General features: G+C 32.3%; 7 protein-coding genes, 1 long non-coding RNA gene and 1 pseudogene across 16 annotated transcripts; 4 read left to right on the top strand and 5 right to left on the bottom strand.

Moving 5' to 3' along the window:
* Positions 1–53, top strand: part of LOC112998351 (uncharacterized) — a 6,370-nt pseudogene extending 6,317 nt beyond the window's left edge.
* Positions 54–42,042: 41,989 nt separating this feature from the next.
* LOC106795182 (uncharacterized) lies at positions 42,043–45,722 on the bottom strand. 7 transcript variants are annotated; one of them, XR_005887016.1, is made up of 6 exons: positions 45,375–45,722; positions 44,902–45,245; positions 43,978–44,130; positions 43,427–43,695; positions 42,295–42,405; positions 42,043–42,180 (listed from the first exon to the last, which is right to left on the bottom strand). It is a non-coding gene; the product is annotated as an uncharacterized lncRNA (long non-coding RNA). The 7 variants fall into 7 exon arrangements; XR_005887017.1 differs by having other exon boundaries at positions 43,631–43,695; XR_003263407.2 differs by having other exon boundaries at positions 43,631–43,926; positions 44,017–44,130.
* Positions 45,723–47,511: 1,789 nt separating this feature from the next.
* LOC100813250 (peroxidase 4) lies at positions 47,512–52,509 on the top strand. Its single transcript, XM_003538280.4, has 4 exons — positions 47,512–47,798; positions 49,225–49,416; positions 50,415–50,583; positions 51,917–52,509. Exons 1-4 carry the CDS (start codon positions 47,562–47,564, stop codon positions 52,306–52,308), a joined length of 990 nt encoding a protein of 329 aa, XP_003538328.1. The 5' UTR covers positions 47,512–47,561; the 3' UTR covers positions 52,309–52,509.
* Positions 52,510–56,393: 3,884 nt separating this feature from the next.
* Positions 56,394–66,215, bottom strand: LOC100813786 (U-box domain-containing protein 4). 2 transcript variants are annotated; one of them, XM_014764084.2, is made up of 5 exons: positions 66,078–66,215; positions 60,195–60,475; positions 59,153–59,269; positions 56,978–59,041; positions 56,394–56,882 (listed from the first exon to the last, which is right to left on the bottom strand). In XM_014764084.2, exons 2-5 carry the CDS (start codon positions 60,468–60,470, stop codon positions 56,823–56,825), a joined length of 2,517 nt encoding a protein of 838 aa, XP_014619570.1. In that variant the 5' UTR covers positions 60,471–60,475; positions 66,078–66,215; the 3' UTR covers positions 56,394–56,822. The 2 variants fall into 2 exon arrangements, with proteins under 2 accessions (XP_014619570.1, XP_003538329.1); XM_003538281.5 differs by lacking the exon at positions 66,078–66,215 and adding an exon at positions 63,531–63,970.
* Positions 65,930–72,495, top strand: LOC100814316 (phosphatidate cytidylyltransferase 4, chloroplastic). Of its 2 annotated transcripts, XM_003538282.5 has the most exons (8): positions 65,930–66,395; positions 67,346–67,614; positions 68,593–68,783; positions 69,871–69,995; positions 71,009–71,142; positions 71,380–71,495; positions 71,775–71,878; positions 72,022–72,495. In XM_003538282.5, the coding sequence occupies exons 1-7, from the start codon at positions 66,123–66,125 to the stop codon at positions 71,864–71,866; spliced, it is 1,200 nt and encodes a 399-aa protein (XP_003538330.1). In that variant the 5' UTR covers positions 65,930–66,122; the 3' UTR covers positions 71,867–71,878; positions 72,022–72,495. The 2 variants fall into 2 exon arrangements, with proteins under 2 accessions (XP_003538330.1, XP_006591253.1); XM_006591190.4 differs by lacking the exons at positions 71,380–71,495; positions 71,775–71,878; positions 72,022–72,495 and adding an exon at positions 71,342–71,360 and having other exon boundaries at positions 66,038–66,395.
* An 8,007-nt stretch (positions 72,496–80,502) lies between these two features.
* Positions 80,503–83,396, top strand: LOC100814847 (CBL-interacting serine/threonine-protein kinase 10). Its single transcript, XM_003538283.4, has 2 exons — positions 80,503–80,621; positions 81,292–83,396. Exon 2 carries the CDS (start codon positions 81,736–81,738, stop codon positions 83,122–83,124), a length of 1,389 nt encoding a protein of 462 aa, XP_003538331.1. The 5' UTR covers positions 80,503–80,621; positions 81,292–81,735; the 3' UTR covers positions 83,125–83,396.
* An 8,161-nt stretch (positions 83,397–91,557) lies between these two features.
* LOC100801307 (uncharacterized) lies at positions 91,558–94,288 on the bottom strand. The gene is made up of 4 exons (XM_003537285.5): positions 93,960–94,288; positions 93,328–93,466; positions 92,615–92,748; positions 91,558–92,516 (listed from the first exon to the last, which is right to left on the bottom strand). Exons 1-4 carry the CDS (start codon positions 94,121–94,123, stop codon positions 91,811–91,813), a joined length of 1,143 nt encoding a protein of 380 aa, XP_003537333.1. The 5' UTR covers positions 94,124–94,288; the 3' UTR covers positions 91,558–91,810.
* A 5,681-nt stretch (positions 94,289–99,969) lies between these two features.
* LOC100306028 (uncharacterized) lies at positions 99,970–100,727 on the bottom strand. Its single transcript, XM_003538284.5, has 2 exons — positions 100,384–100,727; positions 99,970–100,302 (listed from the first exon to the last, which is right to left on the bottom strand). The coding sequence occupies exons 1-2, from the start codon at positions 100,549–100,551 to the stop codon at positions 100,201–100,203; spliced, it is 270 nt and encodes an 89-aa protein (XP_003538332.1). The 5' UTR covers positions 100,552–100,727; the 3' UTR covers positions 99,970–100,200.
* A 1,298-nt stretch (positions 100,728–102,025) lies between these two features.
* On the bottom strand, positions 102,026–108,315 carry LOC100801850 (uncharacterized). Its single transcript, XM_006591191.3, has 11 exons — positions 107,232–108,315; positions 106,239–106,357; positions 106,019–106,138; positions 105,803–105,890; positions 105,051–105,142; positions 104,845–104,949; positions 103,197–103,306; positions 102,910–102,997; positions 102,786–102,821; positions 102,591–102,681; positions 102,026–102,268 (listed from the first exon to the last, which is right to left on the bottom strand). The coding sequence occupies exons 1-10, from the start codon at positions 108,013–108,015 to the stop codon at positions 102,595–102,597; spliced, it is 1,629 nt and encodes a 542-aa protein (XP_006591254.1). The 5' UTR covers positions 108,016–108,315; the 3' UTR covers positions 102,026–102,268; positions 102,591–102,594.
* Positions 108,316–144,179: the final 35,864 nt, after the last annotated feature.

Here is a 144,179-nt window from a genome sequence, read left to right as displayed (position 1 = left end):
CATGGGTTGAGGGACCTATGCCTGACCAGATTGGGGTTGCTGGCTCTCAATGAGTATGAGAATGGAGTTATTAACATTCTCATCGGGAGCGTGTGCAACATTGGGTGGTGTATAGTTGGGAGGCAAGCCATATGGTGGGAAGGAATGCTTATTCTAAACTTGCATAAAATAGGGGTCGCCCGTACTTCTTAACGCTTTGCCTCCTTGTCCTACCATATCCGAGACTGGAGGATTCACTTGATTAAGGCCAGATGGGTGAGTTGGGTCCACCTCAGTGGTGGTACTTGTGGCAACTGCAGCCTCATTGACCTTCATTATCTTCTTCACGCTCAACCTGGCCTCCATTATGGAGGCCATTTGGTCTTTCATGGCCTCCATGTCGGCCTTTATCTGCTCTTGCACCTCCTCTATTTCACTCATTACTTTAGCTATGGCACACGTTCGGTAAGGGTGCCGTAAAACGTGTTCTTTTCTTTTGATTACAATGATTACAAGTCTGATTTCAAGGAAAGAATGTAATGAGCAATGCCACCAATGTGAAAAGAAAAATAAGCATGGGTGTAAGTGAATGATGCATGGTTGAAGTATTGCGAATTTTACATAGGACATAGGGTTGAATCAATTTAGATTTTCATTAAAACAACATGGTTCGTCACATATTGTCAAAGTGAATATGGAAATAAAACATGGACGTCAACAGTCCTTAATTTTGTAAATTATTTAGCTCAATCATGTGTTGGCAATAGACAAAGAAGCGATGTAACTCGATCCATCTTTTGCCCCAACTTTTGCAAGCTGGTTACTTCCATACTTGACCTTGACTTGATGAACCTTTCCTTAAAAACATGTGCTTGATTCAACCCCATAATCCAAAGAATAGAAATTTTGACTGTCAATACTTCGACAACGTATCATAGAGATGAATGACTAGGGCATACTTATGCTACGCATGACAAATGTAATTATGAGATTGACATGAGATGCCCGAAGAACCATCATTTCCCAGTTGACCAGGCATTAGGTACCATGTTCACATGATAATCATTTTAAGAGAAATGAGTTTATAATCCCAACATGGTTGGTTTATAGCCATCATCATGGTACCCAACACATGTAACTAAGAATGTGGTGTAAACTTTCATGCTTTATTGTGGCTTTCTTTTTGTTCTTTTGTTTTTTTTTTGTTTTTTTATTGTTATTTCTCTCTCTTTTTTTTTTTTTTTGCAGAGAAAAATGCAAGGATCATGCATGAGTGAATATAACATGTGAACGATGAAAATAGAATGTATGCAGTTGGCAGAACAAAAACATGCTAAATGAGGATGTATGACAATGCAATGACTTATGCAAATAGAATGCAATGACTTATTTTATTTTGCTTTTTCTTATTAATCTTCAATCCTTTTTTAAAGATAACTTGCGGCACTAATGAACAGTTAAAACTTACTTTACAAGAAGAAAATGGGATTTCTGATGCTAAAAGAAAGAGATGAAGATGCACAAAACAAAAGAGGACCCCTAAGGGTGCATAGATCGCCTTCAAATCCTTAAAATAAAAACTAATCGAAAGACGAATGAAGAACGATGTAGAAGTTGATTACAGTCACAATTCGGTAGCGCCTCAGCCTCATTTTTCTCTTCTTTCTTCTTCTTTTCTCTGATTTCCCCCAATTTCTCTCAATGTTGGACCTTGGAATCCTTTACTCAGCCTCTCTCATGCCTATTTATAGCAAAAGATGGCATTAGGGGTCATGGCAGCTCGCCCAGGCAAGCTGGTTACTTCACCCCTAAAATGACCCTTTTGCCCCTTTCTTTCGGTATCTTTCGCATTCTTGATCAAAACATTGAATGACCATCTGTTTCGTACTGTAACTGGCATTCAACATCGTAAGTCGACTAACAAGGATCAAAAGATCAACAAATAATAGTCCCCGGACGAAATTAGGATATGATAATATGTTAGCATAACTTGAAATGTGCAGTTGAAGCGGCCAATAAGAACATCAAAAAGATCATTCATAAGATGGTGGTGACATAGAAAGATTGGCACGACATGCTCCATTTGCCTTACATGGATATCGTACATTTGCCCATACCTCAACTGGTGCAACCCCATTCTCCTTGGTGTATGGGATGGAGGTAGTCCATCCAATTGAGGTCGAAATCCCTTCCTTAAGATTATTAATGGAGGCCGAGTTACAAGAAGCATAATGGGCACAAATGTAATTCAATTAGTTGAATCTCCTTGAGGAGAAAAGGTTGAATGCGATATGCCACAATCAACTGTATCAGAAAAGACTAAAGAAATCATTTGAAAAAAAAGTACGCCCTAAAGAATTTCAGGAAGGAGAATTGGTACTAAAAAAAGATCTTACTAGCTCAAAAAGACCGTCGAGGAAAGAGGACCCCAAATTATGAAGGACCTTATGTGGTTAAGAAAGCATTCTCTGGAGGAGCTTTGATCCTTACAAACATGGATGAAAAGGACTTACCATACCCTATGAACTCTAACGTAGTGAAGAAATACTATGCTTAAAAAAGAAAGAAAGAAAGCTCGCTAGGTTGAAAACTTGAAAGGGAAAATCTAGGCAAAAATTAGGGTCAAAAGGCACATGATGTCTTGAGGTTATCAACCAAGGCAACAGATGCGTTGAGTCTAAAGTGGGGCATAAGGCATGACAATTTACATGGAGCATGCTTCTTCAAAAGGTGTGTTGAGTCTAAAGTAAGGCAAAAGGCATGACGATTTACATTGTCTATCTGAAAAGCATCGTTTCTGCTATCATTTGGTTTCAAGTTCATTGTATATACCTTTCTCTTTGTTATGCAATGACAATCTCTGTAAATACATTCTCTCTTTCTAGAATAAAATTGCATCTTTTCTTTCTTTGTTTGTTCATCATGCTTTTAATAATGATATACTGAAAGGAAATAGTATTTTAAATTTCAAAGCATTACATTTACTTTAATAAGTTTTTGAAAGCTACAGTGGATTTGATGAATCCTGACAACGTGACTAGCAGAATAACCTCACTACTGGCTCACAAACTTTCATAGTAGCGTGAGAGCAACCTAAGGAAGTACTCCAATGTTGCTTGACCAAAGGTGAGACGAGTCACAATTCAACCATCATCCATGAATCTTAGGGCGCGTGACATTATAAGGATTAAGGATCCCTTACTTTCTATAGAAAATCAAAGCAAAAAGGAAAAGTGTAGTCTAATAGTTGGTGTCTCATGATATCTTTGCATCATATCTCATTTGCATTGCTTTGCATTTCATGCGCTTCATTCCCATTTGAACTTTTTAGTCCGTGAAACCTCTAGTTTTTTCTTAGACATTCCAAGGTGTATCATAGGTTCCTTTAGTTATAGAGTTACCTAGCCCCTTGCCCTTTCTCTTCAAGCCAATACTTACTTGGCACCTTTTAAGCCCAGTACTTACCTGACACAAGTTACAATGTTTTTCTTGAAGCCCAATACCGCCTGGCACAACTTACAATCATTTCACTTTCAATGACCAAGCGGTCTAACATCAACATTCCATCTTCAAAGCTCGAAACCGACCTGACACCAACAATCAAAGCCTAGTGCCAGCAATCAAAGCCCAAAGTCGACCTAGCACCAACAGTCAAGTCCGACACCAGCAAGCGAGGTCAAAGCCGAGTTGACACCATCATTCAATCCCAAAAATGGCCCAGGACCAACATTAGCCCAGAATCGACATGGCACTTTCTACAAGCCCAAAATCTACTTGGCAAATGTATTCAACACTTGAACTCAAGCCTGACATATGGTCGACAACTCCGAAGAGCCTTTACTTGCTCATCAACACATATTGGGTTCCCGGATAAAATTTATTAGAATAACCAATTTTATCCGGAAGAATATTTTAATCTTTTTAATTATTAGATAAGAGAGGTGGTTACAAGAAAAGATTAGGTTATCAGAAAATATCTTCATTTGCAAAAAGAATTTTTTTTAGAAGATAATGGTCAATTAAATAAGAGAAGATTGAGTCAAAAGAGATAAGTTGGTTGTGTGACCCACAAATAGTGGATAGTGGAGAGAAATAAGTGAATCAGTGGGATTAAGTGATTACAACAAAAACATAAAAAAAGTCTATAAAAACCACACTTATATACCAAAAAGAATAAACGAATAAGGAGAAAAAAAAGGAGAATCCGGTAAAGGGCACCGAGAGAAAGACTGTTTCTTCACGATTGTTTCAAAAGGTGATTATCCTGTAGCCTGACACTTGCAACATAAGTCGATAGCGCCTTATTCCCAATCCTGAATTAAGTCCGAGTTTGCAACTTTCTTTTACTGTTACATGCTTTAGATCAAGTCCTTGTTCTTTTTCTTTTTCTTTCCTCTCGTTCATATGTTGTTATGTTTGGCTTCTTCATTTAATTTTTGGTCTCATGAATTCGTGTATGTATGCGGCCCATATGTTTATTTTCTGAATAAAGTACGTATATACATTGTGACCACATGTTCACCTTCGTATTGTAAGTCAAAAGGCAACGTTTCTTTTTTATTTCTGGATTAGAATATTAAAAGATGTTGTTTTGGTGGATAAAAAGAAAGTTCAACTTTTTATAAGATAAAGAAATAATGGTAGCTCTAGGATACAAGAGGCACACAAGGTTTTTTTTATTCATTAAGTTTATTTTTACTTTTGTTATTTTATCTTTTAAGTTATAAATATTAACGTAATGATAAGAAAAGGTAAGGTTTTGTCCTTTGCCATATGTGTTTTCTTTGTATAGGTTAGTTTAGTTTTGATTTTCTTTCAGGATTTAATGATTAGTCTCATTTGCTAACTTAAATTCTTGCGCGAACTCTTACTAAGGTATAAAAAAAATGAGTTTTTTTTAGAATAAGATTCAAGAATATGTTTTTTGAACTAAAATAAATATTTATAAAATAATGATGTTGTACAATTTATTAGAGGTGTCGTTTGATATTATAGAGTGCTAATACATTCTCCACATGTAATAGACCTCGAATTCATTTGTGGATCCAAAGATTTTTTTTAAGGATTTTCTAATGTTTTTCCTCAATTTAGAATGTTAGTGACAACTACATTTTAAATAAAATTTTATGTTGGCCCGTCAGATTTTGGTTGTGAATGAGAATGAGAGAAAAAAAAAAGCTAAAACATAAAAAAAAATATGACAAAAGAGGTAATAAAAAGCAAGGCAACAAGTTTGGGAAATAAAATTAGGTTACACAGAGACGGATAACGAATCAATATTTAAAGAGGATCGGGGCAAAAAAAACAAACAAACTAATAGTAAATAATACTAGGATCCTGCTTTATTTTATTTGACGTTTTAGCAACAAATAAATTGTTATAAATTATTTATCGTTTTACAAAACGTGTTAAATATTTTTTCATTGAATATCCTAAGTGGAGTATATTAGAAATTAAAGTTAAATGATATTTTTTATAAAATTCAAGATATTTTTTAAATTTCTTAATATTTGTGCTAAAATTTTAAATGTCATGTAATATGGAGCAACTGAGCGGGTGAGGTATTAAATGAAGGTTTATAAAATATAAATATTAAATACATCAAGTTTCCTAAGAGAAGAGTTTATAACAATTAATACTTTGAGAAAAAAAAATTTAAGAAAATGTGCATGACTAACTTCTCAAACAAGTACAATTAATGCTAGTTGCAATGGACGAGCATTAAGTCATCACTTCAATTTTTTTTTTTTTTGTGGTACCAAAGTTTGGCGTCTACGATGGTCAACTAGTTTTACCAAGAGCAGCCATAGATTATAAAACAAACAAATATAATATGGTGGAAAATGCATTTTCCAAGGTGGGAGATTTATATTTATAAACGAGATTTAACATTAAATAAATATTTCAGAAAATGAATTAACTCAAATAATAATATATGCACAATATAGAGTTCAAAGCATACTCAAGTAAGTTGAATGGTGCTTGTCCTGAAGAAGAAAGAAATGGACTTGGATTCTAATCTCATCTCTACAATTTTCATAATATTCTAAAATTATAAATCACTTTGCCACATCATTAGTCCACATAAATGTTATATCTTAAAAATTAAGAGATTAAAAGAAGTCAGAGGATGATTAAAGAAATTAATTATTATTACTTACACCAATAAAATGCATCTATTTTTTAGTAGTTTATCACTTAAGAATTCTAGAATTAAACATGCTTGACTTGAAGTAGTTATGGGATGAGTGATTTTCTAGGAAATTTCTTGAAAAGCATACAAGTAAGGACAAAATATGTTAAAAAAATTTGTGTTGGTTTATGGGATTAGTTATTGATCCTGAAAGTAGACATAACTGATTTTTGAGGTATCAGAAAGGGCTATCAATGGAGGGTTCTGACAGTGGAGGGTTTTGACCAACAAGGATGTTGAGTGAAATACTACCGCGTGAAATGTCATAGTGTGATGTAAAAATATGAGAACTAAAATTGCAAATTAGGAATTATAGGACACAAAATTGTAATTTAGCATAATATATCAAAATGAGAATATTTTTAAAATAAACAAAATATTAATATTATTGTAATCTTATTATTAAATAATTTGGTTTAAATATTTTTTTAATTTAATTATAAATATGTTTTAAATATTTATAATTAACAATATTATATGACATTAAAGTGAACATATTTGTGACGGATTTGCAACCAATATATTTTCTCACTAATTTGCGAGGAAATTGCAATGACATGGCAAGGGAAGAAATTAGAATGAGCTTTGTGAGGGCGCACTCAATCATTATATAAAACTTTCATAAATTTTGCATGTGATTTGCGAGAAATTAAAATTCCTAGATAAATAACTTATCACTTTTGTGACTGCTTGGTGACCAGGGACTCCAATTTTTTCGTCCTATGGTAGCTAATTTGCTAGAATAAAGAGACAAAATTGTTCCCTTACAAATCCTTCTCTAAATCACGATCAATTAGTGGGAAACTATTTTTATCTCTAATCCCTCACGAATTAGCGAGAAAATGGTTCCCTCGCTAATCTGCCAAATTTCTTGAAGTGATTATTGTTAAGGTCTTACACTTATCATCCATCTCGTCTGTTTACTTGTGACAATGTCATTCTGTGAATCTGATAAATGTTTATCGGTTTTGCCAAAACGTTTTGATTTTTAATGTATTTATTATTATTAATTATGCATATATCTAATATATAAATTGGTACGTACAATCATTACAAAGGAAAAAAAAAATTAGCGAGCCTCACTGTGATCAACAAGTTGTTAGAAAACACACCAAAAAGTATGAAAATTGTTTGTTTTTATTATAGTGAGAGAGAAAGTGTTGAAATTTGAACGAGTAAGAGAGGGGACAATTGAGCAACTTGGACTAACTAACTAATATATATAGGGGACAATTGAGACTTTGTGCAATTGTGTATAAATAAAGGACAATTCAATCCTTATTTATACAATTAAAATTTCTTAAAATTTTCTCATTCTCACTCTCAAAATATTCTCAAATTTGTGCTAGATGTAAATAGTAATTTTTATTATTTTAATTAGTGTCTTATATGTGATGCTATTTGTGTGAGATTAATTATTTTCATAATTTAAACAAAATATATTTTAATTTTTTGTATTGCGCTAATTTTTTTATAAAACGATAGTCTAAAAAATATCTTGAGTTTTACACTTTCATTAATTTACAAATAAGATAATTATAAATTGACAAATAAGTTGTTAATAAAATTTAATGATGTAAGTTTTTGTTTTTTTTTGGGATTCATTGAAAGCAAGCAAAGAGAGTTATTTCATCAGAGAGATTTGGTGATTAGAAATACTTATATTGGAAAGAGTAAAAATGATTAATGTGTACAAGCAATTTCATTGAAAGAAACAAAAAAAAAAATTGTTCTATTAAAAATGTTCTAACCCACTCTAATTAATGGCAGAACTGACATTACACTAATAAACATGCTCCAAGCCTAATTGTTGGGCTTTTTATCTCTAAAATGAGTCCAATGATCCAAGGTGTTACGAATGATTGACCCAAAAAACAAGTGTATAAGGCTTCATATCTTCCGGGGCAAGGCTTCTAAGTAGTTGACAGTAAAAATTCTTATACCAAGTTAAGAATCAATATTGCCCAGCAAAAAAAGAAAGTTAAGAATCAAAATATTTTCAAAAGCTTAAGCAGTTAAATTAGAATCGAATTGTTTTCATTCCTAACATTGATATTATCTTATTCTTGTATCAAGTTATTATTACAGATACAAGAATTATGGCTTTGCACGTCTCCACTTCTAAAAAAAGGCCTTTTTACCACACACCATCGACATCGGTCAAATTATAAACGTCGTAGTAGCCTGCGCACTGACATTTTTGTAAATATAATACATCTACAATGACATTTGGTTACAGCAGCGTCTTAGTTGGTTGGACAGTGGCATTTTTGCAATTAATTATAACTTATCTAAGATGTGTATCTATAAACACCGTCCTAGAAATGGTAAAATGCAAAGACGCGTTTAGGTGTAGACCATTATAAACATTAGACAATAAATATTCCAAAGTTGCGCGCTCATTCCTGAATTGAAAACCCTTGCTCTTATTGTTCTTCTTCAATTGGCCTGACAACTCGGGCACCACCGTGACCTCTGCAAAGGAACCGTACGTGCACCACCGTGACGTCTGGAAGCGAACCCTAGGTGCACCCGCCTGAGCTTCGTGTGTGCCTGACTTTCTGACCACCGTCACCTCGGGCTCGTGCCGCGCCCCGCAAGTGTTTGCCAAGGTAAGCTCTTCAACTAACTTCTGGTGCTGAGTTAGGTTAAAGCCAAACTCTAAAAGAGAGATGCATACTTACCTTCTATATTTCTCTGATTATTTATATTTACATTGCATTTTAATGCTCGATGTTGGCTTGGATGCGACTTTAGATGCCCTTGTATCTGTTGGCTTTGGTGCTGCAGGAGAGAGGTGCATGACTTCAAGCATAGCTATTTTTGTTGGAGGTTCAATGCAATGGTATTCCCTCCAATTTAGCATTATTATTTACATCATTATTTGTTGAGTTCTGTTTGATTATTCGTTGTATAATTTTCAAGAACTCTACTTTTTTATTGGTGTCTTTTGTAGGTACTAAAGGAGTTGAAGCTATACCTACCGTTCAGTACTAATGTGTTAACCAGTGAAACTATAATGATGAGTTTTTTCAGATCTTAAGTTTAACTTCAACCTAAATTGTTAAATATTTGAATTGAATTGGAGAAGCTTTAAAAGTTAATGGAAAGTTGGATTGTTTGAAGATTTACATAGAAAGTAGTTCTTGTATGCCTCTTTCATTTTTTTCCCTTTCCTCCGTTAAATCTCTCCAAGATTTTTACGTTTGTTACCTCTACCAATCATTGATTATTATTGAGTCCTATCTATCATGTTTCAGTTACAGGATACAAACTAACTTGTTATTGACCAATAGTTAAGTCTTAATGAACTTGGGCATCAAGGAAGAATATTAGGTGCTCTTCATGATCAAGTTTGTTGCATTTATCTCAGTTTTCCCATGGTGTTAAATTCATTTAATGCCACTTCTTGATGATTGTTAGAGACCAAAAAACAAGGATGGAAATGAAAATGCAGAACAAGGATGATATATGAACTGGGATATAATTTGTTAAGGTTTTGTTATTTTATATCATAATCGTCTTTTTGAACTACAGGCAAAGGAGAGGATATGTAGACTAGTTTAGAGCAGTGTTGAAATGGGGCTAGACTTCTACTTGATGGAAGAGATATTGTGGTACTAATTTTTTTGACAAATTTCTTTGATGTTCACTGTTCCAAAATGAAATATTTTCCCTGTTATTCTTAAAGGTGTTAAACTTTACTTTTGGAGCAAGAAACTAAGTTTTCACAGCTTGCTTGAGAGGTACCGGGATATGAAAGTGGAAACTTTGTTGGTCCTACTATCTTATGTGATGTTACAACCAGCATGGAATGTTACAAGGTATATCTTATTTCAAGTTTCAGATTCTCTCTCTCTCTCTCTCTCTCTCTCTCTCTCTCTCATTGATAGGCATTATAGTGATACTGTCTCAGTCAAAGTGACCTTCCTATCTTTTCTTTTGACAGGAAGAAAGTTTTGGACCAGTTCTACTTTTGAAGTGGTTACTGGTTCAGTGCTGAATAACCAGTAACCAAAGTTAAATGTCCATTTACTCTTTACTCTAATGCTAGTTCATAACAATTTCTATATTAAAATGTGCCAAAGTGATATAGCACAGTTACTCTTCTAGTTCTTTGGCTTTAGCCTCTGCTCTGCTAGTTCTTTGGCTTTAGCCTCTTTCTCTGCATGCTTCCGCTGGCACTCTTCAAGTGTGCCTAAGCAAACACTTCTGAAAGAACATTTAAACCATGCAGAACCTTGTCACAATAAACAAAGTTCATTTAAACCATGCAGAACATTGTCATCAGAATGGTGAAGCTTTGCAGCTTTTCATGTTAACTTTGATACATGTGTAGCTTCTTCATGCATAAGGTACTTTGCAGAACATTGAAGCACGAATCAGAATGGTGCCATCAGTCTTAACTTGGGTTCACAACAAACCTTAAGGTATCCCTAATTATATTTATTCATTATTACTAATATAGATAATTTTGATTACTCATTGTTAGGTTTTAATTAATTAATTAATTATTACTTGATTATATGTATTCATTATGCATAATATAAATAATTTGAATCACCGATTCTCAATTTTAATTATACGAACATTATGATATTTCACAGCATCTCTTGTCAAGTATAACTTAGGTTGTTGAGAGCACTTGTGCTTCTCTAAATCAATTTTGAAATTCAACTTAATTAGCATATCTTGTCAAGTATAACTTAGCTTCTCTAAATCAATTTCGAACATTAGCATCTAAAAATATGTTTCCTTCCTTCTTGTTTTAAAACAAGATGGAAGGATAACTCAAGCTTGAAGCACTTCCTTATGTAGAGAACCTTGAATTATTTCTGCTTCAATTTTTCTTTCATCCTGCTTGAAGCACTTTTTTATCTAGAGAACCTTGAATTGGTTTGTGGGTAGCATTTCATGGTTGAATTGTGAGTTGGGTAACTCCTATTCTTATTTCAATTCATGAAAATGAGAGTAGGACCTGCAGTACTAACTTCCCACTCATTGAATATAACAGAATACAAAACTAACTAACATAATGCCACTAGCTAACTGGTCCACTTAAATGGTTTACAGCTATTGGCACATGTATAAAAAATTATTGTTGACTGAAATTTATTTGGATTTAAAAAAAGGTGAAATGAATGAAAGAGGGGATGTAGTTTACCTGATTTCGTTAATAAATTAAAAAGGATGTAGCTTTGACTTTTAAAAAAATAATCTAAAAACCTTGGTAACATTTCCTGCGAGAACGGAGAGAGACATCTCCATTTTAAAGGTGCTCTCCTTTGCTATAAAGCCTCTACACCAGTGATAAATTCTTTCCTCTTTAGAATTTAGATTAATTTAAAATACATTTATCCCTCTTGGAATTTATAGTAATATTGTTTCTGTTATAGGATTTAGTATTCTTATATTTTTATAAAGCATGTATTATTATTGTCTACAAAATAGTCTTGTTTACTGATACAAAATTTGCTGCGACAACAATCTCATTATGCCTAACTTCATATGAATTACTCATTCCTTGAGTTTGTGCATATGAAGGCTTATTCCTTCTAACTCTAATTAAGTTTTTTCTTTATTTGTTTTCTTCAAATTAAACATGAGAATCAAAGCTTCAATATGTAGCAAAACAACAATGCTTTTAAAGATTTGTGATTTTGGCTATTCAAAGGTATAGTTCATTCTTGATATTGCTTTTTATTTAATGAGACCTTCAGGTATATAGTATCTGCATTCCAAGTTGTAGCGCTCAAATTTCAACTGGGAATTGTTTAGAAAGTTTATGAATTTGTAGGTTTCTCCATGTCCAAGATCAAGCAAATTTTTTTATTTGAAATTTGTAGATAACGGATTAGTTTGCAATACCTATGCACCTTGATTGTATTTTTTAGTCTTCAGTGCTACATTCACAACCAAGATCTATAGTTGCTACCCCTGCATATATCACTCTAGAAGTTTTGCTTAAGAAGGAATATGATGGCAAGGTATTGTTGGACAAGCAGCCTCAGAAATATTAAGAAGGGGGGGGGGGGGTTGAATTAAGATTTCGTTGACTATTCTTAATTGAAATTTTCCCTTTCTTAATTATTCCTTAGATTAAATTATTTTTTAATTATAAGTTACTCGAATAAAAAATAAAGAGAAGTAACTTTAAAGAAATATAAACACAACAGAAAGTAAAAGAGATTAAGGGAAGAGAGAATGCAAAACCGGATTTATACTGATTCGATTACAACTCGTGCCTACGTCTAGTCCCCAAGAAACCCACTTGAGATTTCCACTATCCTTGTAAAATCTTTTACAAGCAATGAACCACAAAGGACTTCTCTCCTTTGTGTTTAGTGATTACAACCAAGAAGTTATTCCCACTTCTTGCAATGAACCCCAAGGAACGTTGGTCCCTTGTGTCCAATGATAAAAACCAAGAAGTTATACCCACTTCTTGCAATGAACCCAAAAGACGTTGGTCTTTTGTGTCCAGTGATCAACCAAGAAGCAAATCCTGCTTCTTGCAATGAACCCAAGGAACGTTGGTCCCTTGTGTTCAGTGTTTGCAACCAAGAAGACATTCTCTTGAAAATAGTCACCAAGAGTAGGTCTCTTGAAAATTTTTTTGTAAGAATGGAGGAGAGGAAGAAAATAGAATAGCACAAGTTTTTTGCCCAATGAACTTTTCTTGACAAAGCAAGTATTGAACAAAAAAAAAAATCTTAGAAAGATGTTGAGAATGATTCAGATAATCTCTCTTGAAATTCGTGTCATGGTCACATATTTATAGTCATTTGATGGCTCTTGAAGAAAGCATGTTAAAAGTTGCGACTCTTGGCAATTTCTTCAAAACTGGTCACTTTAAAAGCTGTGACTCTCTTGAAAACTAGTTACTTTAAAAGTTGTGACTCTTGGCAAATTCTTAAAAACCAGTCACTTTAAAAATTGTGACTATTGACAATTTATTTTTCAAAACCAGTCACTCGTAATCGATTACCATTATAGTGTAATCGATTACACATCAACAGTTGTGACTCTTTATGTTTAGATTTGAAAACCAACATTTAGAAACACTGGTAATCGATTACAAATGTTGTGTAATCGATTATACAAGTTTGAAAATGTTTTATCACAAGTTGTGACTCTTGAAATTTGAAATTCAACGTTAAAAAACATTGGTAATCGATTACATGTCCATGGTAATCGATTACTGCTTTGTAAAATAGTTATAAAACTGTTTTGGGCTTCTAGTAATCGATTACTGCCTTATGGTAATCGATTACCAAAGAGTAAAAACTCTGGTAAAAGATTTTTCTTTGAAAAATTCTTTTGGACAAATTGTTCTTTTCAATCTTTTCTTTTGAAAAAAATCTTTTTATACTTATCTTGATGCTTTTTTTTTTAAGTTCTTGCATTTCTTGAGTCTTCTCTTGAATCCTCGCTTGAATCTTGATTCTTGATTGAATGACTCTTTGATTCTTGAAACTTGCTTGAATCTTGATTCTTGATTGAATGACTCTTTGATTCTTGAAACTTGCTTGAATCTTGATTCTTGACTTGAGTCTTTGACATCATCAAAATAAGCTTGGAAGCTTTGCTTCCACGGGTATCACTTGGAATTCATCTAATTGATGAGACTTTGATAATTTCTCATTAAGATGTTCTTTATTTTGCTTATGTGTTTTTATAGATTATGCTTATGTTCAGAAGCTTATAAAGACCTTTGTTTTCATTTTGCTTAAGACTTTCAGTTTATAGGTCGTACGTGAGACCACAATGACTCAGATTGCAGATGTGCGGTCTTGTGGGGTGACCTTATATGTCATGTTGGTGGGTGCATATCCTTTTGAGGATCCAGAGGAACCTAAAAATTTCCGCAAGACAATACAACAAAATAATTGCACCTTTTTTTTTAATTAGTGTGGTACTTTGATTGAATTATTTTCCTAAACTGATGCATGTTTGTTGCAGAGGATTTTGAATGTTCAATACTCAATTCCTGACTATGTTCATATATCTTCCGAGTGTCGTCATCTGCTATCAAGGATTTTTGTAGCTGATCCTGCAAAGGTAAGTTTTTTTTAATATATATATATATATATATATATATATATATATATATATATATATATATATATGCTAAAACTTAGATACCTTTTATTATACTATTTGGAGTTGAAGTGAAAAGGATGCTAAATGAGTTCAAAAGACATACACTATTAATATAAAAAAAATAATCTTTGATATAACTTTTAAAGTAGTTATTATAAAAGCATGAAGAGTTAGTGGATAAGATGGTTGCGAGAGGATTTGTCACTCAACCTTTGTAGAAGTTGCTTCATCCTTCACATCTTTGAGGTCAATAAGAAAACTTCTAAGATTGCTTGTTAATTGCTATGATTGAGACAAAACAAAGGTTTTTTTATTACCCCACCCCCAAATAAAAGTGTGCCTTATTACTATTACATTTTTAAATCTAGCTTCTAATTGCTATTTATGTCCTAGTGTAGTAGGGTGGTTTAGCTGATTAAGATCATGGATGGAGTTCTTTTCCATTTGATTGACTTTGAATCTTGATAGTTGATACCCGTGATTAAGATCATTGCAGATGCCGTCTCATGGCTGCACAAGTAGAAACTATCTTATTTGGTGTCTACATAATCATTTTCTTGAAAATTTATTTGCCTTTCTGTTTATTTCTAGACCCAAAATTTGGATACTTTTTTTGGAGTTGAGTAAGCCTTAATTTTGGTTAATTATCTACACTTTCTGTGCATATAGAAACTATTATTGCATATTTTATAATTATATTTGTTGATTATTACTAATATATATAATATTGTAATTATAAATTCAACTTTTCATAATGTAATTATATTTATTGATTATTAGTAACATATATAATATATAATATTGTAATTATAAATATTGATTTTAATATTATATGATAATATTTATTGATTTAAGCTCCTTTGTAATGGAACAATCGTGGCAGCTTCAAGATTCATTCATTCATACTCATCGTAATTAATGATATCCCAGTTTTCTTTTATTTTTAAGGCATGAATGGCACGATGCAAGTTTTCTAATTGGGAATAAAGATAAAGATGTATTACCAATTCCAACCTCTAAGAAGGAACAATAAAGGGAAAGTCCATTGTTTCAGGTTAGTTTCATGAATGCTTAATTATCTACACTTTATGTGCATATAGAAACTATTATTGCATATTTTATAATTATATTTGTTGATTATTACTAATATAGATAATATTGTAATTATAAATACAACTTTTCATATTATGTAATTATATTTATTGATTATTAGTAACATATATAATATTGTAATTATAAATATTGATTTTAATATTATATAATAATATTTATTGATTATTAGCAACACTGATAATATTGTAATATTGATTTAATTAACCTAAAATTTAATTACAGGTAATTCAACATTTAACATCGGTACTGACGTAAGCACCGATGTAGAAACACGCGTTTGTTACATCGATGGTCAAGGTAGCAACGTTGTAGATAGCATATTTTCTAAGTTGTTGATGATATCAGCAACATTGTCAATAATGACTTTTCAAAGACGGTGGTTTGCTTAGGACCGATGTAGAAAATAATGTGTTTTCTACATCTACCGATTGAGAACCAATGTCGAAACGTTGAACTATCAATGTCGTCATATTCTACATCGTTTGACCACCGATGTAGAATGGTGTTTTCGGCCGATGTAAAAACCGCATTTTGTAGTAGTGCTCTTTATACTTGGACTCTTGAGCCAAAACAGTGCATTATGCAATTAAGATGATTTTATGTAGCACCAACTTATTCACAGGTTTTTGCTTTGGTACCAGCCCAACTACTGGTACACCCAACAAAATAGGTGAAGTAGCAAAAATGTCCTTCAACTATTTTTTAAAAGCTTTTCGTTTTTCTCTCCCTCTACAGTACCAACGCTTCTTCTCCCTCTGTTTTCTCTATCTTCGTTGCTTTTCTGCCACCGTCGTTCGCCGATGCCGCCATTCAAGCCACTAGTGACCGCCTGCTATCGTTGTCCATCGCTATCAACGTAAGTCTTCTTCTCTCTCTCGTTCTCGGATTTTATGTAGGCACGGTGGGGATTGGGAATCCGTATAAGGGATACGAATTATCAATCCGTATGACTTATACAGATTATTAATCTATAAATTTATTTTAAATTTTTTATTTAAATTTGAAAGAAAAAATTATTTTATAATTTTTTTTTAAAAATATTAATGTGTTTGTTAGAAAAATTGTAATAAATAAATCAACATACTCCCAATAAGACGAATCAAGTTTGGTTGATCTTTGTTGTTTGGTCATGGGTTTCTTCTAAGCATCTTTTGTTTTCACTTTTTCTAGAGGAGCATACATAGTATTTAGCCCAGGGTAAGAAATTTCCTGAAGTTTACTATTCAAAATAACTTTACCACAAACATGAAGCTCTTCAAATCATTTGGATATGATTTTCATCTCTTCAATTGTGCTTACTTCGGCCTCAGATAACCCTTGGTCTGAAAAACTTAGCCCCCACCAAAACATGGATTGTCTCAAGTGATATGGTACCAACAACATATTTAGATAGCTCACATGCACATGGAAGACCGTGAATAGTTCTCATGATACATCCACAACGAGAAGGGTTTTTGCCAACATAATGTACATGCTCAAACTCAGCAGCAATCTAATTTAAAGCATACCTTGATACCATGCCAAGTAATCTCTTGTATAAGGTAACTTTAAAAACTTGTCCAACCACATGTGTATTTGTCTTAAAAGATGCCTTAATTTCAGTGTGTAGTAGCGTGATCATGTTGTTCATGGATTCCCAAACACTTCATAGGTCTTCAAGGTTATTTTGTAGTAGTCTTTTTAAGGCCCAATGAGCAGACTCAATCCTACATATGAAATCCACAACCAGGTAAAGAAACACAATTTTTTTAATCCATTCAATCATAAACCATGAAAACAACAAAAATTTAGAATTTTTATACCTGATAGTTGTTGTGCTTCCTAAGTGTATTACTTTATTCGTCCAAGCTTTAACAAATCTTTCTTTGTGAGGAGTCAGCCATGTTTGGTTGACATAGTCAAACAAACATTGGCTATGTTGAGCAAGCAATTTTAAACTTCTTAAGACACTCATCGAATTGTTGCTCAGAAGGACAATTCACCAAACTCCCTCAGGCTTCCATGATAGAATCCCATCTATTTTTTTGACCAACCAGGGTTTTACACTTTGCCTTCACATTCTTATCAATGTGAAATCGACACAACAAATTGGTAGCCTCAGGGAATACAATTTTCACTACATTCATCAATGCTAGATCTCTGTCGGTAACAATAACTCTAGGGAGTATATTAACATTATTCAGATGTTCTCCCTCCAAATAGGCAAAAGCAGTAGAGAATGTCATTCCTGTTGGTGTCACATCAACAATATCAAGTAATGACAACCTGTATCTATTTGTTTTGTAGCTACTGTCTATCAAAAATACCAAACAGACATTGGTTAATTTGACTACATCATGATGACTCCAAAATATGTCATGTATAACATTTTCATCCTTCAATCTATGCCAATGAATATACTAATCCCGTTCAAGAGGCTTCATTAGTTGTTGCATTTCAGTATTATTGCCTCTTATGGACGAATGGTAAACATTTCTTGCATTGTATATTTGCTTGATTGTTGTATAACTATCGGCATTGTGCTCCTTCAACGTTAGAAGAATATTTTTTGATTTCACCATTGACTTTGTCATATCAGCAACAATGATCTTCTCATCCTTAGTCATTCGACCAGCATATGGATGTCAAACTAATGACTTCACCAATTCATGATTGTGACTCCCACAAATTAACTTCACCATCCATCATTCGCCTCCCACAACTGGTTTCACACGCAACTTAAAAGGACATCCACATTTTCTACTGTCAATACATGTTCTTACCAAATCTTTCTCTGACCACCCTTTTCAAAACCAATTAAAACAAATGAGGTCCTTCCTCTAATACCATTATTTGTGTCTGACCTTATAATCACTGCCACAAATCCAATTTCATAAGCAAAAGATCGAGGCCAATACAAAACATCATCACAGGTAGCAAACACCTACAATGCAATCCATACAAGTTTAGTCTTCAATGAATATTCATTTAATTACTTTAATAATAATAAATTATATTAATATCTGAGAAGTATTGAACGCATCAGAACAATCAACATGTTCTTCATTCACACCAACTTCATCTTCATTTTGGTCATTCATATCAACTTCTTCGGTCATTACACTATCATACATCCACTGATCTTCGTCCATCTTAACATAACATTCAAAAATTTCAATGACAAATAAAAAACCCTAAACACATCATAATTATACTATCATATAATTTTTGCATTTTTTACTGCATTTATTAATATAATACATTAAATTAAAAATGAAAAGAAAAACAAATTTATGTATAAATTCTTTTCACATTAATATCACTTTCAAACTATAAAAATTATAACTATCAAATGAACATTCTAACTATATCTATTTAAAAGTTTTTAATTATCAATTCTATTTTTTTCTAATTAAACAATAAAATAAATTTATAAAAATAAAAAATAAATTTAAAACAAAATTACGGATCGACAATCCGTAAGAAGCATACGGATAGTCAATCCATAAGTTATATAAAACTTATGGATTATCAATCCATAAATTTAATATAACTTACGGATTATTAATCCGTAAGTATTATGTGAAAAAAAATCAAATCAACAACTTTTCTCCGCCATTAATGGTCAAACTAACCACCGCCACAATCATCACTTGCCGACGAACCACCATAAACAATGCACTGCGACCAAAGAGGACACAAGAACGAACAACAAACTCTCACGAAACATCTCTCACGGTACGAACGACGGTAAAGAAGAAATAAAAAAAAGTCGCGTGAACAAAAGTGAAGAAGGAAAGCGCTACTTATAATGGAAGGACATAACCTGGGATTTTAAAAAAATTTACTAGGTATACCAACAAATCTGCTAGTATCCGAAGCAAATCCCCTTATTCACGACGTAAGAGAGGCTTTGCTATTGGGGTATTGTATTTTCATTGGGTAGTTGATCTTATTGGGCCCGGATTTATCCCCCTAACTAATTTTTTCCCCCTTAAATTTGCATGAGGGTAACAGAAAATGGAACCCATTCATGCATTATCATCCATCTCTATAGCACTTTGAGTTTTTTATATAGAAAATTTTATTAAGAAATATAATATAAAAGTGATACTTTAAAAATATGTTTCAGTTCGTTTCTAATTTCTTTATTAGTTAAAAAATTTGTTTGATTATTTAATAAACAAAATTCTTTTAGTAATTACTAGTATTTTTTAAAACGTCCCTTGACTACTTGAGCATTGCTCTTTTTAACTCATAAGCCATTTGAATTGAACCAAAATATGCTCAACAATTTTGCCTTTGATTAATTTTTGCATTTTTACAACGAAAAAGAAAACAATAATATAAACTGAATATAGTGAGCAAAAATATCATTAGGCATCCATAACAATCAAATCATGCATATGCATAAATTGCATGTGTTCCTAGACGTTGATTCAACATGACTGATTTTGAGATACTGGATGAAGATTAAACGGCTAATAGTAAATAAACCAAAATTAATCTAAATCCACCATCTATTCAATTAGCCTTGTAGCGTAGATGGAATTAGACCTTTCCACCCTAAACTCAATATATATATATAATTTGCTTAATTATCATCCAAAAAATCACTTTTGAAAAAATAAATATTTATATTATTCTTTTAGTAGTTTTGGATTCAGAAAAATAAAATAGTTTCGGGGACAGTATCAATTTATATTGTGTAAAAGTTGGAATCTTACTAACCAAAAGAATTCCCTTTTTCAGGTGAAATAATTAAACAAATCGGTCATTGAAAATAGAACGAGCTGGCCAACCAAGATTTTGTCCCTTGTGTTTATTGTAACGATTCAAGTCAAATATTTCACGCCGCATGCCAGAGTTCCAAAATTTAGAATAAATAAATAAAACGGAAGAAACATTCAAACTGGGAATCGTCCAAAAAAGTCTTATTTATTATTATTAAATTGTAGAACTCAACCCACACCATCTATTAATTACATTGGTCCAGCTGAAGTACTATGCAATTTCATTCAAATCTCATACATAAATGAAGATTCAAACCTTTTAACTAACTCATAATTATATCGATACGAGATTTAATAAAGCTTCACCAGAAAAGGTATCGAAATTGTTTTTCTATCATCTTTCATCTAATTATATAAAAGACATTTCTTCAATATTGTTTGCAATTATTTAATGTAATGATAACTTAATACAGTACTACGTATTTTCACGACAAAATAAGTATATATATTATTAATAAATCTCACTATTAATCAAGGATAAAAAACAGCAATAAATATACTTAAAAGTAATCTTATATTTCTTATAATTAATCAATAAAATGTTATTTTTTGTTTTTTTATATATAACAAGAGATAATATATATATATATATATATATATATATATATATATATATATATATATATATATATATATATATATATATTGTTGAATAAAACCAGAGGGATTAATGACCTCTGGAAAGCAAAGATTGAGCCATACCAGCTCTTAATTCTCCAGATATGCACTCAGGAATAACATCAAAAACAATACAACCAGAATAAAGACTCAATGCTTATTTAGCCATAGTATCTGCCACTATATTTGCATCTCTAACACAATTTGACCAGGTTGGGGATAGCACCATTTGGGCTCAGACTCGGCAGTTCTCTGTTTATGCGAGTGAAACAAAGAATTTATTTATCATTCCATAGAACTATAGAATTCTTGCGAAAAAAATTGCTTTATTTCGTTTCCTCCACACCAAATCCAGAGCAACACCAAATAGAAGATTCCATTGATTGCCATGAATCACCCGAGAATTAGATAAATTAATCACCAACCAGTACTTCCAGTTATTACAGCTGGAAAACTCTCTGCATTGCTCCCTAACAACAAGTAAATGCCACACTTGTTTGGATTCCCTACAGTCTGGGAAAAGATGGAATAAAGATTCCACTTCATTATGGCAGGAATAACATTCATCACTCCCACTAATGCCAATCCTCATTCTCTTGCCATTTATTAACACATTTTCATGAGCTAGTTTCCAGAGAAAGCTTCTAATTCTTTCTGGACCAGCCCACCTATGAATCAGCTTAAACAATTTCGATTCTGGAGCATGTTGACTTGAGCTAATAACTCCATAGGCTGACTTCACAGAAAAAACACCATCTGATGATCCTCTCCACACTAGTCTGTCCCTACCAGCATCTAATCTTGGGAGAGACATAACTACAATAATACTCACTATTAGAATGAAAGCTTTCACTGTCAGTTCCAAAACACATTCGACGACATTTCTAGAATCGTCAGTCATTGTCATGAAAAGTGTTCACTTTTCACGATGGTTATCCAACGTCTTAGTTTCAAAGATTTTTAAGACATTTTCCATCTTAGAATGATTTTTTTAAAAAAAATTAAAAATAGAGAATTCTAAGACGATTTTCCCAAAAATCATTTTAGAATGTAGACGTTCTAAGACGATTTTTCAAAGAACTGTCTTAAAATGTATGTTTTTTTTTAAAAAAAAATTTAAAAAATTAAGGATTCTAAAATAATTTTCACAAAAATCGTCATCTACTATTATAATTGCATCTCCGTTTTTAGAATATCTACTATTCATGGTGCATAATCCCATTCACATGCATATTAATAAAATGCTTTACCAAATTCAAAATTAATAAACAAGATTCTTCCTACAATAAAGCCTCCATGGCTCCAGAAAGTTCGAACTAGACAAGATATTTCAAAACAATGAATCATATTACTAAGTGGTAATTACCAAGATCTACGTTTTTAAACAGGCTTCCACTTGCAAACACTATTTTTTCTCCAGCATGACTAAAAGCTTCAATAGCAGTGCACTCAGTTGTGACAATGATAACAAAACAATAGTCAAAATGAAAAACATGGACATTATTAAACAATTGTTACTGCTGAATGAGTTGTGTACAAACAAACCATTCATGGTGGGATTAGACATTGCAAAGATAACAGGTTTTGTTGAAACAAATTATCTCATTGCCTTAAGCACCTCAGTTGAATCTCAACCATTAAAATGAAGAAACCCAATTACAATAAAATGAAGGGTACAAAACCCAACGATGTCAAAACAAGACGTTTTCAAACATGTCTATTTCATTTAATGGAATATACTTCATTGAGGAATAAAACATAATAAGAGTATGTATTGTAATACTGCATTGAAAACACCACCAACTCCTGACAATCCAAGGAGCACATGTGACTTAACCTTTTTACCTCATACGATAAGTCAGGTCTCTAGAACCATTAGCAACAAACAAGCATGAATTAAAATATAACATAAGTCTAGGGCCTCTACATTAACCAGTCCAATAGTCGTGGTCATGGTCATGTGGTTCACACATGAATTAAAATATAACATAAGTCTAACTTTTATTTTCTACGAAAATAATAGTATCAATATTAATAAATTTTCCAAATTAAGGTAAATGACATTTTTCCTAAGTTGTCAGCTTTTCTTGATGCCTCGTGGTATAAAAACAATCAATGCTACTTATGGCTTAGCCTCCAAGTTTGGGAGGATGGACATACTCTTAATTGGTAATTTGATAGAGTAAGAAAAAGTTTATATCATTTTAGTCATAACATAAAAATTTATAATTAAAGTAAGATATATTTGTGGCCCACAACACTGGAATAATAGTAAAACACGTTGAATAATAGTAAAAAAAAAAACTTCGTACCCCATTGCCCAGAGGCTCTTCGCTATGCGAAGGTATGGGAGAGGGATGTTGTACGCAGCCTTACCCTTGCATATGCAAAGAGGCTGTTTCCGGATTCGAACCCATGACCAACAGGTCACCAAGGCACAACTTTACCGCTGCACCAGGGCTCGCCCTCACGTTGAATAATAGTATTAATACAAAAAATGAACTTAGCAAGCTTTGTTCGTATAAGTATCTCAATATGTTCAAATACACCTACCTAGAGGCAATCAAGAACTATAGTCCAATTTTTTATGTGAGCTAAAACACTAAGTGTAGAAACAAGCTTCATGATGATGAATCAAGTTGATTCAAGTAATTTTGATGATGACAAAGATGATGACAAAAAGCCCAAGAGAATGATTTCAAGATTGAGTCAACAAGTTCAAGATCAAGTTTAATTTCAAGTTTCATGAGAAGAAATCAAGAAGATTCAAGAATCAAGAGAAGTTTGATTTCATGATTCAAGAGAAGATGAATTCAAGATTCAAGAGAAGAAATCAAGAAGACTTCACAAGGGAAGTATTGAAAAGATTTTTAAAAAAAAAAAACAAACATAGCACAGTTTTGTTTTTTTCAAAATTTTTTAAGTTACCAGAGTTTTTACTCTCTGGTAATCGATTACCAGTTTCCTCTAGTCGATTACCAGTGGCAAAGTTTGATTTCAAAAGCTTTTAACTGAATTTGCAACGTTCCAATTGATTTTTAAATGGTGTAATCGATTACAATATATTGGTAATCGATTACCAGTGTATCTGAACATTGAAATTCAAATTCAATTGTGAACAGTCACGTCTTTTCATAAAATGCTTTGTGTAATCGATTACATGGTTTTGGCAATCGATTACCAGTGACAAGTTTTGAAAAAAAAAATCAAGAGATGTAACTCTTCCAATGGTTTTCAGGTTTTTCTCAAGGTTATAACTCTTCCAGTGGTTTTTCTTGACCAGACATGAAGAGTCTATAAAAGCAAGACCTTGACTTGCATTTCAATAACTTTCGATATATTCTTTTACAACCTTTGAATCTCTTTGAACATCTTTTTGAACTTCTTCTTCCTTTGCCAAAAGCTTTCTGAGTTTTCTGGTTTCCAAACTTTGTTCTTTCACAGAAAACAAAAGTGTGCTATATCTTTTTATTCTCTTCTCCCTTTGCCAAAAAGAATTCGCCAAGGACTAACCGCCTGAATTCTTTTTGTGTCTCTCTTCTCCCTTTTCCAAAAGAACGAGGGACTGGCCGTCTGAATTCTTTTGTGTCTCCCTTCTCCTTTTTCAAAGAATTCACAACGACACAGTTTGAGAATTCTTTTGATTCTTCCCATTCCCTTAAACAAAAGTTTTCAAAGGACTAACCGCCTGAGATATCTTTTGTTTCCCCTTCACAAAGTTTCAAAGGACTAACCGCATGAGAACTTTGTCTTAACACATTGGAGGGTACATCCTTTGTGGTACAAGTAGAGGGTACATCTACTTGGGTTGTTGTAACTGAGAACAAGAGAGGGTAAATCTCTTGTGGATCAATTCAAGTGGAGGGTACATCCACTTGGTTGTTCAAAGAGAACAAGGGAGGGTACATCCCTTGTGGATCTTTGCTTGTAAAGGTTTTTACAAGGTTGAAAAGAAATCTCAAGGACCGCAGGTCGCTTGGGGACTGGATGTAGGCACGGGTTGTTGCCGAACCAGTATAAAATTCTTGTGTTTGTCTTCTTCTTTCCTACACTCTTTAATTTTCACTGTGCACTTTAATTATCGCTTTTACTTTTGGTTAAGTTTCAATTGTTGTTCTTTACTTTCTTAAATCTGTAGTAAAAGCCTAATTAAATCTAGTAACATTAAGAAGGTCAGTTTTTTAATTAGTCAAGATACATTAATAATGAATTCAACCCCCCCCCTTCTTAATTATTCTGAGGCCACTTGATCCAACAAGTGGTATCAGAGCAGGTATCTTGTAGAAAGTTTAACAACTTCAAGATTTATGTTCCTTTAAATTCTTTGTTTTTCAAAAGTATTTTTAGGAATAGGTTATTTCAAGATCATGATGAAGACCAAGTCAACTTGTGTCTCATGACAACAACAAAGAAGAATCTGTAAGGAAGAAGTGGTACATCGACAGCGGATGTTCCAAGCATATGACGGGAGATGTATCCAAATTCACAACCATTTCCCCCAAGAAAAGTGGACACGTTACATATGGCGACAACAACAAAGGCAAAATCATTGGAGTCGGTAAAATAGGTACGAGTTCCTCTACTCCTATTGAAAATGTGTTACTTGTAGAAGGTTTAAAGCATAGCCTATTAAGTGTTAGTCAATTATGTGATAGAGGATATAAAGTATCTTTTGATTCTGAAAAATGTGTTATCAAGCATGAGCATGACAAAGATATTGAGCATATAGGTTTCAGAGAAAATAATGTTTATATGATTGATTTAAAACAAAAATCTGAAAATGATAGATGCTTTCTAAGTAAAGATAATGATCCTTGGTTATGGCATAAGTGAATTGCTCACATTAACATGGATCATCTAAATAGATTAATTTCAAAAGATCTAGTTATTGGTTTACCAAAATTAAAATTTGAAAAAGATAAGTTATGTGATGCATGCCAAAAAGGTAAACAAACAAAAGTATCTTTTAAATCTAAAAATATTGTTTCTACCACTCAACCATTACAATTATTGCACATGGATTTGTTTGGACCATCTAGGGTCATGAGTTTTGGTGGAAGTTACTATGCATTAGTAATTGTTGATGACTATTCTAGGTATACTTGGACTTTATTTCTTACTCATAAAAATGATGCATTTCATGCATTTAGAAGACTTGCCAAAGTCATCCAAAACAAGAAGAATCTCAAAATTATCTCCATCAGAAGTGATCAACGAGGTGAATTTGAAAACAATGATTTTGAAATGTTTTGTGATAAACATGGCATAGAACACAACTTTTTTGCACCTAGGACACCCCAACAAAATGGAGTAGTAGAAAGGAAAAATAGAGCCTTAGAAGAAATTGCTAGAACTCTTTTAAATGACACACCACTGATAAAATATTTTTGGACAGAAGCAGTCAACGCTGCATGTTATATTATGAATAGAGCCTTAATAAGACCCATTCTTAAGAAAACCCCATATGAACTTTTTAACAATAGAAAACCAAACATTGTTCACTTACATGTTTTTGGATGTAAATGCTTTGTCCTAAACAATGGAAAAGAAAGCCTAGGAAAATTTGATGCTAAGGCAGATGAGGGTATCTTCCTTGGCTATTCCCTACATAGCAAAACCTTTGGGATATACAACAAAAGAACCATGACAATTGAGGAATCAATACATGTTACTTTTGATGAAACTAATATTACCTCTCCGAGAAAGGAATTTCTTGATGATATTGCAGATTCTTTGGAAGATATGCACAATCAAGAAAGGAATCTAAAAAAAGAAGAGAGATGAAGAAAACAAGGATGTTCAAGATGATATAGTCCAAGAAAATGATGATCTTCCCAAAGAATGGAAAATCTCAAGAAATCATCCTCTTGACAACATCACCGGAGATATCTCAAAAGGGGTAACAACTAGACACTCTCTCAAAGATTTATGCAATAATATGGCTTTTGTTTCGTTAATAGAACCTAAAAACCTTAAGGAAGTCATTATAGATGATCATTGGATAGTAGCTATGCAAGAGGAATTAAATCAATTTGAAAGAAATGATGTATGGGAATTAGTAGAGAAACCTTCAAATTATCCAATCATAGGAACTAAGTGGGTATTCAGAAACAAATTGGATGAAAATGGTATAATAATTAGAAATAAAGCTAGACTGGTAGCAAAAGGATATAACCAAGAAGCTATAGACTACGAAGAAACCTTTGCACCCGTAGCCAGATTAGAAGCCATTAGAATGCTTTTAGCCTATGCATCTATTATGAATTTTAAACTATATCAAATGGATGTCAATAGTGCTTTCTTAAATGGTCTAATTCAAGAGGAGGTATATGTAGAACAACCTCCAGGGTTTGAAGACTCACAAAAGTTAGACCATGTTTATATATTAAAGAAAACACTCTATGGTTTAAAACAAGCACCTAGGGCTTGGTATGAAAGATTAAGTAAATTTCTTTTAGAAAAGAATTTCACTCGAGGGAAGGTAGATACCACCTTACTCATAAAAAAGAAGGATAATGATATCTTATTAGTACAAATTTATGTTGATGATATAATTTTTGGATCTACTAATGAATCTTTGTGCAAGGAGTTTTCTATTGATATGCAAAGTGAGTTTGAGATGTTCATGATGGGTGAGTTAAATTACTTTCTTGGACTACAAATCAAACAAAAAAATGATGGGATCTTTGTCAACCAAGCAAAATATTGCAAGGAACTCATTAAGAGATTTGGAATGGAAAACTCAAAACACTTGGCTACTCCCATGAGCACCAGTTGTTATCTTGACAAAGATGAATCTGGTCAACCCGTTGATGCAAAGCAATACAGAGGTATGATTGGATCTCTACTTTACTTATCTGCAAGTAGGCCAGATATTATGTTTAGTGTATGCATGTGTGCAAGATTTCAATCAAATCCAAAGTTTTCACATCTAATGCCAGTAAAAAGAATCATAAGATATCTATTAGGAACAGTTAACTTAGGATTATGGTACCCTAATAATTCTTTATGCAATTTAGTAGGATATTTAGATTTGGATTTTGCTAGATCAAAAATAGATAGGAAAAGCACTAGTGGCACATGTCAATTCATAGGGTCTGCTCTTGTTTCTTGGAATAGCAAGAAGCAAAATAGTGTAGCATTATCCACAACAGAAGCAGAATATATTTCTGCTGGTAGTTGTTGTGCACAAATTCTGTGGATGAAACAACAACTATCTGATTATGGAATTGTATTAGATCACATTCCCATAAAATGTGATAACACAAGTGCCATAAACATATCTAAAAATCCATTCCTTCACTCTAGAACCAAGCATATAGAAATTAGGCATCATTTTATTAGAGATCATGTTCTAAAAGGTGACGTTGTTTTAGAATTTGTAGATACTAAAAATCAACTTGCAGACATCTTCACAAAACCACTAAACAAAGATTTTTTCTAAACTATTAGAAGAGAATTAGGACTGCTAGATGCTAGTGACTTATCTGAATGATTTATATTTTTATTATTAGTACCTTGATTTCCAGCTGTGTATTTGGCTATATTATTATGACATTTAAACATTTAGTATTTCTTTTAATATTTGCTTAGTATGACTGAACATTTATGAATTATGTTATATGACTATGTGGTTTACATTTTAATTTGGTTTGTTCATGTCTTGCTTCATGATAAGTTTAGAATCTTTTATGATTGATTTACAATGGATGCTATGTGTATGTTTCTAAATCATGTATGCTTTACACACTTTGGCTTTTTGTTGATGCCAAAGGGTGAGAAAAAATAGGGACTAAATCAAGAACTCATATAATTAAGTAATTTAATTTCAAGTGAAGCTTAAACTCAAAAACAAATGGGGAGAATATGGAGAATTAAGTGAGTGATCGACTAGGAAAAAGAATGTGTATGTGTTTCTTGATTTCAGGATTGTCATCATCAAAAAGGGGGAGATTATAGAAACAAGCTTCATGATGATGAATCAAGTTGATTCAAGTAGTTTTGATGATGACAAAGATGATGACAAAAAGCCCAAGAGAATGATTTCAAGATTGAGTCAACAAGTTCAAGATCAAGTTTAATTTCAAGTTTCATGAGAAGAAATCAAGAAGATTCAAGAATCAAGAGAAGTTTGATTTCAAGATTCAAGAGAAGATGAATTCAAGATTCAAGAGAAGAAATCAAGAAGACTTCACAAGGGAAGTATTGAAAAGATTTTTCAAAAAAAACAAACATAGCACAGTTTTGTTTTTCAAAAGAGTTTTTCTCAAAATTTTCTAAGTAACCAAAGTTTTTACTCTCTAGTAATCGATTACTAGTTTCCTCTAATCGATTACCAGTGGCAAAGTTTGATTTCAAAAGCTTTTAACTGAATTTGCAACGTTCCAATTGATTTTTAAATGGTGTAATTGATTACAATATATTGGTAATCGATTACTAGTGTATCTGAACATTGAAATTCAAATTCAATTGTGAAGAGTCACGTCTTTTCATAAAATGCTTTGTGTAATCGATTACATGGTTTTGGTAATCGATTACCAGTGACAAGTTTTGAAAAAAAATCAAGAGATGTAACTCTTCCAATGGTTTTTAGGTTTTTCTCAAGGTTATAACTCTTCCAATGGTTTTTCTTGACCAGACATGAAGAGTCTATAAAAGCAAGACCTTGACTTGCATTTCAATAACTTTTGATATATTCTTTTACAACCTTTGAATCTCTTTGAACATCTTTTTGAACTTCTTCTTCTTCCTTTGCCAAAAGCTTTCTGAGTTTTATGGTTTCCAAACTTTGTTCTTTCACAAAAAGCAAAAGTGTACTATATCTTTTTATTCTCTTCTCCCTTTGCCAAAAAGAATTCGCCAAGGACTAACCGCCTGAATTCTTTTTGTGTCTCTCTTCTCCCTTTTCCAAAAGAACGAAGGACTAACCGCCTGAATTCTTTTGTGTCTCCCTTCTCCCTTTTCAAAGAATTCAAAACGCTACAGTCTGAGAATTCTTTTGATTCTTCCTTTTCCCTTAAACAAAAGTTTTCAAAGGTACATTAATAATTAATTCAACCCCCCCTTTCTTAATTATTCTGAGGCCACTTTTTTTTGGGAAAAATGTAAATTATATTAAACCCAAAATGATACAACAATAAACGGGGCATACCCCGCAGCTAGGAAAAATCAAAAGCCTTTCTAATACAAGAAGGCCTATACATAAGAAACTTAATCTTGCTAATAACCTCTATTACAGAAAATTGATAATCTTCAAAAATCAGCTTGTTCCTAGACAGTCAGATGCAGTAGACTGTAATTGCTATAGCCAGACAATGTAATTTTCCTTGAACACCTGATGTGGATATGCCCCTAATGAAAGAGACAGTAATGCACTGTAAAGAAGTGAAACGCCTGCGGAAAGGAGCCAACACTAATTATTCTAAGGCCACTTGATCCAACACTAAGGTGAGCAAGGCAGTCATATTAGCTACACACACAAAAACACTAAGAGTTTGTTTGATTCTCATCTCACATTTTAGTTACAAAAAGTTGTTTTTTCTAAAACAAATATATACTATTCAATAATAAAATTCTTATCCAAAATCTATTAAGTTTTGAAAATTATTTCCAAACAAGTCTTATAAAAAAACATAAACAACTTGAAGATTTTCTTATGGTTTTCATCTTATTTGACATCATACTCTGCTTTGTAATTACACGTACCTCAACATCAGTCCCATAAAGGATTACTCGATAGACAATGGAGACAAACTTGGCATCGGCGGAATAAGTGATATTCTGAAACTCACCAAACCACTCTAGAATAATAGCATTAGTTATAAATTAATTAGCATAATAAAAGAAAATAAAAGGGTTAGGTTATAGTATTACCAGGAGTATGTAAGTTCAAAATGCGATTGATAGCATGCATATAAAAAATGCAATAGATATGTGATTAAATAATGGTATGTTATGCATGGGGAGAATAGAAGAGAACGAACTAGTGAATGTATCTGACGGGGGAGGCATCTTGATCTTTCTAGAGGCGGGTTTTGACGAGGGAGTTCGGTACTTTCTTGTTCAGCTCTTTGAGTATTTTAGAGGGCGACCTACAAATTCTTGAACTCGGAGCTGCCTCTTCTTCTCCCTCTCTCTCTCTCTTTGCATCTGCCTCTGCATGCATCAACTTCGAATAATGCCCACACCGAAATGCTCCTCCTCTGCTTGAATTTCTCAATTTCAGACACGTTGATGCCATTCTCAAATCAAAATACCTCCCACTCACCACTGTCTTTAAATGTTACCATAAAGATTCCACTATTCTAACCTAAAATCCACCAAATCACACACGTGTGAGATTCCCTCCCTCGTGTGCGAACAATATACACAAAATCAGTCAAATTGTAAACAGATCTACATCGTAAAAAAATCAAAAAGCAAACATGGTACATGTGGTAGTCTTGAACTCAACGAGCGTGTTGTTGGTAGCCTCCTTGCAGTCGGCGTCAGACCTTGGAGTTGCCAGAGGCGACAAAGGGGATGAGGTGTGTGTCGAGGAGTTTGAGGATTCCATCACAGATGTTGGAGAGCTCAGCCTCGATCTTAGAGTGGTAGTCGCGGATGGCGATGACATGGTCCTCGTTGCCACAACTTTCTTCCTTTTGCTTGATCGAGGAGATGATGCACCAAGAGGCGTGGCGTGCCAATGACGTTCTTGTAGGCGAAACATCTTAGAAAGAATATGTGTAAGATAGAGATAGATAGAGGGATTCACTCACAATAACAAGTTAAATAATTTCAAAAGCATTCCACGACTGTTATATAATTAATCATCCTTGAATGCGACTTTCTAAGACAGTCTTTATAAAACCGTTGTCGTCAAAGTTGTTTATATTACAAAATTGCCACCGCGAAGACATTCTAAGATGGTTTTTGGGAACCTTCATGGTTTCACCGTTGTAGAATGCAGTTTTTTTTGTAGTGATTAATGATATTGTCAGGTAAAAAATCTTTAAATTTATCAACCAACCAACCTTCTTCAGGGTCTGTGTAAAGTGTCATTGTATCATTCAACAAGGAATCTGGAATTTCTTCAACAACAACACTGAGCAAAGAAACACATCCTTCCAGCTAATGATCATGCCAAAACCTGACTTTGGTTACATCACCTAGAAGTCAAAGAGTATTCCTAAGAAATAACTCCCATTGAGAGCACAATCCTCTCCCAAAATTACTACTCGGCTTCTTTAAATTAAAATCTGGAATCAAGGTAGCACCACCACTATATTTGTCTCAAATAAATGAAGACCACATAGGCGTTTCATTACAACATAGCCTCCAATTAGCACACATCATGAAAGCTGCATTAACCTCTCTTATCTTTCTCAGCCCTAGACCTCCTTTGAACTTAGGACTACAGATAATGTCCCAAGAAACTAGATGAATCTTCTTTCCATTGACTATATCTCCCCAAAGGAAGTTTCTACACACCTTATCAATATCATCAAGCACCTTTCTTGGCAATAGAGTAGTTTGCATCACATAAGTTGGTAATGCTTGCAAGACAGCCTAGGCAACGGCACCAGCAAAAGATAAAGTCCTAGTCTTCCAAGCACTCAATGTTTGATGTACCTTGTCCATAATAAATTGGAAAGTCCCACGAGATACCTTATTATGGAAAATAGGTACCCCCAAGTATTTTCCTAGATCATTCGTCCATTGGATTCCCATTTCCTCACTTAATTGATTCCTATGATTAATCCCAACATTCTTCAAGAAGATCATTTGATATTTATCCAAACTGATCTTCTAGTCCGAGCACTTACAAAATAAACTAAGAATATTACAAATCTGATGGACTTGCTCCAAAGAAGCTTCTGCAAACAAGATAAGATCATATGCAAAAGCTAAGTGAGAAATAGGAGATCCATTCTTACTCAAAAAATAGGCTTCCAATTATTTTGTTGCAAGGCTAAAATAATCAACTGGAACAACCTTTCTATACATAACACAAATAGATAAGGCAAGAGAGGATCTCTTTGTCTAATACCCCTCTGTGGGTTAAATTCTTCTAAAGCCTCACCGTTCCACAATACCTGCATAGATGTTGAAGAAATACAATTCTAGATTAAATCAACAATCTCCTTCGGAAATCCTATGTCATTCAAAGTATCATGAATAAACTCCTAACTCGGCCTATCATATGTTTTCTCCAAATCAATTTTAATTATCATCCACTCTTTCCTCCCCTTTCTGTTGCTCATAGAATGGAAGATCTCCTGAGCAGCAACAATATTATCTCCACTCTGACAAAGAGGCACAAAACAAGACTGATAAGGACTAATCAATCTTCTCATGTACGGTATAATTCTCAGAGAAAGTAATCTAATGATTGTCTTATACACCATATTGCAGAGACTAATAGGTCTAAAATCCTTCATCATACATACCTCATCTTTATTCAAGATGAGCGTGATAAAATTCTTGTTCACCTCAAAAACTGCATGATGGTTCTGTAAGACTCCCTATATAAATTGACATAAATCTTTACCAACCTCATTCCATTGTTTTTGAAAAAGTACGGCTTGGAAACCATCTAGCCCAAGAGCCTTCAAGCTCCCCATATACTTAATAGTCTGAAAAATTTTAGATATAGTTGGCATACTCCCCAACTCCTTTCTAGCATCATCCCCTAGCTCAGGAAAGACATGAAAGATGACGAAGGGGTGATAGTGAGAATCATAAGAATAAAGATCCTTATAAAATTTGGTGACCATAGTCTCCAACTTTACAAGCATAGAAACCCAATTGCCATCACTATCCTTAAGCATATCATACATGTTTCTCCTCCACCTAATAGTTGTAACACCATGAAAGTACTTAATGTTATGGTCTCCCATTAGAAGCTACTTCGCCTAAGATTTTGGAACCAGTGAATCTCTTCCTCAGCAAGAATTTGATCATATTCCTGCCAAGTGTGCTTACATTCTGATCAAGAGAATAGTTGAAACTATAACCTCTTCTAGCATCTATTTTTCAAGCTTTCTTCTAAAAAAATATTTCCTCTTCCAGATACAGCCAAACACCTCCTTATTCCACCTTCTTAATTGGTTAGGAAAATTTTCAATATTTTTAGACCAATTAGAAGTAGCCTCAGTGTGTTCCCATTTCCTCCTCACGAACCCCAAAAATTCCTTATGTTAAAGGCCTCCAATACTGATTTGCATGGACTTGAGATACCAATTTAAAGAGAAGCGGCCTGTGGTTTGATTTAAGCTAACCAAGGTGGACCACAACAGCCTCTTGAAATCTTTATCTCCATTCTAGATTAATTAGACACATATTAAGACAAACACCCATTTTTCCATTCCTCCAGGTCACTCTATCTACCTGGAATCTCATATCAATCAATTTACCATCATGCAAAAAACTTACGAAAGGTCTCAGCATCATGATGACCATGTGAGTTAGAGCCCCCTATACTTTCCTCTAGAGATAAGGTACTATTAAAATCTCCAATAATGGCCCAATCCCCTGACAAATTATTACTAATGTCTCCCAACTCATCCCACGACAATTGTCTCCTTGCAAATTGAGGAGCCCCGTACATTGCAGTTGGAAATTAGTGTCTTTCACATCTCTACTTCACCTTTATATGAACCAATTAAGAGAAACTTCTGAGAACCTTTACTCTCGAATCCTCTGGCTTCCAATGAAATGAAATTCCCGCTGAATGATCCACAACATCCTACACAAAAGACCATTGTAGATCAATTATTCTCTCCCCACTTGTACGAGTCTCCATCAAAATAACGAAAGAAGCATTATTTTGTTTCATCATATCTCTAATAAGCATTTTGAACCCCTTCAAAGTTGTCCCACAACAATTCCAACTGAGAACATTCATAAGGAAACAAAATGAGAATCTGGCAACTTAGTTCCATCAACACCGTGGATAACACATTTATCCTCATTCTCCACAATCATCCATAATGATATCTAACATATCTTGAGAAGGGTTGGAACTCTCCGCCACATTCTATCTCCTTCCAACATAAGCAATGGATTCTTCATCCACATGAACCTTTATCTGAATATGGAAGATTCATCTTAAGGAAGTAGAGGCTCTCATCATTTTCACACTTCTCGTTGGCTTTATCTATGCTTTCTCCTTCTCTATCACTTTGTTGTATCTTCCTCACCAGCATGCTTCTTATACTTGATTTTACAAGCATTATTTTTCTTAAACGTGGTCTTTCCTTCCTTGTTGAGCTCATTACCCCGTCCTCCTTGAGGGTTTTCTCCGCCATGAGTGTTCCTCAATTTGACTTTCTTACCAGAATCTCCATTAATATTTTCATGAACCATTTGAGATACCAATGTTGAACTATGGCCCACCTTGTTAGAGAAAGAAGAGACCAAGGTCTCCTTTACATGGGAAGTTTTAATCCCAGTCTTTCCCTTCTTAGCTACACCAATAGCACCACTGTTGGGAAATACCAAGAATAAGTATCCCTCTCTATATGATTAAGATGGACAATAAGAAAAATAAATTAAGAGAGTAAGAGAAAAAGAAGAACACCAAGAAATTTTTAATGTGGAAAACCCCCCTAGTCTAAAAGGGAAAAACCACAAGACCATGTCCAGAAAAAATATCTCCATTATGAATAGGATTACAATGATCTCATTCTCACAAAATATGATTGTTTACAATATTTCTCAAACATATGGTGGAAATGTAACTCCTTTTCTTGAAGAGGATTACAAAAAACTCTCTCACTCTATACCCTTGAAGGATCTCACTTACTTACTTGCGACAACTCCTCACAAACCCCCATTTATATAGTGGAGGGATATGGCTTCTCCCAAGAGTAATAAATGGACATAAATTGATTTTCATATTTCCAATAACCCTTGAAAATGTCATCTCCATTTTTCTAAGATGAATGTGATAGATATCATCAGGAGTCAAAGATGATATTCCAAAACCTTGAAATCTTCACCTTTTATTTTCCATGCATTTGATGTTATCAATATTTGTTGAATGTGATGCTCCATAATTATGGAGGGATTTCCAACACATTTTTCTAGACCCCACATTGAGATTTAAATGCGTCTTCAATCCCCTCAATATTCGTTGTAACATTTGTTGATCCTTTATTAACAAAACTTGCCTCATAACAAGACCTTCACATGCCCGCTTTAGCATTACTAGAATCTTCCTCTTTTTTAACTGCTAACATCCCCTTTCTATAATTTTTTTGGGTAATCATCCACACTCCAAAACGGTTATCAATCTTTGTACAGTCTTGATTGGCAGTTACAATATTTGGTTGATTTGCTATTATGGCATTGATGTTAGCTCTTTCTTTCAGAGAAGTCTCCAATAGTGGTTCAACCACAACAACTTCATCTTCAACTTGCTTCTCAAGTGGAAATCTCGACATAACCTCCACTACCTCCCTACACTGGTCCTTCTTATGTCTAACAAGTCCACACCAAAAGCAAATTGAGTGAAGACCTTCGTATTCCAAATACAACTTGTGCCCTCTAACATATATATGCATTTCTAGTGGTTTTTCCAAATCTAGTTCTACACAAATTCTCGCAAACTTCCCACGATAATGTATAGACGTCAAGCGATCCACTTTAAGAAACTTCCCCAAAGACGATCCAATTTTGTTCAAGAAAACATCATTATAGAGCTCAATAGGTAATCGTTGTATTTGAATCCATATTGCAACATTTTTTTCTTTTTCTACATTCATTAGAAAAAGTGGTCTCCACCTCTGCAATATTAGATAGTGATTCGCCACCATCCACATGCCTTCTAACAAGGCAAAGTTGTAGTCACCAGCCAACATAAAGGCTAATAATTTGAATCGTCCCATTTTATGCCCAACTTCGTTGAACCTTGGTCTCAATAATGCAAAAAATAACTCTATTTCCTAACCATTAACAACAAATGTATTAAGCCGCAAAGAAGCCCACCGTAAAAGTTCTGCATCCGATAGAGGGATCATCGGTCCATCCATTTGTTTGGTCGTACTACCAACATCTTCCTTAGACACTTCTTCCAACACATCAACCTTCTGCACACTTATGTTTGTGTCCATAGAAACATCACCACCCTACACTAACAGAAAGAATGGATATAACATCGCAATGTTAACATCAATTTTTAAAAACCGATGTTAACAAAAACACGGTGGCATATTCATAAATAACACGAGTTCGTTAACGTCAATTTTTAGAAAAAATGATGTTAACATGAGTTTGTTAACATTGGTTTGTCAAAAATCAATGTTAACATAAGTTTGTCAGCCTCGGTTTTTCAAAAATCAATGTTAACAAACTCATGTTAACATTGGGTTTTTCCAAAAACCAACATTAAACAAATTATGTTAACATCAATTTTTTGGAAAACCGACATTGTGTTTGCTAAATTAAATCTATTTTTTTTCTCTTCTCGCACCCATTCTAAACCATCTATCACTCTCACACTCTCGTTCTCACTCTTATGCACTCTCTACGGTGATGCAACCACACCATTCTCGCTCTCGCTATCATCTCTGACTCCCATTCTTACTATCACTCTCACGCTCTTCTTCTTGCTCTCACACACAACTCTACTCACTCTCATTCTCATTCTCGGTCACGAAAGGCTAGTCTTCTATAAATGCTTGTTTCTGTGTTTGGTTTTGATGGTGATGGTAAGCAAGAAGCTAGGGCTCATTCTTAGTTTTGATGATTTCCAGTTCTCATTTTAATGTGCGTATTGCTTATTGTTAATGTGCGTATTACTAACATGAAAATGCTTGTTTCTGTGTATATTGCTAAAAACATGTGTTATTTTCTGGATATACAAATACTGATAATGGGACTTTGTGCATATTACTAACATGAAAATGCTTTTTAATGGGGACTTTGTGCTGGTGTGAGAATTTTGTCACAGCCTTAGGCCCCCAATTTTTTTCAAATAGGAATATCATTCTTGGTTTTCAAAAATGGTATATGCACTGTGTCTTTCAACTCTGTGGCATGTACTCGACCAAACTCATATGTCTTGGTTTACTACTAGTAGGTAGGCATGCATATTTATTTTTAACAATAACTTTAATATTGTAAATGGAGTTTAGAAACAATGAATGAAGATCAACAGAACTGGAAGGAAATGACTAAGACAATGATGAAGATTAACAAAAAACTAGAGGAAATGCTCAGCACAGTTCATATTATGGATCATGTTAGAAATTTCAAGACTATTCTCAAATAAACATGACATGATATAAGACATTTGATTATATTAGTTTGCTTGTTAAATGTAGTCTTATAGTGAAGTGAGTAGGTTCTTTGCTGTAAGATGGAAGGATAAACTAGAGCATACTTGGCATCTGCTAGATGATAATGGCAACATGCACTCTGTTACATACAATCAAGATCTGGTGAACCCAACTCTACTGGCTGGATGGATAGAACTCAGACATTTCTATGGACTTTTGTTTGTAATTAAAGTACATTATACTATACTATTATCAATATTTAAATTTTTTTTATAAGTGTTGGTGGTATATTTTGTCGAAATTGGAACATCCTGAACACATTTGTGATATATTTTGTTTATAAATGTTTATAAGTACTCTTGGTGCATGGTATATTTTGTTTATAACTCTTGGTGCATGACTTATTTTATGAGTTTTTTACAACTTTGAATGATAAGTTGTGATATGAATGATTACATGTTGGTAATTAAAAACACAGATAGGATATTAAAAAAAATCCAAAAAACAACATCGATTTTTAGAAAAATCGATGTTGTTGTTTACTGACAACATCAGTTTTTAGGTTTTTATAAAAACTGATGTTGTTTTTTGGTAAAACAACATCAGCTTTTAAAAAATTGATGCTAACGTTGATATTTTTAATGCTGATAGTTTCAATATTGGTTAATAACCGATGTTGAAAGTCCTTATTAATCGATGTAAAAAACTTATTTTCTAGTAGTGTCAGTTGGCTGGAGAATTTTATCAACAAAGGACATGAATATCCCTTTCTCAAAAACCTCCTAGCCTTCCTTAACCTTCTTAGTATTCCTATGGAGGAGGTCTTCCTCACTAGTAGGGTTAGCACTTAGCACCACTATTATCTAAAACCCTAGCAGAGCTCACCATTATTTTGGATGAGTGAAAATGTGAGATATGAATTTGATTCTACTATTGTTTACATCAATGATTAAAGTCAGATAGTATTCGAACAATTCAATCTTAATTTTAATATATTAATTAGTTTTATTGTTTACGCCAAAGATTATACTCCATATAATTGATATATATTGTGGATATAGGTTTAAAGAAGGGATTCATTATTGATGCAAGTTAATGATTAAAGACAAAATTCAATACAAATTAATGATTACCTATTTCACTCCATGATAGAATGTATTGAAGAGACTAGAGATTATGAAATGCTTGAGTGCAAAACCCACTCAGCTGACCTATATTTATATAGACTTAGGGAGTAAATACAATGTTAAATTTATAAGAATATTAATGAAGTTCTAGTACCTATGTACATGCATGTGAATTCCTAGATACATGAATATGTGACTAACTAGGTACATTAATAACTATTCTTTGTTGGAACAACTATCCATACAATGTGTGTAATTCCAACATAATGCTTGGTTTTAAACCACCAAATATACCATCCGTTCACGCCTAATGAAGTATGCTTCTTTCATATAAACTAGTTGTTAATCTATGACATTGATCCTTGAGAGACATGTAGCAATTAGAGTAGAAAAAACATAATATATATATATATATATATATATATATATATATATATATATATATATATATATAATTAAAATAATTTTTCCTAAAAAATATTTTCATTCACGAAAAGATCTCACTTAGCTTCTATACAAAATTGGAAATATCATTAACATCAACATACAGAATTATATAGTATTGTGGTGTCTAACTTTAAAAAAATTAAGTGTTCAAAGATATTTGATTATTGGTGCATTTCAATTTCTCAAAATCATATCTTAAATTGAAGTTTAAACAGAAATTGAAGCTCGGTGTTAAATTAGTTGAATATAGTTGACTCTGGAATTGAAATCAAAGACCAAAGAATAGATGGATGAAAGTTCCAAAAGTAGTTAAGTATCATATATTTGGAGACAATGGTTCGAATTGAAAGGGAGTTAACAACAATTATCTTTAGAATGCAAATTGAGATGGATGCAAAAAAAAATTTATGAAATTTGCATGTGTTCATATATTAATAGGATTCATCTGTTAAAAGTTGAAAGTTTATAAATAGGAACTTTATATTTATTTTTTTGTTGAAATACTTACACCGAACACTATGTAACACTTATCACGCCTCATATATATATATATATATATATATATATATATATATATATATATATATATATATATATATAAGTTATTGGTTCAATGAGTCGATTATATGTTTTCAACCATTTCTAAAATATATTGACTCATAGATATATGTTATCAACTAATAAAAGTTAAACAATATTTATTAACTTACTAAAACCCTAAGAGGATTTCAATCATAATTAGTCATCAATATTATAATTTATAATCAAACAATAAAATATACATCAAGACTTCAAGTCAAATTATAATCAAAATACAGTAACAAGTATTCTCGAAATAAAATCCATTGTCAATAATTAATTATTAATACATTGCCCTAAAATTGAAAACAATTCTTAGATTTTGCATCATACACACGTATGATTATATGAACTAATTAAGACACATCATACAAATTAGTTAATATTAAAGCTTCTACATTTATTTATTGTCTAACAACTAATACAGTATATAACATTTTGCTAAATTAAGAAAAAGAATTACCACAACATTGCTATAATTAATGCCCCTTTCTTTTGAATTGTATTGCAAGCACACATGCATTAACTTCATGTAAATATGATATGGATACCCAACTAATGTGTCGACATTAGAACAACGAAGAATACGTATCATTGATTGGTTTGGTGTTAATTGCAAGGAATTGCATTCTTACAACTAATTTGGATAATTTTGTGCAACAAAGAAATATTTTTTTAAGAAAAAAAAATGAAAAATATGTAATGCAATAAATAAAAGAGAAATAAAGAAAAATAATAATAATATGGAGTTCTTGTCATTCTAGATGGCTAGAGGCTTGCATGGGAGCAAGTGAGGTCATAAAGAAGTGGTATGTATCAAATTTCTTACATGTTAATTATATCCCTCATTAATTCATAATAGGATATGATGGAGCCTTGTCATAATTAAGATCAAACTATATATATTACCTTTTTATCATATCAACTTGATAGAATTATGTTACGTCGTAGAAATGGATTTGAAAAGATTTAAAAGAGTTATTGTCTTTTATATGAACTCGTAATATAATTACTTAGAAAAGATATAAGATTAGTTTAATAATCAAAGAAAAAGAAGAAGAAGAAGAGAAATCATGAATTTAAATTTTCACCTAACAAAAATTAACAATTAACAATATATGTCGATGAAGAAAACATAATCCTTCAAAATTGGTGGGAGTTTTTTTACTTATTTCAAGTTCTCACCCCGATCATGTTTTAAGCTCTTTAATTAGTTTTTATCACTTAGAATGTGTTTAAAAACATGTCCAAATGATATTCAACTGAAAATTTAACTTTTCAAAACAAAAACCAAAAACTACGTAACGAAAGTTTCTTTTAACGTCAGTTTCGTTGAGTGCAACTCTTACGCAAACACATGCTTACTTACTAGTAGTCTATTACGTGTTTTTAGTAAAATTTGACTTGCTCTAAAAAAACATAAGAAAAATATGGAATAGATCATTCTACGAATGCCTTTGGTTTACATGTTTCATTCGCATCAAACATTTTTTCAGTCACACACTACTATAAAAAGGTGATTCTACATCGGTTCTAAGACACTTTTAACAACGGTTTTGAACCGTCTTTGTGATTAACGTCGTAGAAAGTTTTGACTTTCTATGACGATTCTTAAAAAACCGTCTTAGAAAAACTATACATTCTAAGACGGTTATTTTTTTTGACAACCATCTTAGAATGCGTAGTTTTTCTAAGACAGTTCTCTAATGTATTTCTATTTTTAAAAAAAGAATAAATGCTTAGAAAATTTTAACCGCCTGGTTTCAAATTAATCTAACAACTCTATTAATCATATTCACCAGCTCCTATTATAAAGGTAATTTTTCAAGCATAGGTGGTTAATCATATTTTGACAAACGTGTAGTCATTAATTAGAATGCTTCAATATTCAACCACATCAAATGGTTAATTAATCCTTGAATACACATGCCACAAAATACACATCTCTCACACACAATATGATACTGTACTTTCATCGGTATGTCCTGAAACATAAACCATTTTTTAAAATATAATTGCTTAGAAGTCTATACAATGATGCAACCAAAACACTACAGGAGGCTACTTGTCTTCATTCCAATAGAAAATTAACAGTATACCTGAGTGGCAATCACATGATTTTGAACAATTAGCAAGAGACTAGCTCTGGTTCCCTTGGAAAGAACATCTACACCTCCACTTGTTTAAGCTAGATGTATCAGCAGTTTCATCTGCAAAGAATAATGGCAAGCATAAAAACAGACAGGGATTTTTGGCTTAATGAGGTGTACGCCCGTTGCCAAAATGCTTTTTTGAAAAATTATAATTCATGAATATAGCTATGTATGGAGAGTTGAAGGCTTGAAGCAATTGACTGATTTCACTATATGAAGATATATATTCGTACTTGACTTTTGCATATATTAACTGGAACAGGGAGATTGCCAAATATTATTGTCATTGTAAATCATTAGATTACTATTGCTAGCTCCTCGTGTAAGTAAGATAGTATCCTACCTAACCATCACCATCATCCAAATACAAAATGCACAGTTTGATTGTACTTTTACAATATAAAATCACACCCACATAGAGAAAGGGAACGATAAACAGCAAAGACGGGTAAAACTAAGGTCTTAATTAACTAATTAACCTATATTGTAATATTATAATATAATTAAAAATCGAAAATATAATTTGATCACACTGATTTTAGCTTATATATGTAACATTTTATTAAGCAGGAAACTGAAGACAGCGACCGTTAATCACTAGTAAAAGCATACAACTTTACCAAAGTAACTCCTTTGCACAACTATCAAATAGCTTGTTCCAACTTTTCTTCCATGTATGTGTGCCATTTTGAAATTTAACAGTATTAATTATTTCAAAGAGAAAATCCCTTTGGACTAATGACATTCACGTACCACACCCCATATTAGTTTCTTTCTTACCTACGACTAGAAATAAAGTCCCAATAAGATTTTATAAAATATAATTATATGATAACAACTTTTGATTCAATGATAATTTTTAAGATAAAATTATCTCATATAAATTTATAATATAGTGTAAGAATTGATATTATTTATAGTAGTGTAAGTTGATTTTATCAATTGTCCCTATATATGTATGTTTTAATTAATGGTGTCATTGCAGGCTGGACCTCGAATCTGCTTAGGGAAGGACTTTTTAATAACAATCAAGTAATCAACCAACCAAGTAATAACAATAGTATTTAAGCAATCATACCTAACCAACTTACAAAGGCCAAATATTACAGCCTCTGAGCATGAACTGGTATCTCATTGGCAATATCATGGTGAATGATTGGGAAAAATGGAGGCCAATTCTTATCATCAATAGGAACACCAGCTGATAAGCATATTTATTTTTTAAACAAGAAAATGTTATTGACTCGGGAAAAATATAGAGATTCAATGAAAAACACTTAACTGAAGTAGCATGGTGTGATCTCATCATTCACCTCTAGAAACAACCTCTTCTCTTCTTTATATTTCCTACATATGATTTTTAAAAGAGTCATAAAATCAACAAAAAGTGAAGGATACAATCAACGGTGGTAGAAGCAAGAACTTATACATTTAGGCAGTTAAGACAATATAGGTATATCACTATTGACGATGACAATAAAATCAACAAAAAGAATGCTTAAATTGTAAAATCAATCTTCTCTCTCTGTTTTAAATCCGCTTCCCAAGCTGCTAGCTCTTGACCTTTTTCTTGGAGTCCTATATAAATATCATGGAGAATAAAATTAGCCACTCTAAAACGAATCTTACAGTCTTAAGAGGAAGTCCCTGAATTGGCAATGACATTACATTTGTAGTATCCAAAGGAATATCAACTGTATCATCATGCCTTTGACCAAAGCCCAGTGACTCAGATGCTAATGATGGAATACATGACTTTGATGCAGGAGCAGTAGCACCATTCTGGAAGAACAAATAGAATGAAAAAAAAAACCGCACCACGACTTAAATTAAACAATAAAGCATCAAATGCCAAGGCTTTCAAAACTAGCAATTTTCACTAGAGATGACAATTATAATGGCTACTTTATTTCAATAAGTGTGTTCTATAATTAGACATTAAAGTTAGTTCCTCAAAGTTTACAAGGTTTTAATAAGTCAAATATCTCTTGTTAATACAAATGAAGCTAAATGAACTCTGAACTAGAGCTCAAATCAATCAATCGGTTACATTCTGTTGTAAATGATAAACATTACAGGCGATGTAGCAATTGAGAAAATCACACAAAGAGCACTCTGCAAACTCAATGAAACGAAGAACTACCAAATCTGTCAAACAACCACACTTTTAAAGGACACGTTTAGCGAAAGTTTACTCCCCACTTGGTTACCGAAAAATAGAAAAATTGGATGTATACAAAAAAAAAATTGAAAGTTCAAATTTTGAAATCTTTTCCCCAAAAACCCAACGGAAAATAAAAGGAAAATGTTTTGGGGGCTGCAAATTCACTTTGTCGAGAACAAAACCACAGATCGGACATATCCAAGTGCTATAGATGTGCTCTAAACCTCTAGTATTCCCCTTATTACATGATAACCCGATTTAATTAAATAAAATTTCACAAAAAATACCAAGGTTGTTTCCATCAGGAGCTTTTTTATTTAAATTAAAAAAAGGGGTTTTCTTGTTAAGTGAAAATGAGAAATGGAAGTGAGAGAGAGAGAGTGAGATACCTCGCGAATGGTTGCAAGATGCTTAGTTTCTTCTTCGGCACGACCAAACCGAATGGCTGCTAAAGCTCAGGCTCCCCGAATTTTGCACTACCAACTAGTTGTTCTGGTTCTCACTTTGCATCCTTTCTTTCACACAAACAAACCCTTTCTTCTTCCTTCACTTTATTATCTCTCTGACCCTCTCTTTTTTTTTGCTTTCTCTGCTTTGTGTTGGCCTTGAAATGATAAGGCTAGAGTGCTCTGCTTGCTTCCCTTATTGTGAGTGCGCTTCTTATGTTTCGATTTCGGTAGATCACGCTCATCTTGGTCTATCGAAATGCCTTACAAAACAGGAAAAAACAAATCTGAAAATTAAAAAACAAAAGCAGTTACCACATGAACTAATAAACTAAACGACAATAAGAAGAAATGAATTTGAAAAATAACAGTGATTGAATAACACATGAAAAAAAGGTGAGCAGTGGAAACCAAACCGAATTGATTGGATGAGTTAGATCTGAGAGCGTGAACGGACCGAGAAATGGGGGGTTGGGAAGATTGTAGTTTGTATTCTCGTATCGTACGACACCCCCGTAAAAGGTCTCTGAAAAAAAAAAGGAAAAAAAATTAAGAAGAAGCTAGAAGACAGCAGAACCATCACCTCAGTGGAAATGGTTTTGCCGCCTGGTACTGTCCATCGCCGCCATCATCGGGTGAAAATGGTAGTGGCTGGCGCAAAGGAGAGGAGTCGAAACCCTAAAGAGGAGTCGAAGAGGGAAGAGGGAGAGGAGGAGACTGAGACTGAGACTCAGAGAGAGAAAAGGATGAGTGGAAGAGTCGCATATTAAATATTAATTAAAAACAGCAAAAAGTCTTCTAAGGCGATTTTTACAAAACCGTCTTAAAATGAAAACCTTTTAAGGCGGTTTTCACAAAACCGTCTTTGTTAAAATTCACTTATTTATAAAATTGACACCGCTTTATATACTAAGGTGGTTCTTCATCAACCGATGTCGTTTCGTTGTTGTAGAAAATACATTTTATAGTAGTGACATGATAATCAAGGGATGGACCAGAAGTTTGTTTCAGGAAACATTTCTGCCGCAAATATTTTGTGTTTAGTATGAACTATTCATTCACCAAAATAAAAAAGTGTGAACTATCTTGTTCTATACATATATATAGAGAGAGAGGATTTTTTCTGATCTGAGTACGTAGTGTGGTTGAGCATCTTTGTCTCTATAAAAAATCCTGAATATAGTAAGTTTGATTAAGAAATAATCTGACTGATTACGACAAACTTGACCAAACGTCCTTTTCAGCATACGTATATTAGAATCTAATAATATATTACAACTAATATCAAAGGCATGTGCATAATCAATCAACACACGTCCTGCTCATGCATTACTTTTAATTTAATTTAACTCACTTTCAAGCAAAAGTTTACGATCGTTGAGCTTCGTAAAATACTATTAAATATTAATCAAGAAGGACAGTACTTTATATTATTTTTTCATTTATTTGTAACCAATTTTAGAGTGAGACATATCAACGAAGAGAAGAAGTGAGAGTGAGACACTTGGAAAGGTTATCAAGGACAGTAGTTATTTTCTAATTAACTCTTGGGGAGTGTGTGTGGCCATTATAATATTAATCTGTCACATTCGTATTGGTGAACCTAGCCTCTACTTTATCACATGCTATGGAAATTTAAAAGAACAATAAAACAAGCAAGCTCGGACATTTAAGTAGTTGTCTATCTTTTCAAATACTCTATACGTTTTATTAATATTTTTAAAGTTTATATATTTAATATATTAATAATTAGATAAATAATTACAATATTTTATGACTAGCTACTTTGTAAAATATTAATATCTTTATGTTATAAAGATAATATAAAGTATATCTCTAGGTAATTAATAATATTATAAAATATATAGCACGGGCTTTTTGCAAATCTTTAATTTTGATAGTAGTCAACGTTGGCATGCATGTTCTTTCCTAGTAGCTAGGCAACACGATAAATGGACCCTACAATGTTGAAAAATCAAAAGCATAACCCCCCGATCGAACAAACTAAAGTTCATTTCATCGTAATTTAATGTGTATGTTTCCCAGTTTAAAAGGAAAGTTAAATGAATCACATCTTTATCAATCGTGAATTCAATCCGGTGTTTGTTCAAGTAATACTGAACTTATTTATCTTAAATAAGATCTGATGAGAAAATTTTATTAAGTATTTAGTCAGGTTTTTCAATTAAAATTAATCATTAACGAAACTAATAAATATTTTATATTAATAACATGATAAAAAAAATTCAATCTACTAATATGTGATTGATCATTTTAACAAAATTAGATTCAAATTTCTTAAATAAATTAAAATATCATATTCGAATATTATAAATAAAAAAATATAATTAAAAGAGAAGACTCTATATATTAAAAATGGCCATCACATTCTTCAATAGCTAAATTAGTGGATATTTTCACATTAATATATACCAATATCTTAATGACAAAAATAAAAATTTGTTATTGAATCCATATGTTCACGTAAAGCTGATAAAATAATTAGTGAGGGTACCAGCTTCATCATATATGGTCTCTATATATTGAAGTTCTCGAATGCACATTTTCTCACACTACAGCCACTTCTATAGCTTCATTTAAGAATGGCACTTTCTCCTATTCGTTCTTCTACTTTCTCTTCATCATCAGCTATTGTTACATTAGCTGTGTTACTTCTTCTTACAAGGACCTCTTCAGCTACCCTCTCAAAGAACTTCTATTCTAAGACATGTCCAAACGTTTTCAACACGGTAAAATCTGTAGTAAAATCTGCTGTGGCCAAAGAACCTCGCATTGGAGCTTCTATTGTTCGCCTCTTCTTCCATGACTGCTTTGTTCAAGTAATTTACTCCTAACCTTTATACTGGTGTTTTATTCCTGCTTAGACTAAGACTTTTTTTTAATAACTAATTAGATTAGTGCAGAGTATCAACTTTATTAATTATTAATTTTGGCTAAAAAAAATTTAAGTGAGCACTTTTAATAGGATTTCTCTTCCTGACTATATTTTTTCAAGATTAAAATATATTTTATGTTCCTATAATTTATCGCTTTTTAATTCATTTGTATCCCTATAATTTTTTTTGTCTTCATCTTTGTAAAATGTATTTATTTTATGTTTTTTTAAGAACTTTAAATAACGTTTTGAATAATAATAAAAATACCTTGAACAATAAAAAAATATCATTTAAATAATTTTAAGAATTAAAAATAAAATAAACATATTTTATAATGACTAAAGCAAAAAATAATTACTGAGACAAGAATAAAAAAATATTAAATTAAGAATAAAAAATATATTTAAATTTTTTCGACTAAATTAGGAGTTTTGCATGCCATAGATTTTTTTTTCATGAAGTAACTATCTATATTATTGAGCTACATATATAGCTCATCATTTTTTCAAAACTTTTTGGTTTCCATAATTTTGTCAGTTAAGATATCACTCGTGACAAGTACATATAACTTTCACTGATGTTTCGACTTTTAAAAATGCAAACGTTGTAAACCAATAACTAGACCTTTTTTCACATATTAATTATAATTTTTTTTATCTCTCTATCTTAGTAAATCAATAGTTATATTTATCACTTTTTGTTACGTACCGATCGACTAATATAACACACAGACACTTGTACTGTAGATATAACGTTGCAAGGTGCGTTGATTTGACTCTACCAAATTGATTTTGTCTTCTTTCAGCAGGAATGTTATACAAATATCAATAACGATAGCAGATAGTTCTCTGGTCAATATGTAGTATTTTTCATTCTTTTAAAAACCAAAACATATTAACTTTAAGTATATTTTTTTACTTCATGTTTTTTATAAATAATTATATAAATATCACATTATTTTAAAATATTTCTTTCTTTCAAATTTTTGTAAAAAAAAGTGAAAAAAAGCACATTTTTCAATTCAAAATTTTATGAACAGAAAATCAATAAAATAAAATAACAATTTTATAATTATTTATTAAAATATAAAATAACAATAAAAATATTTTCTCAAGTCGAAATAAATTATCCTAAGCTCATTCAAAATTATGCCCTATTTGTATAAGCTTCTATTACAAGCACGTATATGAAACTCTCGAGTAAACTAAAATTAGCTTATGTATATGAATTTAATAAGTTTTTTTTGGATAAATTAAAATTTTACTAATTCTTTTTCCTTCAAAACACATATGTTTAGATGTTTTGAATCGAATTTATGGTAATTCTTTGGTCATGTTTGATGGTTGATGCTGCTTTGATATGTAAACAGGGTTGTGATGGATCAATACTACTTGATGACACTCCAACCTTCCAGGGGGAGAAGACTGCAGCTGCTAACAACAATTCAGTGAGAGGTTATGAATTAATCGATGATATCAAGTCTAAGGTCGAGAAAATATGCCCCGGTGTGGTCTCATGTGCTGATATCTTGGACATTGCTTCTCGTGACTCTGTTGTTCTTGTGAGTTCAAACATAATTAATTAATCTGCTAAACAATATTGAGTTTAATAATCCTAGATCAGAAATAATTATTAGTATCAGTTTTAAGTTTTAAGATGATTATTATAAAAATCAACAACATTATCATGCATAATTACTTGTGATTAGATCCTAAGTGAAAAAGACCTTTACACTATTAGTATATATTATTTGTGTCTTTCAAAAACAAAGTATATATATCATTTGTTTTATTAATGTAATGTGTTAGTGAAGAGTTGCAATGTTTATATTAACAGTGTAGATCTATCTAAACAATATGATGCATCAATGATGTATATTATTAATTTCTTATATCAATAAAATTGTATATTAGTATGATCACCAATATAATAATACATACAACAATAAAGTTGAATCTAACAAAATGGATTAATTCCTCAAGTGATAAATTAAAGTTTGAATTATATCGAAAGAGGCACTTATATTTAATGTCTATTCGCAAGAATGAATTCAGAAATATATCAAAGGGCATTAAATTTCTTTTTATATAATTAGTTAAATATTTAAGTTCAAATAAATAATTATTTAATAAATAATAAATTTTATAAATATTTATTATTAATTTTAAAAAATTAAGTAAATATCAACTCAAAAGCATATTTTCATAATATTTTCTTTTATTAATATTTTTAATTTTAATTTTAATTTTTTTCCTCGTATATACATAATTGTGCTCCTTAGATCCTTTCTTGTATGTCTATATCTCAAACAAGATTATCTTAAAAAAATATACTTGTGAAAAACCAAAAATATTAAGACTTATAATATTTATACTGATTATTCGATTTCCATTAAATAAAATTTATGCCAAAGAAGTTAAGTCTAATGATTATATATCATTAGCATATAAATTATATTTGTTTGTAGTGTGATTTTGCAAACATAGTTGTTTCTGAACATCTATAGAAGTGCTTAAAATATTTATTTGTTATGTTGGTTTGTTTTGTTGCATTGTGCAGCTTGGAGGACCATTTTGGAATGTTAGACTTGGAAGAAGGGATTCTAGAAGTGCCAATTTCACTGCTGCAAACACTGGTGTTATTCCACCTCCCACATCTAACCTCACCAACCTTATCACAAGGTTTCAAGATCAAGGACTCTCTGCTAGGGACATGGTTGCCTTATCTGGTATTTTTCTCTTTTTTTTCTTCTTTATCTTATTATTATATATTCCCCATCTTTGATCTCTTCCTTCCATTATATGAACAATTACTACTTTTGTCTGTGTTTAATTGAGACTTGAGACACGTTTTAATAACGGTTTTGTTTATAACAGTGAATTTTCCTAAACAAATTCATGCCCGAATGTGACATTTAAACAACCATGTGCATTGGATCAAGTCCTTTTTTTTTCCAAGTTTGAAGTCATGTCTTTCAATAGTAACGCATTTAAGCAACCAGAAAGGCACATTTAACCAACTAAGAATCATCCATAATATTTCAATGTACGGGGAAATAAATGAATCTAAGAACTCACTACCAGATTTCATAAGAGATATAAGGTGGGAGGTGAGTTGGGTAGTTAAGAGAAAAAGAAAGCAAAGAAACATCATGCATGGGTTTTATTTTCATATGTTAACAAACAAAATTAATAATTAACAACTAATATTTATTGATAAAAAAATCATATTTCATGTATGAACCTATGGTCAACTTAGTGGTGAAAGTTGGAGTAATTTGTACAGGATTTTAAATTCAAACTTTGTTGTTGTCATTGTAAGAGAAAATTAAATTTCATATATAACTAGAAAATATGATTAACAAGCAGTTTCATATATCAACTAAAATTACAGCTACATTGTAATTTTAGGATTTAGTAACCTTGATCTATTGAGAGAGTCCTCCTTATATTTTATTATTTAATTTATACATTTATAAAAGTACGTAAACAATATGAATTTAATTAGAATGTAGTACAATACAAAGGTTTTTCTACATTGAAATCTAAATATAAATTGTCATAAAAGACTTAAATATTTTTTGGTCCTTGTAATTTAGAGTTTTTTTTTTCATTTTTGTTCTTGTAATTTTTTTTTTATTTTAATCATTGCAAAATGTGTCTATTTTATTTTTCGTCCTTAAAATATTTTAAATAATGTTTCTTTTTATTATTAAAAATATTTTTTTATTGTTCAAAGAATTATCTAAAGCTCATTAAAAGTGATAAATAAAACAAATATATTTTGTAAGTACTGAAATGAAAAAAAAATTACAACAACAAAAATAAAATAAAACTAAATTACAAGGATGAAAAAATATTTACATTGTCATTACATTGCATAGTAATTAAACTCATAATGTTAAAGGGTTTTAGATTTTTAGTGCATGAATTAAACTTAATAATTATTAGTGTGACTAGAACTCCATTATGAGACAGACTTACCAACACGTACCAAATCAATTATTGAAAACTAATATTGAACAATTCTATTTATGATATTTTGTGTGGTTTAACATGCAGGAGCTCACACATTTGGCAAAGCAAGGTGTACTAGTTTCAGAGATCGCATATACAATCAAACCAACATTGACAGAACATTTGCATTGGCCAGGCAGAGGAGGTGCCCTAGGACCAATGGCACAGGTGACAACAATCTAGCAAATCTAGACTTCAGAACTCCAAATCATTTTGACAACAACTACTTCAAAAACCTTCTCATTAAAAGGGGACTCCTCAATTCTGATCAAGTGCTTTTCAATGGTGGATCCACTGATTCACTGGTCAGAACATACAGCCAGAATAACAAGGCCTTTGATTCTGACTTTGTTAAAGCAATGATTAGGATGGGAGATATCAAACCCTTAACTGGGTCACAAGGGGAGATTAGGAAGAACTGCAGGAGAGTGAATTAATTAGAAGTGACACATAAATTTGTTTGGTGTACACTTTGTACCCTTCAAAAGGGGGAAGTTGTTTGGTGTGTTGGGTTGTTTAAGTGATTTCTCATGACTTGGAAATTGTGAATTGTTTGTTTAGTTCAGTTTAAATTGTACTTGTGTAACCTTATAATTGTATTATGGAATAAATTATAAGGCATTTTGCCTTTTGTACCAGGTGGAATAATGCACCTTGTTTTACATCTAACTTCAATCTATACACTGCATGAAACATACTATCATATATATATATATATATATATATATATATATATATATATATATATTCAAATTTCAACTATAAACAAAAAAGAAAAGTTTCCTTATTGTAAATAATGGACCGGATTTGACCCAAGAACATTTTTAAATCTTAAGACAGAATTAAATTGTTTTTATTTATTTATTTGAATAGTATAAATGTTAATTTGATTCAGTTTTTAATCAAGTCGTTATAGTTTAAAAAGATTTAACAAAGTCTTTGTAATCTTAACATTTTAATTATAACTAAATTGTTTGAAACTAATAATGGTAAATTTCTTATATTAATCACTAAGATTTTGCTTTTCGTTGATAATGTGCTTCAGTGCAAGTCCTAAAAGAAAAGAACTTTTGTGGAGGGATAGGAATTATTTCAATTCCATGACAATTAACAGAGACTTGTTTATAAAGTAGTTATAGACTAGTAGTTGTAGTTCCTCAAGATGGTCCTTCAAACAACACATTTGATATATAACTTGCTTAAGTGATATGAAATTTACTTATCAAACTGATGGAGTAAAAAATAAAAGAGATTTTGTCTAATGGTGGCTATCACTCTCAGTAACTTTTTTAAATGATATAATATTATAAGACGAGTGAAAATAATTTCTTTTCAAACATTTCCCCTGATGAATAAATTTTGTTTAAGAATTTTTTTTTCTGTATGATGGCTTTCTTCCTATTTATTAATTTTAGGTGCAAAGCCATTGAATATTTTTGGAAGTAGAACTTGATTAAGCCAGTGATTTATGTGATAAGTATCTGTTATTGTTCTATATACTCCATCATGTTTTGTTTATTGGCTATTAATTTCTTTTGTATGACTATGGTTGTATGTATGAATCGGGAGTTTAATATTGGAGAATTAATAGCTATCACCAATACTAAGTTTGTCACACAATCACAATCGATCGTATCCCTCACAATCACGTGTACAAATTACATTTGCCTGATTATTGTTTATTTTACTTTTACAAGTTTCTCTTTGACTTCTTTTGTATCGTCATGTCGTCATAATCATTGTTAATAACTATCACAAGTTATGAGTGTTCTAAATTTGACAAAACCAACGAAACCAATTATTTGATTCGATTTTCTAACTAATCTGATTTGATTCTGAAAAACTTGTTTGTATGGTTCCATTGACAATTTGAGTTCCGATTAAATCTTCTTAATTAAATCAAATCACATAAACTTCACAAGGATACAGTGAATATGACATGTGCTAATTAGTGAGATCAAATTCTACTAGTAACATTTGATGCGTGGATTGTGTTGGGCCTTTTTTTTTTCAAGCTCTTTCCTTATCATTCCTTTTTATGGTTAAAATGAAAAAGGGATAAAAATAACCCTTTGCATAATATATAAATCTCAAAGTCAAAGAAAGTTTATGGTTATGGGTGCCATTGCCTATGACTTAAAAGGTGCAACAAGGCTTTTCTTTTCTTAAGCTTGTGTTTGGTTCTGCCTTTTTAACAGCATTTCTTTTTTTAAAGAGGTATTCAATTAAGATTTTAAAAGGGTTTTAGTTTTGAGGTATTCAATTAAGATTTTAAAAGGGTTTTAGTTTTGAGGTATTCAATCAATATTTTTAAATAATAGAAATAAATTTTGTGGTATTCAATCAAGACTATTAGGAATTTTTAAGAAAGTCAATAAAATTTATTGGTATTCAATTAAAAATTTTACTTCTTAAAAAAAGCTTTCTAGTATTTAAAAGTATACAGACTTCGATGGATTCTTTTTTAAGATGAATTTTAATGTATTTCATGAGACAGTTTAGTAAAAAATACACATCAAATAATCTCGTTCAAATCCTTGAGATTTCATGAGACTTTCTTTCTTTTTTTATTTTCTTGTCAATCGACATGTTTTTCTTTCTTATCATACATAATCTCTTGTTTATTTGTTGAAAGCGGTAGACATTCATAATTTTTTTTACTCTTTTGACCCATGGACAACATGTCCTAAAATGACATGAGAGATATTCACAATTTGTTGAATTTGGGACATCTTGGTTACATGTTTATTTTTAATAAATGTGAGAAGTTGACTCATGTATAGATGGATAAATATATAAATGATTTTTTTTTTTTTGTATATGAGTATTTTCGGTACATCTATAAATGGAGTTTGAAACAATTGTTGAACATGTTTTTTGTTTGGTAGGATCATTATTGTGAGAATCACTACAAGTATCTATGCTACTAGTGGACATTGCGGCATATAGTTTTTATACAATTAAGATGATTAATGATTGAAGGAATATGAGTTTATTGTATTTGTAAATATGTTATGGGAAATTGATTTGTTGTGTAATATGTTTATGATTCTTTGTATAGAATGAATTTTATTTAAAGTTTTAGGTGAGAAAAATTTATAGATCTTTATCAATAATTTTAAATTTTTAAAAAAATTCACGAAATCCTTTAATATTTTAAAAATTCATAATGTCTTTTTAAATCTTATAAATTCATATTTTACAAATCCATTAAAATCCAAACTACAAAATCCTAATTGTAAAAGTCTTTCAAAAAAATCTTAAAAGTCTTTTAAAAAATCTTAAAAGTCATTACATTTTTACAAAGTCTTTTAAAATCTACATAATTTTTTATGTCAAAATAATCTTTTAAAATCTTAATCTAATTCACCCCCTTAATTGAGTTGTGCCTTTTCTGTGTGCTGCGATAGGATTATTTTTAGAGGTGAGAAACTTTGCATATATATTTCATAAAAAAAAATATAAAAAAAAACTTTGCATATTATGAGATCATTTTGGAACTTTGTTATTACGTTTTGGTGAAATTTTAGATTTTTTATCCTAACAATGTGAGTTTTTTATATGGAAAAATATGTTTTATTTAAGATAAGATGAAATAAGTTTTTGTTATCTAAACTTTTTTAACTTTTCACTTTAATCTCTAATCAAATAATTGATCGGTCATAATTTTTGAACTGTTCTTCCATTATCATTTTTAGTCCTGCTGATTAAGTCTCATGGTTATTGATGATGCGCCGAGACTTAATGAAAGGGATTAAAAATGCAGACAAAAGTTGAAGTACTATGACTGGTCAATTTTTTTATTAAGGACTAAAAGTGAAAAATTGAAAAAATTCAGAGATCAAAAACATAATTAAATTTTTAAGATAAATTTAGAATAAAAGTTTTAATATTTCATTAAAAACTGAAAATATCAGTCAATATGAAAAAATATAATGCTAAAAATTTAGTCATTTCAAAATGAAGAGAGCGTTTTTGTTTTTTTTTGGTTTACAGAAGAGAGTATTATTTTGAAATGAGTAATTTGTTGGAATTTCTTGAATATTTTTCTGTAGCAACTTATTATGCATTTTACAATTCTCTCTCAAATAGAAAAGGTTAATTTGTTCATTTAGTATTTTTCATTACTTCTATTGTGTGTGCTCACCTTTCCCTGACATATAGTTCATTTATTATGCAATTGTAGAAATTAAACGCAGCATACCAGAAATTGATGAAACTGAAACAAATAATAAAGACTAATGATCTAGTTCGTCAGTTTAATGGTTCACAATTCTCATTGTACAATTCAATTTCTAAAATCTATTAATTTCCATAACCACTAATACCTTGCATTGATAGGCAAAAAGAGAATAACTTTACAATATGGGTGAAGGAGGAAAAATTCTTAGACAAAGTTGACAAACTCTTTTCTTTATTATATTGTAACATGAACAACAATAGTATAAAATAATTGGATTAACAAGGGGGAAAATGAAAAATAGGAAGGCAAGAACCTTCTACATGTAGGATCAAGCATCAATTGGACAAATAATCATGCTTTCTTCAAGATGCATGCCTTGCCTGTTATAAAATCATCCACGCATGAACATAACAGTTTACACCTACATCCCTATCTCAATGAAAGGGGCAGTTACAGTGTCACTAAATAAACCAAATGTTTTATATGTGGACAACCATCATGCCCTACCACAACAACAAAAACCAGACCTTTTTCTGTTAATACAAAAAAGCTAGACTTACATGTGTAATTTTTTACAACACAGAAAGGTTTTTCACAAAGAGGACACAATCAATCCTCCACAAATATTCTTTTCCCTTCCCAAGCAAGTGAAAACAATACGAAACACCTTTACACACTTTATTTGCACCGTGTAACGTATAAATTGGAGACATTCTATAGGAGTCAATTCAAAACCTTTGGATACCACTCAAGGTTGGGAATTCAAGATCAGCCCCTGCCAGCACTCCCATGCCTTTGACTTCTAAATTGATTGAGGAGAGCCTGGGCCTAAACATAGAAGAAAACCCATCACTTTTTTTGAAAGAATAGAAAGAAGAATTAAAAGGCAACTAAAGTATGAAACTACAAAGAAAGAACCACACCTTTTCTTTGGCCCTTGGAGTGCCTGACTGTGATAAAGCTACTAATGGCGGGACAGCTCCTTGTTGAAGCACCTTGCCTAAATATTTGGTACTATGCAAGCAAAGATGTAGAAGAGCAGCAGCTGCATTCTCCTTTCCTCTCGCAGAACCCAACTCAACAACCTCAACCAGAACAGGAATACCACCTTCATCACCAATTGCATTTCTTCCTTCTGGAATTGTGGCAAGATTTGCCAAGACAGCCACTGCCTTGTCAACCATTCCAGCTGCTGGGTCCATTAAATCCACAAGGTGCCTCACAGCACCAGCTTGCACAATCCAATTCTTGTTTTCATGAAATATTGACAAATTAAACAAAGCAGTGGCAGCATCTTTCTTTCCCCTAGGGGTTCCACTTCCCAATAACTCTACAAGTGGTCCAATAGCCCCTGACCTCCCTATGAAAATCTTGTTTTCCTCAATCACTGATAAGCTGAAAAGAGTGGCAGCTGAATTCTCCTTGGCTTCTGGGCTCCCAGTCTTAAGCACATGAATCAGAGGTTCAATTGCACCAGCATTTGCAATTGCAGTTTTGTTGTTATCATTGATTGATAAGTTTAGAAGTGCAGTAACAGCATTTTCTTGGATTGTTGTATCAGTTGATTGAAGTAAATCAACTAATACATTAATGGCTCCACAGTTTGCAATCGCAATTCGATTATCCATATTGTGCTTAGCAAGAAGGCGGAGTTCTGCTGTTGCCTCTCTCTGAGTATCAACATCAGAGCTCTTCAAGCCCTCAACCAAATTCCGAACCTGGGTTTCAATAGCAGAAAGATCAGCTCTTGTTTCAACAACAGGAGAAGATACTATCCTAGGAACATGCCTCTCTGATGGCCGCCTCCAAATGGCTTGACTTCGAGACCTTGTCTCCAATCGGAGTGGGAACTCAGGTTCTCTATGCACTGATGCCACAGAAGTAGTACCAGCAGTTTCTGGCCCTGGATTTAATTCACCAGAAGCTTCTCTACTGTGCCCTGCACTTGTTGACAGCTGAGGAGCATTGTTGTTATCATCTTCTGTTTCTTGAGGAAAATTAGCATTTGAAAGTGCACTGGAATCAGAAACAGCTCTAATATGGGTTTGAGATTGTTCAGAGCTAAAGGCACTGGAAGATTCCCTTCTAGATGGTGACATTGATGGATGACTAGCTGAATCCACACTGCTTTCATCTGAGCTAGCAGACCTGTCATCCAAACCTTCAGGAGATATTCTAGCAAGATCCATATATTGCCCATTAACCATACCACTTAAGGAGCCTTCTGAAGTTGAACGGGGATGCAAAGGTGATGTTCCCTCTCGCTGAGTTCCACCAGAAGTTAAGTTATTAGCTGGTGAACTAAAAGAACGAGAACCTGCTGACTCAGGTGAGGATGGCTGGTTGCTCCTGGAATGAACAAAAACAGGTGATTCCCTGGTTGTACCAGATTCCATATACCCATGAAGGACACATGCTTGATTTAAATTTGTGGATTTTGTGGGATCAACCAGTTGCACATTGTTCGATTCACACCAGTTTGCAATTAGTGCTTTTACAGTATAATTAGGTATTAGGTTGGTATGAACCAGAGTCTGACGTGTCTTTGCACAAACAGTAAGCCCAAGATCAATCCAGTTCTTGATGAAAGCTCGTTCATATGTTTGCCCTGATGCCACAATCACAGGATCAGTCATCAACTCCAAAGAAAGAGGACAACAAAAATCAGCAGGTATTGGAACTGGGCTGATACTCTGGGCTTGTTTAAGCATAACAAGACGCTCGTGCATATGTGTTACAACAGCAATCATTTGATCAATCAATTCAGCTTCTGCAGTCTTTTCAGTTTGTTCCGCATTCTCCTTCAACCTTTCAAGGGCCACTGCCTCAATAAGAACCTCCTGATTAGACCTTAGGCCCAAGCTATCAGCAATTTTTGACAGGAGCTCTGAACTGGGTCCTACATTTTCCAGATGTTCTGTAATAGCTTCCTGAATGACTGGTGAGGTTTCTTCATGTCCCAAAAGCTTAAGTTTTTGTGAACAGTGCTGCAATTTTTACATTAATTATGCATCCAATGTTTTTTTCCCTTTAATAAACATATAAATCCAACTAAATGGAGATCTTAAATTAACTACTTGATCAGTATAATATTTTACCTGCAAATGTTCAGAACTTAATTCATCAGGGAGACAATGCTGAGAATCCTTCAGCTGCAGAAAAATATTGAGCCCTGAAGTGCGAATTCTTGATATCAGGGGTTCAACTTGCATAACCTAGCAATCAAAACAGAGGAAGTAGTGAGAACTTGACATGCAATCAACATACAAAAATCAAACCATGAACATCCAAGAGATGCAGGCACGACAAAAGAATTACTATACATTCTTCTAGACCAGGTGGCAACCCAACTTAAGCAAAGATACTTGCATGTTTCTCACTTCTAACCTGATCACATCACACTAAGGTGGAGAGAAAAGAAACAGAAACCTTTTTGGAAGGACTAGCTAACTAAGTTCACTGAGTTGCAGTAAAAAATAAACTTGATCTTCTGAAGGTACACATGAGGACAGAATTATTTATTTCTCCAAACAAAATGTTAGAAATGATGATGCAGGATCATATGACCAAAACAAAAGAAACATGAAGGAAATTGAAATAATAGAACACAAATTCATATTTGATAAAAGTCGCTGCATTTTGGATGCAAAAAGCAAGCTACATGTTATCACATCCACTACCACCACCACATCTTCTCCATTTACACTAAATAGTATTAGGATCCTGAACCTTTGGTTTTTCCAAAAGTAAAACCACTTCACTTTATTAAAATCAAATGAACTTGAAAAGGTAATTATAATATAGGTGCATAGCAGACACAAACCAAATCATTGATTACGCAGAGAGTGAAACGCTGTGAAGTACTGCTGAAAGAAAAGGCACAAAATGATATAAAGGTAGTAAGGGCAGGACTGAGCAAGAAGATGGCAAAATACACCAATGCTATCATAACCATGATCCTCTATATGAAACCGAAGTAAATAGCATGATTTCCTAACCAACCACAAAACAAAGTATTGCAGACATATTTATACTACAATTGAATCTGCATATAAAGAAATGACAAGGACAACCACCCCATAACTAAGAAAAATATTTCATCTGTATCTACAAACTAAGTTAAGATATTATGATACTTACAAAGTATACTTTGCTAGACAATAGGTGCCAGTTCTCAACATGCTCCTTTAATTCATTAACAGCAAGATCAATTTCTTCCAATATCTTATTAAGAACTTCATCAGAAGCTAACTCAGAATAAACAATTGCATCAATGATTGGCTTCAATAACTTAAGTATCTCCTCTGCCTTCTGGTAATACTTTGGGACAGGTGCAGAGTTCATGTTTCCAGAAAAAGATAAATGCAAAAATGAGGATATGCCATTTACAATCATTTTTAACAATGATATCTCCATAACACCTGCATACAATAATAACAACAGCAACAGCAATTATAAGCTGCAGGTAGATACAATACAAAAGGAGGGTAAAATAGTTCACAATCTGTAATTTAAACGCTCATTTAATATCAATAAAGCCAATTGAGTACAACAGTGTAAGCTAGAAAATTCTAACTCTAATAAAAAAAAAGGTGAAGGTATACCTTCAGGTAGAACACAACCAAAATATAATACATGTAAGTACAAAGTAGAATATTAAACCCTCCTCACACTCTCCACCACATGCATGTAAAAAGAAAGACATATACATACATATATCATCTTATAATTAAGCCAATTAATAAAGGAATCCTAACAAGTTATGTTACATTTCAAAGGCACAAACCAATGAAAAATAAAGCATATGTACATACATACACACGTGTGTGTACATACTTGTGTAAGTTGTGTCCGTAGGAAACATATCAAATGACGACACTTCTTGTGGTGAAAAATGAAAACTATAAATATAGACAATTAGATATTAGTTGGATTGTAAAGATTAAAGAAAATGCAAATGTTTTAAAAGTGGCTATGTGATCACCAATGAACTTTTAATCTTGACCATTCATGTAGGGTTATATGACTCAGATTTATAGTTCTCATTTCTTAAAATAAGTTCTCACTTGATAACCAACCCCCCCCCCCCCCCCCCAAGCAGACACACATAATGTTCAGCAAGGGATAGGGCAAACAATGGCGTGAAGCTGAACCAGGTCAGCCAAGTTGAGAGCTACATACCTGGTGGTAACTTACACCAGTATGTCACATACAAATGATAACAAAAAAAACGATAAAAGGAAAGGCTCATTAATGAGTTTTGTCTAATGGAAAGCCTAGTGCACAACACAAGGGTACCAGCTTCCACTATAGTATGAGGTGGGGAAGGTGAGACATATGCCTCTTTGCTTCTTTGAGAGAAGAGACTTGTGATCAGAACTTCGAGCATCCCAATCATATTGGAATAACATTAGCATCAGTTGGGTCTAATCCATGTACACAAAATCGCAAACCAACTTGTAGGATTGTATGATCCAACATTTTTCTTCCTCCACAAGTCGCCCTTGACCTTCTCCCTAACACTTGACCTTCTCTCTCATAGGTTTGTTGTAGTTTGTCAGCCTGTTGTTTCTCTTATTTTCTCCAGTTCTCTGATTTTGCTGGGTGCTCTGTTGTGATTTAATTTCATGCTTTAATTTTCTGTGTTGTCAAAAACTTATGTGACTAATGAGTCATATAAGATCCTATGAATCATCAATCTAAGTTTAATTAAATGTTTGTTGTGATTTAGAGGTTTTTTTCTTATTATTTTACACACAACATATAATTATTGCAATTTAGCTAGAACTTATTCATGTTAAAATCATACCAATTACCATCCTACAGGCCCCCTCTGTTCCAACACTTAAATTTGATTTTGACGACCCTGGTCTAATCAATAAAAATATCTTAAACGACTAAATATGTGAACAGCAAAAAAGGCCTTCCCAAATTATAAGACTGTTTGTGGTAGGAGTGAGCCAATTTGGGTGCAGGCCCAACACCCTTCTCAACCAAAAGAAACCCTATCCTCTTTCTAGTTTCATCTGGCGTCACCCATTATCACCAAGGAAAAAAAAAAAGTAGCCTCTTCTCCCATCAGCAGTCAGCCCCTATCACCAACCATTTTGCCTCGCCGGATGTTGCAGAAAAGACACAGAACAACGGCTGTCCAATGACAGCACAGATCGCAAAGCCTGTCCAGCAAGGGCACAAATGGAGGAGCCACCATGAAGCCTGCAAATTGCAGAAATGTTCCATGATTTTGGCCTCAATGATAAGGCATGACGTGACAGCCCTTAGAGGAGCAGCAGGGTGCCGCGGCAAGACACTCCAGTGGAATAGCCCTGCTATTGTGCACGATTTACTACTATGCTTAGGATATATTATAGCCAGTTAGTTTTAGGACTAAATATGACCTACTTACACAATTAAATGTCAATTTATGACATTTGATGGTTTAAAAAGGAAAAGACACGAAAAAGAGCATTGCAATAAATGGAGGAATCAAATATGGCTAATTAAGAAAGATGACAAACTTTTAGTCGGTATCAATATATCATTACAATCAGGAAATTTCAAAGAAAAAAGAGAGCCTAATACCAAATGCCAAGCTAATAACAGGCCTAATATGAGAGTCACACTACTGAGTCAACCCCAACAAGCCATGAAGAATGGTACATCCACACAAGGTAAACAAGCCAGACTGTGGTTCCAAATTTCCGATTGACATGGAGGAATGGACACCCCTAAATACCAATTTGAGAAGAGGAGACCCCTCTACTTCAAGTAGGGGTTCCATCTCCATGTCACACCCAACAAAAAGGTGACTCACGCTCATGCAAACTCACCAAGCATCATTATTCACTTGACAACTTTATCTTATAATATCCATTCCTTGTGCGATACAGCAAAAGAGGCATTCAAGATAACATCACTCTACCTAGAACTTGAAACACCAGCTGAGTCAAGCTAAAGCAGTTCTAGGCTAGTTTGCTTAACTCAACACACCAAAAATTTAACAGTGTGTTTTGGTAGCACATCAATGTAAGATTAGTGCGCATCCAACCGAATCAAATATAACTAGCATCTATCAGTTTTACGCAAAAAACTACATATTCAGACACGCAATAATTTAATTAAAAAAAATCGGTTTCCTCAAATCAAGTTGAGTATATCAAATCAAAGAGAACTGCAGTTAAGTTTGTTTCACATGACTTGGAATCAGTTTTTTCGAAACAACCGAAACTCCTAAATATAGAAAGAAACACTTGGAGCTAATCCAGCTCAACAAGCTGAACTCAACCCATACCAGAAAACAAAACAAATCATAACCTCTTTAATGCCTAACCAGCAACTATATTTCAAACTCTCCTAGTGTTAATCTTCTTCGTTACGTTAACAAACGATGCAAAAACGACAAACTCTCACAAGCAAATTTTCACGATTGGTCAAAGCTAAAATTTCGATTGAACTTCAATCAAACGAGGAATTTACCGATGGAGCGAAAGCCGTTGCCACTGTTTCCAGGACTCCGTTAGATTCGATTGGGCAAGTGATTGAAACTGCGAGCTGAAGAAAGTGAAGCTAAGAGTCTTCGCTGGTTCTCGCTCTACTTTTTCTTAGTCTTGGTTAATCGCCGGCGAGGGAGTGGCACGGCTGGTTTATTGCCGGCGACGGTGGCGATCCGCCGGAGGAATCGGATGCGTGATTAGGGTAAGGTGCTCAATGAAATGGGAAATTTTGGAGACTCCGTCTTCTGTTGGCGTTTTTATTTTTTATTTTATTTTTGTTGAATCCCAATTTCTCATACTGGATTTTTTTAATTGGGATTTGATGAATATAATCACATGATTGGCAGATTGGGCATTGGATAACTAATTAAACAAGCAAAGTAATCCAAAGGGTGTCCCTAATTGTGTATGATCGATTGTGCGTTCACATTAGTATGTTATTTAATGGATTGTATGACACATATGCTATTTGGTAAAAAAAAAAAAAAAAAACACTAACATTACTTCCTGACTTTTTTATCGCAATTAATTATTGTTAGTGAAAAAAGATTTAAATTTGTGATTTCTCTTTATTCCTTTTTTCATTCATCACTAAATCAATTTTATAATTATTCTATTACATGCCAATTTGTGTTTCCTTAGAATCAAAATCGACTTAGACAAGGTTAGAAGAAAAAATGTCTTTTTAAAGGTAACAACATGTTTGGTTTATCATTGCAAACAATAATAAAAGAACTTTTACAAAAAGCACCTATGCATTTCTATTTGCCTTCAATTTTTATTGGATCATTATCACAAAATTCAACCACAACAAATTGGATGATAAATCAAGCATGCTCAAAGTCTTATACAAAAATAAAATATCTGTAAAATCTTGTGAATATTTTACACTAACATATGACAAAAAAACATTAAATAAAATTTATTAAATTTTGTTAAATAAAGTCTCAACTTTAAATATAGTCTAGATAGCAAAAATAAAGATTAGTTATTTATAAAACTAATAAATATTTCACATGTTTTATTACGTATTAATTTTATTAAAAATATCAATGAAAAAGATTAAAATCCATAATTTTTCTTTGTTTTTTCTCCCTCCACCCGCTGTCTTTCTAACTATCATATTATTCTTATATTCCCATAAATACTTCCCATGTATGTCATGCTAAAAGCCTAAAATAAACAAGCAAAGTTGTGTGCATAGATACAGAGTTGAAACACAAAATCGCTAGAGGAATATGTTTGTTTAACATCATTAAAAAAGAAAACAACGATTTTTTTTTTATTTCACAACTTTGACTTTCATGTGTAGTTTGTAAAGAATATGTGTGCTGTTTTTCTTTTTTTTTAGATCAAATAAATATCTGGATCCACAGAGGCAGTAGGCACATAAATAAAGTTTTCTCTTCTTCTTTTTCTGGGGAATGAGGCGTTCATACATAAGTGATATATTTTAGTATATTTGTAATAACTATTCATTTTATTTATTTATTTATTTGGTGTAAAGTGATCTCTATTCATCTAATTATTGATTCTATTCACTCAGCTTTAAAAGAGAACAAGACAAAAAGTTTCTTCGACCTGTAATTGGAACGGAATAAAAAAGCTTTATCCCTTTCAATGTTTAATAAGATTTATCTCTTCTATTCAAAATAAATAAATAAATGTATAAAATAAAAAATAAATATAACTATTAATAATTTAAAATGGGTTAAATTTATTATCAAAAAATACTTTATTCAAAATAATAATAAATATATTTTTATTTTTATACTTTACTCATTTCTTCATTATATAAAACCAAATTCTGATTAATCGCGCGATCCCTTAACCACGTACGTGGATGCTTCCTATAACCCTATGCCCTATCCCATGGTAAGTGGTATTCATTATTCAAATCAAAGCCCTATGACTGTCTCAAACGAAAAAGATAAATATATAGTTTTTGTCTTTTATACTTTCACCTTTTCAAATGTATGAGGACCTTGAATGTAACAACATTCATCAGTCATCACCAAATTCTTTATCTTGGAGAGAGAGAGAGAGAGAGAGAAAATTCCTTAAAATAATAAATAAGGAGCAACAATGAGGTTTTCTTGTCTGTTGTCATATTTCTTGTAGTGTTGTTATTTTTTATTGTGTAACTAATTTGGTAATTCTTAAGTAAGTAAATCAGGTTTGTAGAAAAAAAGTAAATCATATATTAATGTAGTCTCTAAAAAAAATATTTAGTAACATAACATAACTTATTTTAGAAAATGTTAATTCAAATCAATGGGCATACTATACTTATTCCGAAAATATATTTCTAAATTATTTATCATAATTTTGGAAATATAATTCCAGAATAAGTACATATTATTTGGGATGAGAAAAAGGAGGTTTCAAGGGATGAAACCCTTCAAGGAAAAAAATAAAAAGGGGATTGGATGTACTTAGCAAACACTGTATGTATGTAAATAGCAAGTGGCAGTGATGAAAACGAGAGAGGTAAACATTGAATCCGGTAAATAATGTTCTAAAAACGAACCTCAAAAAGAAATTTCCTTTCTTCTTCTTCTGTCAACTCGGTCTCATGGCTCACCCTCGACTCACTAACTCGCTCTCTTCTTCATCCCTTCGCAATCTCAATCCCAAACCCAAACTCATTCCTCTCTGCACTTGCTCATGCCGTCCCTTCTCTTCGCAATCCCTAATTCTCCATTCTCACCCTCTTTTCCTCGCCAGACCCAAACCACTCCTCCGGTTCGCCCGCCGAACCGGACCGCCTCTCGTCCTCGCCGCTGTCGGCCAGGCCGAACCGGAACTTCCTCAAACCAGCACCCCCACGGTCATTCCCGAAGATGAAGTATTCAATTCAATAACCAAATTCGAATTTTTCATTCAAATTTGATCCCTTTCATTTGATTAACTTATGTCTGATTACGTTTGAGTTAAGTTAATTTGGTCAATAGCGTATTCAATTTAAAGGTCTAATATGCACAATTTCGTATCTTGCATAAAAAATTGTTGCCTGAGTTCCGTGCTAGTTTGTGAAAACAGAGACGTTTGATATTTTTTTTAAAGGACGGAGTTAAAATTTAGTCGATTTTGCTTTGTTGAATTAATGTTAGTTTTTTAATTGGTGAAATAAAATAAAATGCCGTGTGCTACATCCACGTGGTGTCCTGGCTGGAGAGGAGGTGTTCAGTTCAAATATTCAATAACGAACTTGAAATTTTCATTGAAATGGAATTCGTTTCATTTGGTTGTGCATGATTGCGAGTTTAGGGTTTAGGTCAGTAACGTGTTGAATTTAGAGCTCTACTGTGTGCTACATGGAAAAATGTTACCAGAGTTCTGAGCCAGTTTGTGGAAACAGAAATGTTTAACATTTTTTTGAAGGATGGAATTAAAATTGATGCCATTTTGTTATGTGGAATTGATGTTGAATTTTTTAATTGAAGAAATAGAGTGAAAATGCTGTATGCTGCAATCGTGTGGTGTGTTTCAATTTTGTGTTTGAGAAGAGTGTGTAATAGGATGGACGGGTTTTGGTTTTGTTCCTTGTAAAGTGATGAAATTTGAAGTTGGTTGAGTTTTAATATAATGGTGGACTAGAGGCTTGCTGAAATGCTGAGTATTTTGTTATTTTGAAATTAGAGCTTAGAAGGCTTGAATAACTGTTGACAATTTGTGTTGGGTACGCATGCATTTTTTACTTTTTGAGTATGCATGTGGACAGAATGTTGTCACTGAAGTGGGTGATTGTGATTTGTAAGGAGTTGATGGAAGTTGTCATGCCATTTGCCTTTGTAGGAGGATTTGCCCTCAAAATCTCAACTGCAAGGTAGTCAGCTTAGGAACCGGGTTGTTTTTGGACTTGGCATTGGGATTAGTGTAGGAGGCATTGTTTTGACCGGTGGATGGGTCTTTGTGGTTGCCCTGGCTGCTGCTGTCTTTACTGGTGCACGAGAATATTTTGAATTGGTTCGGAGTCGTGGAATTACTGCAGGAATGACACCACCTCCACGCTATGTGTCACGAGTCTGCTCTGTCATTTGTGCCTTGATGCCATTGTTTGTCATGTAAGATTGGTTAGTCTGCCTTATTTTTCCATTAGCACTTGCATTTTGCTAGCAATCATGTGCATTAACAGTGAAAAGTTATTGATATTTGTTTTATATGTTGAGTGCAATTCTGCAATTTATTCTCTTGGATTTTATGTTAGCATACCTGTTGGAACAGGATACCTATCATTTAACTTCTGATTTCTTTCATAGCATAGTGGCTTATGTTTTGAACTATAATGGGAAATGAACTAAAAATGGTAGAGGGAAGGATAATGAAATTTGCCTTCTGCATATTTAAAAGTAAATGGGAAGCTTTTGGGATCCATAATCTTCCTCCCTCCCCCCACCCAAACCAAAATAATGAAAATGAAATGGAAAACCTGAATTTTATTAACCGCTGTTCCCTTGAAACTTATTATCATAAACCACCTGAACTCAAATAATCTAACTTTGTCCATTTAAGCTTGTTATGCTTTCTTTGAGTGAAAATCTAATGTGGATGAAGTAGCAAGGAATCGTCCTAGGTCACCTTTGTGGGAACCATAAATCATTTGCTTAAGATTAGCTGTGCCTTTAAGGTACTATTTTTTTCTTCCAAATTATCTTGATTGTTCCTCCTACAATACCCACAGCCTTTTTGGTTACCATTGTTGGGAAAGAAAATGAAGATGGTTTGGGACCTTTCAGATGGGACATGTGAGGCACATTTGTTGCAAAATTCTGTCATCTCTAACAGCCCGTGTGATGATTTCCTTTTTTCTTTACATTAAGGGGTTATGTGTAATAAAATGAAGTTTATGTACCAATCATAAAAATGCCCCAAATTTGGGGGGTAATCTGTATTTTAGCCTTATAAGTTTGCTTTGCTTCTATCTGTATCATGAGAACACTTATGTGGAGAGCTTCTAAAACGTATTTATATGTTATAACTTCTGGTATGGAAGGTTGATGGATGTTGCTTACTGATTGATTGGTATTTCTGATGCATGCCAGGTATCGTGGTCATATTGATGTTTCTGTGACTTCTGCTGCTTTTGTTTTGGCCACAGCATTACTCTTACAAAGAGGAAGTCCCCGTTTTGCACAGCTAAGTAGTGCCATATTTGGGTTATTTTATTGTGGATATCTTCCCTCTTTCTGGGTTAAACTTCGATGTAGTTTAGCAGCTCCAGCCTTGAATACAAGTAATTGACTTTATTAATTCCTCTTTCAATTTTGGTTCTGCCGGTTGTGGGGCTGGGAAGGGTCACATCTATTTCTTCATAATTAATAAAATAGCTAAAGTCACCTGTTCTACCCTTCATTGCTGTTTAGATCTCTTTGTATGTTGTGGTCATTATCCTCAGCTTTACTATATTTTTGATAAAATGGTTATTAATCTAGAATTCTAGATGCTATCTGTAGCATCTTCAGTTACATTTTTTCTATACAATATTCTGATTGTAATATCTCAATTGCTTCCTTTTATTATAGGATTTTGATTTATATTCTGGTAATGTTGTGCCACTGTGTTCACTAACTTTATTATTGCATGGAAATAGGCATAATTCTAATCTGGATATTGAGCATAGCTTGTTTTTCCATTTTGCTGGTAACCATTTGTTGAAGGTCCATTTTTAGCAGGAATAATGTAGTATATCACTGTACTCTTCACTTTTCACCTTTGAAATATGTAACTAGTGTGTGCTTGTAATTTATATGTATGATTCCAACCAATAATTTGTGAATCTGATTGCACTCTTGCTTCATTGTAGTTGTTTAGTTCAAAATTTGAATACTTTGTTTGAATGTGTTCTTGCCCATGGCTGAAAGTAAATTAAACTTCAAATAGTGTAATAGTTTGAACTAAAGGGACCATTGCAGCTAATCTGGTAGTTTTTCCTCCTTGTATATGATTTAGTGCCTGGGTTTCTCTAGTTTAGAAACCCGTTTGGTACTTTGGTTATATATTATAGTTATTTTGCTTTCGTGTGCAATGCTATGATGTGAGGTGCTTTCAAATTTGACTAGCTATAGTAGCAGATCTACTTTCAGCAATGAATCAAATGCCTGGTTGACATTATTAAGGAAGCTTATACATGTTTACCCGTTTTATGTATGTTACTTTACAGCGCTTGCCATTGATGTCTGTTCCTTTAGTTAGAATTTATTAATGAAAAATAACTTCTGCATATATTAGTATTTATATTCATTAGCATAATTTTAAACTCCCTATTTTCTATGTAGCTTGAATTAGGACCTGTATGTTCTTAATAGATTATTATTTTGTAGAAATAGGAGCAACATGGCCTATACTCCTTGGTGGCCAAGCTCATTGGACAGTTGGTCTTGTGGTAACTTTGATTACCATAAGCAGCGTAATTGCAGCTGATACATTTGCATTTCTTGGTGGCAAGGTATATAGACTTATTGGTTTGCAACTTAGCTATGTTCTCTAATTTATCACTTATTTAAAGAGTATTTATATTTGGTAACTGCCCATTTGTACTGTCAATTCTTTGAGCCTGTCCTGATTCTTAAAATCTTTACTTATTAATGAAATTTTGCATGATATTACTAGTGTTCAAAGTTTATTTTAATGTTAGTATAAAATAAATTGTTTTTAGTGAGATATCCTGGTCACACAGTCTCACAAGTCACATCTTGCAACAATCAACTGGAGCATGTCAATGGAGTGGAACTATGGATTGATTTTATTCGGTTGGAAGACAAAATAATTAATTCTATGGATATAAATAATTACATATGCTTAAGTCTGTTTGCTAATAGTAATTATTTGCCTATTATTGGTGAGAAATGAATTTGTGACGTGCCTCCACATATTCTATGTCAAATTCATTATAATATCTTGAAGTTGGTTAGATTTCACCTTTTAGTGCTCTTGTGTTCAATTGTTTGAAGAGTGGCATGCACCATTAAGCAGATTTTTGAAGGATAATCTTTTGATTAAAAAAATATCCTACACCAAACATAAGTGAGATAAGTGAGTTCATAGACACATCAGTCTGAAGCTGAGTTGTGAAAGATTAGCACACCTCATTTCTCAGTTGCATTAGTAGGTTGGTACCAAAACAAAATCCAGAATTTCAAGGGAGCCAATACTTGCTTGTACGAGGGCAAAGTTGAGAAGTTCTAATTCGGATTATAAGGAATACTTTTTAAATAAAAAAGAAAACAGACTGAGGGAAAAGAACTATTTATTTTTTCCTTTATAGAAGTTTTTTATGTAGCTATTGCATTTTCTAAGTCAAAAATTGGCATCTATCTAACTGATTATTATGAATTTTCATGATGTAAGTTATTAGTTTTTCTTGACTTCACATTCAAGCAGTTACTTTGTTATCTGTTCCAAAAATACACCCTTAATTTGGCCTTCAGTTATGAAATTTCTTTTTGTACTTTCATGCAGGCATTTGGTAGAACACCACTTACCAGCGTAAGTCCAAAGAAGACATGGGAGGGTACTATTATAGGCTTTTGTGGGTGTATAATTACTTCTGTTGTACTGTCAAAAATTTTCAGCTGGCCAATACCTTTATCAAGGTACACTAACTGTTCTTGAAGTTAATGTCAGTGGGTTATTCGGTTTGTCCCACTTGTTTAAGAATTTAGATGTTTTAGTATCATTGTTGTTTTGTTCATTACAATGTTACTTGTCTTCTGTTAATCAATGAATAGACTTCATTCTAGTCTAAGACAAGTGCTCGTTCATTTACCATGCAACTTTGTATCCTGTGAACAGTTAGTTGGTGATTTGTGATTTTTGCATGGATTTGTCAGTGCAATAGGTCTTGGTGTTCTAAATTTCCTTGGGTCTGTTTTTGGTGATCTCACTGAATCAATGATTAAACGAGATGCGGGAGTGAAAGACTCTGGCACACTAATACCAGGCCATGGTAATTTCTCTCTACATAATAATATTTCTATGATAGATTCTGTATTTATTTATTTTATCATTTGATATGAGAAATTTTATTGTGGACTGAAGAAATAGCAATAAATAATCCTGTTATTTTGGTTATCTCTGAATCATTAATAAGTAATTTTGCTTAGAGATGTCATCTTGCCGTCAAACACAAACACCTCATATTAGAATCCTGCCTTTTTTTTTCTTCATTAGAAACTAGTAAGTACTTGAATGGTAAAACATGTTTTATTAACTCCATTCAATGCAGGCGGAGTACTAGACAGAGCAGACAGTTATTTGTTCACGGGTGCTCTAGCATACAACTTTGTCAAAACCTTTTTACCAGTGTATGGAGTATGACATGAAACAGTGGTAAGTGTTTCTTCAAGTTAGAGTTTAAATTTCATCTGCTTATAGTTTAAAACAATATATTATCAGTAAATATCAAGTAACAAGTAACAATCTTTACCAGAGTAATTAAGATATCTTATCAGCTGTAATTTTTTATAAGTTAGGTGGTATCTGCATGGCATGTTCACTGACAACATTGGCGCATATCCGACAACTAATTGAATTTAAATATTCATGGAAACTCCTGGACATTTTTCCTGGGATCTAGTGAGAATTTACATAAATTTGGATAAGCTTCTTGGTGGAAAAGAAATTTTTTCTGATGATCATCAGAAAAGGAGCAGCAGGAATTTTCTTATCATCCCAGGCCAACTTGACCACAGTTCACAGCTGCTGCTTTTTCGAATATGCATGAGATCAGTAGGTCACAGATACGAGGACTAAGTAGGGGTAGTATTTGTTGTATTTTAACTTGTAAATAGCACAATTGGCTTTGAAAGAAAAAGAACGGTTGCAGAGTCGCTCCAATTACTTCGATGTCTTGCTAACTTATAGTCTTATGTTCTAAGGAAACTACTGCAGAACGATCATTGAGAAATGTGGTGCTAGTGAAAATAAATTGTGTTATAAACTTATAATTGATACTAGTCTTTTATTAGTTATTTATATAATTGAAGGCATTAGAAACATTTTCGGGTTTGTCAAATGAAAGGTAAAGTGGCCAAAAAATGTCAAAATAGTTTAACTAAAAATCGAGATTATCTTCTAGTGAGATAACAGAAAATTTTCAGTATACATATTACATAGTAATTGTGCAGCAACGGTACTTGAAAATGGCAGCAATTGAATGAAGAAAACACATTTTGGATCCAGGAAATGAGTGAAACCTCAAAAGATGTCAAACCAACTGCTTATTGTGCACGTTGCAGGTGGTCTAGTGCACTCTCCTAAAGTGTGTTTGAATAAAGAAATTTTAAATTTTGAAAAATTTTAAATTCTAAGAATTTCAAATACTTTAATTGAAATTTTTTTATTTTCAAAATTTTGTGTTTGGATAAAAAAATTAAAATTATAAGATGAAAAAAAAAAGAAAAAATATGATTAAGACGGTAAGAAGAGAATTCTAATTTCTCACCTTTTAAAAGGAAATTAAAATTTCAAATTTTTAATTGTTTAAAATTTTGTTTTAAAATTTCAAAATTTTAAATTCTTCATAAAGTATTCAAACAATGAATTCTAAATTATAAAAATTCAAATTCTCTGATAAATTACTTTTTTTAATTAAAATTCTCTATCCAAACGCACTCTAAGATTATTCATTCATTCATAAGCAGTCTAGGTATTAAACAAGAAAAAAAATAAAAACCTAACTCTAAAACAGCTGAAAAACAAACATTAATTTTCCATCAGTATTCGCGTACAACATCCCTTCCCCATAGCTTCGCATAGCGAGAAGGTAAAAATCAAGCTTTATCTATTAGATATACAGTTAATTGGATTGGAGCATATATAAAGGCTAGAGGAGTCACTTTGTACTCAACTCTTCTCGGGATCAATATAATCCATTTTCAGTTTATCACTTTTTCCTACTTCACTCTTCTATCTTGGTCTGAAATCATGAATTCTAGCATTATCCCCGCAAAAATTAATATTGGTGCATGAATTAAGAAAACTAAATGGTCAATGGGACAATGATGATGATAAAAGTAACAATAGATGAATCACAATGCATTTATTCTTTATATGGATACTAAACATATGACCATTAATAGATAAACAAATGAGGTTAATTGAAAAGAAAACAGACCACTAATAGATATATTGATTCTCTAAGGTTCTTCCATTGTTAGGGGAGAGGCGAAGCCAAATCCTGTAAGATGAACCCATTTCCATCCCTGGTTTCTCAATAATTATCATGCACAATATATGGCCATTTTATCCTAATCTCGCAATGAAATAAAATGATTTGCTGGAAGCAAGACTATAGATTATAAGGAAACTTAAAATTAAAACTTGATTATACCTGACAATATTCATACTATATAATTCAGTGTTGAGATTTAAGGTCTTTTGACAAAATGAGTGAGTACGAGGTTCGCACCATGCATCATTTTGAGTAGGAGGAGGCAGAAAAAAAAAGAAGAATAAAAGTCTAAATGTAAGTATTTGACAAAATAATATATGTGTAGCTTGGTAACAAATCTAGTAACCTTGCCCTATCCAATATATTTCTTGCTTACGTTGATAGCACAAGGGAAATAGTGTAAAAATCATACTTATTTTTTTTATCATGTTATAAATATAAAATATTGATTAATTTTGTTGATAATTAATTTTCATTTCAACCTAATGATTTTTAAGAGTGCGTAGTATTATTCATATTATATACGGTGTTGATGACAGAGAATACACAAGTTCAATGTCCAGTAATTTTGTGCATGGTGAAATTATACTTTATAGTGATGACTTCATTATTCGCAGAGCTAGCTAGTTTGTTTAAACACGTGAAAACTATTCATTCCACATTTCTTAGAGTAACATATAATTTTTTATTATCATTATTTTTGTTCAAAATTATCAATTACTACATTATATCTTGAAGTATTATAAAATGAATTAAATAGGTAGTATTATACTATTCTGAGATACAAGAAGGCATTTCTTATTTACAGGGGACAAAGGCATTGAGTGAGTGAAATGCAAGGCGGTGGCTGAGACCGAGGGATGCGCATAACCGCTCAATGCGCTTGTTTGTTTGGAGCTTATGCTACACAATTATTGCCTATCTTTAAATGGATTTAATTTAGATGTATTGAGAGTATAAATACTTTTTACGCTATAATAATAAATTATTGTGCATGATAAATTTATTATTTTTTACAATAATTATTTTAATGAAATAACAAGTTCAATCTCTAATCAATCAATCGATTTCTTCTATGAATCAAGAGATGGATTACTTTTCAAGGACAATCTCTTAACCATCAATCACCATTAATAACATAGTTATTAATGGTCAATCAAGTAGTTCCTATGAGTATAATCTCAAATAGATGTTTACCTCACTTCTTACTTAACAAATATTTTAGAGAAATGTGACATGTTCATGATGAAAGAATCACCACACCTCTCATTACATTATCTATAAATGTCGTTACAATAATCTTATTTAGTTATGTATTATTAACACATTTTAATCATTATTTTACTGAGTTTTAACTTGAGTGTAAGAGTCTTTACAAGTATATTCCTATTGAATTTAAAACATATTAATTTTAGTATTTCATAAGTATTGATGATTTTAATTATCTTGACTTTCAAATCTCAGATATAATCTTTATTTTGTCTTCTAATACTTCAAAGTTCATAATATATATTCAAAATTAATTGTTGATTATGTCAAGAATTATCTTGAAAAAATGTTTAAAAAAATCTAAATTTGTTAAAATAAAATCAAATGCAAGTAGATTTATCTGTTAAGAGAGATAGAGAAATATATATTTTATTTTAAAATAAAAGAAGAAGAAAAAGTAATTTAAACATCTCAAAAGAAAAGAAATATAATTTACTATTATTTTTAGATTTAATTACAAAAAGAGTTCCCTTATTTTTCTCATTTCCACCAAAGTCATCAACAACGGAACAACGAACAGGAACATGTGCATTTGAATTTGGACCTAGAGAAGCAAGAGATAATGGAGTCTCGATGGAGGCATTCGTCCGTTGGGGTGGGGGAAGGAGAAACAACGGAGGAGCAGCTGTTGGATCGAGTGGCCTCAGAATAATTAAGAAGGGGGTTGAATTAATTATTCCTAAACCTTTACTAATTAAAAATTTACTCTTCTAAGGTTTTTACTTATGTTGTTAAGAGAATATAGAGTAGAAGAGAAACTTAACAGAAAGTAAAAGCGGAAATTAAATGCACAGCGGAAAGTAAAAGAGTAGGGAAGAAGGAAACAAACACACAAGAGTTTTTATACTGGTTCGGCAACAACCCGTGCCTACATCCAGTCCCCAAGCGACCTGCGGTCCTTGAGATTTCTTTCAACCTTGTAAAAATCCTTTTACAAGCAAAGATCCACAAGGGATGCACCCTCCCTTGTTCTCTTTGAACCTAGTGGATATACCCTCCACTAAAACTGATCCACAAGAGATGTACCCTCTCTTGTTCTCAGTCAAACCCAAGTAGATGTACCCTCTACTTGTACCACAAAGGATGTACCCTCCAATGTGTTAAGACAAAGATCTTAGGCTGTTAAACCTTTGATACTTTGTGAATGGGGATACAAAAGAATTCTCAGGCGGTTAGTCCTTTGAACACTTTTGTATAAGGGAATGGGAAGAATCAAAAGAATTCTCAGACTGTGTCGTTTTGAATTCTTTGACAAGGGAGAAGGGAGACACAAAAGAATTCAGGCGGTTAGTTCTTCGTTCTTTTGGAAAAGGGAGAAGAGAGACACAAAAAGAATTTAGGCGGTTAGTCCTTGGCGAATTCTTTTTGGCAAAGGGAGAAAAGAATGAATAGCACAAGTTTTCAAGGTTTAGAAAACCAGAAAACTTTGGAAAGCTTTTTGGCACAAAGAAGAAGAAGAAGAAGTTCAAAGAGATTCAAGGCTTGTAAAGGATTGTATAAGATTGATTGGAAAAGTATGTTGAAAAGTAAATCAAAGCCTTGCTTTTATAAACTCTTCATGTCTGGCCAAGAGGACCATTTAGAAGAGTTATAACTTTTAGAAAAACTTAAAACCAATTTGAAAAAGTCAAAAACCTTTTGAAGAGTTACATCTTTTGATTTATTCAGAAACAATCACTGGTAATCGATTACCAAATCAGTTTAATCAATTACACAAAACTTTTAGTGAAAGGATGTGACTCTTCACAATTGAATTTGAATTTCAACGTTTAAAGGCACTGGTAATCGATTACCAAAACATTATAATCGATTAAAGTTTTTTGAAATTAATTGGAACGTTGTAAATTCAATTTGAAAACTTTTTCAAAAACATTTTGCTACTGGTAATCGATTACAACAATCTGGTAATCGATTACCAGAGAGTAAAAACTCTTTGGTAAACATGTTTTGTGAAAAATCCATGTGCTACTCAGTTTTTGAAAAATCATTTTCATACTTATCTTGATTAAGTTTTCTCTTGATTCTTGAATCTTGAATCTTGAATCTTGATCTTGATTCTTGAATCTTGATCTTGATTCTTGAAACTTGATCCTTGAATCTTTAAGTGTTCTTCAACTTTTCCTCTTGAGTCTTGAATTGTTCTTGATTCATTCTTAAACATTTTGAACTCATTCTTTGATTGACCTTTGAGTTTTTTGTCATCACCTTTGTCATCATCTTTTGTTATCATCATTGTTACCATCAAAACATCTTTGAATCATTCTTGATTCACCATGAAGCTTTGCTTCTACAGCAGCAACAGAGTCGGAGGTGGATGACGTCGTTTAAAAGGTCATTGAATAGCATTCGTGTCACATCTAGAAAGAATAACATTTACGATAATCAAACATTTGAGATAATTGTTAGTTATCTAATTACTGATGAAAATAAATTAAAAATATCTCTTAATGACCAATTATATCCCAACACGTGACCGTTAATATTTTAAGCTAACAATTAATGTTCAAATTTTTCTTTGAGGGCCCAGATAGTGAATTTGAAAAAATAGAAAGATTTCAATGATAAATTAAAAAATAGAAAAATTGATTTAGTGAAATGAAAAAAATAAAAAAAAACTATTTTTACAATTAAATCTTATTTTTAACAAGCTCGTAATAGAATTGTGGCGGTCATGAGTCATGACCTTCATGGGCTCATATTGTGAACCGCAAGAGATAGACTTAGATATTTTAAAGATATATTTAGAATTTTCTTTTTAAAAAAGAAAGAAAAAGATATACCTTGAATTTGAACGTGTCTTCCAGAGTACAGGTCATTTTCATTGACATTGTGCTACCCTACCCATTTATTTATTATAAGATCTTATCAATGACTAGCTTAAGAATATTAATTAAAAATGTGTAATATATTCTCAAATTTTTAATTTTTAAAATTGTATATTAACCATTTTTATATCTTAATATAACTTATTTTTTATTATTTTAAAGACATTATTTAGTTTTTATCTATCATTCTCCTAATTCGGTCCCAAACATCAACACATTTATCCAAAAAACATATAAAAAGAAAGAATAAATATTAAAATAACTATATTTGCCGCTAATGGATATAAATATAATTGCTTCAGCATTCAAACAGGGGAGTTATCTTTTTCAAATTGTGCTGAAAGCATCGCCAATATATAAACATTATTTGTAAAATTAAGCAAACAGACTTATTTCTGGTTGTTTGTCTTTATTTTCAACATATACCGAAAACAAAAGTTCAAGCTAAAATATTAATAGACATGTTAGTATATCATGCATGTACAGTTGATTGAAATTTAATGTGCCGATATATTAAGAGAAAATAGGATATGTATTTACATTATAAAATGTTTTTATAATGTAAGTTTGTTAACTTTGTTAGTAATTATTTTAAAAGTTATATTAAATATGATTTTTTTATTAGTGAAAATATAATTTTACATTGAGAGTTCAACAAACAAATATTTTTACAGAGATATTTTAAGGTCCTATTTGAATGGTGATTTTTTTTTTTCAAATTTATTTATAATTTATTGGACCTAATTAATTTAATACAGTTCCGTATCATCCACATGGATGCTATAGACCACTAGAAAAATTAGGTGACAAGAAAGAGGTAGCATTAGATATCAAAACTGTTTTGTTTTATTTGTGAAATGATAAAAGAAGAATTACTTAACGGTGAATATAAAAATGAAAAAAAAAAAAACAACAATAAGTTACACACTATATCCATACTATTTTTTAAGAAGAACATGAAGAAAAAACATCATTAATTAATAAAAAAAATTTAAAATAATGAAATAATGGTCATCACCAAAATATCTTTACTTTGATAAAAAAAAAAAAGAACTTAGGCTTGATTGTAAATTTTAGCACTCAATTTTTATTACTTTGTAAATTTTACCGCTTAAATTTTATTTTTACAAATTTTATCATTCAAATTTTTAATTTTTTTATATTTTACCACATTTGACAAAAGATGAATTATTTTAACGTTTGACATCAATTCTAATGATCACTGGTGTAGGAAATCACTTGTTTATATGGATTATAACTATAATTTTGATTTACAAAAATCTAAAAAAAAAATTATATTATTTTATTACTAAGGTAATGGTAAAATGCACAGCAATATATAATTTATAAAATGTTAAAAACTAGATGATAAAATTCGTTAAAATGAAAATTGAGTACTAAAATTTTTAAAATTATAAAAGTTGTGTGGTAAAATTTATAAAAATAAAACTTAATTGATAAAATTCACAAAATAATAAAAATTTGATGATAAAATATACCATTAAACCAATAAACTTATTCACTACTATAAATTACTATTCACTTAAACTAAACAATTTGGACGTATAAAAGAGAGTCAAAGTAAAGAAATGGACACGATTACACGAACGAAGTTTCTGTAGTTTCAAGCAAAGGGGGAAAAAAGTGAAAAATTGTGAACAAGGATCAGTACCTACAATAAGTTAAGATCCTAGGAAAGAGCCATATAAGTATTATTTTGAAATGAAAGTGTGGAAGGTATGTTCCGTGAGTCGCGGTGCGTGTGCTTCTTGCTGCATCAAAACAAATTACAAAACCTATTATAAATTATCAAAAAGTAGTTGTTCTGAGTAATATTAAATTTGGTAAATTCGAGTATGAAAAAAATCATGATTAAGAATAAAGATTTCATTAAAAGTGATTAATAAATTTTTTCACAAAAATTAATTATTAACAAAGTAGATGGTTCTCCGTACTTATGCCCCGTGTAAAAAAACAATTATAAATCAAATTTAATTATAAATTTTCAATTAAAATAATTTTGTAGGTTAATATAGTATTTTAAAATGTTTAATTAGGTAAGTAAATATTAAAAAATAATCAAATCTTTACAAGTTTATAATGTAGTTTTTGTGTAGGTTCTCAATGCATTCTAACATCTTTCATTTTCTTTTCAACGTGAGATTGTTTAAAAAATAGTCTTTTTTCGCAATTAACTATTTGATATTTCTTGAATAAATATTTTCAGTCGTTCACTATGTTTCTGATGTAGGACATCACCCGTTGTTTAAAAAAGTCACTCAACAACTCTACACTTTTTCTTTTTTCTTTGAAAATCAGATGCAATAAACGAGAAAAATTGAAAAAAATAAAATAAAACGTCACTTTTAAAACTAATAAATCAAGCCAAAACGAATAAATTGTAATTTACAAATTATCAATACAATTGCAAGATGATTTAACTTTTCCTTTTTTTCAACTCTCACGCCAAGCACTCATTGGGTCACACGTCTTGAGCCGGGCCCACTCACACTTATTCATCATTTTCGCGAGATACAGTACATGCTGCCACAATCAAATAATAATAATAATAATAATATATTTAAAAATAATCTTAATATTTATAATAATTCAGTAAAATTAATAATTATAGTAAATAATTAAATTATCAATCAATTCACTATTGTTTCCTAATCCTGATTTGAAATCTTTACTTTATAATATGTAATATATAAATACACACACATACAAACACACACGCACTTCTGTTTCTGGGTTTGTGCAGCATCTTCAATGTGTACCTGCATGTGTCTCTTCAATCCTGAAGGTTAGTAAAATATTTTTTTTGTTTTTTTATATCTGTTAGATTTTCTGGTTCAATTTATTGATATGTACAACTTGAGCATGTTCCTGAATCATCCATATGATATCATCACCTATCACTGTACCTGTGAACTTGGGTTGGTTATTTTATTTCCTCTTTGAGACTGATTTTAAAAAGCTTTTGCATACTAGGAAGCAAAATTTAGTCATGGATTTTCAGCAAACTATCATAGACTAAAATTGTAGTTAATCAATTAATCATGTCATGGCCATTCTTAGAATCCTAGTTTTCCACCTTGTGTGTTTTTAGATCAGCATCTGATCTGTTTTCATCATCTTAATATATGTTCTCCCTATTTTATTCAGATCTTAACAGTCATTGAAGTGGGTGTTGTACTTGTTCTTTTTGTTTTGCATGATTAATTGATTTAGTTCCTGAAATTTTCTATTTACTTTCATATTTAACTACAAAATATAGATTCTTGTTTATTTACCAGACATTAGTAATCAATTAATCATGCCATGGCCATTCTTAGAATCCTAGTTTTTCACCTTGTGTGTTTTTAGATCAGCATCTGATCTGTGCTCATCATCTTAATAAATGTTCTCCCTATTTTATTCAGATCTTAACAGTCATTGAAGTGGGTGTTGTACTTGTTCTTTTTGTTTTGCAGATTCTCTCTAACAAACTATTATTTTCTGAAAATCAAGTATGCGGCTGAAGTTCATCGATTTATGGTTTCCATCACATACTCTCAATTGTGGTTGACAGAGACACCACTGGGAATGCCAAAAAAATGTGCCTTCTTGGTTGCAGCTTTGTGGTTGAGATTCATAAGGTGATACCTTTGCTATTGATTCCCCACTTAATGCTTGACAAGAGTGGACCACAAGTTTGTAGTTCATTCATTAGCTATTCCTTGATGCAAAATAGGCACACAAGTTTTTGTAGAGTGCCTGTTCTGCTTATACACGATCCATGTGAAGACGATTGAAATGCCTTTTTTATGCTATTATGTATATAGGTATAGTTATATACATTTCATAATAGTAAATGATATAGAAATTAAGTGAGCTGAGGAAGTTGTGGAAAATTTCATACTACTTTAAGGTCTCATATGGAGAGTAAGCCACATGTCTTAATGCATAGATATGAGTTAGGAAGATTACTTGGCCAGGGAACCTTTGGAAAGGTTTACTATGCTAGGAGTACAATAACTAACCACAGTGTGGCTATTAAAGTGATTGACAAAGATAAGGTTATGAAAACTGGGCAAGCTGAACAAATCAAGCGTGAAATATCTGTTATGAGACTGGCCAGGCACCCCAATATTATACAGCTTTTCGAGGTTTTGGCTAACAAGAATAAGATTTACTTTGTTATAGAATGTGCTAAAGGTGGAGAGCTCTTCAACAAGGTGGCTAAAGGAAAACTCAAGGAAGATGTTGCACACAAGTATTTTAAGCAGCTAATCAATGCTGTAGACTATTGTCACAGTAGAGGTGTGTACCACCGAGACATTAAGCCCGAGAACATTCTATTGGATGAAAATGGGAATCTAAAGGTTTCTGACTTCGGTTTAAGCGCTCTCGTTGATTCCAAGAGGCAGGATGGCTTACTCCATACACCATGTGGCACACCTGCTTATGTTGCTCCTGAAGTCATCAAAAGGAAGGGATATGATGGTACCAAAGCTGATATATGGTCTTGTGGAATAGTTCTGTTTGTCTTGTTGGCAGGTTATCTCCCTTTTCACGACCCAAATTTGATAGAGATGTATAGGAAGATAAGCAAAGCAGAATTGAAATGTCCTAATTGGTTCCCACAAGAAGTATGTGAGCTGTTGGGCATGATGTTAAATCCAAATCCTGACACTAGGATTCCCATATCTACTATTAGGGAAAATTGTTGGTTTAAGAAAGGACCAAATATAAAAAACAAAAGACCTGTAGTGGAAAATAGCACTGTCTCTTCTTCAAGTACAGTTCTTTCTGATCAAAATGACTGTGATGACATAGCAGCAGAAGCAAATGGGGAGTCAGTTGTGCCCTTAAGTATAAATGCCTTTGACATTATCTCCCGTTCTGTTGGTTTTGATCTTTCTCGATTCTTTGATGAAAGTTTTAAGAAAAAGGAAGCAAGATTTAGTTCAAGGTTACCAGCGAATGTCATCATCTCCAAGCTGGAAGACATTGCTAAGCAACTGAGGATGAAAATAAAGAAAAAAGCTGCTGGTTTGTTGAAATTAGAGAGCCTCAATGAAGGTAGGAAGGGAGTTTTATCCATTGATGCTGAGATCTTCGAGGTTATACCTTGTTTCCATATGGTGGAGGTGAAAAAATCAAATGGAGATACATTGGAATATCAAAAGATATTGAAAGAGGATATTAGGCCTTCTCTTCATGATATTGTTTGGGTCTGGCAAAGTGACCAACAACTGCAATCACAACAGTCAGAGCAACATCAACATACAGATGACCAGCAGCAACAACAACCACAGTCATAACCTGTTCTCAATTTTGAGATGTCATGCTTACTGCATTTCATGGCAATCCCAGTTCTTTCTTTCTTTTTTTTCTTCTAATATCTTCTCATCACACTATGACCTCATTGTAACATTTTTTCTCTCCTCATTTTTAGCTGTTTCACCTTGTTGTAGCATATCTTGTCTCAGAATTTTGTTTGCCAAGTTGAAGTACATCATTTCTCAAATTTTCTGTATAGCACCAGTCTTAGGAACTTTATTACAGTTTTGATTCAATCAAAGTAGAATTTAAATATATGTCTTGGCCTCTTGGGAGTTTATTTACTTTACTATTACTCACTTTAAGGTTTAGACGAACTAAATCCTATATATATATATATATATATATATATATATATATATATATATATATCAACTCTCAACTCTGTTGAGCCAATCCACTCAAGCCAGTATTATTACTCCAAAATGATATATGAATGCTCAAATGTGTAGGAGGGTTGCCTAAGGAACAAGCACACTTGTGTCAGAAGATACTAGGTGAAATTGGATCCCCTACAGTTGATAATTGAATTGCATAAGGTGCAGTTCCAAATCTGATGGTGATTAATTTTCAGAAGAAACATTAACACTTCAATTAAATACAAAACCAAATGTTTTGAAAGGTTAGGAGTTGTGCAGTTAGAAGTGTTACTGCAGAAGATCTCAATCCATATTTGGTTGTGATAGACAACAATAGTTTCTATTGGCTCCATTGCCTCAAAAGTTTTGGTTGTTTATAAACTCTCTCCGGTGGACACTTCCTCTTTCATGCTACTTCCAAAGACCTTTGTTCCCTTCATTATTGGTTGCACATCATGGAATGGAATTTTGTGTAATGGCATTTGATCACAGAATTTATTGATGGTAAGAAAGCATAATGGTGAGGGGCAGAAGCAGGCACTTAATTCTGTTTGCTTGGCATGATTTTCAGTGTACCATTTCTTTAACACGGTGAGCAGGCACAGTAAGCAACTAGAGCTCATTTAGCAGCATGTGAATTGTGTAGGATCTCAGCTCTTCAATGAAAAAGCTACAAGTAAGCATGCTAGTGCAACTCTTGGTTTGGTCTTCTAAACATTGAGCTGTCCTGTGTAGCCATTTTAGTCTTTTAAAGATTTTTGTTAAATAAAAAGTAACAACTAACATGATCGATATAAAAAAATCCCCGAAGATTAGGAAGTAATAACATTAGTTTTTATTAGAATCCAATTGCAAGGTATGATGAGACTCGAGTGTCACATTGGAAATATGGGATCCTAGTGTGCAGATTATAAGGTCTTGGGCTCTTCAACTACAACGGATTTTGATGGAGCTCAAATTATAAGTATGTATGTAAGACAGAAATATAGAACTGTAATTGTATTAATTTGGAAATGGAGCAATTACAATTGATGAAATAATATGAAAACTAACAGTAAGAAAATGACAAGATTGATAGCAAGCTAAACAATCCTCCAAAGCACTCAGGCTCCCACCATTCACGTATGGAATGATTCTGCTAACAGAAAACTCCGTACCCAGCTCTCTCTCCTCTAACTAACTTATATGGACCTCATAACACACCTCATGCATCCCACGCATCCTTCTCTTATTCCTGCCACATCATCACTTAGTAACTCTTTTCCCACGTTTCCTTTCATACACTCTCCACACTTTGGGCTTGGGGCTGTCAAGGCCCAATTCCTCATTCACGTTCCTATCATTACCACCCTCTTCAGAAAGAGCCTTGTCCTCAAGGCTAAAATTTGGGAACTGTCCTCTGATCACAGCATTGTCTTCCCAAGTTACATCATCAATTGATTTCTTGTTCCACTGAATCAAACTTTGAGGAATGGAAACCCCTCCCTGCACAGTAACTCTTGAGCCAAGCACCTTGACTGGGTAAATCTCGTCATCCCCAATGACCTCTAACTCCTTGGGTAACTCGCCCTGTACTTGATAATCTCCAATAGCCTTCTTTAACAGTGACACATGAAAAACGGGGTGGATTCTAGACTGTTCAGGCAACTGCACCTTATAGGCTACTTCCCCCACCTTAGCAATAATTTGAAATGGCCCATAGAAACGAGCTGCAAGTTTCTGGTTTATCCTTCTGACAACAGATTGTTGTCTATGAGGCCTTAGTTTCAAGAATACCCAATCTCCCACCTCAAACTGCACATTTTTCCTCTTCAAATCAGCATAGTATTTCATTTGTTGTTGAGCTTTCAACAACTGCAGTTTCAGTTGGTTCAGTGCCTCATCTCTATCCTGCAACTCCAAGGCTACAGCAGCCACCTTAGTCTCATTACTCAAAAATCTCATCAGATTAGGTGGTTGCCTACCATATACAACTTCAAATGGAGATTTGCCTAGAGATATATGATACGTTGTATTGTACCAATACTCAGCCCATGGTACCCAATATGATCAAGTCTTAGGTTGATCAGCAGCAAAACACCTCAGATAGCTCTCAAGGCACCTATTGATCACTTCAGATTGTCCATCTGTCTCAGGATGATAAGCTGAGCTCATCTTGAGTGTAGTACCCTGCAACTTGAATAACTCTCTCCAGAAATGACTCACAAATAATGGATCTCTATCACTGACAATTGAGTTGGGAACCCCATGCAATCGAACCACCTCTTTAACAAACAATTCAGCCACAGTCTTTGCATTGTACGGATGTTTCATCAAAATGAAGTGGCTATACTTGGAAAGTCTGTCTACTATAACCAAAACTGCCTCAAAACCCTTAGACTTTGGTAACCCAGTTATAAAATCCATAGAAATGTCCTCCCAAATAGCATTTGGTAAAGGTAAAGGTTGAAGCAGGCCACCAGGGGACGTAGCAGCATATTTTTGCCTCTGGCACACATCACAAGCCCTCACATAATCTCTTATTGTTTTTTGCATCCCCACCCAATACAAATTTTCTGCTATGCGCCTATATGTTTCTTAAGTAACCTGAGTGCCCCCCCATAGGAGTCTCATGAAATTCCTTCAACAGAGCAGGAATTGAGGGAGAATTCTTTCCTAACACCAAACGCCCTTGATACAATAATACCCCTTGCTGCACTGAGAACCCAGGTTTAGCACTAGGATTCAGCTCCACTTCTGCAATAATTTTCTGCACAGATGCATCTTGCTTCACCTCTTGCAGTAACTGTTTGCTATCCACCCAAGTAGGACCAGATTTTAGTGCAGTTAGGTCCCCTTCATCATAACAACGTGATAGTGCATCAGCTGCCTTGTTTTCTGGCCCTGGTTTATACTTCACTTCAAATTGGTAACCCAATAACTTGGCCAGCCAACATTGTTGATCCGGAGAGGAGATCCTCTGCTGCAGGAAGTGTTTTAAGCTTTTGTGATCTGTATATACCACAAATTCCTTTCCTAACAAGTAGTGCCTCCAATGTTGAATGGAAAGGACCAATGCCATAAGTTCCTTCTCATAGACAGATTTTGCTAAATTATTGTCAGATAAGGCTTTGCTAAAATAAGCAATGGGTTGCTTATTCTGCATTAAGACTGCTCCTATTCCCCTCCCAGCCGCATCACATTCTACTTCAAAAGGGATGGAAAAGTTTGGTAAAACCAACACTGGGGATGTGGTCATGATCTTTTTCAGCTGATTAAAAGCTTCTCTGGCAGTTTCTCCCCACAGAAAATTATCCTTCTTTGTGAGATCAGTCAAAGGTCTCGCAATTTTCCCATAATCTTTGACAAATTTCCTATAGTACCCAGTGAGACCTAGGAAACCCCTGACCTCTTTGACATTCTTAGGTTCAGGCCACTCTAAGATGCATTTTATCTTCTCAGGGTCCACAGAAACTCCCTCTCCAGAGATGATGTGCCCAAGGTAATCCACTTGCAAACGACCAAATTTACATTTGCTTCTGTTGGCTACAAAGCAATGCTTCATCAACACAGTTAGCACTTGTTTGAGGTAAGTAAGGTGCTCCTGCTCACTGTTGCTATACACCAGAATGTCATCAAAGAAGACCAATACGAATTTTCTGAGAAAAGGTCGGAATATATGATTCATGGTAGACTGAAAAGTTGCAGGCGCGTTCATTAGTCCAAAAGGCATCACAAGGTACTCATAGTGGCCATTGTGAGTCCTAAAAGCAGTTTTATGCACATCATCCTCATGCATCCGTATTTGATGGTAACCTGACTTGAGGTCTATTTTTGAGAAAACAGTTGCTCCATATAGCTCATCCAACAGTTCATCCACAATGGGAATAGGGTACTTGTCAGGAACAATTGCCTTATTCAATGCTCTATAATCTACACACATCCTCCAAGAGTGGTCCTTCTTTTTGACCAAGATGACTGGACTTGAGAAAGCACTCATGCTTGGTCTAATAACTCCAGCTTGCAACAATTCTGTCACCTGCTTCTCAATCTCTTCCTTCTGGTGGTGTGGATATTTATACGGTCTGACATTGACTGGACCATGGTTGGGTAGTAGATTAATCTGGTGTACCTGCTCTCTTTCAGGTGGTAATGTTATTTGTTCCTGGAAGATTTGTGGAAATGAGCCCAGGACCTCTGCAATTCCTTTGTTAATTTGCGCTTTTCCCCCTTCAATCTTCACATTAGGGGACCACCACCACTCATTACTAAACTCCTTTTTTCTGTCTTCCAAAAAAGAGTTCAAAAAACCCTGTTGCAGCTGTCTCCCACTTTGGCCCTGCAAGGTTACCATTTCACCATTATGCCAGAATTGCATAGATAAATCCTTCCAATCCATCACCACTTTCCCCAACGTGCTCAACCATGACACCCCCAAAACCACATCCAATCCTCCTAACTCCAAGACCAACGCATCAATCACAAAATTCTGGGTTCCAAGTGCGATTCTGACTCCCCTACAAACACCTTCAGACATCACTCTATGACCGTCTCCCAGTTTGATACTTCTCACAGTTGTGGGCGTGACTGTTAGTCCTAAGGCCGTAGTCAGCTTCGGAGAAATGAAACTGTGGCTAGCTCCACTGTCAATCAGCACCTCTACAGTTACATTAGCAAGCTTCCCTTCAATCTTCATTGTTTGATACTCCCCCATCTTCCCCAATATTCCTATCAAATTGCACTCTGCCTCCTAGTCTTCTTCTTCCTCTGACCCCTCAGCCTCCATAGCCACGATTTCTCCATCATCGTTCATTGTCTCACCTTCACCCAGAATTAACAAACGCAAGGCTCGTTCAGGGCACTTGTGCAGAGTTGGATGGTACTTACCTCCACACTTTAAACATAGACCTTTAGCCCTTCTTTCCTCCATTTCTTCGTTCCTAACTCCTTTCCACTTCTCGGATCCTCCAGATCGGCGGTCGTATTCACCCTTCTTGCCTGTCGAACTCAAAGACGAGGTCGATTTGGAATTAGAACCAACAGAACCCGTTTTTCTACTCGGGTTGGCCCAACCTGAATTCGTAGATCTGGACATTTCCTTCTGGGCCGGGTTAAACCCGCTTCGGAACTTAGATCCAAGCCCACTGGGTTCACTGCGCCCTAGTAATTTCTTGCCATAGGCCCGATCCCCATCATCATCTTCTTCCTTCAGCTCTTCCTCCACATCTTTCGCCATCCTCATCATCTGCATCCGATTCTGTGGATTAAGAGTTCTCACCCTGCGTCGGATTGGTTGCTTCAATCCACTCATAAAGTATCCCAAATACTGCTCCTCAGGCAATCGTCCCACCTGAGATGAGAGAAGCTCAAAAGCTTCCACGAACTCCTCCACGCTTCCGGTTTGTTTCAATGTTGATAACTCTTCAAACGGATTCTCCAAACGTCGGCCACCGTAACGAGCAATCAACGACTTCTTCAATTTTTCCCACGTCAACTGATCCTCCGTCTCCATCAACAAATTGAACCAGTGAATGGTTGCCCCCTCCATGCTCAGGCAAGCTAACTTCACTCGCATCTCCTCCGAAGTGTTCTGAACATCAAAGTAGATCTCAGCTCGCGTAATCCACGCAACTGGATCATCTCCCTCAAAAACCGGAAGTTTCACCTTCTTCCCCGAGAATCGAGACTCATAGTAATCATCCATCGATTTCTCGCTTTCATTAGAGTTCTCGTTCACCTTCTGACCAATCTGCTTGCTGAGTTCACTCAGTACCAAGCTCTGTTGTTGCATTTGTTGAGCTATCGACGTACTCTGTTCTTGCATCTGTAACGCCAATGCTTGCAAGGTGGATTTCACTTCACCCATCTGTTCCTCCAACAAATCAAGACGATCACCCATCTTCGGTTTTCGTGACGGCGCCAGCGGTGTAACGATCCGGCAGGTCGGACCAATTGATGGAGCTCAAATTATAAGTATGTATGTAAGACAGAAATATAGAACTGTAATTGTATTAATTTGGAAATGGAGCAATTACAATTGATGAAATAATATGAAAACTAACAGTAAGAAAATGACAAGATTGATAGCAAGCTAAACAATCCTCCAAAGCACTCAGGCTCCCACCATTCACGTATGGAATGATTCTGCTAACAGAAAACTCCGTACCCAGCTCTCTCTCCTCTAACTAACTTATATGGACCTCATAACACACCTCATGCATCCCATGCATCCTTCTCTTATTCCTGCCACATCATCACTTAGTAACTCTTTTCCCACGTTTCCTTTCATACACTCTCCACACTTTGGGCTTGGGGCTGTCAAGGCCCAATTCCTCATTCACGTTCCTATCAGATTTTGTGGTGTAGTTTTATCAAGTTTCCATCAATTTGTATTAGAGCCTTTCACCATGTATTAGTTGCAAAGAGTGGCATGACACACGAGGTAGTGATGCCGATGTTGCAATGTTCATTTGGGTAAAACACAACTAGCCTGCATGGGGTCTAGGGTTATGGAGCATTGTGAGATGTTAGTATCTAATTTTAAGGTAAGAGACTTGAGTTCAATGTTAGAAGTACTATGGAGCATAGTGAGATGTTAGGATCAAATTGTAAGGTATGAAACTTGACTCCTACATTAGAAGTACTATGTAACGTGGTAGAATGTCAATATCTAATTATAAGGTATGAGACTTGAGTTTCGCGTTAAAAGTACAAGATTCTATCCAACTACAATATTGACCATTTCTAGTATGGTTCTGCCAAAGTTCTCATCAATCTTAAGAAGATTTTGAACACTAAGTTTTAAGATTTTAAAATATTTTCCAACTATAATATATTCATTTTTATGGAGGACTGAAGTAGTGCCACAAAGTGATAACTCTGATGTCATATCACATAAATATTTGAAAGACCAAAGTGATAATTTACTCGACATGGAGGGTCTCTTGTTTATTTTCGAGAGAAAATGATGAATATAAAGCAGTTATCATAAGATGCAGGCTACCCGACCAAGTTTTGAGGAACCTTATCTCAAATTGTCATCTGCTTGATCCTTTTCAAAAGCATTTCAATCAAAGTCAAATGTCCCATGTGCCAAAAGCATAACAAAGGAAAGAAGAGTCAGGGCCTGGTTTTCACAATCTCGAGGCTATCATTGAACCTCTACAATTATATGATGCAGAATGATCATTGCAAACTTTAGCAATTGTGTTAGCTACACTAGTGCAAGTCATTGATCAACGGTCATCACATATTAAGCGTAAAAAAATTCAGGGCAACAATTATTATTGGCTAGTTAGTAGCGTTATGTATCTCCCAAATGAGATACACATGAATTGAACATTGTGATTAGTAAATTATTGATATGGACTTACGTTTTCATCTTTTTTTCTCAAACAAAGGAAAAGAGATAAAAAGAAAAAAAAAACAAAAAACAGAAACAACAATAGTTTATGGTTGTTACATCAAGGGGATCTAACTCAGTTTATTGAACAGTGTGACAAGTGTTATAAACTGTTTTCCATTCCTACTAATAAAAAACAATTATGGTTGTTACACTTGAAAGTTTCAAACAGTGTAATTTCGTGTTTAACGACTCTTCTGAATTCCATCCAATTAATGGAATCTAAATTATCTTGGCTAATACAAAAGAAATGTGGTTGCACTTGAAAGTTTCAAACATGTGTAATCATGTGTTTACTGACTCTTCTGAATTCCATCCAATTTGGTAAAACAGACAACCGAAATGGGGTGTTAAAAGTTGGTTGTGCTTGTATTGATGGCAGAAAACACTTGAAAGGTTTCATAATATTTTTCATGTGAATATTTACTAATTCTTCTCAATTATGCGCAATTACATGAAACAAACTCCTTTGTGGTTGCACTTGAAAGTTTCAAACATGTGTAATCATGTGTTTACTGACTCTTCTGAATTCCATCCAATTTGGTAAAACAGACAACCGAAATGGGGTGTTAAAAGTTGGTTGTGCTTGTATTGATGGCAGAAAACACTTGAAAGGTTTCATAATATTTTTCATGTGAATATTTACTAATTCTTCTCAATTATGCGCAATTACATGAAACAAACTCCTTTGATAAGAATATATAAATATGGTAGAAAGAAAATATGGCAGTAATCAATCATTGAGCAAACAAACAAGATAATATTTATTTGTTCAGATTTCTCCATTCTTACACATTCATTGGTGGCCTGTGGTCAATAATTGCTTTGCGTGATCCATATCAGAGAAAGATAATGGAGTATGACAGAGCAGATTATTTAATAGCCAATGTTTTATCATCACATTGGTGTGAAAGGCCAAACAAAGCCTTACAATTCAATGAAGTTGGGGGAGTTGGTTAAGTCAATAAAATCAGTACCAACAGAAGAGGAAACTCTTCTCTTCTTCCTATCCAAAACGCTTCTGCAACTAGGAGAGGGGGTTGACAAATCGATAATTTCAGTTTCATGGGGCACAACAAATGTGCGGCCGACATCTCGATTTTTATTGGCTACCAATGTAGTAGCACCTGATTGCTCTGGTTCTGGTTGACTCAAATCAGCATCACTCTTATTCATCACACTCATAAAATCGTCTTCTTCAATAATCTCAGCTCTTTGTAATGAAGTTGTTGATGATGATTTCATTGTCAGTGGCGTTGTAGAACTAAACAGTTGGCTCTGCTCTTGTGAAGCAAATGAATTACCTAGTGGAGGTTCTCTTGCTTCAGATTCTTTGTTCCACTCAAATGCTTCACTAATCTTGTCCCCGTCATTTGGATTTTGGGGTGAATCAGGAGTGACTAAATCATCGCTCACATCTGGAACAGAACCACTAGTACTAATATTATTATCATCAAATTGTACTTCATCAATAGTATCATCTTCATTCTCTGACAAACCATCAATGCCTTTATTATAACATGGAAGTTCATCCAGTGAGCCAAACTTGGTCTTCATGTGCACTGGCAAGCTCGGGCAACCAGCACAGTGTTTCATGTACTTAGTGGAGAAGAAGTTCACAGTGATATTCATGCTGTGATCATTTATATCAAGTCAGAATCGAGAACTAGATCACACCATTACAGCAAAAAAGAAAGTCCATTCCTAACTCAATAGAGATAGAGACCATACCTCTGCCAGGATGGAAGGGTGAGCATTGTGTATGCAAGTTTAATCTTGTTGGCAATTCCAGAGAGGGATTTAAATTCCACAGCTGCCTTCCTTACAGCCAATGATTCAACAGGGTGCTGCCAAGCCCATTCAAACTGCAAAGTCCAAATCAAATTAACTTATTAACAACATAAAAACATCACTTTTTTTTTTTTGGTCAGCATAAAAACATCACTTAAAAGTTTGGCATCTAAATAGCATAATATGCTTGCTTTCAACCTAATCAAATCATGCCAAATTCCCCAGACAAATAACAACTAGACTAATTTATGTGATGTAAATCCAACAAATTACAAAGAATAAAAAGGTGGAATGCCAGAAACCAAAAGTGGTTGCATATGATAACCACCAACTGCAAGAATTTAACAAGTGCATTTTTTAGTACGACTAAACCCTTTTGGAAAACATGTCAGTTTCCAAGTACTACACATGTTGAAGAAAATTAGTCCAGTTGGCAATTGATACTGAATCAAAGATAGCCATGATCCATGCATGCTTTTTATTAATGGCCAAGTCCATAAACTCGCAAGTTTTCAGCATTAATACAATGTCCTCATGCCTAGCACTTCATGAATTTAACTTGCTCAAACAACCACCAACTCCAATCATAAATCTTCAGACATTTTTAGCCAACAAAAACACTTGACATATAGAAAGCAATATCAGATTCAAACCTGAAGAGCTGAGACATTTGTTGGGAAGCCATAGATACACAAAACCATCTCCCAAGGCCTCCTCTTCTTCGTTCTCCAAGCTCCACACCCAATTTCCCCATTGTGTTGCCTGATCCGGCGCCTCGGATTCACTGTGAATCTGAAATTGTATAGATTGAAACATAAACACAGACAAAAAACATAAGATCCATCACACAATAAACAAGTTGAATCAGAAACCTTAAAAAAAAAAAGCTAAATTCCCAACATTTCTACCAAAGAAAAATTCAAACATTTTCAGCAAATTAGCAGATTAGCAGCACAAACATTTCTAACCAAACAAGTCTAAGATCCATCACAAAATAAAGAACTAAAGAAGTTGAAGCAGAAACCTTAAAAACAAAATAGTTAAATACCCAACATTTCTACCAAAGAAAATTTGATTAAAAAAAAAAAAAACTAGCAGCACAAGAGGATCATCGGATCATAAAGGCACCAACTTGAAATGAAACAGGAACCAAAGAAATTGGTACAGACCCATGATTTGTATGAAGGAAAAACCAAAGGGGTGTGAATGATTTTTGGATCGAGTAAAAGGTAGTGATCAAAATTGGATCTTTGTGAAAATAAGAGAGATGAGATGAGAGAGGAACCCGATGTAAGTGTGGCCTTTGAAGCGGGGGCTGAGAGAGGTCAATAGGTAGCAAGCAAAGAACCCATTTCCTTCACAATCCTCGTTTTCGTTTTGGTTATTATGGCCATGGTTTTGCACACTTTCTTCTTCTTCAATCACAGATGCAACCTTTCTCTTCCGCATCTTTTCTCTCTAATGAAATATGACCGTTGGAGCTGTTTATCTATGAGATCGCATACATAAGGTCACGCCCATGTGACATGATGTTATATAATTATATAATTGAATTATTAAAATAAAATTATAGCATATTCCCGGCAAGTAAGTTAAGTTGGTTTTTTGAAAATTAAATAGGAATAGTTAAATGACTTTGATGTATAATAAATATTTGATTTTTGTGTTTTTAATAAATTTTTATCTTAAGTTGACTCTTTAATAAAAAAACAATTTATTCTTTGGTCATATATATTTTATATTATTCTATAATAAATTAATAAATTTTGTATTTATAAATATTTTTTATTTGTAATGAGTGGAAACTAAAACAAAATTAGTTATTTGGTTCAAAGGAGGTATGTTATAGATTCGTGGTGCTATGTTAGTAAAATGATTAATTGTAAAAATGAAAAATGAGGTATTTGGTTCAAATTTAATTGTCGGTACAAACAAGAAGAAGATTTATATATAAATATAAAAACAAAAATATTATTATTTATTACGCATTTCTTTATTTAAGGTATTTATATCATATTATATATATATATATATATATATATATATATATATATATTCTTTCACTTATTAAACAATAGAAAATAGAACAAAACTATCTTTCTTTATTTTTATTTTTTATTTTATCAAAAAACCTAAAAAATTATCTCCCTTATTTGTTGATTTATTTACTTTTACCTTTCCTTCCTAATTCAAACATATCCTAAACGTGAACATCTTTCTTAACAAGAATTTGAACTTTGATACTTCATTTAATGAAAGATTAATTCCTCCTCTAGATTGAACTCTCAATTATTATCATAAAAAAACTTAATTCAATAATTATTTATATTGTTTAATGTAATTTTTCTTGTCATTATTATAAAGGAAAATCGAACACATTTTTGTCACAATTGTTCTATGCATACATCAAACTTATGTCTAGTCTTGAAGGGAGCATGTACTTAAAATTTCCAATTCAAGCTCAAGCTTAAGGTTAATTCAAAATAACCAAGAGAGTCTCATTAATGATTGTAGTGATAGCTAACCAAAAGAAGAGAGAAGACATCAAAAGTGAAAGATGTTACTTAATCAATATAGTGTGTATATGAATAACCTCCAAAATCATGATAGATCATGGTGAGGTAGATCAACCTTGATTTTGACCAAATTTTGCATGTTTGGATTGTTTTCAAAATCATGATAGAATCGATTATGATAAAAAAAAATCATGATAAAGTTGAAGTTAAGTAAGAGTAACTTCAATTTCTACCAAAATCATTTCTACTTGGATTTTGACTAATTTATCCTCACATCAATACCCTCATGCATGTTTATTATTTATTTATTGATTTAAAAATATAATTAAATCTATCAAAATAAAAGATATAATTAAAAGTCTTGTTTTATTTATTTAATTTTGAATGTATTTTCTTATTTGTATTTTTTTTTTAATTTAGATACATTTATGTTTGATGATTATGTTAATTTAATACTTTTAGTATCTATTTTATGCAATTTTAACGTTTTATAAGGGATGTGGTTGTATTTCAAATATTAGCATATTATACACATAAAATCTTAATTATAATTATGTCTATTTAATTATAATTATATATATGTGTGTAAAACTAAAAATAAATAAATAAATAAATGTATATAGATATTAAAACTCATTTTGATCATTATATCTTCAAAATCAATTTTGGTTCAAAGTATCTAAACAACATTCTCTAAAAAAAATACTTTTTTAATATCTGTTATCTAAATAAAAATCACGTTAATTCACAATTACTTTTAACAATAATTAATTCTATAAAATAAATTTGATTCCAAATCAATCAATTCTAACAAATATGTTTTTTGGTCTTAACCCTAGGATAACTAGACAATTATTTTTTTCTTGAGATATTATAAGTAGACTTCCAGTTGAAGAATGAAGATGGGACCAAAAGTAAATGGAAAGTTTTAATGGAGAAAGATTAATGTAATCTAGTCAATCCACTTTAGCAGGGATAAAAAGTTTTAATAGGAAATGATCATTAGCAAGGATAAAAAGTTAAAATCTAAGACAGGAACTTTTCCTCAATCCATACTCGTTACAAGTTCTATGAATGGAAAGGGAATAATCATCTTACTTCATCCTTGATTTTCTGTAAATAAAAAGAAAAAAAAACAATATGATAACAAGGGTAAAAAGTGTTTTAGATACCAATCAATAATATTTTCTTTCCGGTATGTTTGGTATATGCAAAAAAACCTTTCCTCTCTTCCTTTCATTTCAAATTCCGATCACCTTTTAACCAATGTTTCAAAAGTTAGACCAAACAAATCGGTTCAACCAAAAACTAGCCTACTGATTAATCCAAACACTCTTAAAAATTGAGACATTTCAAAACCAATCAAACCGGTCCAAAACCAATAAAAATTGAAGTTGAGCCAACACAGAAAACTGGTATGAAACCTGTCTTCTTAATTTTCTTTTAATTTTTATTTTATTTTTAAGTTTTTATTTAATCTAATTTTTTAAAGATAAATAAAAAATAATAATTTAAATATTTCACACATGTATCAATTATTTTGTCTACTATTATTAATTTTTATCAATAAAACATAATTTATTTTTTATACTAATTTATAATTCTTTAGAACCTAATTTTTTTATAAGTTTAAATCTTTTTATTATTTAAAATATCATATAATATTAAAAATATTAAAAAGATTCAACCATTAAACCTTGAACCTCGGTGTTTTTCCTAATCCGATTTTAAAAATCATCCTACACCTCTTGCACTACCTAGCGTGCCTTGGGGGAAAAACCAAAGTCAATGGGACATAAACATTTAAAAAAAACCCAAATTGCAATTAAATATCTCATATAAAGAACCAATAACACTCTGGCATAACAAAAGGTGTTACAAAAAAAGTCAAACTTAAGAATTAGCAATGATACTAATAGGGGGAAATATCTTGTTCCGAATGTTGCATAACTTTGGATTTCTTTACCCTGTCATAATCAAGATAAACTCCAATCCTTATTTATTACAATCAATGTAAGATGATACAACTTTCACAAGTCACTGCTTTCCAGAGATGCATAAACTAGATAAATCAACACAATAGAAATTTTCCCAGTTTGAAAGATCATTAGACACTCCTATCAATATTTCATATATATAGGACATTTGTCGCCATTACCATGCAAAATCAAATATGATAAAAATTAGCTTTAGATCTTTTGCATTAGTGTCTACTCGTGCTTTTAATACATTTCATTTTACTGACATGACATCTATACACTACTGGGTGCTAAAGAGAGTCAAGGAAACACAACCTCTCAGAAAATACAGAAATATTGACATTTTGGAAAGAAAAAAAAATGGACTCCATTAACATGCTAGAGGTTTAAAAAGTTGCTTACACAGTTTATTTTCAATTTCTTCAGTTTAAGCAAGCATTTTAGAGGACCCTAATCAAAGATGTGGATTTGACCACATGAATTCTTGCAGATCAACTCTGAGAAGAGTAATTCTTCCCATAAAACAACAACAACAACAACAACAACAACGCCTTATCCCACTAGGTGGGGTCGGCTACATGGATCAACTTCCGCCATAATGTTCTATCAAGTACCATACTTCTATCCAAATCATTAAGTTCGAGATCCTTCTTGATAACCTCTCTTATAGTCTTTTTGGGTCTTCCTCAGCCTCGAATTGTTTGCCTTCTCTCCATCTGGTCTACTATCCTCACTACAGAGTCTACCGGTCTTCTCTCTACATGCCCAAACCACCTAAGTCTATTTTCCACCATCTTCTCTACAATAGGCGCTACTCCAACCCTCTCTCTAATATCTCCGTTTCTAATTTTATCCTGTCGAGTCTTACCACACATCCACCACAACATCCTCATCTCCGCTACACCTACTTTAGTCTCATGTTGGCTCTTGACCGCCCAACATTCTGTTCCGTACAAAATCGCCGATCTTACCGCAGTCCGATAAAACTTTCCCTTTAGCTTGATCGGTACCTTTGCATCACATAACACCCCCAATGTTTTTCTCCATTTCATCCATCCTGCTTGAATGCGATGATTCACATCCCCTTCAATTTCTCCATCATCTTGTATTACAGACCCAAGATATTTAAACCGTGTGACTTGAGGGATAATATGGTCTCCTATTTTCACCTCTGAGTTAGATACCCTCCTACTTTTGTTGAACTTACATTCCATATACTCCGATTTGCTTCTGCTTAGGCGAAAGCCATGTGTTTCTAGAGCTCGTCTCCAAGTTTCCAACCTCTCATTCAACTCCTCCCTCGACTCTCCAAGGAGGACTATGTCATCTGCAAAAAGCATGCATCTCGACACTATCTCTTGGATTTGTTCCGTGAGGACATCCAGAATTAAGGTAAAAAGGTAGGGGCTAAGGGTTGACCCTTGATGCAAACCAATTGTGATGGGAAAATCGTCTGACTCTCCACCCTGTGTCCTAACACTAGTCGATACCCTATCATACATATCTTGGATAGCTCGAATATATGCAACCCTAACCCCTTTCTTCTCTAGAGCTTTCCACAAAATCTCTCTAGGCACTCTATCATACGCTTTCTCCAAGTCAATAAAAATCAAGTGCAAGTCTTGTTGGTCCATGCGATATTGCTCCATCACCCACCGTAATAAATAAATCGCTTCCATGGTCGACCTTCCCGGCATGAAACCAAATTGATTCTCAGTAACTTGAGTCTCCTTTCTTAATCTCCGTTCGATCACTCTTTCCCATAATTTCATGGTATGACTCATGAGCTTGATTCCCCTATAATTTGCACAATTTTGTATATCTTTCCATAAAAAAATTACTGAATTTTCAAGCACGAAGTTAATTCTGGTACCAGTAGAAAGTTTAAATTCGCCTATGACTGAGAAAGTGAGAACCTATTCCAAATTCTCGTAGAACAGGTTCAGAAAGTTTACTTTTACAAATATAATAGCATTTTTCAAGCACATGTCAGTTACATGAAGAATTTAAGAAGCAATGATTTCGTGTTTATGTTCTTTTTTCGCTTTTCTATAGTCTATACACAGGCATCTTCACTCTCCAGTTTCACACAGGGAAGTTTACTTTACCAAACATCATCAGAAACTCCTTTTTGAGAAACCAATTTGTTCTTGCTTATCTACCTAAGAACCCATCAGCATCCCGATATATTTTTTCAGACATGATACCAACTCAGTTCCCTATCATTATCCTACTATTACTAGTGAATAGTGAAACAGACATACTATCAAGTTTAACCATGCATCAAAACACTCAATAACCCTTTAATCCATCCAGTTTACCATGTTATTCTATCCAGAAATCTCAATTCAATCCTGCTGAAATTTCATTGTCTGCCATGCCTGCCCCACTCCCATATAACTTTTGACTGTAGGAAAAATACAACAACCCGCCTATCCTATTCCTTTATCTACACCAAATACCTTGTATTGCTAAACAATAACAATATGCCTATAACTAAATCTCATTGAATCCAACAAGAGCATTACACCTCTGTTGACACCATGCTATGAAGCTAAGTAGCTAAAACAATTTAAAAGAAAATGTTCCCCCTAATGGACATTGCAATTGATTAATCCAACATAATACCATATTCCTCTGCTTCACCTGCAATAGTTTTCTTTTGCGTGAACCGTGAAAAAAAAACAAGCATCTCACAGAAAATCCATCTTCAAATTAACAATTTTACATGAAAACAAGAAACAACCCAGCAATCCAGAACAGAAACAGTAAAAAGGAAGGCACACTTCACATGATGATATATCAAGAAAATAAGCTTCATTTTCATCATTATCATTATCATTATTTTTGCAGATATAACACTTTTCATCATTTAAAACCAACAACAACAACACTATGAACAACATCTATATGATACACAGCATCCAAACTGACCCTAAAAATTACAATCCCAGAGGCAACGTTCAATTACCTAATTTGGGCCCACAGAGATCATGGAACCGAACAATTACAACAACATACAATCGCATCATCACGATCTCTTGGAAGAATTACAGACCAAATGCCTCCAAAGATAACGGCCACTAGCCATATCCACGAAGGTCCAGAACCCAGACTCTACCACAGCGCGAAGCTGCAACCACAAAAAAATTAGGGTTATTAGAAAAAGCGAACTTTTTTGTGAAATTGAGGCAAAAGGGTGAAATGGGTCAACCTTGGAAGTTACATTTGAGGAAGCGTCGGAGGAGTCTGAGATTTTAGGGTTGGGAGGAACAACAGCGTCGCCTTCTTCAATTTGAGGCTGAGATCTGAGGTTTCTGAGAACGAAAAAACCGGCGAGGGTTGCGGACAAGAATATCAGAATGAATCGCAGAGGACACATTTTTTTCTCAATCCTTTTTTCTCTGAAGAAATGTGTGTGTGTGGCACACTCTTGGACCCCAAAGGGATTAAGATTGATAATTCCCTTTAATGGCTGCTGTTAAAAACTCATTATTATTAGTTTGTTTTATTTATTGTGTAAGTGCAGTGGACACTACTGAACATCCAATAAGAAGGGTCTCATGTGGTTGGTGAGTTCTGATCATATTAAGAAGTCAAATTCTTCAAGAAACGATTATGATAATGACACTTGCCAAAGTTTAATTTGAGACATTTGAGCACTCCTGTGCATGTCAGTTAAAAATGCTTCTTTTTTGTTGTTTTTTAAATGATTATTTTGATTATTTTTTTAATTTCAATGTAGTCTTCTATCTTTTAAATGCTCATTTTGATTTTTTATCTTATTTATTTTATTTAAAATACTCTATTAACTTTTAAAATTTTACTTTGATTTTTTATCTTATTTAAAAAAATTAAAAAAAGAACATTCATAATATTATTTGAATGATAATGTTGAATATATTTAAATAATTTAAAGGTTATTTTTAACGTTTTTAATAAGATAAAATACTAAAGTAAATTTTTTAAAGAATAAAAAGTCATTTTGAACCAATTAAATAAGAAAAAGGATAAAAATAATGATTTAAACTTATTTTTTATGATAATGACGATGGAAATTTTTATTTTATGACTTGACACTGATTAACTTAAATGACCTTTGAAAGGGTTGTTCTAGGAGAATGTAAACTGATCTAATAATATTTTGTTTTATTTAATTGGAATTTTTTTTCATTTTAAAGTATTTTTTCACATAAATAAAGAACCAAAATGTGTATTTATTTTGAAAGAAAGTATATTTTGAAAAAGAAAATTAATGTCCTAATAGTCTATAAAAATTTAATGTTATCATAAACTTATAGTAAATTTATTAACTTTTATAATAGCTAACATGGTTACTCTAAAGAATGAATTTAACATTCAACTATCTAAAACTAAATGTATGAGTTAATTTTTGATTAGTTAATGATAGTACATATAGGTTTTTCTCTCAAGAGGATGAGATTAAAAAACACTTCTGCACTCCTTGGATATCCTAACTCTTATCACATTAAACTACTAACAAACAATCACTTTTTTTACTGCGAATTTTTTTTAAAATTTCTTACAAATAGACACTAAGCAATGAATATTGAGCCAATTAAATCCGTCTCTAATATGGCAAAGCTGGACCCAGTCTTTATGTCCCGATGTTTGAATATTGGAATTTTTTTATAGGTAAAATGGAACTTTCAAAATTGCCACTTAAGTTGAGTTATTTCCAATCAGCATTAAATTCCAATGCATTAATTTAACTGCTCCACAAGTTAATGGCATTCATTGCTGATCCCTCGAAATCCATTTCTCAGGGAAAATATAATAAATTCAAATATTAAGTGTGGGGCGGCTGAGGGAGTTAGTAAGGTTAGGTCCACGCAGAAAACTAAAGTGGTAAGCATGTCATGCATGCACCCACTCTTTTTGACCAAAAAACTATATGAGTTATTATAAAAAGAAACACCCAAAAAATCATAAAATAATTTCTTGCAATGCCACTAAAATTTAGATGGGAGGCAAAAAAAAAAAAAAAGGTTTGGCCAGCCACGTGGCAAATGAAGTCTGCACTTCAAACAAAGGAATTCACCTCACCAAGCCTATGTGATGTCTTGAATATAAAACATCTGCACCAGAAAGATAACATGATCAGAAAGATAAAAAAAAAAAAAAAAAAAAAGTACATGCACCTAGTCTTCCATGAATAATAAGAAGAAAGGAATAGAATAGCTATACAACTCAATTACCCTTTTAGAATCCATTATTTAACTTTTAACATTCGCCTTATAATATCTTACTTAAGCATAGTTGGTTTTACAGTGGAAACATAGTGCCCTTTAGTATTTGGTTTACCTATAGTATAAACATGTATAATTTAATATGCATACATGGTTCTATGAGCAAAATACTTAAAAAGTAAAAAAAGAAAGAAAGAAAGAATCAGACCACCTTACTACAATCTTCTGGCAAATCGAGTTATGTTGGCTAGGGCCGTTCTCAGGCTTCGAATTCCTGCTCCAGATTTTGAGCTTACCATCATCTGGAATAGACACAAAGCAAAACCCAAAGCTTAATCCAAACAATAATGTCAAAAAAGTGGGAAATAAAATAGTATGAACAAATCTGCCAAAAGAATCAGCATACCACAGGCTTAACTACAGACTTGTTCTGGAAGAGGCTCTGTGATCAAGCATGAAGAAATTTGTTAATCTCCAAAATAGAATGTTAATTTTCATACATAAGGTTAATTTGGATGGTCAGTGTTTACCTCTTCAATTTGCATGGCACGTCTTGCCACATCAATTGGAAAGACCACATCTGTCTTAGTTAATACAATCTGATATTTAGTTTTTGATCTGCAAATTGATATCACTGGTCAAATAAATTTAGGTACGTGACATACCCTATTTTGAGTTTATATGATCAGAATATAAGCCACACTTATATTTGTAACTTTCCCAAGGAAAGAAGAAATAAAGAACAAAGGTGTATGACACCAATGGCCAAAATAAAAGGACAACGACACATGATGCCAATTGCCCGTGTATAATTTACCTTTCCATTAATTCAATTAGTTCAAGATCTCTTGGTTTCATACCCCACTTTGTATCAATCAGAAGGCATACTCGTCTGAGACCAACTCTTGTGGACACATACTCCTTCACCTACAATTAGAGGGTTTCCAGAAACCGGTGCTTAATATAACAAGGCAACTCAAATTCCACTCCATGAACATTTCTACAACAAAATACCAAGAAACATGGAAAATTCCAACAAATATGACCAAATGACGCTTGTATAATGTCCCAGAGTGAAGGCAGAAAAGACAGGTTAAAAACACAGATCCATGTGGCTAAGAGAAAACTTGAAAATATAAAGGATGTGTGGCAACAAACAATGCAAAGTTATTATAGCTCAACCAACAATCAAGTCATATCTAGCATCCACTAAATGGATCAATTGCCAATAGGTAATATAAAGATCTTAATACTAATAAACGACAATTAAGATCTTAATATATTCACTATTGGGCAAGATGAAGTGATAGGTTTCCTATTTACAAGTGACTAACAATGGTAGACTGGTAGAAAAATAAGAAAAGGGTTCCTGACTTCCAGTTTATTCATATGAACAGAAAAGAAACTCAAGGAAGAATGCCCTTACAAGGGGTGTCTCCTTTTTCACTGAGAATGATCAGTTTGTATTATTTTCTAAAAGATAACTTCCTTTAAAATTTTCCTTTATTCAACTCCAGAAGAAACCTTAGCAAACGACTGTTAACCAACTATAACTCCAAATAAAATCAATAGTAACCGACTCATTAAACTTCTAATAGAAACTCTTGTAACTTACTCATGATACATTAACTGCACATTATTACTGTTGATATGGGCACATGAATAGCAAACCCAGAATAAACCCTCCCATCCTTATTCTCCTCATTAATTATTGGTATGGGCACATGAATAGCAAACCCCTTCCTCACTCACTTTTGTATAGACAATTGAACAGTTATTTTTTTATCAAGTGAATAAACCAAAGAAATCTAGCTTAGTATCTAACATGATTTCTATATAAAATTTGGTGAATCTCTAATGTCTAACATCAACATCAAACCAAGTTTTGAAGACTTGGTCAGTGCTAAAGTTTATATCACCATGTTTTTTAATCTTGTGTTAAAGAGGATTACTTTTCCTCCAAACATTTTGCAATTTCTTCTATCTAGTGAAACTCGTTATTTATAACAAAAAAAAAAAATTTATTAACATGAATTCAATCATTCTCACAAGTCAGGACACCTTTAACAGTAAAACTGGAAGCAGTATACCACGGCAAAAAAATCGAATTCCGGGAAACAACTCAATTAGTTTAGTGCACAAAAAATTAGTTAACACAATTATTTTCATCTTGGCGGGTTAATAAAACAGTCCCAGAATTGAATCAATGTCCCTCCATCCCCTGGGGCCTCTTTCTTGCACCACAAGTACAGTAGCTATGAATAGGTAGGTAGTCAGAACTCAAAACCAATTTAGCATGACAAGTGATGTTTTAATCCAACAAACTAGTTATTCGACTTTAACAAATAACCTCGAAGTATGGGAAGACTAGCACCTATGGAATGATATCATAATACTTTAGAGGCTAAACCAAACTTTTAAGAACAACCTGACCTTGAGAGATTAAATATAATTTGCATACTTACAAGCTCCTCCCAAGATTCTTTCACTTCTTCTTTTGCATAAGCAAATCCATATCCTGGCAAATCAACTAAGCAATGCTTTGTTCCCAGATTGAAGAAGTTGATTGTCTGCAGAGTATTCATCATTTGTTACAGAAGAACATTTCATCTATCAACACACTTTATCTTTCAAATTGCTAAATGTGCCAAATTTCAAGACCTTACGATACCTGGGTAAGGCCGGGCTTGTCTGATGTCCGCACAACCCCCCATTGTCTAGTGAGTGCATTGAGAAGAGATGACTTCCCGACATTTGACCTTCCTGATAACCAGAACACGGTCAGAAATATCATTTCACTTTTTTCTCTTAGCAAGTACATTAATATCTACCTACTTTCTAAACAGATCTGTTGACTTGATTATCTGAACCCGTAAAATAATGATGAAAACAACCCCAAACCCTTCTGCAAAAAATTTACTGAATTTACCGTATGTAGGTTCAGTTTATAGCCCTAAAATGTACCCTCATAAGGAAGTGAAATACAAAATAATCAACATCACAATGACTTGGCTACAGTTTGACAAACCTCTTATTACAACAAAAAAAAGGGCAGCTTAGTAGATGAGGCTACCACCATTGTTGTTTTCAGGAGGTTCAGATGTATTTTTCCCTGTGAATGGATAAGCTGTTTCCCCAAAACACATGACCACTAGACCACAGCTGGAAGCAAGCTTACCATTGCATCAAGAATGACAATGAAACTTATATTATTAGTATTGTTGTTGTCGTTATTACAAGTACATCATACACTAACTTTTACATAACAGGAATAAAACAGCTAAAGATAATGAAACCAAAAACAAGGCAATAATGATCAAATATAACACCTCAACCAAATAAATGTATCAATGCCATAATACAATTAATGTAAACAAAGGGGCAAAGAAGTAGGGGTTAAATGGTGGTGCCTTAAAACCATACCAGCAAATGCAATCTCTGGAAGATTAGGAGGTGGAAATGATGATGAGACCTTTGCAGCAGCAAAAAAATCCAATTTATTCCTAAAAATCTGTCACAGTCAATCAGAACAGAATGACAAGATTAACAAAGGCAAAGCAACAACAATTAAACTGAATAGCAATGCTTATTCTAGAAGTTTATAATAGTGTTTTTTTATTGAACTAAACAAGCACATACATTTTCTTCAATTTTCTCTCTTTCTGAACTGCTAGAGAAGGGAATATTATCTAAGGGTGCAGAAAGATCTATATTGTAACCTGCCCTTTTTAAGTCAATCATGCGTCTCCTGCCCAAAAGCTGTGAATAATAACCATAGTAGAAGTCAAAATACCTTCACATTAACAATGGAACAACATAATCAAGATAACAATCAAAAGTCCCTGCTCATATAGATTACATTTTTTTCCACAAAGGAAAGTATCAAAGGGCTAGGCTGTATTGCACGGAACTGGGCATTCTTGGACATTTTAGGCTCTTTCTCAGACTCCTTTTCTTTCTCCTTCTCCTCTTTACTTCCTGAAATTAACTTAGGGAATCAAAGGGAAGAAGTTCTGAAGATACTCATGTAAACAGTAAAAAGCATCACATTCAAGATAAACCACAAGCATTTGATGTATCACAGACAGTACAGAAAGACAGTCAGTCAGCATTCATTCAAACTTTAAACGAAGCTTAAATGTTCAGCTGAGGACAATCATCCATTGAGTCTATCCTAAATGAATAGCTCCTCTCGTGTATCCTTTTTTATTAAATTCCAAATTGAAAATACAGACAAAACACAAAGCAGATGTTAAGCATGTGGCCTCAACCTTCAACCTCATCCAATAATTTGTCTCCACAGAAACCTGCAAGTCCCTTAAGAAGTAGTATTGTAGTTTTTTTTTTTTTTTGTAAGTATGCAAATATAATTCAGTTGAATATATAAAATACTTAATACTGATATTTTTGCAACAGAGAAATGCTAGATTATATATGTGCACAGGAGGGTAAAATCCACACTACAGAAAAAGGTGAAGGGCTCCAGAGGAATTCTAATCTTACTATTTGTAAGCATGAGAAGATCATGCTTACAAAATCAAAGTAATATAATTGCTTTTATTAATTATTTCATTAAATAAACGCAAGCCATTATCTCAGGACAGCTCTAAAACTCAGCTCACAGCAACCATCCTTTGCACATCTTAAACATCATAGATATGGGTGCACGATTACTAAGAGTATTTTATTATTCAGAACTAAAACATATATTAATTACCATTTATTAAAACATAATAATTATAATCATTAGCAAAGTTCTTCCAATCACAAGTATGATTGCATAAAAACAAATAAAGAAGAATTATCAAACAGAACCTATGCTTGTGCAAAGAGAGGAAGATAAACCACCTACCATTAACACCAATGCCATCATCTAGTCTCTTGTTTGAGATATCATGTGGGTCAATCTTTATCACCCTTTTCTTCTTCTTCGGACGATCATGTAGCATCTCAGCATCATCATCATCCAACCCTGTTCTATCTCTGGCTTTTTTCTTGGCAAAACTTGAACCAGATACAACTTCTTGGTTTTTCCCTTTGCTCAATTCAGTTTTCTTGTCTCTACTTCTCTTCACCGAACCACTTCCTTGATCTTCTGTCCCAACTAATCCAATTTTCCCCGCATCCTCCGCCTTGCCTTTCTGCTTTGCAATAGCCAACACAACATCTTCCTTCCTTTCCTTCCTCATTTGAGTCGATCGCTTCACTTTAAAGCCGCCATTCCTTGTCTTATCATGATCCCACATTGTATGGTGGCCATCATTTCCTTCAACGGGTACATCTTTCACTCGCTTCTCACCGTTCCTAATCAAAGTTCTCTTCTTAGATACTTCCATACCATTCTCTAACTTCACATTTTTATCCCCTCCTTTCTTAGCATATATCCTCTTCTTCTTCCCACCAGAATCCAAAGTCCTCAACTTTCCCCTCTCCAAAACTTCTTCACCCGATCGCATTCCTTTAAAATTCCCCCTTTTCTTCAACTTTCCCTCAGACTCATTTCCTCTGCCAAAAGCCCCATTTTTCTCAAAAGAATTTTCATCCTTCTTAGCTCTAATAAAGTTCCTAGAAGTGCTTACTACAGGTTTAGTGGCATTCTTTCTTAGCTTCTTCCTTAAACTATCCTCAGAAGGCATTTTGAACAATGCTAGTGCTACACTCACTTATACTCTCTCTCTTTTTTCCTCAACAAACACTAAAATCAACACCCCACATGTATTTTATGTGCAACAAAGCAAATAACAGGTTCAGACACAGTTTGAGTTCCCTGAAAATAAGGTTTAGAAACTTAACCTCGTCATGGAATCTTCGAAAGTTGAGAACTTTCGGTGAATATTTGAGAGAGGAGCTTCCAGTGTTGTGGTGGAATGTGGAGGCAGTGAACGTAGGAAATTGGAGGAGGCGCTCTAATGTGGATCCTAGATTTGGGCTTGCTTATGGGAACTATTATTATCACCTCAGAATTTTTTATGCGCACCTCCACATGTGTTAAAAAGTTTTCATTCCAGAAATACCTTGTATTTCTATTATATATAACAAAAATGTATTTTTATTGTATAAGAGAAGATGGAAAAAATAAACAACAAAAATAGCTTTTCGATGTATACTTTATACAACAAAAATACACAACGGAAATCTCGTTAATGAGTTTTCCCTGAGTGGCTAACAACAATGACTCTTTTCCATATTATTAAGTGTCCTCAACTATTGAATCTCCCAAGTGACATGGATCACCTCACTACTCTCACTGAACAAAAGTAAGGCTTAAAACAAAAATTGAGAGAAACTTTTTTATTTAAAAAAATAGAGTGATATGTGAGGTTTTTTAGTTAAAATATGTAACTTTTTTTACTTTTAAAAACTAATAGCACATGTTAGTAAACCTAATATTTAAACTTTTGTTGTTTTATCCTTAAACCGACCTTGCCGGTGAAGATTTGAGCATAGATGATTGTCCTGACTTGTGTAAAAAATGTGAGCCACAATGTGGTGAGTACTGGTCCTTCATCACTCACATCCAACGTCTTTCAATTGGAGAAACAAGAGAAGGGCAACTCTTTTTTCTAATGATATTGCATCTGAGGTTGAGATTGCGCGACTAGTAAAACTAAAATGTTGCACACCATGGAGACCACAATTTAAATTATGATAATTTACTTTTTTTTTTTTGTTGCTGCTAAATTGTTCAATTCATTCAGAAAATGTTTGATATGGAGCTAGAGAAATTAACACTGTAACGTTTATAAAGACATGTTCTTGAGACATTGAAATTTATGATGTACAACAGTCTATTTTGTGATGTATGGTTTTATTTTATGTTTTATGCATAGTTTTTTGTGTATTTTCAGCCTGAGGTACGATAATCCATACCTTTTGGAGTGTGTTTAAGCTTTGTAATCATTTTTGGCAGGTGATGGTAGAAGCTTGTTGTTCTGTTCTGCATTTGCAACTTTAATATTTGTATCAGAAACAAAAAACATTTTTGTTGTTGAATGAAAGTATTCTCACGTTTCTGATTTCAAACACTTGTTCTTGTGTGTCAACACATTCTTAACAGATATTTGCAATTAGCGTTGGTGTCTTGAATAACTCAATTATTAATTTGAGATAGATAAAAAAAAATTAATTAATTTCTTTCTCATTACAGATGGGGGATATGGCACAGAACCCTCCACCTTCAGCTTCTGGACTTTACTGTAAACTATATCCACTACTTTGAGCTAGATCTATTTCCTTTTCATGGTTCCCTTTCATTGATTTTTCTACTGTGCTTGTTCTGTTAAAATCATGGGAGAAATATATATATATATATATATATATATATATATATATATATATATATTAGTTACTTTAATAAGATTTTCTATAATAATAAATGAGGCTTAAATTGTATTTTGATTTCTCATGTACTGTAATTGTACGATTTTATTTTCTGAGTTTCAATTTAACCAATTGACTACCTCAAGTATTACAATTGTTTGATATTTTAATGTAAATTATCAATTAATTGAATGGGGACTTGACATGATCCTCCTCAACATTTTGAAATATATCTATCATCTTTTTATTATTTTACAGAAAAAGACTCATATCACTTCATTTATAATAAGATCAAAGATACAATTAGGAATAAATTAAACTCAAAATTATGCGGATTAACATAAAATCGAGACACCATTGCAAGAGAATGAGTGACTTGATTTAGTTGTCTACGAAAAACTCAATTGATGAGTTTCGCATACAATGAAAACTAGGTTTATATTTCTGAATGATAGACCCAAACTCAGAATTGATCATGATTTCATGTGAGCCAATTGGTCAATTGCTTGTTTGCAATCTAGCTCAAAAATAACATCACGCATATTTTTCTGATGAGAGCCCATTTGATCGAACATACTAGAGCAATTAGACCTTGAAAACACGTGTTACTATAACATCATGTGGATACCTAATTTTGTTCGGACAGACTAAAAAAATGTTTAAATTTTTTTAAAAAAAAGGTCAAACAAAAAATGAAGAAAATGCGTGAAAATTAAAAAATGTAATATTTGTTTAATGTACAATTCAAATTCCAAAAAGAAAAAAAAAAGAGAAAATGTTAAAATTAGAGAAAAATATATATATACAAAAAGAAAACAAATATTGTAAAAAAATTATATAAAATAAAATATCTTGATGATCATTTGGAGCTCTATTTCCTGAGTGTGCTAGCAATTTTTCATTTTCATTTTAGACAATTAATATTGATATTTTTCGTATGATATTTTTATTTGTCACTTTCTTATGTTTTACTATGCTTTTATGTTAAATATCAAGTTGTAATTGTTTTTCTTATGCAAAAAACTAGTTCGGTAAAAAAATTGAATCGAACCGATTTTGAATTGTAGTTTGATTTTATACACAAATAGTAAAACTGGATTGGAAATTGATAAAATCAAACTGATATTTACTCATTTTTAAATTGATTCTAAGAGTTGAATCAATTTTAAATTGGTTTTCAAATTATTTTTAAAAAAAAAATATTTAAGTGACAACCTCGATAATTTTATAGAAATAATTCGGGTTAACTGAATTAGTCTTATAAACCAATACACTTCTTGTTTCTTGAACTATCTTGGGTATAAACTACTTCGGTTACAATTTGGTTTAGGCCAAACCAATTTTTTTCACACCCTTAATATCTACGTGTGGCAAAGAATATTAAAAAGAAGGAAAGAAAATCTACATTAGTTGACTAAAAGTTTCTTTTTTTAAAGATGTTTCCTTTTCTACAACAACAATAATAAGTTTTTTTCAATAACAACTTGGATGCACTTTTAATTTGATTATTATGAAAACTACTTAAAAATTAACGATTCTCACTTTGGATGCATTTCTAACTTGATTATCATTAAAGCTTTTAAGTAAAAACTAAAAATATAATAAAAAGTTTTTGCCATAACCACTTTGGATGCAGTTCTAATTTGATTATTGCAAAAGCTATTTAAAAGTTAATGGTAATTACTTTAGATGCACTTCTATCATCAAAACTTTTAAAATAAAAAAAAATTAAAAAGACAAAAACAATAAAAATATCAGTACACAAATATTTTCTTCAAAAGAACTAGTAGTTTTGATTCTCCATTTACATAGAAACAAACAATCACTCCTGTCAAACTAAAAAGAAAAAATTGAAAAAATAAAAAAAATACAATAATCATCATCTTTTTAATAATAATAAATTTCTGTTTAATAATAAGTTTCTCTAGTTAAAATAACAATAAATAAAACATTCAAAAATATACTTTTTCATTTTGAGGAATAAAATAAATAATTTTAAAAGTTATTAAAATTTGCACATTTAATTCGAGGTAACTATCTTAGGATCGTCATAGGTTATTAATACATTCCCATTCCTTACGCGTAATTAACTTCAGAATCCAAAATTATGTTTTGAGACAATTTTTTTAAGATTTTTTTATGTAATTTTCCTTAATAAACTATATATGATGACGACTCTTCTGATTTAACATATTTTTCGAAGTCTTGTCGTGACTCTGATTGGACACATCTTGATAAAAAAATTAATTTCCAACTTTACTTTCTTGGCATGGCCAAATTAAAACTATAAACATGAGGCAGGTCTAAACCTCTAAACTCCTTCCTCATGATCGGTTCAGCTGAACCAATTTATTCCTCTTCCTGAATTATGATTTGAGCCCAACAATTACATCCTCATAAAAATTTTACTTGAGACATTAATAATTAATAATTTATAACTATATATAAAATATATGATTAAGTATAAGTAATTAATACGTTATATTATAATTAAGATTAAAGATATTATATGAGTTTGATGTTTAGCTAAAATAATTATTATTTAGATTTTATTTATTTCTTAATTGAATATCAGATTAGTCATGGTTCCTTTTTTGGGGTGAATCAAAAGATTAAGACAAAAATAAATCATATATAAATAAAATAGAGTATTTTGGTGTATACATTTTTATATTGATTTTGTTTCTATAATTACATTTATAAGTTATTATTTTATTCTTATTAGTTATAATTATCTTCATAAATCATCCACTAGCTTTTATTATTTTTCTTTTTATTTAAAAAATAGATGAAAAGGCAGTGAGGCACAGAGCGCCTGTGTTTTCCCCTTATAATAACTAACAAAAACATAAATATTAGTGTGTCTGTGTATGTTTGTATTTCTATTCGTCTAAATTTAATATTGTCATCATTTTAATTTTGTTAAAATTTATATGTTGTATATTCTAATTGATGTACATCTAATTTATAATCTTACACATGTGTATATTAATGAGTTTAATATACTTTTTTTCTTCTCAATACCCATCAATTTAAATGCATTTTTTTACTTGTTGATACATTGTAAGAATTTTATCTTATTATGCATTAGCATGTAATTAATTTTAGTTTAATACTTCACCTAAAATTAAACTAAAACAAATAAAGTTATGTATTTTATTTTTAAAAAAAATATTATAATGCTTTTAATCGATAAATATTGAACATAATTTGCGGCAAACTGCAATATTAATTTTATAATTTCAATATTTTTTATTTTTTTTAGAAAAATACTATTTTCTTTCACACTCTTTTCTCAAAAAAAAAAAAAAATACTGTATCCTTTCTTTCCATTCACTTACATTATGTCCTTGTGCCTCAAATCAGGTGATACTCATCTTCCTTGTTCCTCTCAAACCCGTTAAAGAAATTATCTTATTAAATCATTTAATAAGCTAAGATTATAATGTCTTTTTCATTTATTTTTACACTGTAAACGGTTATAAAAAGGTTAGTACTTAGTACTCCTTGGGCTGAGTATCTTAGTTATATATTTAAAAATAATTATTAAAATAATTTAAAATTTTTATGCTCTAACTGAATAAATATGTATAATATGTGAAAAAGTACTTATGTTTTTAAGAAAACATATTAAATTTTTTAACAAATTAAAAGGTTCTGTATACATGTCCTTTCCAGGAAAAAAAAATTAAAAAATAGTGTTTCGATGTGCCCCATTCCTTGGAATGAATCTCTGTTATATATTTAAAAATAACTATTAAAATAAAATAAAATAAAAATAATTTAAAATTTTTATGCTCTAACTGAATAAATTTGTATACTATGTGTAAAAGGTACATATGTTTTTAAGAAAGCATATTAAATTATTTAATAAATTAAAAGGTTCTATATACATGCCCCTCCAGGGAAAAAAAAATAAAAAAATAGTGCTTCTATGCACCCTATTACATGGCACTAACAACAAAAGAATATGTACACCATAAAAAAAAACAAATAAACAAAAGAATAGAAAGTAACTGGTGGTACAAGAAATATAATAGGAGTCTCACATTTAAAAAAAAATAAAAATAAAAGCTTAGCTCAAGAACTAATTAAGCTTTTTGGATTTACATGAAACAGCCTATCCGAGTTTGCAGCAACTTTTGGAGATTAACAACAACTTTAATTAGTATAGATTATGCCTTGCAGAATGTAATTTTGTGATAGTTCATGTATAAATTAGGACCTGTACAATAACAAAAGATTTATCACGTGTAAAAAGCAAAATAAAATAAAAACTTAATTCAAGAACTATCACATTAGCAATACAAAATTTCATTCATCTATCAGGATTAAACATTGTTATAACATCCAAAAAAGAATATAATACCTTACAAATTATAACCTGGTTGAGTTGCTACTAACAAATGCTATTAACTTCTATATAAAAAATATATGACAATATAAACGGGAACAAAATGTGGTAACTTTCAACCCTATTTCTTCTTAATTTTGTTCAATGATTAAATTCCACAGCCTACATGGAATTTTTTTTAACATATTCATACTCAAAGATAAAAAAAAAAAACATAGAGCAAGATTAATTAAAACTAAGAACAAAATATAACACAAATATATAAAAATTGAAATTTCTATTTCTAACTCGGTTAAAAATTGAAATTTCTATTTCTAAAAGTTTAAAGAATTTTATCAGCCAAACAAAAAAAAAGTTTAAACACTAAAAATCTTAAAATTTTTAATGAATTAATGAACATTGATCGGATCAACTTAGCTAAAAATTAATTAACCCGTTTTTTTATTATATTATATCCGGTGCAAGGACCAATCTATTAGCCTACAAGTTAATTAAATGAGTTGGGTGCGGATATAAAAAAGGTTAAATTAATTTTTTTTATTATTTATTATTTAAGTTTAATTTGATACTTATTTTTTTTTAATTTGATTCTCTAATTAATTTTTAAAATTAATTTAATTTAATTTTTTAATTTTAAAACCGATTTATTTTATTAAGAAATGTGTATTTTGTAGTGGTGAAGTGATTTTGAATTACTACAAAGTGGGATTTGATATAATTTAAATTGAAGAATCAAATTGAATTGATTTGAAAATTAATGAATTGAATTTAAAAAAAAAACTAAAAAATTAAATTAATTCTAAAAAATAAATTAAAGAAGTATAACATAAATTTAACCTTAAAATTAAAATAAAATTGATTTAAAAATCAATAAGTGAATCCATTTCAATCCATCTAAATCTAAAACAGAGAATAATTAATACTCCATCATAACCATTAACAAGATTCAACGTTGACTTCAACAACAAAAAATGATAGTGCAAGCATTTGTTGTCATGGTTGAAAAGCTGCGACATAATTCACGTCCTCGAAGAAGCTCGCATGTTCAAGCGTGGATGGTGCTCCATGTTTTTCATGGATCTCTTCACATTTCTCTTGCACCCTTTGCATTGGCAATCGATATTCATCATCATTATCTCCACTGTCTAAATCATCATCACTCTATTAGCGTATAACAGAATGAGAAACAAAAGTGTTTTTCATTTGACTGACATGTGAGCACTGAGCAACAATATGTACATGTAAACAAATCTCAACAGAATCTTTAAAACAAGAAACAAAATCCCAAAATCAGGAAACTATACAAAACATTCCTGGTCTATTACAATATATTAAATGAGTTGCATGTAAAAATTCTTAAGGGATTTCCTAGACTATCAATGATAGGAAACAACAGGATTTTAAAACCTATGGTTCTCACAAACAATCAATAAAAAACAATAGATAATGATGTGTACCTTTCTCCATAGGAAGACTTGTACCTTTTTCCATAGGAACTTCTCTCCGGTGCACTTTGATTTCCTTGAAAGAGGAGAGAAATAAGATTTCACTTCCTTTGGCCTTTTTTTTCTGCCTCTCTCCGTTAGTGATGGTTATCAGTGAGAGAGAACACTTTTCTGGTCAGGAAGGGGACCTTATTTCACGTTAGTGGGTATTAAGCCCCTTTTATAATCACTACTCCCATCAAGTAGCAGTTAACCTAGAAACTTCTCCTATTAAGCCCAATTACAATTTAGCCCTTAATCGTTAATTATTTATTTATTAGTCCTTACATAAGTCACATATCTCTCACATGAGACATTAATTCTAACATTCTCCCACTTGGCTCATGTGACATTAATAAACATTATGGACTAAATAAATAAATAGATTAACTAACATAATGCGCATTAAAAATTGACTAAATTGTTCTATACATTGGGTACATCATAATTTCATGATTAAGAATAGGAACCAATTTGAGTCATGGCGGTTGTACATCATCTAATCGACATAGTCTCTTCCATGTACTACAAATTAGTCTTCTCCTTAATATGACCATTAGTTAGGAGTACATAATTGGTCCAACATAATGTCTTCATTCAAGACAAAACCTGTTAACATTACTCTAACACAAACATGCATGCAAACATAGAGAACAGGTAATCAGAAACATATTATAATTGAGCTCAGAGTGTCAGCAAAATTACATAAGGTAAATTACACTTAATGATCATCAATAACAATAATGCCCATACTTTCAACATGTTCTATAAGTGTCTTGGGTGGTAATCCCTTTGTCAAAGGGTCAGCTATCATAAGTTTTGTGCTAATATGTTCTATTGACACTCTTTGTTTCTGAACTTCTTCCTTCACGACAAAGTACCTCAATTTCATATGCTTAGCACCCTTAGAGTACTTGTCGTTCTTACAAAAAATATTGCTGCGAAGTTATCACAATACATTTTCAGCGGCCTAGCAATACTGTCGACAATTCCAAGCCCTGAAATAAAGTTCCGCAGCCAATTAGCCTGAATTGTAGCCTCAAAACATACTACAAATTCAGCTCTCAGATGCAACAACAACTGATGCATAGAAAATTACTTTCATTTGTTTTCGTTCCATATCATTTCTAGGACATTGTGTGAGACTAAATCTGTCTCATTTCTAAATTAGAATAGGCGATGTTAAACACCTTTCCATCTTGAATTTCTCTAGCACTTTATCGATATATGTACTTTCTGAGATAAGCCTAACAATCCTTATGATCTATTATGGAATATTTCTATCCCTATCACATAGCTTACCTCACCCATATCTTTCACTTCAAAGTTTCTAGAGAGAAATTTCTTAGTCTCATGAAGAAGACCAAGATTGTTAGCTGCAAGCAAGATATCATCAATATACAAAATTAGAAAATAACCTTACTCCCACTGACCTTCAGATACATACACCGATAAACAATATTTTCCTTAAATCTAAAGGAAATAATGGTATCATTAAACCTCAAATACCATTGGCGGGAAGCTTGCTTTAAGACTGTATATTGATTTCTTTAGTATACACACCATGTGTTCATTTCCTTCAACTGAGAACCCCATTGGTTGGTCCATACAAACATTCTTCTCTAAATCTCCATTAAGAAAGGCTGTTTTCACATCCATCTGATGTAGCTCCAAGTCATAATGGGCTACTAATGCCATAATAATCCTGAAAGAATCCTTTTGTGAGATGGGTGGAAACGTCTCTTTATAATCAATGTCATCTTTCTTAGTAAATCCCTTAGCAACAAGTCTAGCCTTGTAACGTTCAAGGTTGCCATGAGAGTCACATTTAGTCTTGAAGACCCACTTACAACCAACTCTCTTACAACCCTTTGGTAATTCTACAAGGTCCCAAATTATGTTCCATGGAATCTATCTCTTCTTTCATGACATTTAACCACTTCTCAGAACTATCACAACTTACAACTTGTGAAAACAAAACTGGATCATTATCATTAATGCTTAAGTTTGTTTTTGTTTCATGTAGGTATACCACATAATCATTCGAAATAGCTGGTCTCCTTTTCTCTTTGAGACCTTCTTAATGCTACTTCTTGTGGTTCCTCCATAATATGTTCATTATACATCATGGGTTCATTATTGTGTTGCTCCTCTTCATTAATTTTGTAGCAATAACTGAAGGAGCAATCACGTTACTGTTAGAGGCATAAGCTAAAAGGACATACACTCTAACTTCTTTAATTTCCATTTCTCGTGGAACTATACTCCCACTGATTTCATCATTTCCAATGAACCTTGCATTTCCAGTTTTGACAATTCTCATACTATGATTAGAACAATAAAACATATACCCTTTTAACTTTTTTTGGATAACCAATGAAATATCCACTGATTGTTCTTGCATCCAATTTTCTTTCTTGCGGATTATAAATCCTTATTTCTGCCTGGCAACCCCAAACATGCAGGTGCCTTATACTAGGTATCCTATTTGTACACAGTTCAAAAGATGTCTTTGGAACTGCCTTACTAGGAACCCTGTTCAACAAATACATGAAAGTTTTCAAGGCATACATTCACAAAGATACGGGTAAAGTCTAATTGATTAACATACTCCTAACCATATCCATTAAAGTTCTATTACGCCTTTCTGATACACCATTTTGTTGTGGTGTACCGGGAATTGTGTATTGCACACAAATGCACGTTTCTGAACAAGCTTAGCAAACGGACCTGGGTGTTGCCCAGTTTCATCATATCTTCCGTAATACTTATCACCACTATCATATCTAATAATTTTCACATTTATGTCTAATTTCCCTTTTACTTCATTGTAGTAAATTTCTAAGGCATCCATTGCCTAAGAAATCTCGGGCAGTAAGTAGACATAATTGTAACGTGAATAATCATCAATAATGGTGATAAAGTATCATTCCTTTCCGAAAGAACTAACATCAAAAGGTCCACAAATATCAGTATGCATAATTTCAAGAAGCTGAGTGCTTCTTGTAGCTCCTTTCTTTGTATGTTTTGTTTGTTTTCCTTTAATACAACCCACACAAATATTTAGATCCGCAAAATCTAGATAAGGAAGAATTTCATTTTTTATTAATTTTTCCATCCTTTCTCTAGAAATGTGACCTAAACGTTTATGCCACAAGAAAGCAGATCGTTCATTCAGTAAACTATGTTTAGTGCCAACATTATGATGCAGAGTTAAAACAGTTTCAACATACAAACTGTTTATTTCCAATTTATATAAATCATCACAAGAATACCAGTACCAATGAGATGATTATGCTTAAATAAATTGAAACATTCATTACCAAATTAAAAGAGTATCCAGTAACATCAAGTTTAGATAATGAAACTAAATGACTAGATAAACTAGGTACATAAAGAGTTTCCAGTAAATCTAAATGATGTCCAGTGTCGAGTTTTACGCAATAAGTCTCGACTGCTTACACTAGAGTTTCACTCTATTCCCCATGAAAATGAACTTCTCATTTGGGCTTATGGTTTGGATTGTAAGGAATCTCTGCATAATATTAGAAACATGAGTCATACATCTAGAATTAATCCATCATGTATCATGGAAAACTTTAGTTAAGTTTGATTCAAAACATACACGAGCATTAAGCTCACTTTTCTTTTCGAACCAAGACTTGCACTTTAGATAATCCTTATGGAAATGTTCGGATTTCCTACAAAATTAACAATTATTTCCCTTTGATACCTTCCTTTGGATTTGCAAAGAGTCGTCATTGTTCTTTAATGACCCTTTGCCTTTATCATGCTTCTTCATAAATTTCTTTTCAAGCTCCTTGATTTCCTTGGTGGCTTACATAATGAACTGAGTGACTTCCTTGATTCTTAAGCCTTATTTTTTTTTTTCTGAACTAACATACTGTGCAATCCATGCACATTCCATTTATCTTTCATGGTATTATAGTTCATTTAGAACGGGCCAAACTCAGACGGTAATGAGTTTAGAACAAACTGAACAAGAAAGTTCTCATTCACAACCATTATATTCCCAAGGTCTTAAGTCTTGCTGCAATGTTTGTCATCTCAATGACATGTTCATACATAGTACGTGAACCATCAAACTTTATGGTGGTCAATGTACTCATTAATGTCCCAGCAACAGACTTATCAGCTGTTTGAGAACACTCTCCCACTAATCACATAAACTTTTTAGCACTTTCGATTTTAGGGAGAGTTGTCTTAATACTATTTGCAACAGTCATTCTCATCAACATTAGGCTGAGTCTGTTAGATCTTTCCCAAGTTTTATAATGGACTTTCTCTTCATTGCTACTAGCATCAATAAAAGTAACAAACTTCTCTTCCAACATAGCAAGATCATGATCCAAAACACTAAGGTGAAATTGGACTTGCTCATTTCAGTCAGAGAAGTTAAGCCTATTAAAATTGGCTCAGATGATACATAAGAATCCAATGAATTCAAAACATGTATTACATAATAAAGTTCACATAAGTGTTTTGAGACATAAAATACATGTCATACATATGATTCATTTAGATAACGGTTAATGTATATTGATGTTCTCCTTTGGGTGATACACCAACACACAACATACAAACATAATGATGCTAATAAAATTTTAACATTATTTGACAATTAAATATGCACCAATTAGTAATATCTATTTCCTTTGGGCATATAAATAAAACTAATGATACACACAAATTGCCTACAATTATATTCATTAATTATAAGAACAACTAATCAACCTTTGGGCGATCCATAAATGCCTTATAACAATGAATTTCAATTACCCATAAACCAATAATCATATAATTTAGCATCCATTATTCTATGAGTAATTGGAATAATCATTAAGTTGGAATTTAATAACCTTACAAATTTGGTCACTTTGGTGACTAACAAATTCAACATACATTTAATTCCAACCAAGTATAATTGAAATAATCATTAATTTGGAATTAAATAACCTTACAAATTTGGCCACTTTGGTGACTAACAAATTCAACATACATTTAATTCCAACCAAATATGTATGGTCTGCACATACTTATTGCTATTAACAATTCATAGTCATTCTATTAATTTCATTTCAGGCCATAAAATAATATTTGCATTTATTTGTGTTTTTGCATTCAAACACGTTCAAGCAAATATGTAGCATATACATATATTTACTGCTACCAATAATTGCAAAACATTCACATTAATTTAATTACAGAATATAAACTTTCAATCCTTTAATCACCTTCAACAATAATTTTTTTTTTGAAAAAAAAAAGGATCAAGTGGGATTGGAAATAGCAAACATAAGGTTGCAAATAGCAATTTCCAAAATTTCATATTCTTCCCTACAATAAACGTACCTGCGCAGCTTTTCAAAATTGGAATTGAATCTTTACGTTAATGGCACACTTCCTTTCTTTCACCATTAGAAGTAAAAACTTTCTCCAAATTTAATATATACATGTCGTGTAGCTTTCTCTCCGATAATCATAAGTTTTCAAATAATCTTTCTCCAAAAATTGGTATTCAACAATAACAAAATATTGCCAATAAAACAATACATGCAGCGGAAAATAAAATTCCTAAATTTCATAATTAGGATTTATGCATAATTGGAAGAAATTAAATTATCCCTAAATTTCATAATTAGGATTCATACATAATTGAGAGAAATTAAATCATTCTTGGAGAATCATAAATTTCATAACACATGCTCTGATACCACATGTAAAAATTCTTAAGGGATTTCCTAGACTATCAATGATAGGAAACAACAGGATTTTAAAACCTATGGTTCTCACAAACAATCAATAAACAACAATAGATAATGATGTGTACCTTTCTCCATAGGAAGACTTGTACCTTTCTCCATAGGAACTTCTCTCCGGTGCACTTTGATTTCCTTGAAAGAGGAGAGAAATAAGATTTCACTTCCTTTGGCCTTTCTTTTCTGCCTCTCTCCGTTAGTGATGACTATCAGTGAGAGAGAACACTTTTCTGGTCAGGAATGAGACCTTATTTCACGTTAGTGGGTATTAAGCCCCTTTTATAACCACTACTCCCATCAAGTAGCAGTTAACCTAGAAACTTCTCCTATTAAGCCCAATTACAATTTAGCCCTTAATCGTTAATTATTTATTTATTAGTCCTTACATAAGTCACATATCTCTCACATGAGACATTAATTCTAACATTGCAACCTCATTTTTTATGTTATATCAATTTTAATCAAATATGAATGATGTATTCGGTCATTTTGGATTGATGTCAATTTTTTTGTAGATAAGATTAATTTATGCAAAATAAACCTTCAATATAATAGTAAATTTTAAAAACAAAAAATTATCCTACGGAAAGTTATTAAAATATATTGTATAATCAGGATCATGTCTAAATATTTAGGGACCTAAGTTCAATTTTTTTTATAAAAAATTAAAATAGTATTAATTATCAATTCTTTTATTAATATTCTAGATTTCTAAGCTTTAAAACTATTTATTAACCTTTTAGGATCAAATTATTCTAATATCAATATGTGCACGTGTAAGTGTCTACACATGTATGTATTTGTTGTAATCTATAGTCCCAGATCTTCTATTTTTATTTTTAATTATTTGTTTCTCTCATCAATTAATTATTAAAATATTAAAATATAACAAAATTATTTTATTGTAATGTACATTAATTTATACTTGCATTCTCGACTGGTATAAGACAAATGGTTGTTATCTACACCACCATGAGTATATGATAGTTACGTTTATTAAAATATATAGTATTATAATAGTACTTACATATCAAAAGATATAGTGAAACAATTGATATAAATTTATAAACTATAATAGTGTAAATTGATTATATGTTAAACTATGCGTGCACGAATTTAAGAAGATCCAGTAAATGTAAAATATAATTCATATCATATATAATATACGTGAGAACGTCGTATAATAGATATATGTAGGCAACATCAATAAACATTACAGCAAAACCACGATAATCTTAGGACATTTACATACTGACACTGACACAGTTCACTCTGTTTAACAGAAAGTTTGCTAACGAATAGTAACTTCGAAGGATGCATGAATTCTCCATTAATACGGAGAAAAATTATTTAAATAAACAAATTACATACGTTTATTTCAAATGTTTAGCACTTTTTATGTTTATTGAGATTGTGACAACCTTTTATTATATTATTTATCATCTTTTTGGTGTACGCAATTCTTTAGATATTTTTGTTCTGGAATTATATCTTATTCTCCTATCTTTTTTCAGCTTTAAGTGCAATATATGCATCAACTAAGGGATAAAAAAGAAAAATAAATAAATAAATACTCGATTTAGTCCTTGAATTTGTAAGGTACTGACACTTGGTCCACTACTAGAAAAATGCAATTTAGCAACCGAAATTAGCAACCGAAAAATTTCAGTCACTGTTAGCAACCGAATTAGCGACCACAAAGTTAGCGTTGCAATTCGTGATGGAATTTGCGACCGAAATTGATCATGATGTGGACCTGTGTCAACAATTGAATTATCGACCGAAATGAATGATCGCTAATACTTCGGTGGTTATTTCGGTTGCTGCATATGTAAAAAAATAAGAGTACTTTAACCATCGAAATAGCGACCGAAATGTAGTCGAAGATAGCGACCGAAATTGATCATGATATTAAAGTTTTTAGGTTAGCGACTGAAATAACTTTTTTTTCTTTAAAAGTGAAGTAACAAAATTTTTATTTATGATAGATTGTAATAAATATATAATGCACTTAAATATATTTTGTACTAGAAAATATTGAAATTAGTATATTAGTAATATTTTTCAATTAAGAATATAATATTTACATTATTTGATTAAGATAAATAAGCCATACTTATCATTAGTCTTTTAATTTGTGTTTTTTACAAAATAAATTTTTAAAAATGATAATAAATACCCTTTATATTCTAAAAATATATGATTATCAAAATTTATAAAATTAAGTAATTCAAAATTAAATATAAGGTATAAGTGTAACACCAATTATTCAATAAGTTTAAATATGACATAAGTAAAATTTATGCATTGATGATTACCCAATTTGACTTTAGTACAACATGTGCATTGAACAAGGCCCAATAAGCTGTAATGCGTAATATATGCATTCACTAAATTCCCAAATATACTTTAATTTAAGGCTTAATTGCAAAATATGTCCCCCTATTTTACCTATAATTTCACCAAATTAGTCCTCCTATTTTTTTTAATTCACTATTTTAGTCGGTGATTTTAAGTAGGGGTGGGTAAATAGGTTTGGGTCCATGGATCGGATAACAGGGTCTGTGGTTCGCGCAGGCGACAAACCATTTTTTTTATAAAATTCATGGCTATGCAAGATTTTGGGTCCGTTCAGCATAATCCACAAGCTGTGTGGGGTTGGACGACGGGGTTCATGGGTTGACCCACAAACCCACAACTACTAACCAAGGTCAACCCAAACCAAATTAATCCTAAAAGTCTAATCCAAAATTTCTTTTCATTTATGTCAAAAATTTATTTGGTTGTGTTAAAAATTTTGTAATTAAGTATTTGTTAGAGAATTATTAAGATTTTTAAAAAATATATATAATTGAGTGTAATTGACTTTTTTTAAGAGAAAAAATTATATTTATTTTCAAATTTGAGTGTTTCTTTAAAAACTAGTGTCGCAAGGCGGGTGCAAACTAATGTATTAAGTTCTTGTAAGAGTGCGGGATAGATTAGTATGTCTACTATCAATGTGGGCTTACGCGGGGCGAGTCGACCCGCTTACCCACTCCTAATTTTAACCATTGATGGTTAAATTTCAAACATTGATTATAATAAAAAGTTGACTAAACTTTTCTTAAAAAAATAAAAAAAATTTAAAATGCTTGAAGAAGGACAAGAACCATGATGTTTAGAATGAGAAACACACTCCTTTATATGACGACATTTAAGTGCTCATTTGAATATTTGGTGTAAAATATAATATTAATATAAATTTTATGCAAAAATAGTTCAAATTCATTTTCTTATTTATTATATTTTTGTAATCTTATATATTATATTTTAAAATATAACATATAAGATTAATTTCTATTTTCACATAAATTAGAATATGTATATTTATTTAAGTTTTATTTGTTTTATATATTATATTTATGTTTTAAAATAATATTTTTGATTTACTAACAATATTTTTTATCTTTATTAAGAAACTCATGATATTTATTGTAATATAAATAAAAATACCATAAAAAATTACATAAATAAATTTTTTAAAAAAGAAAATATTGTCATATTATTTAAGTACATTTATTTACTATATAATTTAATTCTTTTAAAAAAATTAACCACTTGATTAAATAAAGTTAAATATAAATAAAAATATTATTCTAATAAATAATAAAAATATCTTAATCTTAATATATGTAAAAAATATTATCCACATAAATTAGAATATGTATATTTATACAAGTTTTTTATTTTATATATTATATTTATATTTTAAAACAATGTTTCTGATTCAGTGATAATAATTTTTTTATCTATATTAAGAAATTCATGTTATGTATTGTAATAAAAATAAAAATATTGTTAAAAAATAACATAAATAAATATTTTAAAACAAGAAAATATTCTCATTTTATTTAAGTACATTTATTTACTATATAATTTAATTCTTTTAAAAAATAACCACTTGATTAAAAAAGTTAAATATAAATAAAAATATTATTCTAATAAATAATAAAAATATCTTAATCTTAATATATGTAAAAAATATTATTCACATAAATTAGAATATGTATATTTATATAAGTTTTTTATATTTTATATATTATATTTATATTTTAAAACAATGTTTCTGATTCAGTGACTATAATTTTTTATCTATATTAAGAAATTCATGTTATTTATTGTAATAAAAATTAAAATACCATTAAAAATTTCATAAATAAATATTTTAAAACAAGAAAATATTCTCATTTTATTTAAGTACATTTATTTACTATATAATTTAATTCTTTTAAAAAATAACCACTTGATTAAAAAAGTTAAATATAAATAAAAATATTATTCTAATAAATAATAAAAATATCTTAATCTTAATATATGTAAAAAATATTATCCACATAAATTAGAATATGTATATTTATATAAGTTTTTTATTTTATATATTATATTTATATTTTAAAACAATGTTTCTGATTCAGTGATAATAATTTTTTTATCTATATTAAGAAATTCATGTTATGTATTGTAATAAAAATAAAAATATTGTTAAAAAATAACATAAATAAATATTTTAAAACAAGAAAATATTCTCATTTTATTTAAGTACATTTATTTACTATATAATTTAATTCTTTTAAAAAATAACCACTTGATTAAAAAAGTTAAATATAAATAAAAATATTATTCTAATAAATAATAAAAATATCTTAATCTTAATATATGTAAAAAATATTATTCACATAAATTAGAATATGTATATTTATATAAGTTTTTTATTTTATATATTATATTTATATTTTAAAACAATGTTTCTGATTCAGTGATAATAATTTTGTATCTATATTAAGCAATTCATGTTATGTATTGTAATAAAGATAAAAATACCGTTAAAAAATTACATAAATAAATATTTTAAAACAAGAAAATATTCTCATTTTATTTAAGTACATTTATTTACTATATAATTTAATTCTTTTAAAAAAATTAATCACTTGATTAAAAAAAAAGTTAAATATAAATAAAAAATACTATTCTAATAAATCATAAAAATATCTTAATCTTAATATATGTAAAAAAATATTATTCACATAAATTAGAATATGTATATTTATATAAGTTTTTTTATTTTATTTTATATTTATCTTTTAAAATAATGTTTCTGGCTTAGTGACAACAATTTTTTTTATCTATATTAAGAAATTTATGTAGATGCAATTACTTTTGATGTTTTGATGATGATCATGATGATATGATGCAATTGATGTAAATGGGCTTTTCAAGATTAAATTCAAGACAATACTTCAAGATTACAAGTCACAGCATCAAGATGGTCACTAGTATATTAGGAAGGGAATTCCTAATTGAATTAGCAAAAGGTTTGGCCAAGTAATTTAAATTAAAAAGTGTTTTACAAAGGTTTTACTCTCTGGTAATCGATTACCAGAGGATGTAATCGATTACCAGTGGCCAAATATATTTTATAACAGCTACTAAAATTTGAATTCGAAATTTTAGACTGTGTAATCGATTACACAATTTTGGTAATCGATTACCAGCAGTTAGTAAACGTTTTAATTCAAATTTTAAAAGCTGTAATCAATTACACAATTCCTGTAATCGATTACTAGACAAGATTTTCAGAAAAATAATTCTAAGAGTCACAACTTTTCAAAGGCTTTATTCATGACCACCAATGGTCTATATATATGTGACTTAAACACGAATTTGCTCAGAGTTTTTCAGAACAACAACTGTTTATCCTCTCAAAGAGCAAAATCATTTTATCCTCTTAAGAATTCCTTGGCCAATTCAATTACAATTCATTAAGGAATTATTTGAGTGCTCAATCTGTAAAATCTATCTCTTTCTAGAGAGATTCATTCTTCTTCTTCTACTCATTCTCTAAGGGATTAAGAGACCGTGGGTCTCTTGTTGTAAAGGAATTCTAAACACAAAGGAAGGATTGTCCTTGTGTGTTTAGAACTTGTAAAAGGAATTTACAAGATAGTGGAACTCTCAAGCGGGTTGCTTGGGGACTGGACGTAGGCACAAGGGTGTGGCCGAACTAGTATAAATCTGAGTTTGCACTTTCTCTTCCCTTAATCTCCTTTGTTTATTATTGCTTTATATTCATATTCAAAATTGTTTTATTTGAATCAACATCTAAGAAGTTCATTATTAAGGGAATTTATAACTTGAATAAAAAGTGAAATAGATTTTTAATTGGGGAAGTAGTTTGGAATATCTTAATTCAACCCCCCCTTCTTAAGATATCTGAGACCACTTGTCTAACAAGTGGTATCAGAGCTTCATTCTTGTATAAAGTTTAGAAGCTTCAAGAAAAAGATGGCCTCAGCAAATTCCTTATTTCCAGAAGGGAATTCTATCAATAGACCTCCAATCTTTAATGGAGAGGGTTATCACTACTGGAAAACCCGAATGCAAATTTTTATTGAGGCAATAGATCTAAATATTTGAGAAGCCATAGAAATAGGGCCTTATATACCCACCACAGTGGAAAAAGTTTCAATAGATGGTAGTTCATCAAGTGAAAGCATAACCGTAGAAAAACCTAGAGATAGATGGTCTGAAGAGGATAGAAAACGAGTACAATACAACTTAAAAGCCAAAAATATAATAACATCTGCCCTGGGAATGGATGAATATTTCAGGGTTTCAAATTGTAAGAGTAATAAGGAAATGTGGGACACTCTTCGATTAACACATGAAGGAACTACAGATGTTAAAAGATCTAGGACAAATGCACTAACTCATGAGTATGAATTATTTAGAATGAATGCAAATGAAAATATTCAAAGCATGCAAAAGAGATTTACACATATAGTAAATCATCTAGCTGCCTTAGGCAAAGAATTTCAAAATGAGGATCTCATAAACAAGGTGTTAAGATGTTTAAGTAGAGAATGACAACCCAAAGTAACGACCATTTCTGAATCAAGAGATTTGTCTAACATGTCCCTTGCCACTCTATTTGGAAAGTTGCAGGAACACGAGATGGAATTATTGAGATTACACCAACATGAAGAAAATGACAAGAAAAAGAAAGGAATTGCTCTTAAAGCATCATCCTCAATTCAGGAAGAAAGTGATCAAGAAAATGATCCAGATGATGATGATGATCTAAGTTTCTTTGTAAGAAGATTCAACAAGTTTCTTAAAGTAAGAGGAAATCAAAGGCGACCCAATTTTAAATCAAAGAGAAGGACAGAAAACTCATCCTCTACTCTAAAATGCTTTGAATGCAATCAACTTGGACATCTGAGGGTTGATTGTCCCATCTTCAAGAAAAAGATGGAAAAATCTGAAAAGAAAAATCATAGTGAAAAGAAACTGAAGAAAACATACATCACATGGGATGAAAATGATATGGAATCTTCTGAAGATTCTGAAAATGAAGAGATAAATCTCTGCCTTATGGCTAAAAGTTACGAAAGTGATGAAGAGGTAACATCTTCGAATAACTTATCTATTTCTTTTAATGAATTGCAAGATGCATTTGCTGATCTGCATAAAGAGTCAATTAAACTTGCAAAATTAGTTTCATCTTCAAAGAAAACAATTTCAAATTTAGAAAATGAAATTTCAAAATTAAACAAAGAATTAGATCTTCTTAGAAATGAAGTCTCAATTTCTAAAACAAATGAAAAAGTTAATATCTCCACTATTTCTGACAAGAAAATATCAGATTCTTGTAGTTGTTGTGATAAATATGTAAAAGAAATTAAAGAGTTGAAAAATTCACTTGCAAAATTTTCATATAGTAAAAATAATTTAGATGTTATATTAAGTAAACAAAGATATGTGTCAAATAAAAATGGACTAGGGTATAAATCTGAAAAACAACAAAAGTTTCATAAAAACTTTTCCACTTCCACACAAAAATGTAATTCTAATTCTATTACTTGTTTTTACTGTGGAAGAAGAGGACATGGCATATCAACTTGCTACTTCAAGAAAAATTACAGTAACATTAAAATGATATGGGTTCCAAAAGGATCCTCAGTTTATACTAACATGCAAGGACCCAATAAAGTTTGGGTACCTAAGTCAAAAACTTAATTATGTAGGTATCTTTGAGAAAGAAGTGGTACATAGATAGCGGATGCTCAAAACATATGACTGGAGATGCATCAAATTTTACACATATCTCTCCAAAGAAAAGCGGGCATGTAACATATGGTGACAACAACAAAGGTAGAATCCTTGGAGTTGGTAAAATAGGTACAAATTCTTCAAACTCCATTGAAAATGTTCTACTTGTTGAAGGCCTTAAGCACAACTTGCTTAGTGTTAGTCAATTATGCGACAAAGGCTATCTAGTATCATTTGATTCTCAGAAATGTCTTATAGAACATAAGCATGACATTAATATAAAGCATGTAGGACACAGAGTCAATAATGTTTACATGATAGACTTAAGCATAAAACAAGAAAACAATCATTGCTTTCTTAGTAAAGATGAAGATCCATGGTTATGGCATAAAAGAATTGCTCACATAAACATGGATCACTTAAATAAATTAATTTCAAAAGATTTAGTAGTTGGTTTGCCTAAATTGAAATTTGAAAAAGATAAACTATGTGATGCATGTCAAAAGGGCAAACAAACAAGAGTCTCATTCAAACCTAAAAATGTTGTTTCAACCACTCAACCCTTACAATTATTGCATATGGATTTATTTGGTCCATCTAGAACCATGAGTTTTGGAGGAAATTACTATGCTCTAGTTATAGTTGATAATTTCTCTAGATATACTTGGACATTATTTATTACACATAAAAGTGATTCATGCCAAGCATTTAGAAAACTTGCTAAAGTCATACAAAACAAGAAAAATCTCAAGATTGCATCCATTAGAAGTGATCATGGGGGTGAATTTGAACATAAAGATTTTGAATTATTTTGTGATGAACATGGTATTGAACATAATTTTTCTGCACCAAGAACCCCTCAACAAAATGGAGTTGTTGAGAGGAAAAATAGGTCATTGGAAGAAATTGCAAGAACTTTATTAAATGATACTTTTCTTCCAAAGTATTTTTGGGCTGAAGCGGTCAATACTGCATGTTACATCATGAATATGGCCTTAATAAGACCTATTTTAAAGAAAACCCCATATGAGTTATTTAATGGTAGAAAACCTAATATTTCTCATCTACATGTTTTTGGTTGCAAATGCTTTGTGCTTAATAATGGAAAAGATAATCTAGGAAAATTTGATGCAAAATCTGATGAAGGTATTTTTCTTGGATATTCATTACAAAGCAAAGCATATAGGATATATAATAAAAGAACTATGAATATCGAGGAATCCATTCATGTTACCTTTGATGAATCTAATGCTATCTTGTCAAGAAAGAATATGCTAGATGACATTGCAGATTCTTTAGAACATATGAACATTCATGAACAAGATTCCAAAGGAAATGATAAAGGAAACAATGAAGATCCTCCAGAAGAAGTCAAATCCAATGATGAACTTCCAAGAGAATGGAAAGCTTCAAGAGATCATCCCCTCGACAACATTATTGGTGATATCTCAAAGGGGGTAACAACTAGACATTCTCTTAAAGATTTATGCAATAATATGACTTTTGTATCTATGATTGAACCTAAAAATATAAAAGAAGCCATAGTAGATGATAACTGGATCATTGCCATGCAAGAAGAACTGAACCAATTTGAAAGAAACAATGTGTGGAAATTAGTAGAAAAACCTGAAAATTATCCTGTCATAGGAACAAAATGGGTTTTTAGAAATAAATTAGATGAACATGGTATAATTATTAGAAATAAAGTCAGGTTAGTAGCAAAAGGGTATAATCAAGAAGAAGGAATAGATTATGAAGAAACATATGCTCCTGTTGCAAGATTAGAAGCCATTAGAATGCTTTTGGCATATGCATCCATAATGGATTTTAAACTTTATCAAATGGATGTTAAGAGTGCCTTTCTAAATGGTTTAATTCAAGAAGAGATATATGTTGAACAACCCCCTGGTTTTGAAATTCCTGATAAACCAAACCATGTTTATAAATTACAAAAGGCTCTTTATGGTTTGAAACAAGCCCCTAGGGCATGGTATGAACGATTAAGCAATTTTCTTCTAGAAAAAGAATTCTCTAGAGGTAAAGTGGATACCACATTGTTCATAAAGAGAAAGAATAATAATATTTTGTTGGTTCAAATATATGTTGATGATATAATTTTTGGATCCACTAATGATTCATTGTGCAAGGAGTTTTCCCTTGATATGCAAAGTGAATTTGAAATGTCAATGATGGGAGAACTAAAGTACTTTCTGGGATTACAAATCAAGCAAACTCAAGAAGGTATATTCATCAATCAATCCAAGTACTACAAGGAATTGATCAAAAGATTTGGGATGGATAGTGCAAAACACATGTCCACACCTATGAGCACTAGTTGTTACTTAGATAAAGATGAATCTGGTCAGTCTATAGACATAAAACAATATCAAGGTATGATCGGATCTCTTCTTTATTTATCTGCTAGTAGACCTGATATTATGTTTAGTGTATGCATGTGTGCTAGGTTTCAATCCAACCCCAAACAATCACATTTAAGTGCAGTAAAGAGAATCATGAGATATCTATTAGGGACAATCAATTTAGGATTATGGTATCCTAAGAATTCAACATGTAACTTAATAGGATATTCTGATTCTGATTTTGCCGGATCTAAAACTGATAGAAAAAGTACAAGTGGAACTTGTCAATTCATTGGATCGGCTCTTGTTTCATGGCATAGTAAGAAACAAAACAGTGTTGCTTTATCTACTGCTGAAGCGGAGTATATCTCTGCCGGTAGTTGTTGTGCACAGATTTTATGGATGAAGCAACAATTATCTGACTATGGCATCATTCTTGATCGCATACCTATTAAGTGTGATAATACTAGTGCCATAAATCTATCCAAAAACCCAGTTCAACATTCTAGAACTAAACATATAGAGATTAGACACCACTTTCTTAGAGATAATATCCTAAAGGGAGATTGTGTATTAGAATTTGTTGATACTAAGAATCAACTTGCTGATATTTTCACTAAACCTCTCCCCAAGGAAGTGCTCTTCTCTATTAGAAGAGAATTAGGTCTCTTAGATGTAAGAGATTTAGAAAAATAGGGATTGATTGGTTGATTGATTGATTGATTTACTCTTATTTATTGTTTGAAGATTATTTTGTTTGTTTGATCTTGGTTGAATTCTTGTTTTTATGATAGAATTTATGATTTCTTGTGTATATGATAATTGAATGATTGAATTTAGTGTATTAGTAGTGAAAATTTATCATATAGAATGTATTTTAGCATAAACATAGATATTCTCTTAAGAAACTAGCCCAGGATAGGCTCTGGTAATCGATTACCATCCAGTGTAATCGATTACACATGAACAGGCAGCCTGTAATCGATTACAACATCCTGTAATCGATTACCAGTAAGCTTATTGGTCATGTAATCGATTACCAATACCTGTAATCGATTACAATACGTCATCTTCTATAAATACTCACGAAATTAGAGCTGCTGCGCAGCCAAAGCCTTCTCCACGTTTTCCTCCATACCTAAAACTTCAAATCTTCGAATCTCACTCAATTCTTCACCAAATCACGTCTCGTAAAGCCCAATCTTTCTCTTTTTCACTCCTCTTTCACTTCCACCGATCAAAATCCATAAAAACTTCATCAAATGGCAGAGCCATCAAAGAAGAGAAAGGGATCATCCTCCACCACTGCCCATCGCCGCCACGGCCCATCCGGAGCACCCACAGCACCTATTCATCCTTCCTTGACATCTCCAAGATCATCAACATTGTTTTCATCCGATGATCAGCGTCTACGGTACCTTTCTCAGTTTTCTTCTAGAATAATCTTAGACCCTAAGTACCTAGACATAGAATTCTTTAATGATGAAACGTTTGATTGCTATCAAGTGTTTCAAAATTCTGGTGTTGTTGATTTCATGTCATTAAAATTGCCATATTATCTTGAACTTGTAAAGGTCTTCTACTGCAATTTAAAAATTTAGGATGACATTATTATTTCTGAGGTGCATGGTATTTCGATGGTCATTGATCAGTCACTATTCTTTTCTTTGACTCATTTACCCAGTCAAGGTGCACCTTTTGAGGGCACCATTGTTGATGACTGGAAATTCGATTATTCGAGTCATGATGCTCGTCGCATGGTCTGCAATGATCAAGCTGAAATGACCGGTAGATTGCTGGCCGGGTCATTAACATTTGATAATCGCATCATGCACTATATCATTGTTAGGATTTTGCTTCCTCGGTCTTCAAATTTAGCACAAGCCTCTGAGGAGGATTTGATTCTTATGTGGGCTTTTCTTACCGGTCGTCAGATCGACTGGGCCTATTTGGTTCGGTACCGAATGCATAAGGCATTACGGGCTAATGCACCTCTTCCTTATCCACATTTGATTACTCTGTTTTTGCGTCATTTTCAAATTACGCTTGATGATGAACCCTTTGTTCAAGTCAAGCGTTCCTTTGCAATTGGTGCTGGTGCAGTGACCTCCTTTGGGTATCGTAAAGATCGGAATGGTCAATGGCTGAAGAAGGATGCACTCCCTCCTCAAGATGAACGTACTCCTTCACCTCCTCCTCACGTGAGATTCCGCACTCATGAATGAGTCCTCTCCGAATTATGGGGTCTCGTCTTATGTTGGTGACCGCTTCGACTCGTTAGATACACGCTTTGCCGGTATGGACATTCGCCTCACACAGCTTGAAGAGGATGTCGGATACATTCGTCAGAGTTTAGATCTTCCACCACCACCACCGTCTTCTTAGATTTTAGTTTCTGATTATAAGTCTTTAATAAGCCGTGTATTTTGGCTATTTAGTCTCTTAGAGTTTAAACTATTATGTTAAGTACTTTGCTTATTTATCTTGTGGTATTTAGATTTCAGCTTTTTTTTCTGCTTTGACATTATGTGGTTGTTGACATTTTGAGTTATTTGGATTCTGGTTTGAATATTTCTTGTTTGTGAGTTTGGATGGTTGTGCTTTATACTCTGATCTTTATATCTTTCTACTCCATTGTTATATCTGTGTTGATTCCCTAGTTCTTTGGCTTTTTGATGTTGCCAAAAGGGGAGAAAAGGTTGGTTGTAGAAAAAGCTTAACAACCTTAGAAATCAAGTGATCATAAATTCCGAAATATAGGGTGAGTAAACGCACATTTTATCTATACACAATTGTTTGTTGCTTGCTTGAATCTTGATTTCAGGTATTGTATTGTCATCATCAAAAAGGGGGAGATTGTAGATGCAATTGCTTTTGATGTTTTGATGATGATCATGATGATATGATGCAATTGATGTAAATGGGCTTTTCAAGATTAAATTCAAGACAATACTTCAAGATTACAAGTCACAGCATCAAGATGATCACTAGTATATTAGGAAGGGAATTCCTAATTGAATTAGCAAAAGGTTTGGCCAAGTAATTTAAATTAAAAAGTGTTTTACAAAGGTTTTACTCTCTGGTAATCGATTACCAGAGGATGTAATCGATTACCAGTGGCCAAATATATTTTATAACAGCTACTAAAATTTGAATTCGAAATTTTAGACTGTGTAATCGATTACACAATTTTGGTAATCGATTACCAGCAGTTAGTAAACGTTTTAATTCAAATTTTAAAAGCTGTAATCGATTACACAATTCCTGTAATCGATTACCAGACAAGATTTTCAGAAAAATAATTCTAAGAGTCACAACTTTTCAAAGGCTTTATTCATGACCACCAATGGTCTATATATATGTGACTTAAACACGAATTTGCTCAGAGTTTTTCAGAACAACAAGTGTTTATCCTCTCAAAGAGCAAAATCATTTTATCCTCTTAAGAATTCCTTGGCCAATTCAATTGCAATTCATTAAGGAATTATTTGAGTGCTCAATCTGTAAAATCTATCTCTTTCTAGAGAGATTCATTCTTCTTCTTCTACTCATTCTCTAAGGGATTAAGAGACTGTGGGTCTCTTGTTGTAAAGGAATTCTAAACACAAAGGAAGGATTGTCCTTGTGTGTTTAGAACTTGTAAAAGGAATTTACAAGATAGTGGAACTCTCAAGCGGGTTGCTTGGGGACTGGACGTAGGCACAAGGGTGTGGCCGAACCAGTATAAATCTGAGTTTGCACTTTCTCTTCCCTTAATCTCCTTTGTTTATTATTGCTTTATATTCATATTCAAATTGTTTTATTTGAATCAACATCTAAGAAGTTCATTATTAAGGGAATTTATAACTTGAATAAAAAGTGAAATAGATTTTTAATTGGGGAAGTAGTTTGGAATATCTTAATTCAACCCCCCCTTCTTAAGATATCTGAGGCCACTTGTCTAACAAGTGGTATCAGAGCTTCATTCTTGTATAAAGTTTAGAAGCTTCAAGAAAAAGATGGCCTCAGCAAATTCCTTATTTCCAGAAGGGAATTCTATCAATAGACCTCCAATCTTTAATGGAGAGGGTTATCACTACTGGAAAACCCGAAGATCCATTGATTTTGATACGGGCTTGTGCTGCCAACCATGTCGAAGATCCATTGATTTTGATACTTTGCTGAGCTGCACAAGAGAGGAAGCATCGAAGTATCAGGTTTGGTTTGGTTTCTTAATAAATAATTAGATTTTGTAATTGACTGATAATTAGTTATTATGTTAATGGAGCAATTGATTCTTGGGTTATATGCACGAGAAGTCTTGTCTAATGGGAAAAGTAGTAATGAGTGATTAACCTCTGCATCCAGTGCTCACTTTGCCTCTCTTTACCAGCAATTTCTTTTTCTCTTTGTTCTAAATAATAACACTGTTTTTATGCTTACTCTTGCTTTCATATGGAAAAATTAGTTAACGTTGATGAATTCTCTGTATCAGCATTTCTCTTAAAAGTTTCTTTGTAGCGAGTAATTAAATCTAGATGCCTCTGGTGTGGAAGCTAGATAAGGATTGCATATCTAATTGCTCAACATTTCTTATCAGTGACTGGTTCGTATCTGGTCTTGTAAGCAAATAAACTTTGTCTAACCCACAAAAGTGTAGGTCTGCCAAAACACAAATGCTACTTGCAATATTACTATGCTAATAATAAGGGGAACAAACTAAGTTGTTTATGTCGTGGACACAAATTGTTTTCTTATACATTCATTATTTTGATGAATTGGGGACCATGGGAGTAAATTGAAAATACTCTTGCTCGCGGTTGCTTAACTATTGTTATGTGCAAATGTAATGAAATACATAAGAGATAATAAGGTATTTCATTACAACAAAAATGAATTCTGAAATTAATTATATACTAGCGACCAAAATATATTTAATTACTTATTCAATAGCGATCGAAATAGCTACCGAAAACATTCCAAATTTATTTTATATTTAACTTTAATTATATTATAGCGATGTAAATAGCGACCGAATATTTTTCGATTTTATTTTAAATATAAAATTTAATTACATAATAGCGACCGAATTAGTGATAGACAGATTCGGTTGCAAAACTGGTCCCAAGGAAAATAGCAACCAAATACTCAGCCACCGAAATTAATATTTTAGTGCGTCACTATTTCGGTCGCTAAATTGCAACCGAAAATGAATTCGGTGACAATGAACTTAGCGATTTGGGTTTTTGCGACATGATTGGATCGGTTGCTATTTTGGTCGCTAACACTAATAATGACCAAATCTAACAATTTAGCGACAGAATTTTTCGGTCACTAAATCACGATTTTTTAGTAGTGCGGATCCCTAATTTTTTTTTTAAAAAATAAAAGAATTGTCCCTCAATTTGTAAAAAGATTGACAAATTCATCACACCATTTATTTCTTATGTTAACATGAACTTTCATATTTTTTACAGCAATAAAGTAATTGTTAATACCCAATGACTACTTATTCTCCCTCAACCATTATAAATTCTTTTTTTTTTTTTAACAATCACTCCTGATGGAACCTTAATTTGCGAATCTAATTTTTAGCATCAACAAATTGAGGGACCTATCTAGGACTCTTTGAAATTAGGTTAAATAAAAAGAAAAAAATATAAAATTAGAAAAAGAGATAGGAAAAATAACGCTATAATATTGAAAGATTGATAAATTGATGATGATTCGCCACAAAGAATAAAATTATTTGATAAGAACCTAAGGTTTCATACAAGAACCAAGAGAGACATTCTCTTAACTGTGTCTAATTTGAAATTTCATAAAAAACGGTTAACAAAGTGTTTAAAGAGACTATTTATATTCCTACTAATAACCTTAAATTAGGTCCAAGACCCAATAACTAATTTAATAATTAAAAGACTTGAAAATAATAATGAAATATCTTGGCAACCCATTACAAGTTCAAAAATAGGTCCAAAATACAATTTAAAACGAAAATAAATCATATTCTAAAAGTTGACTAAAATTTATGAGTTTTGTTTATTCTTTTCTTTCCTCCATGAGAGAACTTAGTCTCTCGTCAAGCTTTTCTTGAAATCTCTTACTTCTTGCTCAAGTGATTGATTCATCCATATTGAGTGTAGTCAAACCAAATTCTTTCTCCTTGGATAGTCCTCTATCATTCCCTCCTTCTTGGCAAGAATTCGCCCTCAAATTGGTATCAAAGGTACTTACATAACAAAGAGTCAAGTCAGTAACATTAAAAGTGTTGCTCACATCATATTCGAGTGGTAAATCAATTTTATATGCATTATAGTTTATGCACTCTAAATCTTGAAAAAGACCATCTCCCCTTTCTTGAAGTTTAGATTTCCTTCTGGAAGTAAACATATTCTTTCTAAAGTGAATCCAAACCCAATCACCTAGTTTGAAAACTGTCTTCTTTTTGTTCTTATTGGCATTTCTAGCATATTGTTCAACCTTTTTTTTCTCAATTTTTGCTTTCACCTTCTTATGCAGACTCTTAACAAAGTTGGCTTTAGAAAGTTCATCGCTATTCATCATAGCAGAAGTGTTAGAAAAAGGTAACGAATTAAGAGGGGACAATGCATTGAAACCATAAACCACCTCAAAAGGAGAATAATAAGTAGTAGAGCTTACTACCCTATTATAAGCAAATTCAACATGGCGTAGGCATTCCTCCTAAATTTTCAAATTCTTACCTACCAAGCACTTTAGAAGTTAAGATAGAGTTTGATTTACCAAGATGACAGGTATAGCACATGGGCTCAAAACTTTCTCTAACCCATCCTTTTTTCATCAAGCTCTTCACTTGTTTTTGCTTCTCTTTTGTCTCTTCTGAACTACTTCTATATGTTGGCCAATTTTGTATGGAAATCCCTAGCATGAGGTTAATTTGGTGCTCTGTCCTTCTCAAAGGAGGCAACCCATGAGGGGGATCTTTGGGGAAGATATCCCCAAACTTCTTCAATAATTCTTCCAAACCTAGAGGCAAAGAACTAGCAAAAGAAAACAAACAATAATCATGAGGCATTAGTAAATACATAGGTTGCCTAGCTAGCATCACTCTCTTCACCTCTTTTTCTCTCATGAACAAGCTTGGTATTTTTCTCTCCTCTTGATTTTCATCTTTTTTTACAGTTTCACTCTTTTTTTTTATCTCCATTCTTTTTTTTCTTTTCTCTCTTTTCATGTTTCTCCCTCTTTTTATTAGTTTTTCTTTTCTCTCTTGTTTCCTTTTCACTCTCATTTTTATTTGATCCTCATAAACCTCACTTGGAGACAAAGATGTGAGGCTAACCTTTTTCTCTTTATGCACAAATGAAAATTTGTTTGTGACACCATTATGGACAACATCTTTATCATATTGCCAAGACCTTGCAAGTAAAAGATGGCTAGCCTCCATAGGGATAACATCAAACAACATCTCATCAACATATTTGTCAATGGAGAAACATATCAAAACTTGTCTATCTACAACTAGCTCCTTATTCTCACTCAACCATTGTAGTTTTTAAGGCCTAGGGTGAGGGAAAGTTTTCAAAGCAAGCTTTTCAATCAATCTTTGGCTAGCTTTTCAAATAGCATATTTTCCCCATGACCATGCACGTAGTATGAAAAATGTTATCCCTTTGAGTTTCATCTCTATCCTTACACACACTACCCATTAACCTCCTAACCATCAAAAGATCACCTTCCAAGGGTTGTACATCATATTCACTTTCACTCTCAATAGAAGAACTAGAAGAGCTAGAAGAAGATGCACTAGTGATATCCATATTACCCATAGTCCTTTTGTTAGGACATTGGGAGGCAATGTGACCCTTTCCCAAACACTTAAAACATTTAATAGAACTCATTTTTGAAGAAGTGGGAGTAGGGCTAGAATTATTTTTACTAAGTGCATCACCTTTCTCGTGAGATTTGAATGAAGATCCTCCTTCCTTCTTGAATGTCTCCTTATCTTTCCAAGTTGAAGAGCCATAGAGGCAATTCTTGTATATTTGCTTCCTCTTTAATTGTTGCTCCACCTTGATAGCTTGATGAATAACATCCTCCAAAGAGGTATAGTGATGCAACTTTACAATGTCTTAGATCTCTCTATTGAGACCATGCAAAAACCTTACCATGGTGGCCTCTTGAGACTCCTCAATTTGAGCTCTAATCAAGAAAATCTTCATCTTTGTAATACTCATCCACACTCTTATTTCCTTGAATTAGTCTTTGGAGCTTGTTGTGAAGGTCTCTCCCATAATAGGATGACACAAATCTCTCTCTCAAAACTCTCTTCATGTCTTTTCAAGTATTAATCAAAGGCCTTATCATCCTCTCAACATCACTCCTCACTTGGTTCCACCACACCAAGACATATCCCTTAAACTCTAGGGAGGCCAATTTTGTCTTCTTCTTTTCATTGTAGTTGTAGCAAGCAAATACTTGCTCAACCTTCATCTCTCACTCAAGATACACTTCTAGATCATAAGTCCGTTTAAAAGTAGGGTTCTTCACCTTTACTCCCTCAATTCCTTCCTCTCTTTACCTACCTCCATATCATCTATGATTTCTTCTCTCCCTATACCTCTTATTCCTCCTTCTTCCCTCATCTTCTTTATACCCCTCATCTTCTTCATGAGAAGAATTAGATGATTTGTCCTCTCTTCTTCACTCTATATTTTCAATTCTCACACTTAAAGTTTCATTACTCATTTGTATTCTTCACAAACTCTCCTCATTCTCCTTTCTCATTCTCTTCAACCTTTCTTCATTTTCATAACTCATTTTTCTCATTTGATCACCAAGTTTAATCATCTTTGGCATGAGCCTTGCGGTTTTTGGAAATGGTGGAGTAGCATCTCCACTTGTAGAAGTCATACACACAAAGAAAAGTTAGTGCAAAAGAAATAAACATAATGGGACCTCACCACTCAACTTAGTGTTTCACACTCGTGTATCACTTTGTCAAGGCTTTTTCTTCTATAATATGCACTCTTGCCTTTTACCACTCTTGATCCTCTTCAGTTCTTAAGCATAACCTTCAAGCTCAAAATCATGAAGTATTTAATGTGAAACATGTCACAAATCAAAACTCAACTCAAGAAGTCAAGAATAGAAATACTCTAAGACAAAACTAAGGAATTTTAAAGACAAACAAAAATAATGAAATGAATGCCAAGGAAGACAAACTAAAAGACTCTAGAATCAAGAAAAGGTTTCTCCAAGAATTGAACTAAAATAGATGTAAATAACCAGTAAGACACAATTTTTTTTGAAGTATAGGTATGTGAAAACTAGAAGGGAAACAATTCTGAATGTATAACTTTTTATTTTTTCTCTTTTTTTTTATCTCTATACTTCTCTTCTTTTTTTTGGCACGAAATTCAAATTTTTATACAAATTAGTGATTGACCAGATCCAAATCTAGATTGTAACATAATTTTGGCTCTAAATTTGAAAACAAATTCAAATCCTAACAAATTTGGATTATGACAGAATTTAGGCTTTAAAACAAATTCAAATCCTAACAAATTTGGATTATGACAGAATTTAGGCTTTAAATTTGAAAATTGGATTTTTTTTTTCACTTTCTTTCTTTCTTTCTTTTTTGCACAAATTTTTTATTATATATATATAAAGAAGACAAAAAGATATTGATACTAGATAGAATTCAGAAAAAGAAAGATAGACTCAATAACATAGAGTTAAACAAAAGGAAAAGAATGAACAAAAAATGAGGAAACACGGAAGAAGAAAGAAAACACAAAGGATAGATAACACTTGATTTCAAGTATCGAAGCTATGATACCAATCGATAGAACCCTAATTTGCGAATCTAATTTTTATCATCAGTGGAACCTATTTGGGACTCTTTGAAATTGAGTTAAATAAAAAGATAAAAACAAAATTAGAAAAGGAGATGGAAAGAACAACATCACAATCTTGAAAGATTGATAAGTTGAGGATGATTCACCATAAAGAATAGAATTATTTGATAAGAACCTATGGTTTCACAAAAGAATCAAGAGAGACACTCTCTTAATTGTGTTTAATATGAAATTTCATCAAAAATTATCCACAAAGTATTTAATGAGTTTATTTATACTCATACTAATAACCTTGAATTAGGCCCACGACCCAATAACTAATTTAATAATTAAAAGACTTGAAAATAACAATAAAAGGTTTTGACAGTCTATTACAAGTTCAATAATAAGCCCAAAATACAATTAAAAACGAAAACAAATCGTATTTTAAAAGTTGTCTAAAATTTATAAGTTTTGCTTATTCTTGTCTTTCCTCCATGAGAGAATTTAGTCTCCCATCAAACTCTTCTTGAAATTTCTTACTTCTTGCTCAAGTGATTGGTCCATCCATGTTGAGTTCACCTAATCTAAACTCTTCCTCCTTGATAGTCCTCTATCAACTTCTCCCCTAACAACTTCTTCTTCCCCAACGACCATTCCCTTCTTCTCTCTAACCATGGTTTATATCGTCTTCTCCTCCAACGTCCATCCCCTTGTTCTCTTCTCCCATTGTTATCTTCTTCTGTTGCAAAAATCTTCTTCTTAAGTTCTTATGTGGTTTGTTTATGGCTACTTTAGGAGTGGACTAATTCGTCAACCATTTGTTTATGTAAATTTTTTATACCAAAAACAGAATGCATCCACACTTTAACATAAACATATCGATATAAACCCTAACTATGTTCCAAAAACGAAAAAAGATAGTTTTTTCAACATTAGAAAAACTCAAGAGAAGAAACAAACAACAATGAACAAAACTCAAGCCATAGCCATGCACAACCAACCAACTTCCACAAAAAAGGAACAAAAAATGCAAATAGTTTAGTATTGAATTGATGGAGAACGATTGGTTTCATCTTTAAAAGTGGGTTGGAGCACTATTATTGATGACAACTTCCACTTTTCGGAGGATTTCTCTCTCCTTTGACTCTCACTCCCACTTAGAGAAGGCGAGAACACCAAAACACACAACTATTAGGCATTGATGAGAATGCATAACAAATGTTTGTTTCGTTTTGTATTATCCATGTTGTAAAAATTTTTTTTTTTTTCAAACTAACAATTTGGTTCATCGAAATTTCAAGTGACAATTTCATTTATTTAAGTCAACAACCCACTTAATGCAATTTCTCATTGTAAAGACGATCCATTTATGTCATGTAAATTACTTTGTTTGTGTTAACGGAATAAATAGAGGATGAAACAAATTTGTCATCTTTTTACAAATTGAGGACAAAATTTTATTTTTTTATAAATTTCCAAATATTAGCACCTTACATATTCATGAACTAAATTGAATATTTTCCATAAAAAAAATAACAAAACAAAGTTAAATTAATACAAGGATAATTGCCCATTCTCTTCCAAGTGTGTGACAACTTTTTCTCTTCGAACAGAGTAACAGGCACACCAGTAATCCCTCTACTCTCGATAAAAATTGTTTTTCTCAAATTATCTTCTTCCACATACGAAAAAAATGTAACCGCACATTCTCATAGTTTCTACTCAACCTCACCTCTTTGCCTCTTCTCTGGATACCAAATTCAACATGTGAGAACTCAAGTATCAGTCATACCTCTTCTTCCGCCAAACCGCAACACATTGTTCTTCATTCTATACGAATCTCATTTTTTTAATCAATTTTCGGCGTCTGGGTTTTAAATGCTTTATTATTCTAAAGTTCCAGGTTTTGTTAAGATCCCATCGTAAAATTTCCTTTTTTTTTCTTGAATAAAAAAATGACTTTTTTCTTCACTTTTAAACAGGTGGGAAAAGCGGTTGCTGATTTTGTTGGGTGGTGCTTCACCCACTTGATGTGTTGGCGTTGGCATACTATGTATTTTGTTCTAGCAAGAGATTTTTTTTTTTCAATACTCTCCTACGCTTCAATTTTTTACTCTGCATTTTCACTCACTCAAGGATATATAAAAATTTCAGATTCATACACATTAGGGAGAGAAAAGCCAATAAATGGCTTTGCATTGAGCAATTCAAGAAAACCCTCGATCAAAGGTGTGCACTTTTCATACGCAATTTATTTCTCAATTCTACGTGTCACAAATTGGTTGAGCAGTATTTGATTTGACATGTTGGAATTGAAATGCAAAAGAAATAGCCATTGCCATGGGCACTGTTAGCAACCACCTAAACGATATCACGACTGGACCCGAAACTGCAGATACAAGGCCCAAACGAAGAACATCGAGACCCAGCTTCTTGATCGACTACGAGACATGATGGAAAGAAGAAGCTTCCATAGTTAGCTGTTCCAAGTAGTTAGGGTAGTTATCAATTCTGTTATCGATTCTGTTAGTACCGTTATTCGGTTAAGAGAGCAACATAACGTCCTTGCCTTGTATAAATACTCGAATATGCAATAATAAAGGGC

This window comes from Glycine max, chromosome 11 (genome assembly GCF_000004515.6).
Source record: "Glycine max cultivar Williams 82 chromosome 11, Glycine_max_v4.0, whole genome shotgun sequence".
NCBI classification, from domain to species: Eukaryota; Viridiplantae; Streptophyta; class Magnoliopsida; order Fabales; family Fabaceae; genus Glycine; species Glycine max.
This window is presented reverse-complemented; position numbering and strand designations above follow the sequence as displayed.

Excerpts from the sequence above, each read along its gene's own strand:
- LOC100813786 (XM_014764084.2), bottom strand. The coding sequence starts at position 60,470 with ATGGAGATATCATTGTTAAAAATGATTGTAAATGGCATATCCTCATTT. Across the intron at positions 59,270-60,194 it reads TGTCTAGCAAAGTATACTTT|GTTATGCAAGTTGAACCCCT; the intron begins GTAAGTATCATA and ends TTTGATTGCTAG. Across the intron at positions 59,042-59,152 it reads TAAGTTCTGAACATTTGCAG|CACTGTTCACAAAAACTTAA; the intron begins GTAAAATATTAT and ends TAAAAATTGCAG.
- LOC100306028 (XM_003538284.5), bottom strand. The coding sequence starts at position 100,551 with ATGTGTCCTCTGCGATTCATTCTGATATTCTTGTCCGCAACCCTCGCC. Across the intron at positions 100,303-100,383 it reads CCTCAAATGTAACTTCCAAG|CTTCGCGCTGTGGTAGAGTC; the intron begins GTTGACCCATTT and ends TTGTGGTTGCAG.
- LOC100814316 (XM_003538282.5), top strand. The coding sequence starts at position 66,123 with ATGGCTCACCCTCGACTCACTAACTCGCTCTCTTCTTCATCCCTTCGC. Across the intron at positions 67,615-68,592 it reads TTGATGCCATTGTTTGTCAT|GTATCGTGGTCATATTGATG; the intron begins GTAAGATTGGTT and ends GATGCATGCCAG. Across the intron at positions 71,143-71,379 it reads TGGCCAATACCTTTATCAAG|TGCAATAGGTCTTGGTGTTC; the intron begins GTACACTAACTG and ends TGGATTTGTCAG.
- LOC100801307 (XM_003537285.5), bottom strand. The coding sequence starts at position 94,123 with ATGCGGAAGAGAAAGGTTGCATCTGTGATTGAAGAAGAAGAAAGTGTG. Across the intron at positions 92,749-93,327 it reads CAAATGTCTCAGCTCTTCAG|TTTGAATGGGCTTGGCAGCA; the intron begins GTTTGAATCTGA and ends TGGACTTTGCAG. Across the intron at positions 92,517-92,614 it reads ACCCTTCCATCCTGGCAGAG|CATGAATATCACTGTGAACT; the intron begins GTATGGTCTCTA and ends AAATGATCACAG.
- LOC100813250 (XM_003538280.4), top strand. The coding sequence starts at position 47,562 with ATGGCACTTTCTCCTATTCGTTCTTCTACTTTCTCTTCATCATCAGCT. Across the intron at positions 49,417-50,414 it reads CTCGTGACTCTGTTGTTCTT|CTTGGAGGACCATTTTGGAA; the intron begins GTGAGTTCAAAC and ends TGCATTGTGCAG. Across the intron at positions 50,584-51,916 it reads GGACATGGTTGCCTTATCTG|GAGCTCACACATTTGGCAAA; the intron begins GTATTTTTCTCT and ends TTTAACATGCAG.
- LOC100801850 (XM_006591191.3), bottom strand. The coding sequence starts at position 108,015 with ATGCCTTCTGAGGATAGTTTAAGGAAGAAGCTAAGAAAGAATGCCACT. Across the intron at positions 105,143-105,802 it reads TCCAGAGATTGCATTTGCTG|GAAGGTCAAATGTCGGGAAG; the intron begins GTATGGTTTTAA and ends TCTGGTTATCAG. Across the intron at positions 102,682-102,785 it reads AGTCTGTAGTTAAGCCTGTG|ATGATGGTAAGCTCAAAATC; the intron begins GTATGCTGATTC and ends TGTCTATTCCAG.
- LOC100814847 (XM_003538283.4), top strand. The coding sequence starts at position 81,736 with ATGGAGAGTAAGCCACATGTCTTAATGCATAGATATGAGTTAGGAAGA.